We start from the raw sequence: 113,945 nt of genomic DNA, 5'->3' as shown, positions 1-113,945 counted from the left end.
CGTTCCTCCTTTAGGCTGAAGCTTTTGCTTGCTTATCAGACTTTTGAGTACACATTTAGCTTTTAACCCTTTTTTGACAGTAGAGTCTAAGGGTGTAGGGTTTGGAAAGAGCCTGGGAAACAGGGATTGAAGGAGAGGAGCTCTGGGGGACCCGGGCGCCCGGCCAGGCCGAGGCAGAGGGACGCGCCCCGTATTTCATAATGGTCTGTGGCTTTGGCCCGGGGGCAGGCCGCGAAGAAGTCTATGAGGAAGTGACCTCCGGAGCTGGGAGTGCGGGGGTGTGAGTCTGAGTTGGCTCTTATCCGTTGGATGCCAGCAAGGATTTGAGTCCGTTCTGTTCTCTCAAGATGAGCCATAAACCAAGTTCAGCAGGAAAGGAAGGAGGCATGAAGGGGGAGGCTGGGGTCGGGGGCGGATGGGCGCGGGCGGGACCAAGGAAAGGGATCACGAGCCCCCTCGGGTCGTGCTGGACATCCTGCTGGCTGGCGTGGCAGCGCACTGTTCGGTAACGTCAAGCTTTGCTTAAAAGGACGCAAAGCGGAGAACTCTTGAAATTGGCCACTCTTGTAAACAGAGGTGCTGAGATATCCAGCAGTGTTTGATGCTTAAAGTGAGTTTTTCCAAGACAAAGACGTGGTTTAAATGTTAAGTGAAAACAGCAGAATCCTTGCAAAAATGACGCGTTGAGAATGGCTGGGGGAAATAATATACCAAAGCACTGGCGTGAAATAGGGCGTGGGATTATGGAATGATAACAGCGTTTCTTTACTTTCTTCTTCTTTCTTTTTTTTTTAGGCTTTTTTTCTTTTTCCCCTAATGGACATATTTTACTTTTATAATCAGGAAAGAAAAGTCAAGTTACAGAAAAGGACACATGTGTTTGTGTCTTAGCCCAGGCCGGGAGGCAGGTGGTCTTCCTTGATGTGGAATGCCCAGGGGCAGCAACAATGAAGCCTGTGGTCTTTGAGGGTTGGTGGAAACCCCCTGACAGTCTCCTTCCAGAGCTTCTCTCTGCTAAAATGTAGAGGGTTTATGTTTTCCTTACAGTTCCTGGAAAAGTACTAAAAGGATCCCTACCCAGCTTGCTGCTTGGGTGGACATTCTGCATGACACCCCAGGTATCCCCAAAGCAAGTAACTGCCCCCCCACCTCCAACTTCAAGGCAGCTTGCCAAAGATAGTTTCTCTCAGTGGTTGGCATTTCTGTTTCCTCTTTCTCCTGGCTGGGAGACTGCCAAGTCTTAGAGAGATGACTGGGATTTCCACAGAATCCTCAATCTGAAGACAACAGGAAGCCAGTCTCACTGGAATTGGCTGTGAAGGACGTCCAGCAACCATTGCTGGTTGGTTCCCTCTCCGCCCGGCCAGAGCGTGATGTCAGAGCTGGGTTTATGGCATGTAACCTTCGTAAGTGGGTGCCCCTCGGGCTCCCCTTTGGAGGCAGGTTTTCTGAGAAGCCACTGAAAGCAAACACCTCAGAGGCCCTCCTTTCCACAACCTCGTCCATAGCCGTGAAAGGGGCTCCCTGCATTTGGTCATATGCTTTTGTGAAATCTGCCAAGTAAGAGCTTTTAACCACAGTCGTTCAGACATCTGTCTCTTTCCTGTCAACTTCTCCTTTAACACACTTCTAGGCCATGCAGGATGGTGTTGGGGTGCCTGTGGTGTTTTCCAGAACTGTCTTGACATGATACATCAATAGCAGGTTGTGAAGTTAAAAGACACTTTTCTAAATTGTCAATAGGAAGAAACATTTTGATTAAATCATTCTAGAGGAAAAGACTGAATTCACACTTTGTTCTTTCTATAGAGCGTATTTTATGTGTTTATTTTTAAATATTATTATTAATTTTTTGGAGGCTGCATGCCTCCTTGCAGGACCTTGGTTCCCTGATCAGGGATTGAACCCTTGCCCCCCGCAATGGAGCCCTAACCACTGCACTGCCAGAAAATTCCCTAGAGCATATTTGAAAGGGTTGTTGGGGTAGAGGCCACAATTACACAGTCAAATGTGTAGATAAAAGAGTATTTGGGGGCCACGCCATGGGAAATGCAGGATCTTAGTCCTCCCATCAGGTAACAAACCTGTGCGCCCTGCAGTGGAAGCACGGTCTTAATCACTGAACTGCCAGGGAAGTCCAAAAGAGCGTTAAAGACGTATGTCAGGCAGTTAACTAACACAGATATTTTATTTTCCTGAATTTTTGCAACATTAGCGGTATTTGGCAGCTTTAAAAATGTGTAACTTGTGATTTATTTTCTAATTCTAAGTGAATACTTTTGTGCCTGATTTTATACTCTTAGTTGTGTATTCTTTACTGGTATTACATGAACAAACAAATTTCAGCCTTACAAAACCTGAATTGCCTCATTCCTTTCCGTTAATTTTCCGCCTTCTGACCTGCTGATCTTCCTGAAATGTCTTCCTTATTTGAATAATCTGAGGTGCTGCCCTCCCCGCCCTCAGGAGGGTGGGAGAGGGGTGGCGAAAGAAGCCCACGGTGGCTGATGGCTTGGTTGCTTCTGTGTGTGTTGTACCACTTCGGGCTGTCATGACTGCCGCATCACAGATGAGGACACCGAGGAGAATTAAGTAACTTGCCTTCAGCTGAATTTGTACGGTGGCGTCTTAAGGCTTCCCAGGTGGCGCTAGTGGTAAAGAACCCGCCTGCCAATGCAGGAGACGTAAGAGACGCAGGTTCGATCCTTGGGTCAGGAAGGTCCCCTGGAGGAGGGCATGGCAACCCAGTCCAGTATTCTTGCCTGGAGAATCCCATGGACGGAGCAGCCTGGAGGGCTGCACCCCATAGGGTCACAAGGAGTCGGACATGACTGAGCACGCATTATCATGGAGTCCTGCACCAAAGCCACTACCGTAGAGCCACAAGCAGCACCATCTCAGGAAAGGACCCAGCCCCTTTGTAACTGTTCCCAAAAGCCCCCAGCAGGCGTCCTGACCCCACATTAGGCAAAAATACCCGCGGTAGTGCTCGTCGTAGGCACCCTAACCAGCCTTCCACCAGGAATTTTCTTTGTCTTGAGGCTATAAGAATTGGCAGCTAACCCAGGAAATGAGTCTACTCTCCTTGGTCTATTAGGAGGTTGCCCCACTGTGCTCAAAGTGCCCTTATCATCTCTGCTCTTTGTTCTTCATACACTCATTCTCCCCTGAAATGCTGTGTGTCTGGAAATGCCTTTTCAACCGCCCTCCGACTGCCATGACAGTCCACTGAGCTAAGCCATAACTGCTTTCCTCGAATTCCCTTCTTGCATGGTTCTGAATTAGCATGGATCAGCGGATTTTTTTTTTTTTTAACAGGATTTAGAAGGTAGAATGCGGCTGTTCTCCTCTCAGGAGACTGGGGCAGGATGAGAGGGACTGCTGCTCACAGCATTGTGGCTTGTCTACTGGTGTCCTATAGAACAGGGATGCAGCCAGTCGACATTTGCTCCAGCCCCTGCTGCTACGGCTTCCCTGGCTTCCCTGTCTCCTGACCAGGTGCCCGTTTAGCTCCCTGACAAAGGCACCCTGCTGGAGACTTGGAGATGGTGAGAGTCTGATGGTGGTTTCAGCATGTCCTTGTACACCCCTCCTTTCGTCCACCTCCTCTTCCCGCTCTTGCCCAGGCTGCAGCACCAGACACAGGGAAAAAAAAAAAAGTCTTACACAGATTATGTAGCCAACTTCCCTGATTTATTTATTTTTAAAACAGTTCTTTCTTTATTTGGCTGTGCCGGGTCTTAGTTACGGCACATGGATCTTTGATCTTTGTTGTGGGCTTCCCTGGCAGCTCAGTGGGTGAAGAATCCACCTGCAATGAGGGAGACCTGGGTTCAGTCCCTGGGTTGGGGAAGATCCCCGGGAGAAGGGCATGGCAACCCACTCCAGTGTTCTCGCCTGGAAAATCCCCACGGAAAGAGGAGCCTGGCGGGCTACAGTTCATGGGATCGCAAAGAGCAGGACACGACTGAGCAACCAAGCACAGCACAGTGGCAGGAGGGATCTTTGTTGCAGCAGGAGAACTCTCATATTGTGGCATGTGGGATTTAGTTCCCTGACCTGGGATCGAACCCAGGCCCCATGCATTGGGATGTAAGATCTTAGCCACTGGACCACCAGGGAAATCCCTCTCATGATTTCTTAAGGTCAAGCCCCTCTCTCTCTCTCTCTCTCTCTCTGTCACACACACACACACACACACACACACACACACACACATTGCAGGGTGATTCTGTTTCTCTGATAAAAATCTAACTGATCATATTCCCAATTTACACAGCACCTAGGGGTGCACTCCTAGCCAGTCCTGTCTAGCACTGGAGCCCTTTGTATCTCAAGCCAAACTTGTCATCCTGCCTTTCCAATCCCCCCAATCAGACCTGGCTCTACCCACCCCTGTCATACTTTATGAGGCTCTCCACAAGATACTGCTTTTCTCTCTGCGAGACTCTAAGGGTGTTTAAAAGTGAAGTATATGCTCGATTTGCAATGTTGTGCTAATTGCAAGTGTAGAGCAAAGTGATTCAAATACACATATATGTTCTTTTTTTCCATTCTTTCCCATTTTACATTATTGCAAGATAATGAATGTTGTTCCCCGTGCTGTGCAGCAGATCCTTTTTTGGGGCCTTTTTCTACCTGGCATGTGGGATCTTAGTTCCCAGACCAGGGATCAAACCCATGTCGCCTGCATTAGGAGCTCAGAGTCTTAACCACTGGACAACCAGGGAAGTCCCAGTAAATCCTTCTTGTTTATCTGTTTTCTATATGGTAGTGTGTATCTGTGAATCCCATACTCCTAATTTATCCCTCCTCCACCATCCATCCAGCATCCACCAAAGAATTGATGCTTTTGAACTGTGGTGTTGGAGAAGACATTTGAGAGTCCCTTGGACAGCAAGAAGATCAAACCAATCAATCCTAAAAGAAATCAGTATATTCATTGGAAGGACTGATATTGAAGCTGAAGCTCCAATACTTTGGCACCTGATGCAAAGAGCCAACTCATTGGAAAAGACGCTGATGCTGGGAAAGATTGGGGGCAGAAGGAGAAGGGGGAGACAGAGGATGAGATGGTTGGATGGCATCACTGACTCAATGGGCATGAGTTTGAGCAAACTCTGGGAGATGGTGATGGACAGGGAGGCCTGGCATGCTGCAGTCCATGGGGTCGCAAAGTGTCGGACACGACTGAGCTACTGAGCACCACCACCATCCGTGAGTCTTTGAAGATAAACTTCTTGAAAGCCGCGTGTGTGCTGCTGTTCTTCGGATGCTGTCTCCCCCACCTGCGCACCCCTCTTATTTCCTTCACTTCTCCCTGCCTCCTCCCTCCCCAAACCCACAGTCTGAGTTCTAAACCTCCATTTCTTGTCTGAGCTTCCACTTCCTGAGGACTTTGTCGCTGTCCCAGTTTAGCATCTTCTACTGCTCCACACCTTCTCGTGTCACTGTTGATCTCTGCTGAGACAGGCACCTTCAGAGTGTAGGTAGGTGAGGGCCCCTGTCAGTCAAACAGAGCAGCAAGAGCTCTGAACTCGAAGTAGGCCCTGACCATTGCTTGACACGGTGTCCTCTGGGCCAAGAAATTCCAGCAGTAAGATCAGGGGGACCGGTACAGAAGTAAAAGGATACACTCACGTGGATCTCTAGTGCTCCAGTCCTGTGTCCTCAAGGAGTCCAAGCTCGCTCTGCTCGCCCCAGGATAGACCAGTGTATCTCAGAGATGATGTGTTGAGGCAGGGAAGAGACTTTAATCGGAGAGCCGGCAAACTGAGAAGATGGCAGGCTAGTGCCTCAAAATAACCATCTTATTGGGGTCTGGAGGCCAGGTTCTTTTATAGATCAGAGATGAGGGGGCGGTGAGGAAGCAAAGTAAAAAGGCCATGAATCTAGCAAACATCTAGAATGGAAGCCTCAGGGCAGGGGATGTGTTAATTTCTTCCTTCCTGCCATCCGCAGGTGGACAGGGTTCTGAGCAGAAGCACCTTACTTTAACAGTCAGGCAGACGGGCAGGACTCTGAGGCAAACCGTTCTGTATGAATGTGGTAACCGAAGCAATGAAAGGCTAGTCAAAGAAGCAGTCCTCCTACGGAGTCAGAATTGGCCTCCTCCCTGCAACACTCACTGAGTCCATCAGGGCCACAGTGCCTTCCTTTCCATTCCCTGTGCAGAAGGAATTCATAGGGCCTGGACTCCATCTCAGGCCGGTCTGTGCTGATCGTGCTCGGCCACCTCTCCAGTGGACTCTGAACTCTCTGCTTAGTGCCTGTGGGAACGACAATGGAAGGATAAGACCCACTCCGGACAGGGGAACCTTGAAGATCGTATTCAGGTTACTCATCACCTAAGAGAAAACAGACACTAATCACCCCTGCCTCCGGACAGTATCTATCAGAATGTAAGCACAGGCTTATCGGTTATTAACTGGTTGGAATGTAACTGAGGGCTTATTGATTATTCACTGTTTGAACACATAACACGTGAATGATGGGGTTATTGTGATTGTATTTACCCTTCCTTTGTAAGCCTCAAGGGATTTGGGGTGGTGGGTTTGGACACGTACACATTAGGTGTAAAAGATTTTCACAAATGCTGGTTGAGGCCCTTGGCTAAGAGGAGACTCTGCCTTGGGCCCACCAGTATGATAAACGCACTCCACTATCTGCATTGTCCTTCTGAGTGAGTTTGTTTCCCGGAAAGCGTGGCTATAACACCTGCAAGTGTTGCCTTTCTGCCTCCCCGGTGGGGCCCCTGCAAAAACTCCATCCAAGAAAGTCAGACTGTTTTCTCCTCTCTTCTTTCCCTTGCCAGAGTAACTATTTTAAAACGTGACACTCTGCATTTCCCTCCTCCGTGAAACAGGAAATGAATGATACCCGAAAATTTGACAAGGAGAAGACAGAGTGCAGAGAGAGAAAGAAATGTGCAGGTCCTCTGAACCCCTATAAAAGGAGATATTTGATATTATGTAAATATCAAAGCTTTAATATTCCTGCCCCTGGCGAGTCCCCTGGGAAAGCCCAGGAAAGGGGCCCAGGCCGTCCGGAAGCTGCCTGTGGGAACTGGGAGGGGCTGGCAGGAGATGTCTCCACCAATTTTCTGGGCAGGGTTTGTGTAACTAATTCAGAGAAATTCAGATGGATCTGTGTTTTCTGGGAAGGTTCAGATCATATCAATCATATCATTATCCCTCCATGTGTAAACTTGGCCTCTGGGTCCTGCAGGCTTCCAGGAAGAACCTGGTAGGTAGGTTGGACAGGAATAAGAGTGGCTCATTGCTTATTAAGAGAAGGGCCCAGAGGAGGCAGTGGCTGCTGTGAATCAGCTCAGTGCAGCTGGGCAGTGTCTCCAGAGCTTCTGATGAGTCGTCACTGGCACAGTTAGCAAAGCGGGAGTCAGGCCCACACCCACCAAAGGGACCCTGCTCTGGGATCTCTCCACCTCGTTCGTCGCGAGCCTTGGAGGTCAGGGCAGTGACTGATCTGCTCAGCACTGTTGTGCTTGTTGCTTTTAATATTTATTTCTTGACTTTTGGCTGCACTGGGTCTTTATTGCTGCACTCACACTTTCTCTAGTTGCAGTGCGTGTAAGTGCAGTGAAGTGAAAGTTGCTCAGTCGTATCTGACTCTTTGCAACCCCATAGACATAGTCCATGGAATTCTCCAGGCCAGAATACTGGAGTGGGGAGCCATTCACTTCTCCAGAGGAATCTTCCAAGCCCAGGGATCGAACCCAGGTCTCCCGCATTGCAGGCACATTCTTTACCAGCTGAGCCACAAGGGAAGCCCAAGAATACTGGAGTGGGTAGCCTATCCCTTCTCCAGCGGATTTTCCTGACCCAGGAGTTGAACCAGGGTCTCCTGCATTGCAGGTGGGTTCTTTACTGACTGAGGTACCTGGACTCTGGAGCAAGGCCTGAGTATGGGTTCAGTAGCTGTGATGCACAGATTTAGTTGCCCTGAGGTATGTGAGATCCTTCCAGACTGGGGATCAAACCCATGTCTTCTGCATTAGCAGGCAGATTTTTAACCACTGGACCACCAGCACCTTTGAACACCCTTAGGATACCTGGGAAGTTCTCAGGTTATCAGTCCTGCCCCTTCTAGAAAACTCCAGCTCCCAGCCTCCATCACTGTCCTGTTACTTAGTCTGAGCCAAGTCTCCTTCTCTGAGCTGAAAAATCTTGAAGAATTTTACATCTAAGAACCACCAGGAGTTCCCCCTCAGATCTCAGTTTTTCAATAATTTCTCATGAGGGATTCACTTCCTTATACAGCAGAAAGTAATGCAACATTGTAAAGCAACTATACCTCAATTAAAAAAAGAAAAAAAAAAACAATGGGAAGGTGATGGAAATCATTTGAAGATGTTAAAAAATAAAATACTCATGAGGAAAGCAGCCCCATATAATCAAAAGAATTTTATGTTATGTATCGTAAAAGTTAGCACATATTATCCCACCTAGCTGGCCTGTAACTGAGTCACCAAAATATTTTGTTCTTTACTTGATTCTTAATTATTTTACAGTTCATTATTTCACTCTTATAAATGCTTATTGTCCTTGTAATAAATCTTTTGGGGAAAAAAGACTGAAAAAAAAAAAGGGAAAGAAGTCTTTAAAAACACAAACTGCTAAAAGGATTCTCTAGCCCAAATTCTAAAAATCACAGCCTCCTTAAAATTGCTTGCCAAAGGCAAACACAGATTTTGAAAGACTTCCACAAATAATGAAAGGCTTTAGTCATCCAAATGAGTAAACAATTTATTTCAACTGATTTTTATAAATTGGTGAGTTTTCTATCCTACCTGATTTATGACTAAAGCTTTAAAATGAAAACTAAGGAGAAAAAAGGCACATATTATTCTAATTCTCTTTCTCTGCAAACATTTATATGAATATCCTTTCAGAAATATCCTTTACCTTGTTCACTGATTCCTTTTGTTTTAAAACATATATTTGAATTTTTTTCAGACATGTATTCTGATTACTGTTACTCTTTGTGTTTGGAAAATGTATACTGAAACTACTGAAATTAAAAGATGCTCGCTCCTTGGAAGGGAAGCTAGACAGTGTATTAAAACGCAAAAACATCACTTTGCCAGCAAAGGTCCATATAGTCCAAGCTATGGTTTTTCCAGTAGCTGTGTATGGATGAGGACTGGACCATAAAGAAGGCTGAGCACCAAAGAATAGATGCTTTCAAATTGTGGTGCTGGAGAAGACTCTTGAGATTCCCTTGGACAGCAAGGAAATCAAAACAATGAATCCTAAAGGAAATCAACCCTGAATATTCATCGGAAGGACTGAAGCTCCAGTACTTTGGCCACTTGATGCAAAGAACTGACTCATTGGAAAAGACCCTGATGCTGGGAAAGACTGAAGGCAGGAGGAGAAGGGAGAGGCAGAGGATGAGATGGTTAGATAGCATCACTGACTTCCTGCATATGAGTTTGAGCAAACTCTGAGAGATAGTGAAGGACAGGGGAGCCTGGCTTGCTGCAGTCTATGGGGTTGAAAAGACAGTGACTGAACATTGAACTTAGCCACTCCCAGGACTTATCAACTAAACGACAAAAATACTGGAACCTCTTGTCAGATGTATACTGTTTGTCTGGGAGAAACAAAGACCTTTCTTTTTGTGTCTGTTTTTGGAGAGGTGTTATGGACTGAATGTGTCCTTTCCAAATTCATACTTTAAAAACCCCAACCCTCCATCCCCTCCACCCAACCCACCCCGGGGCAGAATTTGGAGGCGGGGCCTTTGGAAAAGTATTTAGGGTTAGGTGAGGCCACGAGGATGGGGGCGCCCATGGTGAGATTAGTGACTTTTCTGTAAGTCAGTGTCAACCTAAAAAAACCTATCAGGCATTAATGAAGCAAAAAAGGTTTATGGGATCAAAGACTTGCAATTCAGAGCACACAGATTCCAGTAGCATTTTTAAACAGTGTCCCACTAGAGACTAAAAGTCAGGGGCTTTTAAAGGCAAAGGAAGAAGTTTGGATCACAAAGAATTTTAATTAGAGTTGGAAGCAGAAGCTAGTCTTGGCTAAACAGGTTTGAGTGCCAAGGCTCTCACTTAAGGGAGTAAGGGTTCCTTCCTGTGACAAGTTGCAGGTGTTCTTGCAGAGTCCCTGGAATATTTATGGTTTCCCAGTTCAAAAGTTCATGATTCCACCTGGTGCAGAGGAGTGTAAAGGTCAACCTCTTTAATGGCCTCCTAGTTTCCTTTAAAAAAAACCTCTTGACATAACTTCATTTTATTTCACATTTCATACCAGGAAGAGAGCTCTAAGCAGAACCTGACCATGCTGATACCCTGGTCACGGATTTCCAGCCCCACAGCTGGGACAATTTCAGTTGTTTAAACAACCTGTTGCTATTCAGTTGCCAAGTCACACCCCACTCTTTTCGGCCCCATGCATTGCAGCACGCCAGGCTCCCCTGTCCTTCACTAACTCCCAGAGCTTGCTCAAACTCGTGCCCTTTGAGTCGGTGATGCCATCCAACCATCTCATCGTCTGATTCCCCCTTCTCCTGCCCTCAATCATTCCCAGCATTGGGTTTTTTCCCCCAGTGAGTCACTCCTCTCATCAGGTGGCCAAAGTATTGGAGCTTCAGCATTAGTCCTTCCAATGAATATTCAAGATTGATTTCCTTTAGGAATCACCTAGTCTTAAGGTGTTTTGTTATGGTGGCCTGGGCTAAGACAAAGGGTCTTTTTAAAAAATTGTTTTTGATGTGAACCATTTTTAAAGTCTTCACTGAGTTTGTTACAACATTGCTTCTTGTTTTAAATGTTCTTGTTTTTTGGCCACAAAGCACCTGGCCCCTGACCAGGGGGAGAACCCATAATCCCTTCAATGGAAGGCAAAGTCTTAACCACGGAACCACCAGGGAAGTTCCAAGACAAAGGGTCCTGATCTCCGGCTGTGACAATGTGTATAGAAGAGCTCATAAAACTGGTGTCAGGAACTGAAGTGAATAAGTCACCTGGCTTCTGTTCAGTGGGTACCCCTCTCACTTTACAGAGATTATTTAGGGAACAGCAATAGCCAGCATTTCCAGAAGTCAGTGCTTGGGCTGTCAGGCTATAATCTCCTCTCAAGAACTAAGTCCCAGGTAATGCAGTTCCTGTTCTACAAGTCGCTCAGAAGTTGCCAGTCAGCGTTTGTGGGTCAGAACCGCATTGCCACATGGAGGAAATACAATTCCAGTCACAAGTAAACAAACCTGATGTTTTAGCCCATCTGGGAAGCCTTCCTGGGAGCAAATGAATGATTCCCCTGGAGCTTTGTGAAATGGTGAGTCCATTCTAGGGGCTTTCATTCCTTCCGTTGACGATTCCCAGTGATGCATGGACCCAGGCTGGGACCTCTGAGCTCTCAGATGGTTGACCCAAGAGCCCCTCCTCTCCATGTGGAGTCCTGCCTGGGATCCCCTCTTCTTGGGAGCTGCATGACTTTCCTATTGATGCTGTAAGAAATTTTCCCAAACTTAGTGGCTTAATGGACATGAAATCGAGCAAATTTCAAAAGATCGTGAAGGACAGGGAAGCCTGGCATGCTGCAGTCCACGGGGTCGCAAACGGACACGACTTACCAACTGAACAACAACAGAGGCTGGAAGTCCACAAGAGGTTAACAGGGCTGCCTTCCTTCTGGAGATTCTAGGGGAAATCAGTTTCCTTGCCTTTTCCCACTTCTAGAGGCTGCCTGCATTCCTTGGCTTGTAGCCTCTTGCTCTGTCTTTAAAGCCAGAATTGTAATGTCTTCAATTCTCTCCAGTCTCTGGTGCTGGAGCTGAAGCTCCAATACTTGGAGCTCATTGGAAAAGACCCTGTCGCTGGGAAAGACTGAAGGCAGGAGGAGAAGGGGGCGACAGAGGATGAGAAGGTTTGATGGCATCATCAACTCAAGGGACACGAGTTTGAGCAAGCTCCGGGAGCTGGTGAAGGACAGGGAAGCCTGCTGTGCTGCAGTTCATGGGGTCGCAAAGAGTCAGACACAACTGACAACAACAACAATACTATCATAAATCTATTTGTTAAGGCTTTTCATATATTAGGATATGCATTCAACATAATAGTCAAAATTTGTATATGTTGCAAAATGATCTCTACAGTAAGTCTACTTAATATCCATCATCACACAGTTATAGAATTTCTTTCTTGTGATGAGAAATTTTAAGATCTACTCTCTTAGCAACTTTTCAGCATGTAATACCATGTTATTAACTATAGCTACCTGTACGTTATGTCCTGAAGACTTAATTGTTTTAAAACTGGATGTTTGCACCTTCTGATTGCCCTTACAAGTTTCACCCCACCCCCTGCCTCTGAAAACCACCAATCTGTTCTCTGTACTTATGGGTTTTTTTCTTTCTTCTTCTTCTTTTTTTTTTTTTTTTAAGATTCTATATATAATTGAGATCATATGGTGTTTGTCTTTCTATGTTTGACTTATTTCACTTGACGTGGTACCTTCAAGGCCCATCCAGGTTGTCACACATGGCAGGATCTCCTTTTTTTACAGCTGAATAATAGTCCATTGGATGTGAGAGCTGAACTGTGAAGAAAGCTGAGTGCTGAAGAATTGATGCTTTTTAACTGCAGTGTTGGAAAAGATTCTTGAGTCCCTTGAACTGCAAGGAGATCCAACCAGTCCATCCTGAAGGAGATCAGTCTTGGGTGTTCATTGGAAGGACTGATGCTGAAGCTGAAACTCCAGTACTTTGGCCACCTCATGTGAAGAGTTGACTCATTGGAAAAGACCCTGATGCTGGGAGGGTTTGGGGGCAGGAGGAGGAGGGGATGACAGAGGATGAGATGGCTGGATGGCATCACTGACTCAATGGACATGAGTTTGTGTAAACTCCGGGAGTTGGTGATGGACGCAGAGGCCTGGCGTGCTGAGATTCATGGGGTCACATTGGGTTCAGTTCAGTTCAGTCGCTCAGTCGTGTCCAACACTTTGCGACCCCATGAACTGCAGCATGCCAGGCCTCCCTGTCCATCACCAACTCCTGGAGTCCATCCAAACCCATGTCCATTGAGTCGGTGATGCCATCCAACCATCTCATCCTCTGTTGTCCCCTTCTCCTCCCGCCTTCAATCTTTCCCAGCATCAGGGTCTTTCCCAATGACTCAGTTCTTCGCATCAGGTGGCCAAAGTATTGGAGTTTCAGCTTCAACTTCAGTCCCTCCAATGAACACTCAGGACTGATCTCCTTTAGGATGGACTGGTTGGATCTCCTTGCAGTCTAAGGGACTCTCAAGAGTCTTCTCCAACACCACAGTTCAAAAGCATCAATTCTTCCGTGCTCAGCTTTCTTTATAGTCCAACTCTCGCATCCATACATGACTACTGGAAAAAACATAGCTTTGACTGGATGAACCTTTGTTGGCAAAATAATGCCTCTGCTTTTTAATATGCTGTCTAGGTTGGTCATAACTTTCCTTCCAAGGAGCAAGCGTCTTTTAATTTCAAGGCTGTAATCACCATCTGCAGTGATTTTGGAGTCACTGTTTCCCCATCCATCTGCCATGAAGTAATGGGACCAGATGCCATGATCTTAGTTTTCTGAATGTTGAGCCTTAAGCCAACATTTTCACTCTCCTCTTTCACTTTCATCTAGAGGCTCTTGAGTTCTTCTTCACTTTCTACCATAAGTGTGGTGTCATCTGCATATCTGAGGTTACTGATAATTCTCCCAGCAATCTTGATTCCAGCTGTGCTTTATCCAGTCCAGTGTTTCTCATGATGTACTCTGCATACATTGGGTATCCATACATAATTGAGGAAATCTCCCTATCTCAAGATCCTTAACCTAATCACACCTGAAAAGTCCACTTTTCCAAGTAAGGTAACATATACATAGGTTGTAGGAATTAGGATGTGGGCAAATTTGGGGACCATTATTCACCCCACCACAGGGGCTGCACAGAAAGACACCAGACAGGTTGGCAGACGCTCTCAGCATCTCTGGTCTCTTGCACCGATTCAGTCTTGTGTGGCACCCGTAACCCAGGCCACTCACACCTCTCAAGTCTGGCATCCCCAGGGAGCCAGCATACCAGCACCCCCCATCTCTCAAAATCTGAAGGCTGCAACCCATGCAGAGCTGTTCCTCCTAGGGCTGGCATTCATCCTTTTCTTGTTAAACTCAGTGCACCATTAGCTTGGTGGGTGTAAAAGCCTACATTAAAAAAAAGAGGGGATAGAAGAATTAACCTCATTTTCTGGAGCTTGGCAACCCCCTCCAGTACTCTTGCCCGGGAAATCCCACAGAGGAGCCTGGCGGGCTACAGTTCATAGGGTCGCAAAGTCGGACGTGACTTAACTAAACAACAACTGGAGCTTGGGGCAGGACAGGTGAGGGTGGAGAGGGTCTGTGGCACTTCATAGTAACCTGTATACACTCATCTGCAAACAGGACTCTGACTTTCTGATCGCAAAAGAGCACTCGTTGAGCTAAGACAAGGGTGGTGCTGGCCAGTCATTCAGTCTGTTGGCAGGGAAGAGAAAGGCTTATTGGGAACAGCAGGCGTCTTCATTTAATTTCTCCCTCACTGCCAACAATTCTTTCTGGGTACACATTCCTCTTGAAATGGCTTGTGCCAGAGTTGAGACTTACTTCCAGGAAAAGCTGGGGTTTGGTGTAATAATGCTAGTCACCCAGATCAGTACTCTGGCTTAGCTTGGGCAGGAACTATTAAACATCAGCTGATTTCTTGGACTTAATAGGAAAAAAATGCCATACTTCATTCTCTAGAATGATAAGGCACCTAGAGTAATAAATACACTCTATCGCAATTTATAACAAATGCATACATTTTAAAAAATGACATACAGTTGACTTACGATACTGTGTTATTTTCAGGTATAGAACAAAGCATTTGGTTATACGTCTATATTTTTATCTATATACATATTTTTTCAATTCTTTTCCATTACAGTTTATTACAAGATATTGAATATAGCTCCCTGTGCCATACAGTTAAGTCCTTTTTTATTTTATTATTTTAAAAAATATTTATTTATTTATTTGGCTGCTGCTAAGTCCCATCAGTCCGACTCTGTGCGACCCCATAGACGGCAGCCCACCAGGCTCCCCCGTCGCTGGGATTCTCCAGGCAAGAACACTGGAGTGGGTTGCCATTTCCTTCTCCAATGCATGAAAGTGAAAAGTGAAAGTGAAGTCGCTCAGTCGTGTCTGACTCTTCATGACCCCATGGACTGCAGCCTACCAGGCTCCTCCGTCCATGGGATTTTCCAGGCAAGAGCACTGGAGTGGGGTGCCATTGCCTTCTCCAGTGCATGAAAGTGAGAAGTGAAAGTGAAGTCGCTCAGTCGTGTCTGACTCTTCATGACCCCATGGACTGCAGCCTACCAGGCTCCTCCGTCCATGGGATTTTCCAGGCAAGAGTACTGGAGTGGGCTGCCACTGCCTTCTCCAGCAGCTCTTAATTGCTGCATCCTGGATCTTTAGCTAAGGCATATGGGATCTAGTTCCCTGACCAGGGATCGAACCCCAACCCCCCTGCATTGGGAGCTTGGGGTTTTAGCCACTGGAACACCAAGAAAGTCTCTAATTGTTTTATATGTGGTAGTGTGCATCCGTTACTCCCATGCTCCCAACGTATCCTTCCCCCATATGATGTATCTTTAACGTAAACGTTTGTAAATCAAAGAGAGTACATGGTACAAAATATTAGGTTAAGAAATTACATGTTGATGTTGTTGAGTCACTAACTCGTGTCCAACTCTGCAGTCCCCTTGATTATAGTCTGCTAGGCTCCTCTGTCCACGGAGTTCTCCAGGCAAGAATGCTGGAGTGGGTTGCCGTTTCCTTCTCCAGGGGCTCTTTCCTACCAAGGGATTGAACTTGCATCTCCTACACATTTACTAAAATCAACTTCCTTGCAACTAACATAAAAACCAGGTTGCTTAATGTCCAAAGATTCAATAGGATCTGAGCAAAGAGAAATCCAATTGGATTTCTGCTCCAGATAAGGGCAACTTTGGCATTTGTTGGGCCCTTAGTACTTCCCCATTGGCCCAGTGGTAAAGAATCAGCGTGCAATGCAGGATACTCAGGAGAGGTGGGTTGGATCCCTGGGTGGGGAAGAGCCCCTGGAGAAGGAAATGGCAACCCACTCCAGTATTCTTGCCTGTCAAATCCCACGGACAGAGGAGCCTGGCGGGCTACATTCCATGGCGTTGGCAAAGAGTTGGATATGACTGAGCACGCATGCAGCACACATGAGGGGCCTTAGTTTAGCTAACTGACTCTAGAATTTTAATTTATTTGGAATTTTTATTTTAGTTTTTATTTTTTTATTAAAAAAATTTTTTTTATTAGTTGGAGGCTAATTACTTCACAACATTTCAGTGGGTTTTGTCATACATTGACATGAATCAGCCATGGAGTTACACGTATTCCCCATCCCGATCCCCCCTCCCACCTCCCTCTCCAGCTGATTCCTCTGGGTCTTCCCAGTGCACCAGCCTCGAGCACTTGTCTCATGCTGGAATTTTTAAATTTAACAAATACACACAAGCTCTTATCACTGTTTTTCCCTTTTATAATAATATTTAATCACTCTTATGAATCTATAAAATATTGAAAAATAATAAAGAGGAAAAATTCCCCCGTAGTCTTACAACCCAGAAATAACCACATTTTATATCCTGAAATGTCTAAATTCTTGAGTACCATTAAAAAGAAAGGAGGCGACATTGTTTCACCATTTTTGAGGAGACTGGAGAAACCACATCAGGATGGAATAGAAAGGAATCTTTTGCTTCTCCCATGCTTGTTTTTCATGACTGTGCAAAGATCGGGCCGCTTATGGTTTTAGGGGATTATACAGACAGTTCTGACTCTGCAAAGTCCCACCTGTGGCTTGAGCCATGTGAACCACGTCTCCCGTATTGGCAGGTGGATCCTTTACCACTGAGCTGCCAGGGAAGCCCTTCAAGGTACCGTTCACTCTTCAGCAACCTTCGGACTTAAGCCTTTGGTTGGCTGACTCCTATCGGGCATGGCCATGCAAAGTCATGGGCATTTGTGCCGCAAGCCAAGACCTGGGGGTTAGCCTACAGTTCATGGTGTTACATGCCTGTGAACTTTCCTTTTGTGGTGGGCTCAAACTATTTTCATCTTTTCTTAAAGCATTTTTACTGGAGTATAGTTGGTTTACAATGTTGTGTTAGTTTCCGCTGTATAGCAAAGTGAATCAGTTACATAGACACTTAAACCCACATTTTTAAGGATGCTCTTCACAGACAGGCCATTACAGAGTACTGAGGAGAGTTCCCAGTGCCACAGAGTAGGTTCTCATCAGTTATCTGTTTTATATCTAGTGGAGTGTCAGTCCCAATCTCCCAGTTTATTCCTCCCCTGCCCCCTCTCCCTCTTGGTAACTGTAAGTTTGCTTTCTACATCTGTGACTCTATTTCTGCTTTGTAAGTTCATTTGTCCCATTTCTTTAGAGTCCATATATAAGCGATATTATAAAAAAAGAAAGATTGTCATTGTGAGATTTCCTTTCCTTTTCCCCTTGAAATCTCAAACACCATACTTAGGTGATCTACGTAGAAAACAAATCAGAACAAAACAAGAACAAACTCACTTCGGTACATTTGTTAGTGATGGCAAGACCTGAAAGGGTCCAGGAGGTGATGCGCAGAAAGCAGAAGGTTTTCAGTCGTGTGTCTTTCCCCCTCCTTCCCACGCTCCTTCCTTCCTCTTGCCATTCCTTCCTTTTTTCCTTCCTTCTCTCATTCATTTAACAAACATTTATTAAGCACCTACTCCATGCCAGGCCCTGTACTGAACACAACAAAGACTCTGAGTTGGTGGAGTTTACATTTTAGCGGAGGTGACAGAGGGCACCCGGGTGAACCCCCAAACGCAGCGCCTTGTGTCTCGGATGACGGTGGACCTGAGATCCAGAGAATGGTGGGTCCGACTGGACTCCGTCCCAGGTGACCTCAGGGTCTGCAGAGCGGACGCTGCAGGAATCCCTTCTCTCCCTCTGTTCCAGCGCTGGCAGCCGGTCCCTAGTTGTCTGGACCCTCCGTGTGTATGGGGGGGGGGTGGGAACCCCAGGTAGGAACTGAGGGACCCCTTAAGCTGTGCCAGAGAGGTACAGCTTTTCATAGTCGCCTACTGTAGCTTGGAGGGCTTCCCCGGTGGCTCAGTGGTATAGCGTCCTCCTGCCAGTGCAGGAGATGCAGGTCTGATCCCTGGGTTGGGAGGATCCCCTGGAAGAGGACATGGCAACCCACTCCAGTATTCTTGCCTGGAGAAGTCCATGGATGGAGGAGCCTGGCGGGTTACAGTCCGTGGGCTTGCAAAAGAACTGGACAAGAGCGAGTGACTAAACAACAACCGTAGCTTGCAGGAAATACTAACTCAGGCGCCTGGGAGGTGTTCCCCAAAGGTCAGTTCAAAGGGTCTCACCATGAGCTCACATTCCCACCACCTTCCCTGACTTGGGGGAAGACCCCTTGCCTGACAGCCTTGGTTTTTCCAGGGTAAGTGGCGGGGAGGGGGGGGCACCCTTCTCTGCTGTTATTGTCCCAGCCTAATACCCAGGGACCCGAGTACAGCCGTAAACTCCTCTGTACTGCCTCCCGCAGCTGGCACAGAGGCACCTGTGCAGATGAAGCCTCAGAACCTTCCTGGTCAACGTCACTCAAGACCAAGGGAAGCTCTTGTTTTTTTCAGGTGGACACTATACTGCTCCAGGAAGCAAACAGTCCTAAAGAAGTTGGATTCCGACGAAGCCAACTAACCCTGAAGTGTTGACTTACTCAAGTTTCCATAGAGAGGAATCTATTTACCTGTTAATTCCTCAGCAAATATTTATCAGCACTCCCTCTGTGACGGGCATCATTCCAGAGACTTGAGACCAGGCACTGTAGCTAAATGGAAACATCAGCATAGCCTCCAACCTGCATAATTTAATAACTGTCTGCAAGAAAATGTGTCATTTAAACAGGATGAAGGCCAGTGGGCAAAACAAATTACTGAAAATATTCTGCACTTCCTGACCTAGATAAATCTCTCCACCAGCAGAAAGAATGCACCTGTTAGAAAAGTGGGCACTGCTATATGCTGGTTCCGCCACACCCGGAAACAGAAGCATCGCATCACTTCTGCTATGTCAGTCCAGTCCAGTCCATGTCCAACTTTCCAGGGCTCTAGTGTTGGGCAAGAAGGCAAAAGGAGAAGTGGGCAGCAGAGGATGAGATGGTTAGATCGCACCACTGACTCAATGGACACGAATCTGAGCAAACTCCGGGGGACAGTGAAGGACAGGAGAGCCTGGCAGGCTACAGTCCATAGGGTCACAAAGAGTCGGACACGACTTGGAGCCTGAACAACAGAAGAGTTGGACAAAGCCCAGGAAATGTGACGGGAGCGGGCTGGCATTCAACCTGCTGGGTACACAGCTAAGATGCTCACCGATCCGTTCAAAGTGGGTGAATCCTCATCCACTGTCCGAACATCCCTAGCAAACCCGGGCGTCCACGTCCGGGTCCTGCCTCCTGTGGCCATCCAAGGACCTGCCCCCAGCCCCACATGCTCTTCGCCCGCGGGAAGGGAGGGACCCTGGGTTCCCTCCAGACGGTCCTTTCGCAGGCATTTCCCACGCCCGGCTTCCACCCCAAACTGCAGCAGTGTCAACATCGGGGCAAACGCGAAGCAGAAGAGACCGTTTCTAGTCCACGAATTAAATTCCTCTTTAGTGCCCTCGCTGTGAAACAGTTTAGTCTTATTTCCGAGAATTAAAGTACCAGCCTTCGGCTCAACCTTGCGTTTAGAACCCGCCGTGATGGAAAAGGAAAGGACCCCACGGGCGACAATGGAAAGACTGAGGGGAGATGATAAAAACTATGATGGGGAAGGCAGCGCTAGGACGTGTCATGTGTTTGTTGTTACTCTTAAAAAAACAAGATAGAGGTAGTTGCTTGCCCATTATTTAGAGGGATAATATTTTTTTTTTCATATTTAAAACACAGCACCTTGTGAAGTAATTAGCCTCCAACTAATAAAAAAAATAAAGAAAAAAAAATAAAACACAGCACTTGTCATAAAATGTGGTTTTCCTTGAGTAACTGTCATTGGGTCCTTTTTTTTTTTTTTAATGTAAAGTGTATATTTTGGATAATTTTAGATTTACAGAAAAGGGGCACAGACAGTACAGGGGTTTGTATGCCCCTCATCCAGTTTTCAGCTTCTCTTCATGTTAACATCTTAGGTTTGTCAAACCCAGGCAACCAAACTGACACCTCATTATTAACTGAACTCCACACTTTAGTCGGATTTCATCAGTGTCCACATTAATGTCCTTTTTCTGTTCCAGGAATCAGTTCAGGGTACCATATTACATTACACTAGATTCTTTTTGAAGTGGCAGATATAGAATTACTAAAAGGATAAAATTAATTATATAATTTCCCGTTGGTATTGAAATTTGGACATATTTCTTTTTGAGTATGGTTTGCTTTTTGAAAATAAACCAGATAAAAAAGACAAACACCTGAATTTGTCCCTTATAAGCAAGCTATTTCAAAGAGGGGAAACTTTATTTTTATTTTTAAATATTTAGTGACTTTCCTGGGGGCTCAGACAGTAAAGAATCTGCCTGCAATTTGGGATGCCTGGGTTCAGTCCCTGGGTTGGGATGATCCCCTGGAGAAGGAAATGGCAACACACTCCAGTATCTTACCTGGACAATCCCCATGGAAGGAGGAGCCTGGCGGGCTTCAGTTCATGGAGTCGCAAAGAGGGGGACATGACTGAGTGCCTGAGCATGAAGCATGGTTTTATTTTTTAATACTTAGTTTTATTTATTTATTTGACTGTGCCAGGTCTTAGTTGGGCTGTTCAAACTCTTAGTTGTGGCTTGTGGGATCTAGTTTGCTCACCAGGGATCAAACCTGGGCCCTCTGCATTGGGAGCATGGAGTCTTAGCCACTGGACCACCCGGGGAGAAACTAAACTTCCTTATAATCTCAACAGGCTTTACTCTCAAGTTGTGTGTAGTGAAGAAACTTTGGGGGTGATGGACACACATTATTTTGATTGTGGGAATGGTTTCATATGTGTAAAAATGCATCCAGGGACTTCCCTGGTGGTTCAGTGATAAAGAACCCTCCTGCCAATGCGGGATACATGAGTTCGATCCCTGGTCCGAGAAGATCCCTCATGCCGTGGAGCAACTAAGCCAATGTGCCATGTGACTGAGCCTGTGCTCTCAAGTTCAGGAGCCGCAACTACGGAGTCCGTGTTCTCTAACGGCTTCATCCCGAGCAGCCTAGAATCCACGCTCCACTGGAGAGCAGCCCCCGGTTGCTGCACCAAGAGAAAAAGCCCTCACAGCAATGAAGACCCAACACAGCCAAAAATAAATACATTTTAAAACTTAAAAACAAAACTCATTCGAAGGTACATTTCAAATGTGCACAGCTTCATGCATATCAGTTATTCTGCAATCAAGCTGCAAATAAAGAAACAAAAACATTGCGTGTCATGTTTAAGACCTTAAGATAGGGTTGCAAAACGCTTTGTCAATGATTACCAAGGCATCAGGTCAATCTACATATTCCAGAAGTCAAATTCTACCTTTTGTAAAACCTCAGTGAGAGGACATTTTAACTCTAAAGATGTTCCATCCTTAACGTGAATCAGGAGTTCCTCTCTTGGAAATCAGACCTGGATCCATATGAAAAATGATCCCAGTTTAACTCTAGTGGCTCTGATCCCTTAAGGTGTTTCCAAGAACTGGGGAAACTCCAGCATCTCTTTGGGTTTGGCAATACCGACAACCCAGTGATGTCATATGCAAACTGGGGCTCACCCCACGTGCCTGGCCAAAGGTCACCGGGGCTGATAAGAAGTGGCAATGTAAAAAAAAAAGCAAAAAGAAGTGGCAATGTGCCAAGAAGCCAAAGCCGGCTCCACTGAGAACTGGATATGTCACATTTCAGGCTCGTGTTGAAGGATTTTAAAAAACCGAATAGATAGAATAAAATAATTAGGTCCTGGGAAAATATAGTAGATATAATGTGTGTGTGTGTGTGTGTGTGTAGTCACTCAGTCATGTCCAACTCTGTGTGACCCCATGGAGTGTAACCCACCAGACTCCTCTGTCCATGGGATTCTCCAGGCAAGAATGTTGGAGTGGGTTGCTATATCCTTCCCCAGGGCCTCTTCCTGACCCAGGCAGGGGTTAAATCTGTGTCTTTTATGTCTCCGGCATTGGCAAGTGGGCTCTTTACTGTCTGAGTCACCAGGGAAGCCTCAAAACACAGCTGCACAATATTCTAATCCACAAATCCAAAATCCAAAGATCACAGACTTTCATAACTCACGATCTGAGTTAACACAAGGCTATATAGTTTTTAATTATGCCATGCAGTGTGAAAGGCATGCATTTCCCTTGAGAATGATAAATGGTATGACTATCATTGATGTAGGTATGTGTACCCTACACTGTTGTAGGTACTACATGGTATCACCGAAGCAGGTCACTTTTTTTTCCTTAATTAGGTTTTTAAAAAAGCTTTTTATTTTTATATTGGACTATAACCAATTAACAAGGTTGTGATAGTTTCAGGTGAACATCCAGGGGACTCAGAAATACAGAAATATGTGTCCTTTCTCAGCCAAACTCCCTTACCATCCAGGCTGCCACATATCATTGAGGAGAGTGCTATATATATAAAGGTGAGGCCACATCTCTGAAACCCCAAGTTGCAAAACATGACTGGCCTGAGGTTTCCAGGTAAAAGGCTGTGCGTCTGTGCTGGTAACCACTCCCATTGATTACACATCTGTACATGATACATCTTGGGGAATCTGCTTAGTCACCTTGTAAAGACTCGCTTGGCTTCCCCGTCTTACTACAGGCTCTCCATCAGAAGTCAGGGTCTAAATTGGAAACAACAAAACCCATCCTAGCTAGATCAGATGGAAAACAAGTGTCCGAAAGGGTGTTAGGAAGCAAAATCCTTGAGGAGGCAGAAACCAGATCTGGGGTACTTCATGGTCAATGGTCTTCATATCACTCTGGACATTCTACTGGACACATTCTTTTCCTACAGCCTTGCGAACACTGAGGTGATGAACTGGGTGATTTTTGCTCTTGTGGTAGGAAAAAAAAAACTTGTCAAATTTGTATCTTTTAACCATAAATGAGGTTGACTATCTTTTGTTCAGGAACGTTTGCATTTCCTTTTCTATGAACTCTCTGATCACATTTTTAACCATTCTTTGGAAAACTCCAAAAAGAAAGCTCAAATGTTCTTAACAAAATTTAGTCAATCTCATATATAGTCAAAAGATACAAATCTGACGAGTTTTTTGATATGTATTAGTGATGTTAGCCCCTTCAGTCATATGTGTTGCAAATACGTCCCCCAGATCATATTTTGTCTTTTGAATTGGTTTGTGACAATTTTTCCCATATAGAAATGAGTAATTTTTAAAATTAATAATTTTAGAACAATAAAATACTATATAACTGGAAATGAATGAGTCAGAGCCAAGTTGGCAGATAGAGACTGATGTCTTGGTTGGAGCAAGTGAAAAATCTTAGGGGCAGGAGGGTGTGCATAGAACCCTCTCATTCATAGATAAAAGAATATGGTTGTGTATGTATTGGATATCCTGTAAAGATAATGTTAATACTAATAATACAAGGAAATACTAATGCTGGTTCAGGGCATTGTTTCTGTGTGCTCATATACCTTTAGACAAATATTTTTTGAATTTCATGATCTGTGGATATGTTACCTTCTAAAAAAAGATCTATCAATTATTTAATGCAATTAAGTTAAAGTGATAACTCCTTCCCTTTCTGCTTCTGAATTTTTTGTTTCCTTAGAAAGAAATGGATTCTGTAGTTTAACATTGTTACCAGATCCATTCATGTTTCCTTCTAAGACTTTCACTGTTTTGTGTTTATTTAATTGTAATTCATAGTTATGTAAAGAATAAAGTTAGGATGTCAGTCCTGTTTATCCTTTTGGCATTTTAATTGAGCTACTCCTGCATATAGAAAATCATTTAGTAAGAATTTATGTATATTAGAAGAACCAAGGGAATCTTTCTATTTACTCAAGTCTTCTTTTGTTTTCCTCAAAATAATCCCTTATAGTTCTTGCTAAGTTTATGCCTCAGCATTTCATCTTTCGATGTGCTGTTATGACTGTAGAAAAGATCTTTTCTTCCATTATGTTTATTTGTTTTTCTAATTGGGAGAGGTTTTTAATGCTTTTGTCCTTCTGAAAGAAGGTGTAGGTATTGGAAGTGATACATGTACAGCTTTTTAAAAACCGAGAGGTAATTGACATATAACATAGTGTTAGTTTTAGGTGTGTAACACAATGATTTGATATATGTATATATTATAAAATGATCACCACAACAGGTTTAGTTAGCACTCATCACTACAACTTCTTGTTTGTGTGTGTGATGAAAAATTTTAAGAGCAGCTGTCTTAGTACTTTTCAAATGTACAGTGTTGCTAACTCCTAGTCTCCATGCTGTACATTATGTCCCCAGGACTTATTCATCTCATTATGGAAATGTGGCCCTTTGGACTGCCTTTCACCCATTTTGCTCCCAACCTTATCCTCTGTCTCTGGCAACCACCAGCGTCCTTTCAGTATCTAGGGGGTTGTTCCTTTGTTTTGTTTTAGATTCCATGATGAGTGAGATCATACAGTATTTGTCTTTCTCTGACTTATCTCATGGTGCATCTGACTTAGCATGATGCCCTCAAAGTTCATCGATGTTGTTGTAAGTGGCAGGCTTGCCTTTTTTCTATGGATGAACAATATTCTATTGCAGCCATGGTATCAGTTTGAATTGGTTTTGTTTCTCTGCCGGAAATTTGCTTGTTACAGATCGCGTTTGCAATGCGTTCCACACTGAACGTCCTGACTGCTTCTAATTCTTTTCTCATTGATTGTCTTCAGTTCCTGCCCTTCACTCTCACATTGTCTTCAGCGGGAGTGACTTGGCCTCCTCTTTCACCTGCCATCAGGTAACATTCAGTTCATCCAAATAAGCCCATGTTCTTATGTGATGTTTCCAGAGACCTAAAAACGCACAGACCCAGATGACACTTTGGTGTTTCCAAACAGCGGCACAGCCTCAGCTGGCGGAGGATTCAGGCAGGAGGCTTCGGATGGTTGGCATTTGTGATTTTGCCTTCTTGCCCAGCCTGCTCATGAACAAATAGATAGCTGCTCCTCTGTCTCCAAGCTCTGGACAGGACTTAGACTGGGTGGCAAGGTGGCCAGCTTACAGCACTGGTTACTTAATGCATCTCCCCTTAGCGTGCTGGGAGGGCCACCCCAAAGGAAAGTGGTATGTGAGCGGTAGGATTCTTTTTTTTTAATATTTATTTATTTATTTGTCTGTGCCGAGTCCTAGTTGTGACACTTGGAATCTTTGATTTTTGTTGTGGCCCGGGAGATTGCAACATGTGGGCCCTAGCTCCCTGACCAGGGTTTGAACCCTGGCCTGCCTGCATTGGGAGTGCAAGGTCTTAGCTCCTGTACCACTGGGGAAGTCTGGAGCAGTAGGATTCTGAAGAGTCTTACTCTTTCCTTGGAAGGAGGTGGGCCCTAAAAATGTACTCAGGGCTAGAGGATGGGGGACCCCTAGGACAGACTTCACTGTTTAACTCTGGAGTCAGTTTCACCATCCAAAATGGCAGAGCAAGGACTGGAAATTCTTGAGGATTTCAGCGACTCCATAGGAGTCAAAGGGGAGAGATGACGCATTAAGGAGGGGACTTGGGTTTCTCAGCTGGTGGTTCCCTCAGGGGCTTCCCCCCCTCCATCTTTGGGGCCAGAGAAATAGGAGAGCAAGTTTCCCAGAGGGGACACTGTGGGGCAGTGAAGGGGCGTGAACTGCTGGGTCCCTCGGGGAAGGTAGACTCTCAGGAAAGGGAGGCTCTGGGCTCCTCCTTGGGGAGGAGAGGGAGGAACCGTGGCCAGGAGGTGAGCCCAGACCCTTGGTCCTGGTCCCTGCCCCACACACCCACTGGGCAGGACCTGCCCTCCTGGGAGCACTTTCTACTAAAGCTGGAGAAAGGTCAGATGGCAAAGGAGACGTGATGGCAGCCAAAGGGCCCTGAACACGCTCAGCTAAACAAAGCTTGGATTCTCCTGACGGCAGCGTCAGACAGACCTTGGAGCGCGTCACCAGTCAGCCCCAGAGCTGGTGAAGCGCCAGCAGGAAAGAGAACGCAGAGATTTGTCTCTCCCAAGGCATGTGTCTTGTAGAGCCCACACTGCGTGAAGCCCAGGCCGTTATGCAATTGCCTTGTCATTTGTGCTCAACCTGCTTCATGAAAATATCCACCTGGCTCACATCACACCATGAGCTGCTATGCGGTTGACGTGAGAAGACACTTTTACCAGTGGTTACAGCCCTTCGGATTTTTCACTGTTGAAGACAAAGCGACATGTGGTTATTATGTTATAACCACACAGTATCAAAGGTTGCTTAGCTAAGTGTGAAAGTCATTGTAAGCACTGCAAACATCAAGAAGCTCAGGAAACTATTCCTCGAAGCTGTCTGAATACATCCAGTACTGGGTAAAAATCAAATAGGTTCTTCTCAGGTCAAGATCAGGTGTTAAAGCCCCCTTCCTGGGTGCTGAGAAATCAGACCTTGGTGAAACAGTCTCCTTTGTACATTTTTTTAAAATAAATTTTTTAGTTGAAATGTAGTTGATTTATAATGTGTTGATTTCTGCTATACAGCCAAGTGACTCAGTTATATACATATGTACGTTCTTTTTCAGATTCTTTTCCATTATGGTTTATCTCAGGAGACTGGCTGTAGCTCCCCGTGCTCTTCAGTAGGACCTTGTGGTTTATCCCAAACCCCCAGCTCCCCAGCTCTCCCTTGGCAGCCATCAGGCTGTTCTCTCTGTCTGTGCGTCTGAGTCTGTTTTGTAGACTGATTCATTTCTGCAATATCTTAGATTCCACATATAAGTGCTATCCATGGTATTTCTCTTTCTCTTTCTGCTTACTTCACTCAGTCTGATAATCTCTAGGTCCATCCATCTTGCTGCAAAAGGCATTATTTCTTTCTGTTTTATGGCTGAGTAGTACTCCATTGTATATGAGTATGCTGTACTTTCTAAGGTCCCAGAGAAAAGCAATTGAGAGGTTCTTGATCGTTTTGTTGAGACACAGGGGAGTTTAGAGTGGGAGAGGTGGACCTGGTTTCCTTCCGGAAGTAAATGTAAATAAAGAGGAAGAACTCAAGTGACGTCAATCAACCAGTATGGAAGAACTGATTAGGCACGTGATATCCCAAAGGGTGTAAAATGATAATGTAGACTGTGCCTCCAGGATCTTGCAATCACATAGGAGAATCAGATGGGAACACAAAGAAGGCAGAGGAGGAAGAAGGCAAAGGGAGTTCTTAGAACGAGGGGGCTGGTCACTGCTGAAGAGCGAAAAGATGGGAGAGGTTGGACCAAAGCGTGGCTGCCGGGGAGGGCAGTGGCTTTCAGAGAGCCGCAGGCAAAGAAACCAAATTGAGAGGGACTCATCAGTGAGTGGGTGTGAGGATGCTGAGAAAAGTGTGGTGATGGGGCGCGGTGGTGAAGCCAGGAAGTGGTAAGGCCCAAGGAAATTTGTGTCTTTTTTCTTTTTTTTTTTAAGCATAAGGAGACCTGGGGATGTTTACAGATGGGGAGGGGGCCCTGGTGGAGGAGGGACTAAAAGCACAGAACACGTGACAATGATCGCCAAGCCCTCCCCAGGCCCCGGGTGCAGACTGCTGGAACACATTCAGAGCACGAGTGTCTCGTCATTTGATGAGCACTGTTTTCAGTTTTGTTTGTCCTACAATGGGAACATGTGAATATTTGTGAGGTTAGAAACAACAGCTAGAAGAGGTGTTTGCTGAGGTCTACGTTGTTTCATAGGTCAGCAAATTTGGAAAACTCAGCAGTGGCCACAGGACTGGAAAAGGTCAGTTTTCATTCCAATCCCAAAGAAAGGTAATGCCAAAGAATGCTCAAACTACCACACAACTGTACTCATCTCACACACTAGCAAAGTAATGCTCAAAATTCTCCAAGCCAGGCTTCAACAATACATGAACCGTGAACTTCCAGATCTTCCAGCTGGTTTTAGAAAAGGCAGAGGAACCAGAGATCAAATTGCCAACATCTGCTGGATCATCAAAAAAGCAAGAGAGTTCCAGAAAGACATCTATTTCTGCTTTATCAGCTATGCCAAAGCCTTTGACTGTGTTGATGACCACAAACTGTGGAAAACTTTTAAAGAGACCACCTGACCTCTTGAGAAATCTGTATGCAAGTCAAGAAGCAACAGTTAGAACTGGGCATGGAATAACAGACTGGTCCCAATTGGGAAAGGAGTACGTCAAGGCTGTATATTGTCACCTTGCTTATTTAACTTATATGCAGAGTACATCATGAGAAACACTGGGCTAGATGAAGCACAAGCTGGAATCAAGATTGCTAGAAGAAATATCAATAACCTCAGATATGCAGATGACACCACACTTTTGGCAGAAAGCAAAGAGGATCTAAAGGGCATCTTGATGAAAAGAGGAGAGTGAAAATGTTGGCCTAAAACTCAACATTCAGAAAATTAAGATCATGGCATCCGGTCCCATCACTTCATGGCAAATGGATGGGGAAACAGTGGAAACAGTGACAGACTTTATTTTTGGGGGCTCCAAAATCACTGCAGATGGTGACTTCAGCCATGAAATTAAAAGACGCTTACTCCTTGGAAGAAAAGTTATGACCAACCTAGACTGCATATTAAAAAGCAGAGGCGTTACTTTGCCAATTAAAGTCTGTCTAGTCAAGGCTATGGTTTTTCCAGTAGTCATGTATGGATGTGAGAGCTGGATTATAAAGAAAGCTGAGTGCCAAAGAATTGATGCTTTTGAACTGTGGTGTTGGAGAAGGCTCTTGAGAGTCCCTTGGACTGCAAGGAGATCCAACCAATCCATCCTAAAGGAGATCAGTCCTGAATATTCATTGGAAGGACTGATGTTGAAGCTCCAATAATTTGGCCACCTGATGTGAAGAACTGACTCATTGGAAAAGACCCTGATGCTGGGAAAGATTGAAGGCGGAAGGAGAAGGGGATGACAGAGGATGAGATGGTTGGATGGTATCACTGATTCAATGGACATGAGTTTGAGCAAGCTCTGGGAGTTGGTGATGGACAGGGAGGCCTGGCGTGCTGCAGTCCATGGGGTTGCAGAGTCGGCCATGATTTAGCGATTAAACAATAGCCTTGCTATGTGAACAAGTCACCCCAGCCCACAGTTTGCTGATCCTCACAGTGATTGGGCTGGTTAACCACCTGGGCCCCTCATGACCCCAACTGACTTCCTGATGTCCTCCGCTCAGCGTGGATGGGTGCATCTTCCTAGAGCTTAACTGCACTTCAGTCTTTAGCTGATGTTGTGACTGAAATGTACCAGGCTCTGCAGGGTGACTCACGGTTCCGGCTAAGCTGGGATGGAGTGTTTCCTTCGAAGAGGGACTTTCAGCCCTGAAACTGGGGTGAGGAGGTTTGCCCTGTCTCATGCTCTGCTCCAGTGTTTTGCAGAAGTCTGCTCCAATTTGGGGGGACAGTCCCAACTTCTCTCACCCTGAAATGGCCTTCCCCCAAGTCATGATGGTCACATTACAGAGACATATTACAGGGTTCCCATGGGCCAGGGCAGGATTTTTTTTGGGGGGGGGGTGCTATGTGGCTGGTGGGCCTTAGTTCCCTGACCAGGGACTGAACCTGGGCCTTTGGCAGTGAGAGCACAGAGTCCTCACCACTGAACCACTGGGGAATTCCCAGATGTCTGCATCTCAAGATTAGTGGAGCTGGGCCAGCACTAGATTACGGGCTGGAGTAACTTCTTCTTTCATAATGGAAACTGGAATTTTTTCTGAGGTCCGCTTTGCAGCCAGGATGCTAGCGGGGGACAGAGATGCAAGGCGACCTCCCATGGGTTATGTTGATGGTAGTGGGGAGGTGGTGGTGGGGAGCTTGGCAGGACCCTTCAGGCTGGACAAGCACCTGGGACTTAGATGCAGTCAGTGGGGGAAATTCGGAGGTGCCTCAACCTGGGAGATGCAAATTTATAAGTGATGCCGAGGAGACTCTGAGATAAAGTGACTGGGACTCTCTACTGTTTTGCTTTGAAGTCCAGTGTTATTGGAGCCTGTCTGCTGCATGGAGGCTGGACTAAGGCTGATGGAAGAAAGAACACTGGGGGCCATGGTTCACCATAAGGGCCATGAGTCTGAAGAGACTCAGGGGATGTGAATGGTGGTTCCAGGGCCTAAGGCATTTGGGAGGAGCATTTGTCTGGGTCAGCCTGTGAGGGACATGGCCGCTGGTGCATTGTGCATTCTGGGAAGTGGATGCGTGTGAATCAAAAGTGGTCACTAACACACTCTTTGTCACAGCCCCAAAGAGGGAACAGTTCAAATATCCATCAGCTTATGAGCAGATAAACAAACTCTGGTCCATCCATGTACGGAAAACTTTTCAGCAATTAAAAAAAAAAGACTTTCCTAGTGGTCCAGTGGTTAAAACTCCACACCTCCAGTTCAGGGGACACACGTTTGATCCCTGGTCAGGGGAGATCCCAAGGGCTCATATATTGCAGCATGTATGGGTCTTGATAACCTTGAGTTAAATGAAAGAGACTAGTCACAGGTCACACATATGGGTCTCTTCATATGAAATGTAGAAGCTAGGGAAATCCACGGACAGAGCAGGGGATGGGAGGAAAGGGGTTGGGAAGGGACATCGGGGGGGTTCAGAAGATCAACTTGGGGTTCACACATCCCCCTAGTGTGCCCTCTGGGGCCATGCCGTTTACCCGCTGTGGCACCATCATCTCTGGGCTCTGTTCATGCTTCAAGACCAGCTCTTAGTTACTGTTGTTTCTTTATAGATTGATGTCTTTTTTGTTTTTTGTCTGTGCTGGGTCTTTGCGGCTGCAGGCGGAATCTTTGCAGTTGCACCGAGCAGGGGCTACTCTTCATGGCTTCTCACGGCTGCAGACCGCAGGCTCTAGGCTTCTGTAAGCGCAGCGTGCAGATTCCGTGGCCGTGGCTCGTGGGCTCTAGAGCCCACGTCCCTTGCACGGCCAGGCAGCGTCTTCGTCACTGGGCCACCAGGAAAGCCAGGACCAGCACTTCGTGAGGGAGTCTCTGAGGCCTGGGAACGGTGAGGAGGGTGAGCTCAGGAGGCCCAGCCAGAGTGAGGACAACAGGGCCCACGTCCTCTCAGTGCCTTTAGTCTCTTTTGCTCAAATGTGGGTTTTCTGGGGCACAGAGCTGCTGGTGGCCCTGAGGTTTCAGTTTCCTGTCTCTTGCCAAGCTTCTGTTTGCCATCCTGTTGTGTGAGTCAGAGCAAGTCATCCCTGGGGGCTTAGATTCTTAGTTCTGCCCGCACCTGAGAGGTCTCTGGGTCGGCATCAACACTGGCCACACCCAGGCTTGTCCCCCAAGTCCGCGTCAATTGAGGTGGGTGGTGGGGATCCACACCTTTGACTCTTCAGCCAGGAAAAGAACCCTTTTTCTCCAGAAAATGTTACACAATAGATCAAAGTGCATGCAGGCAAAAACAGAGGGGGAAAAGTAAATATTATAGAGAAGTCTCCGGCAGTTGATTAATACAAATTTGGTGTTATTTTCCGGGGTTTTGTGATATCCATGATAATTGATTCCTTTTTGAGATTTGTAACTTGTGATTTTATTTTCTCATTGTACACAAACATTCACTTCTGCATCTAATTTTGTTTTCTTTTTCTTAAAAACAGACTCCCAGGATTCTATGAGCTTTATGTCCCCAAACATTTGGGATCTGCCTCTTGTCTAAGGGCTTCCCTGGTGGGTCAGCTGGTAAAAAACCTGCCAGTAATGCAGGAGGGCTGGATTTTATCCCTGGGTTGGGAAGATCCCCTGGAGAAGGAAAGGGTTACCTACTCAGTATTCTGGCCTGGAGAATTCCATGAACTGTATAGTCCATGCGGTTGCAAAGAGTCTTTAACTTTTGCTAACTTTCCTGTCTAAAGGTGGTGTTGGTGGTAAAGAATCTGCCTGCCAGTGCAGGAGAGGCAAGACATGTGGGTTCAGCCTCTGAGTCCGGAAGATTCCCTGAAGAAGGAAGTGGCAACCTGCTCCAATATTCTTGCCTGGAGAATCCCATGGATGGAGAAGCCTGGCGGGCTACGACCCATAGGGTTGCAAAGAGCCAGGCACAACTGAAGTGACTTAGCATGTATCTTGTCTAAAGGTTCACGTAGGTTCAAGTTTAACATTTGGGAAAGAATATTTCATACTTATAGTGAAAGTTAAAGTCGCTCAGGTGTGACCAACTCTTTGCAACCCATGGACTATACAGTCCATGGAATTCACCAGGGCAGAATACTGGACTGGGTAGCCCTTTCCGTCTCCAGGGGGTCTTCCCAACCCAGGGATCGAACCCAGGTCTCCTGCATTGCGGGCAGATTCTTTACCAGCTGAGCCACCAGGGAAGCCCAAGAATCCTGGTGTGGGCAAGCCTATACCTTCCCCAGTGGATCTTCCTGACCCAGGGATCGAACCGGAGTCTCCTGCACTGCAGGCGGATTCTTTACCAGCGGAGCTACCAGGGAAGCCCTCATACTTACACATCACATCAGTTCTCCCAGGATGTCTGTGTATCTCAATTCGAGTGACCACTCAGTTCAGGCAGTGACTTGACAGCTAGATCTGTCCCCTGTGAAGGTCCATTTGCCCCACTGCAGTCACTATGCAGTCAGTGGGGTAGGATGTTGTCACTGTGCAAATACTGCACTGAATGGCTTTCACAAACATTGATGAGCCTTTCCTGAATCAGTTATATCACTGGGAGTTGCAATAATGCTAATTGTCTGATTCCTTCACTCATTCTGGTTTTGTTGGCTGGAATTTTTTTTATGAAGAAAGCTTTCCTTCATTGATTTCACAGATAATTTTTTTTTTTCAGTGGGTTTTGTCATACATTGATGTGAATCAGCCATAGAGTTACACGAATTCCCCATCCCGGTCTCCCATCCCACCTCCCTCTCCACCCGATTCCTCTGGATCTTCCCAGCCCACCAGGCCCGAGCACTTGACTCATGCCTCCCACCTGGGCTGGTGGTCTGTTTCACCACAGATAATATACATGCTGTTCTTTCGAAACATCCCACCCTCCCCTTCTCCCACAGAGTTCAAAAGTCTGTTCTGTACTTCTGCGTCTCTTCTTCTGCCCTGCATATAGGGCCATTGTTACCATCTTTCTAAATTCTATATACATGTGATTTCACAGATAATTTTAATGTCAACCAACTATGACTTGGAAGCACCAGTACAATCTATTCATTTATAGATGAGAAAAACCGAGGTTCATGGGGGTATAAAGATTTGCTGAAAATCACACAAGAACTAGCAATCAAGGGCTGTTTTTTTTTTTTTTTTTTTTTTTTTTTTTGATACCGAAAGAAAAATCTTTCCCTTGAAAAAATTTCGAAACATCACAGTAGTGCATCCCAAGCTGTTGTTCTTTTAGAACTCCTGTCAACATTTCCCAGAACAGGGTCTGGCTTGCAAAATACAACCAGGTTTTCAGAAATGTAAGAAGGCTTTTTGTTTCACCCAGGAATGAAACCAGCTCCCCACTCTCTCATGGCCACTGCCCCAGTGTGTCTACGTGCTTGCTAACTCGCTTCAGTCCTGTCCAACTGTTTGTGACCCTATGGATTGCAGCCTGCCAGGCTCCTCTGTCCATGGGGATTCTCCAGGCAAGAATGCTGGAGTGGGTTGCCATGCCCTCCTCCAGGGGATCTTCCTGACCCAAGGATCAAACCTTCGTCTCTTATGTCTCCTGCATTGACTGGCGGGGTTTTTGTTTTTGTTTTTTTACCACTAGCACCACCTGGGAAGCGTCGTCATGCTCTGGAGCTTCTGGCTAACAACGACAAAAACTAAAAAAGAAGTATAATTGCTAGAAATAAGAATACAAAATCACCATTATTTGCGTGCAGTAAAATACCTTTTCTAGAATGTGATGGTTATTTATTATAATAGAAATTAAGACTGGGAAAAAACAACTTCAAAATATTTACTTATCGGGACTTCCCAGCGGTCTAGCAGTTAAGAATCTGCCTGCCAATGCGGGGGACACGGGTTCAATCTCTGGTCCGGGAAGGTCCCACCTGAGGCAGAGCAACTAAGCCTATGAGTTGCAACTACTGAAGCCCCTGGGCCTAGAGCCTGTGCTTCTCAACAGCAGAACCCACCGCAATGAGAAGCCTACACACCGCAAAGAAGAGCAGCGCCTGCTCACCGCAACTAGAGGAAAAGGCGCGCTCAGCAACAAGGGCCCAGGGCAGCCAAAAATAAATAAAAAATGAAAATTACTTATCAAGTCATCAGAAGTAGGAAAAAACCAGCTACATGTGAACGCAACAAATTCTTATGAAAAATTATTATATTTTCTTAAACAAAAAGCATTTGGTAAGAACTGCTGCTCTTTTGTAGCTTCACAGATCTAACTCCGGGACAGCAGCTGCTCTGGGAGAGTAGCTGGGTCTTTATGGCGGCTCTGCACACAGCAGGCGGGCTGTCACACGTGACGCAGTCGGTGGGAAATCCCACTTCACACTCGTGAGAGAATGAAAGCGAAAGATGCAAATAACCTCTTGGTGATTATTTTGAAAATAGCTTTTTAAAAAGAATTAATTAATTAATTTTAATTTGAGGCTAATTACAGTATTGTGGTGGTTTTTCCATACATTGACATGAATCAGCCACAGTGTACATGTGTTCCCATCCTGAGCCTCCCTCCCACCTCCCTCCCACCCCATCTCTCAGGATCCTCCCGGTGCCCCAGCCCTGAGCACCCTGGTGCATGCATTGAACCTGGGCTGGCGATCTATTTCATTTATGCTAATATACATGTTTCTATGCCATTCTTTCAAATCATCCCACCCTCGCCTTCTCTATTTTGAAAATAGTTTTGAATTTGCCTACCTCCTGACAGGGTTTCTGGGGCTATGCTTTGAGAGCCACTGTTCTGGAACACTCGGGAGACTCAGCTCAAAGTTTCACTAGCATCTATTAGCTTGTCAAAGTGACTGGATAAATGATAAATGTTTGTTTGTTTGTTCAGTCGCCAAGTTGTGTCCTTTGCAACCCCATGGACTGCTGCATTCCAGGCTTCCCTGTCCCTCTCCTGAGTTCACGTCCATTGACTCAGTGATAGTGATAAATATTATGAAGACAAGTTACTTTCCCGTTTACCAGCATCTCTATAATGTCCCAGGCTCCACACTGTGTGCGTGTGTGTGTGTGTGTGTTTGTGTCCACTGTATCACCTTTATAGAAAATCTGGAGTCTCAACAATCCATGGCTCATGCTGCTGGGAGTGGAGGCTTTTCAGAGGTTCCTTTTTCCTAGTTTTTCCCTCTAAGGCTCCCAGATGGGATTAAAGGGGCAGACAGGATGGTCCCCTGTCATTTCCAGGGGACCCATGACTTCTTGTGGTTAAATCTAAAAGATGATTATTAGTCTCTTTATCCTAAAGCAGTGGACGTTTTCAGGGTCACTCAAATTTATAACAAAAGAATCTTCTTTCCTTTGTAAACAGAAAAAAAGCTTTTTAAAATTATTATTTTCTGGGCCTGTCAGAATTTTGTTCATGGTGCTAATTTCCAAGTATCCCCAAGACTTTATCCTAATTATGTTCAAATACTGCAGAGTCTAGTTTTGTTTCAGCCCTGGAATTCTGTTGTTCGATGTTTTTCATAAACAGAAACACTTTTACATGACTTACAGTTCATTTATTATTCATTATTACTTTGAGCTGTAAATTACATACCATAAAACATTTATTACATCTCAACAGTTCTTCATAATTTTATAGAGTTGGGTAACCACTATCACAGTCCAAAATATTTGCTCATTTTGTTTGACTCTTTAAAATATCTTAAGTACAATTAGCATTAGAGAAAATATAGATGTCTACTTTAAAAAACCCTGAAATTTGACAGTATTTTAAAGTAGTGTTTTATCCGTCAGTGACTCTGTCTTAAACTAAGCCAGCTGAACTCACTTTAATGTCAGTCAACTATTAAATAATTTATTAAGGACTTCCTTGGTGGTCCAGTGGTTAAGAATCCACTTGCCAATGCAGGGGACACAGGTTTGATCCCTGGACTGGGAAGATTCCACATACCGCAGGGCAAGTAAGAGAGAAAGTTACATGCCACAATAAGAGAATCCACCGCAATGAGAAGCCACGTGCCACGACTAGAGAGAAGCCAATGAGAGAAAGCCCTCGTGCAGTAATGAAGACGCACCGCAGTCAAAAATAAATCTGAAAAAATTTTTTCAAGCATCACATTGTTACCAAAAGTTATGTGTGTGGTGGGTCCGGCTGCTCACGGCTCAAAAGCCCATAAAGAGGCCAGATTGGTTGAAAGGAAGGTTTGCTGAGCCAGCAATGGTGAGGGGGGAATGTCTGTCCAAAGGCCCACTCCCCGCTCCTGACAAGCAGAGCTCTTATAGACGGGGGCGAGGGGGTGGGCTCCAGGCAGAAGCAGCAGTCGTCTCTAGCAGCCATCTTCAGTTTGGTCAGCAGTGGTCTCAGCAGCATCTTGGTTGTTTCAGGTACAGATAATCTTCAGTTCCAGGGTGCACTTGTTCCCGTTTCTTTGTGGCCAGTTCTCAGAATTGCGGCAGCTCGTGTCCCGGGCGCCGTCTGGCTGTCGTGTAGTTAGCTTCTCCACCTGGTGTTTTAGTGTCCGTAAGACAGCTCCCAGGATGTGGCTCAGAGTACTATCTACAGCCCTTGAGAAGGAACTAAAGGTCCTTGAGTATGCTTAATGACCACATTATTATCGTTTAGTCGCCTTTGACTGTTTTTCTTTGATTCTGCAGTTCTCATGTCTCTGACTAAACGCATTCGTTGACTAAAATTTTCCACAGACAGCCAGGCAGAGGACACGGTGGTGGTGGTGGTGTGGGGGAGGGCACGGACTAGAATGTTCTTCTGCTCTGTTCCAGTTTAATGGGTCATTTTCTGTGTCAACCTGGCTTGGCTGTGGCGCCCAGATATTTGGTCAGTGTTCTAGATGTTTCTGTGAAAGTATTTTTTAGATGTGTCCCAGTCTTTCTTTTCTCATGAAGACAGTAGTTGTATGAGATTAGGGCCTACCCTAATGACTTTATTTTGCCTCAATTACCTCTCCAAAGACAGTCATTCTGAGCTAATGGGTGTTACCACTTCAACGTTGAAATTTACAGGGGATGAGGAGAAACACAGTTAAGCCCATGGAAAGCTAGTCTAAGTAGACTAACTTCTTTTAAACTTTAAAAAATTATTTTTCCTCTTGAGACATTCCGTTGAAAATAAGAATTTCAAAGTCAGTTTGGGTTGACGTAGCACAACACCACAGACTGGTGGCTTATAGACAGAAATTTATTTCTCACGGTTTTGGAGGCTGGATGTCTGAGATCAAGGTGTAGGCAGGGTTGATTTTTGGTGGAAGCCCTCTTCTGGGTTGCAGATTGGTGACTTCCTCTTTTGTCCTCACCCTGACGAGAGCAAAGAGGGGAAGCGAGTTCTCTGACGACCGTTATAGGGGCACCGATCCCACTCGTGAGAGCTCCACCCTTCAGACCATATCTAATCCTAATCACCTCCCCAAAGCTCCACCTCCTAATAGCACTGTGGTGGGTAGGGTTTCAACAGATGAGCTTTCAGGAGACATAAACACTCCGGTCCATAACACCCAATTTCAATTTTCAATCCTCTGAGCTCATTGTGCGTTTAACCTAACATTCTTGTCAAAGCGATAGCATCTGGGGAATGGCAGCAGCCACGGCATCTTGTGTTTGCTCACGTTTTCAAAGGTGTAGAGTGAACTGAAATCTATAAAGAAGGTTGAGCTCCCCCGCCTGATTTCCCCGCCTACAAGTCACTTCAGGTTAAGTCAATGAATAGGGCTTAACACTTTCAGTTTTTCTTAACACTTAGTAATTTAGTGAGCAAATCATTTGTCTGTTCATTCATCATTCAACTGTATGTTATTCTTGTATAGATGTGCCAGGGACTCTCTAATCTCTTTTGCAGTGATCAAGATTAAAAGAAAAAAAAAAGCACTGAAGTTCTCCCCAACTAGAACTTACATTCTAGTGGGAGAGACAGAAAATATTCAAGAGATAAAAGATGACTTTTTTTCCCAAAAGGGAGAAAATGGGGATTAGGAAATATGTAGTATGCATGTGTGTGTGCAGGGTCGGGGGGGGGGGGGGTGCGATTTAAGGAGAGGGAGCAGAACAGGCTGCCCTGAAAAAATAACACTGAAGTCAAAACTTGAAAGGAACATATGAGTCATGGGGCTAAGCATGACAGAAGAGCAGAACTAGAGAGAGCAGCTGGCAAGTGCGAAGGCCCCGGGGCAGCGGTGGGCCCGCTGTGGCTGAGGAGCAGCAGGAGGCTGAGTGGCTGGAGCCAGGGTCAAGCGGAGGTGACGTCAGAGTGCTGAAGTGCCCTGGAGATTTCACCGTAAGAAGGAAGCCACGGGAGGGTGTGGGGTCACTGAGCAGCATGATTGGCTTACAGTGCTGAATAGTTACCTAATATGATGGAAGAGGGGAAAGGGCTGAGGAGGAAGATCAGCCAGGAAGCAGTGCAATCACTTTCCAGGAGATGATGGTGGCTTAGACAAGGTGGTAGTCGCGGAGTGGGTGAAAGTAGTCAGATTCGACATGTTTTAGTGGAATCAGACAACAGATAGAATGTAACCCAGGAGTCAAGAGCAGCATAAATTCTTTGGCCTCATAAAATGGGAGAAGGGAGTTGCTATTTACTGTGATGGGGAAGCCTGAGGGGGCGGGAAGGTTGATTTGGTTTCAAGTCAGCATCAGCATCTCTTATTTCATAACAGATGACTTTTGAGAAAAAGGTACTGTATCTGAGGCACACAGTTCTAAAATCTTCTAAGAACCATACATGCATCACTGCTTAGCTCAGTAACTGCTTATCTCAGGAACTGCTTATCAGCTCATCCATGTGACATAGAGCGCCTTGCCAAATTTTGGTTCATTACTGTATGATGTATTTTGTTATGCCTGTGCTGTAATTAATGGTCACTCATGCTTAGCAAGCACTTCTTGGGCTTCAGGCAGAGGTTTACCCAAGCTTATCTAGTCCGTTGTTGGCAGAGCTGGGACCAGTTTGCTGGAGCTTGAAGCTCCTGCCCCTCTGACACACAGATTGGTGCCTAATTGCAAAACTGAATGTTGTGCCCCCTCAGAGAGAAGGGCTTGATAATATTCTGAATTATCCATCCTCATGCTTGAGAACAGTGAATTTAGTAGGTTATTTGTTCTTGCAGCAGTCAAGTTTTTGCTTAAGTCCCACCCTTGAAAAAAATGAGCTTCCCTGCTTTAGAGGAAGTGTAACTAGATAACTGCAAGCTCAGTCAAGGGGAAATTTTTGAAATAAAAGACAGTATACATTTGAGGAAGTGGGTTAACATGCCAACAAGAGGTCAAGAGGCCTGGTCAAGAGGCCAACAAAGAATCAGAGAAATCCACACTTCTCAATGATAATTGTCGAAGACTGAATGGGCAACGCAAAAGCAGTAAACATCCTGAATTTGTAAGCAGTCTGAGCTGACGATCCTTGAACATGGTAATGAGGAGACCAGCAAGGTGTGGGGCGTAATACAGGACACAATCAAGGTTTATACAGTGAACGAATGCTCTCAGCCTTCTGCTGCTGCTGCTTCTTTTTTTTTTTCCAACTTCCTTTCCCTGAAATGACAGACAGCAACGGAACTAGGAAGACCCAGGCTTCAGTTGACTTATTTACTCTTGATGGTTATCATCGTCAAATGTGAACTACAGGAAGCAGATACCAAGTGCGAAAGAAAGCTTTTGGGTACAACCTCAGTATAGTTTCCGAGGAAAACACATATGCAAGACAAATGTTTCATTTTGCCAAATCTTTTCTAAAAAAAAAAAAATTTACACGCATCTATTATTTTCCTTATGGTTATGATTTTAATAAAATCAAATGAACACTTCTCACTCTGGATAAATATGTATTCAAATCCTGTAAGTCAGTGGTCATTTGAGATGAATTCTCCCAGTTCCTAGGGCTGCAGGTTTGTTAACCACACCACGTAGGCACAGTGGGGTGCTCTGCTCAACACACCATAAGGCAGAAAAATCAGAGTGTTGGCTGGACTGAATGCTTGTCAGGAGGCTCTGGGGAAAAAACCCTCCTTGAAAGTTGTTGTTGGCTGAATTCCATTCCTCCATCTATAGGACTGAGGACTTGCCCCTTATTTCCAAGCTGAATGTCAGCCAGTGGCTACAAGCCATCTGAATTCCCAGCCATGGGGCTGCCACCCTTTAGCAGCAGTGTGTCAAAGAGTGCTTCAGATTTCTGACTTCCTCTTCTGTGATGAACCAGAGAAAACGCTCAGCTTTTAAAGGGCTCTTCAGTCGCCACAGGGAGGCCCGGCGTGCTATGATTCATGGGGTCACAAAGAGTCGGACATGACCGAGCTGAAGAAGGAATTCATGGGGCCTGGACTCCATCTCAGGCCTGTCCATGCTGACCACGCTCGGCCGCCTCTCCAGTGGACTCTGAACTCTGTATTCAGTGTCTATGGGAATGACAACAGAAGGATAAGACCCCCTCCGGACATGGGAACCTTGAAGATCATATCCAGGTTACTCATCGCCTAAGAGAAAACATACTCTAATCACCCCTGCCTCCGGACAGGTCATAAATTTTTTCTGTGTCTGCCGGAATGTAACCACAGGCTTATCGATTATTAACTGGTTGGAATGTAACCGCGGGCTTATTGATTATTAACTGTTTGGACACATAACACATGAATGATGGAGTTATTGTGATTGTATTTACCCTTCCTTTGTTTATGTAAATCTCAAGGAGTTTGGGGTGGTGGGTTCTTACACATACACATGGGGTATAAAAGATTTTCACAAATGCTGATCGGGGCCCTTGACTAAGAGGAGACTCTGCCTTGGGCCCACCGGTGTAATAAACTGCACTCCACTCTCTGCATTGTCCTTCTGAGTGAGTTTGTTTCCTGGAACGCGTGGCTATAACAGAGCGACTGAACTGAACTGAAGTTGCGCCCATCAGGATAATCTCCCTCTCCCAAAGTCAGCTGTGTTCTATACTCTAACTTCTTAATCATGAGTGTAAAACCCATTATACTCACAGCCCTGGGGATCATGCAGATGTTTATATCAGGTGTGGGGATCTTGGGCATCCTCTTTGAATTCCACCACCACACCCAGCTTCAAGGACTCAAGGTCAAAGTCCTTTCCTCTTGTAGAATCAGCTCCCTGAGATGAAGGTTGGCTTGTTGTTCAGTTGATCAGTTGTAAACCCATGGACTTCAGCACACCAGGCTCCCCTGTCCTTCACTATCTCCGGGAGTTTGCTCAAATTCATGTTTGTTGAGAATCAGTGATGCTATCTAACCATTTCATTCGCTGCTGCCCTCTTCTCCTTTGTCTTCAGTCTTTCCCAGCATCAGGGTCTTTTCCAATTAGTCAGCTCTTCGCATCAGGTGGCCAAAGTATTGAAGGGTCAGCTTCAGCTTCAGTCCTTCCAGTGAATATTCAGGGTTGATTTCCTTTAGGATTGACTGGTTTGATCTCCTTGCTGTCTGAGGGACTCTCAAGAACTTCTCCAGTACCACATTTAAAAAAATCAATCAAGTAACTTGGAAAATTACAGTTGTGAATTGAACCATAAAGAAGGCTGGGAGACTTGATTGAAATGAGTGCAATTGTCTGGTAGTCTGAACATTCTTTGACACTGCCCTCTTTTGGGATTGGAATGAAAACTTATATTTTCCAGTCCTGTGGTCACTGCTGAGTTTTCCAAATTTGCTGGCATATTGAGTGTAGCACTTTAGCCCCATCATATTTCAAAATTTGAAATAGCTCAGATGAATTCCATCACCTCCACTAGCTTTGTTTGTAGTGATGCTTCCTAAGGGTCACTTGACTTCACACTCCAGGATGTTTAGCTTAGGTGAGTGACCACATCATCGTGGTTATCCAGGTCATTAAGACCTTTTTCGTACAGTTCTTCTGTATATTCTTGCCACCTCTTCTTAATTTCTTCTGCTTCTATTAGGTCCATACCATTTCTCTCCTTTATTGTGCCCATCCTCGCACGAAATTTTCCCTTGATATTTCCGATTTGCTAGAAGAGAAAACCTTTCCCATTCTATTGCTTTCCTCTATTTTTTTGCATTGTTCATTGAAGAAGGCCTTCTTATTGCTTCTTGCTATTTCCTGAAAGTCTGCATTCAGTTGGGTATATCTCTTCCTTTCTCCCTTGTTTTTTGATTTTCTTCTTTTCTCAGCTATTTGTAAGTCCTCCTCAGACAACTGCTTTGCCTTCTTGCATTTCTTTTCCTTGGAGATGGTTTTGATCACCACTTCCTGTACAATGTTATGAACCTTCATCCATAGTTTTTCAGGAACTCTGTCTATCAGATCTAATCCCTTGAATCTATTTGTCACTTCTACTGTATAATCTTAAGGGATTTGATTTAGGTCATACTTGAATTGCCCAGTGGTTTCCCCTACTTTCCTCAATTTAAGTCTAAATTTTGCAATAAGGAGCTGATGATCTGAGCCACAGTCAGCTCCTGGTCTTGTTTTTGCTGACTGTATAGTTTCTCCATCTTTGGCTGCAAAGAATATAATCAGTCTGATTTTGGTATTGACCATCTGGTGATGTCCATGTGCAGAGTTGTCTCTTGTGTTGTTGGAAGAGGGTGTTTGCTATGACCAGTGTGTTCTCTTGACAAAACTCTGTTAGCCTTTGCCCTGCTTCATTTTATACTCCAAGGGCAAACTTGCCTGTTACTCCAGGTATCTCTTGACTTCCTACTTTTGCATTTCAGTTCCCTATGATGAAAATGACATCTTCTTATGGTGTTAGTTCCAGAAGGTCTTGTAGGTCATCACAGAACCATTCAACTTCAGCTTCTTTGGCATTAGCAGTTGGGGCATAGACTTGGATTACTGTGATATTGAATGATTTGCCTCAGAAATTAACCGAGATCATTCTGTCATTTTTGAGATTGCACCCAAGTACTGCATTTCTTGTTGACTATGAGGGCTACTCCATTTCTTCTAAGAGATTCTTGCCCAGAGTAGTAGATATAATGGTCTTCTGAATTAAATTCACCCATACCAGTCCATTTTAGCTTACTGATTCTTAAAACGTTGATGTTCACTCTTGCCATTTCCTGCTTGACCTTGTCCAATTTATCTTGATTCATGGACCTAACATTCCCAGTTCCTGTGCAATATCATTCTTTACAGCATTGGACTTTACTTCCATCACCAGACACATCCACAGTTAGGTGTCATTTCTGCTTCATTCTTTCTGGAGTTATTAGTAATCACCCTCTGCTCTTCCCCAGTAGCATACTGGACACCTTCTGACCTTGGGGCTTGTCTTCTGGTGTCATATCTTTTTGCCTTTTCCCACTGTTCATGGGGTTCTCGCAGGAAGGATACTGGAGTGGTATACCACATGACTTCATCAGTAAACATTTCAGCCTTATTTCATCTATAAACATTTCAGCATGTCTTTGAAATACTAGAAAGCATTATCTCATGATCTAATCCAAAATACATTAATAATTCATATTATAAAAAATGTTTTTAAAAAATTGCTCTCTAGTTGTGGTGTGGGGGCTTCTTATTGTAGCAGCTTCTCTTGTTGCAGAGTCCTGGCTCTAGGGCAAGCAGACTTCAGTAGTTCCAGCATGCGGGCTCAGTAGTTGTGGCTCACAGGCTTAGTTGTGGCGTGTGGGATCTTCCCAGACCAAGGATTGAGCCAGTGTGTCTTGCATTGCATGGCGGATTCTTAACCACTGGAATACCAGGGAAGCCCCCAGCTTTTAAATTGTCTCATAAATGTCATGAATCTCTCCTCCTCTCCCCCTAGTTCTCTCAAGTTTGCTTGCTTAAATCAAAATTGAGAATAGATGAACTCTCTCTTTTCTGATGAACTTGATTTTTAATGAAACTAGACCATTTGTCTTGGAGACTTGCTCAGAGTCTGGAGTTTGCTAATTGCATCGGTATATAGGATTTTTCTTTGTCTCCTGTACTTCCTGTAAGTTGGTAATTGGCTCTAAGGCTTGATCAGATCAGGATTTCTTTTTTGGGGTGGACTACTCCATCAGGAGGTGCACCCTATGTAAATATGTTTCCATCTACTCATCATTGGACGTTTGGGTTGCTTCTACATCTTAGCTTTTGTAAATAATGCTGCAATGAACATGGATGTGCTATTCTCTCCTCGAGATCATGCTTTCAGTTCTTTTGGATATATACACAGAAGTGAGATTATTGGATCACATGGTAGTTCTAATTTTTGAGGAACATGGTGTATGGTTTCCATAGCAACCGCACAGCTTCGCGTTCCCAGCAGTAGTGCACAGAGTTCCAGTTTCTCCGCGTTCTCACCGACATTTCTCTGTTTTGCTTTGATGGTGGTTATCCTAATGGCTGTGAGGTGATATCATACTGTGGTTTTGATTTGCGTTTCCCTGAGGATTGGTGGCACTGCGCGTCTTTCATGTGGTTATTGGTACATCTTTGTACATCTTTGTTTGAAAAGTATCTCATCCTTTGTCCATTTCTAAATCAGGTTATTTTGTTGTTGCTGTTTTTGAGTTGTAGGAGTTCCTTACGTGTTCTGGACACTCACCCCTTAACAGATACGTGATTTGCAAATATTTTCTTTCCATGGGTTGCCTTCCACTCTGTTGATTTTCTCCTTTGATATGCAGCCATTTTTGAGTTTTATGTCATCTGTGTTGTCTATTTGTGTTTTGGTTGCTTGTGCTTTTGGTGTCATATCCAAAAAATATCACTGACAAATTCAGTGTTGTAAGCTCTTCTCTTATGTTTTCTTCTTGGAGTTTTACAGTTTTAGGTCTTACAGTTAGGTTTTTAATACATTTTGAGTTAATAGATGGTATAAGGTAAGTGTCCAACTTCATTTTTTTGCTTGTGGATATAAGGTTTTCCTGATATCATTTTTTAAAAGAAGCTGTCATTTCCCCATTGTGTGGTCTTGGTACCCTTCTCAAAGTTTATTGGAAGATCAGTTTAGTTCAGTTCAGTTGCTCAGTCATGTCTCACTGTTTGCAACCCCATGGACTGCAGCACGCCAGGCCTCCCTATCCATCACCAACTCCTGGAGTTTACCCAAACTCATGTCCACTGAGTCATTGATGCCATCCAACCATCTCATCCTCTGTTGTCCCCTTCTCCTCCCGCCTTCAATCTTTCCCAGCACCAGGGTCTTTTCCAATGAGTCAGTTCTTTGAATCAGGTGACCAAAGTACTGGAGGATATGTACCATCAAAATTTTTAGTGAGTTCAGTTGACAAAGAAGGAAGGAGTGATACCAGACTCTGTCCCCACATTGCACTCTATGCTCAAACTCAAACTGGTACCACTGTGGTCTGGGTTCTTCCTGGAGGGGATAGGGCAGGAGAAGCTACAGTGTTAGTTATCTGTCTTGGGTAACAGCTTTGAATGTTCTGTACCACCCCATCCTCAGTAGCTTGTTCAAAAGGTGAAAGAGATGAGTCAGAGGCAACTCAGCCAGGAGGGGTGCAGGAGGGGCCAAGGTGTCTCCTTTCAAGTCCAACTCAGCTCTGAAGCAGGGTCTACTTCTTCCCATCCTCCCCAAGGGTATTTCTACAGACGTGGGGCCTCCTTCTCAATGATTCATTTACTGCAAAGTCCTAGTTATTAAAAGGCAAAGGTGGTTGTAGTAGAGGAGGTGGTGGCTATGGATCTCTACTCAATTGCTTTATCTTGTTTAGCAGAACCAATAACCAAACCATCTCTGGGTCAGGTCACGGTGACCAGCACAAGATTCTTACTTTTTCTTTCCTTCCCTCGTTGTTTAAGAGGAGATATCTACAAATAGAAGAACTTCAAGAAGCTCCCTGTGTAACCACGCTTTGACTAACTATCCTCTGAGGGTAATAACACCTGAGGATTCCCACGGAACCCTTTAGAAAGAATTGTGCATGTTCAGTCGCTAAGCCATGTCCCACTCTTTGTGACTCCATGGACTCTAGCCCACCAGTTTCCTCTGTCCGTGGGATTTCCCAGGCAAGAATATTGGAGTGGATTGCCATTTCATCCTGCAGGGATCTTCCTGACCCAGGATTCAAACCTGAGTCTCCTGCACTAGCAGGCAGATTCTTTACCACTGAGCTACCTCTAAGGGCTAGAAAGGATTGAGGCACACCATTTGAGAAAAGTTGTAAGCCAGTGTTTCTCAGATTGCAGGTAGGTTACACTCCCTCTCTTCCAGAAATTTAAGAATTTGTTTGCACTTTGGTGGTAATCTTAAAAAAACTAATAACAAGCATATTCTGAAATCACCAGAATGAACATCAGCATGTGTTTGTGTTTAGGGTCTCCTTAAGATGTACTGGGCTTCCCTGGTGGCTCAGATGGTAAAGGATCTGCCTGCAGTGCAGGAGACCAGGGCTCCATCCCTGGTCTGGGACAATCCCCTGGAGAAGGGAATGGCTACCCACTCCAGTATCCCTACCTAGAGAATCCCATGGGTGGAGGAACCTGGTGGGCTACAGTCCATTAGATATACCAGCACTATTCTGATAATTTCCAGATAATGGGACCTAAAGAGAGACAGACTTAGTATATTCTATTCCAGCCAAGTATGAAAATGAAAGTCACTCAGTCGTGTCCTACTCTTTGAGACCTCCTGATCCATACAGTGCATGGAATTCTCCAGGCCAGAATACTGGAGTGGGGAGCCTTTCCCTTCTCCAGGGGATCTTCCCAACCCAGGGATCTAACCCAGGTCTCCTGCATTGCAAGTGGATTCTTTACCATCTGAGCCACCAGGGAAGCCCAAGAATACTGGCGTGGGTAGCCTATCCCTTCTCCAGCAAATCTTCCTGACCCAGGTATTGAACTGGGGTCTCCTGCGTTGCAGGCAGACTCTTTACCAGCTGAGCTACCAGGGAATCCCCAGCCAAGTGTAGTCAAATTGTATTAACCATGTATTGCATAAGCAGAGAGTCATCATAGTTTGATCATAAAAAAGTAAAGGTTAAATTCGTTAGTTGTAGGGTACAGGGGAGACAAACCATGCTGAACTCAGAAGAACCTTTATTCTGATGAGATTCATTCTGTCAGTGGCAACTTAATTTCATCAAAGTAACATTATTCTAAATATTGAATTGATGATTTTGTGTCAGTGTTATCATCTTGTAGTTCTGATTCTGCCTGCGCTAAGTTGCTTCAGTCGTGTCTGACTCTGTGTGACCCCACGGACTGTGGCCCTCCAAGCTCCTCTGTCCATGTGATTTTTCAGGCAAGAGTACAGGAGTGGGTTACTATTTCCTCCTCCAGAGGATCTTGACCAACCCAGGGATCGAATCTACATTTCCTTATGTCTCCTGCATTAGCTGGTGGATTCTTTACCACTGTGCCACTTGGGAAGCCCTCTGTAGTTTTGATTAGAATTCATTTATAAATTTGATTTAGATTTGTGGTTGTATGAGAGCTACAAACTGAAGATTATATTTGGTTTTATTTATTTTTTACTGTATGCATTAATTTTTTTACTTTTTGGCTGCACAGCATGAGGGATCTTAGTTCCCTAACCAGTACCGCCTGCAGTGGAAGTGCAGAGTCTTAATCATTGGACCTGCCACAGAAGACCCTATATTTGGTTTTAAATTCACACATATTTAAGGAATGTTATAATTTCAAAATTGTCAATATTGGGAGATGCCGAAGAATCCAATTATAATCCAGCTTCCCACAAAGAAAAGCTCAAATCAATGTAGTTTCACTGCTGAATTTTACAAAACATCTGAAAAAATTGACATTAATTCTTCATAAGCCCTTCCGAAAAACAGAAGAGAGGGAAATCTTTCCTAGCTCATTCCATGATACCAAAACCTGATACAAAACCGGACAATGGCATCAGAAGAAAGCTACAAATCAATATCCTTTATGAGTATAAATGCAAAAATCCTCAACGGAATACTAGCAAACTGAATTCAGCAATATGTAGAAAGGATTATACACCAAGACCAGTGATAGTTACTCTAGAACTGCAGGTTGGTTTAACATACAAAAACCAACCCATGTGATGTACCATCTTAATAGTATAAGGGGGAAAAAATGATCTCAAGTAGACACAGAAAAAGCCTGTGACAAAAATCTACCACTTGCTCATGATAAAAACAGAAAAGAAACGAGGAATAGAAGGGGACTTCCTCAATCTAATAAAGGACATCTTCAACCCACGCCCCAGCTCCACCACCCTGCAGCTAACATCTTAGTTAATGGTGAAAGACCGAAAGCTTTCTCACCAAGCTCACGAACAGCTCACTCTTTCACTTCTATTCAACACTGTATTAGAGGTTCTAGTTAAGGCAATTAGGAAAGAGAAACAAATAAAGGCACCAGGATTAGAAAGGAAGAAGTAAAACTGTCTCTATTTACAGATGACATAATCTTGTACATAGAAACTTCTAAGGAATTCACCATGAAAGCAAAACACCTGTATAAGATAATAAACAAATTCAGTGACATTGCAGGATATGGGGGATTCCCAGGTCATGCAGTGGTAAAGAATTTACTTGGCAATGCAGCAGATGCAAGAGACATGGGTTTGATCCCTGGGTCGGGAAGATCCCCTAGAGTAGGAAATGGCAACCCTTTCCAGTATTCTTACCTGGGAAATTTCATGGACAGAGGAGCAGCCACAGGGTCGTGAAGAGTCAGGTATAGCTGAATGACTGAGCATGCACACACACAGAGGATACAAGATAAATATAAAAACAGTTTTGTTTCTGTATACTAGCAATGAATAATTTGATATTTAAATTAAGAAAATAATTCCATTTACTTCAAAGCATCAAAAAGAATAAAACAATTAGGAATAAATGTAACCAAAGAAGTACAAGGCTATCATACTGAAAACTAAAAGACACTGAAAGAAATTAAAAGAAAACTAAATAAACAGAAAGCTACCCATATTCATGGATTGGAAGACTTAATATTGTCAATATGGCACTATTCCCCTAACTTGGTCTAGAGATTCAGTTTAGTTTCTGTCAAACCTAGCTGGTTCTTTTGTAGAAATTGAAAAGCTGATCCTAAAATTTATTCTTTGTTGTCCTGGGCTTTGCAGAATATTTAGCAGCATCTCTAGCCTCTACCTTGACAGTCCTTTGACCTGTACTCTTGAGAGTCCATTGGACAGCTAGGAGATCAAACCAGTCCATCCTAAAGGAAGTCAACCCAGAACATTCATTGGAAGGACTGAAGCCGAAGCTGAAACTCCAAAACATTGCCCACCTGATGTGAAGAGCTGACTCATTGGAAAAGACCCTGATGCTGGGAAAGATTGAGGTCAGGAGGAGAAGGAGACGACAGAGGATGAGATGGTTGGATGGCATCACCGACTCAATGGACATGAGCTTGAGTAAACTCAGGGAGGTAGTGAAAGACAGGGAGGCCTGGTGTGCTGCAGTTCCTGGGGTCACAAAGCATCAGGCACGACTTAGCAACTGAACAACAACTGGCTTCTACTTGCTTGATGCCAATTCTTGTCACCTCTTGGGTAAAATGGGGTTTGGAAACTAGAGATTTGGAATTTCCCTCAGGCTTGGAAGCATTATATGCCAAGGAGGTATGGGGAGGCACCAGTAGCATCTGCTACAGTTAACCCCATAGCACTCAGATGGGCTTCCCAGGTAGCACTAGTGGTAAAAGAATCTGCTTGGCAGAGCAGGAGACACACAAAACAAGGGTTCGATCCCTGGATCTGGAAGGTCCCCTGGAGAAGGAAGTGGCAACCCACTCCAGTATTTTTGCCTGAAAAAATTCCTTGGACAGAGGAGCCTGGCAGGGTACAGTCCATGGGGTTGCAAAAAGTCGGACATGACTGAGCACACACACATAGCACTCAGAACCATTTTTGTTCTACATTAACTCACTTCATGTTGTAACTGGTTCTTCCAGGTGGTGGCTGTTCATGATTAAAAAAGAATTAAAAAAATCATCATGATAGAGAGATTAGGGGACAGCTATATTTCCTTTTTCTTAAGATGGTCTTAAGGCCATATTAAATACTTATCTTCTCCCTCCTCTTCCACCCACTTGAGATCCTCCTCACTCCTGGCAAGCAATTTTTTTTTTTTTTTTTTGCCACACCATTTGACCTGCAGAACGTCCACGACTGAGGATGGAATCTGTTCTCCCTGCAATGGAAGGGCAGGAATTCTAACCACCAGGGTTATTTTAATTTTAACTGGACCAACAGGGAAGTCCTCAGGCGGCACTTCTGATCTGGGTTGCTCACCTGGTGGGGTGCCCCAGACCTTTATCCCGAAGTGGTCTGTGGCCCCATAACTGTGACTTTACCAGGCTGTTATGGTAATTATCCATTCCCAGTCATGACTTGACGTGGAAACATGAAGACACGCCCCAGGGAATTCACTGTGTTTTGCAAACACTCCTTCTGACCTCATTATGTAGACATAGCTGCATCTCCTTATCATAATTGGAGATGAATTACTCTGGCCTACAGCACTTCCCTTTTCTGTCTTCTGGTTTACTGGCACATTGCTTAGTTGTCAACGTGTTGACAGAGTCAGTTGTCAGAGTCAGTTGAGTCTGACTCTTTGCGACCCCGTGGACTGTAGCCCACCAGGCTCCTCTGTCCATGGGATTCCCCAGTCGAGAATACTGGAGTGGGTTGCCATTTCCTTCTCCAGGATCTTCCCGACCCAGGGATCAAATCCATGTCTCCTGCATTGCAGGTGGATTCTTTATTGCTGAGCCACCAGGGAAGCCCCTATTGGCATGAGGAGCTCAGAACAACCAGGTTTTAGCCACAGAGTTAGTGGAGTCCCATATCCTTTTGCAAAACACCTCCTTATCCCCCATCAGGAGACTGAGACTTCTAGTTCAGCCAAACCTAAAGTGCAGATTCCTCGGGGGGACCCTGGGAGTGGTGATGAGAAATGCCACTAGACATCCATCCCTTGGTTCCCAGAACTTTGGGGGTTCTACCAATCGGAATCCAGCACCCCCATCCCTCAGTATTCATCTACCAACTGGTGCCTTCGCTGTGGTATTTCAGGCCATTTCAATGTCTAACCAAACTGGTAACTTCTAGGTGATGTTCTATACAACAGGATCACTGGATCCCATGATCGCATGCCCAGTGTTGTGCCCATTTTGACATAAATGGAGCCCTTGATTTGCAGCATGTATCAGGATTCAATCAGAGAAGCAGAGCCACTGTGAGTGACATAGTGACCCAGGTAACCTTTTCTTTTTTTGGCCATGTTATGTGGCATGTGGTACCATAGTTTCCCGACCAGGGATCAAACTCATAGCCCTGGCATTGGAAGCAGTCTTAACTGCTGGACTGCCAGAGAAGTCCCTCAAAAGTTTTTTTAATAAAAATTCATAATCATCTCTTTCCATAAGTAAAATGCCAGAGTATTCAAAGCATTGTATAGCAACAAAAAATTGTTAGTAATGTCCCATGCACTATTTGAAATACACTTATACTACACAATTATTCACTGTTTATGAATTATTCATTATTATTCATTATTCACTGAAATGAAAATTCAGGTTAACTGGGTGTCCTGTATTTTTGTTAAATGTAGCAACCCTAAATGGTATACAGTCTTCAGATACATACCACTTTCTTCATGTTTCCTCATAATACAACCATTTAGGAACCTGTTTTGAAAATACCAGCTAGAGCTGGAGGAGCCAAGATGTCGGAGGAATAGGACGGGGAGACCACTTTCTCCCCCACAAATTCATCAAAAGAACATCTGAACGCTGAGCAAACTTCACAAAACAACTTCTGACCACTAGCAGAAGACATCAGGCACCCAGAAAAGCAGCCCATCGTCTTCGAAAGGAGGAAAAAAATTTTTATTTCTTGTTTTATTTTTTTTCTCTTATTTTCTTTTAAAGTCCTCTATTACTTCTTAATTTTCATTTTCATTTCACTATAACCTTGCAAAAAAAAAAAAAAAAGAAGCCATATTTTTAAACCGAGCTTCACATGTATTTCTAAAATTCTTTGTGTTTTTGTTTTTAATATTGTATTTTTAAGAGTCTAACCTCTACTCTAGATTTTTAATCTTTGTTTTTCAGTATTTGATATCAATTTTGGACATTTAAGAATCCAATATTCAGTACCCATTTTTACTCTGGAGTGTTGATTACTCTCTCCCACTTTTGACTCTCCGTTGTCTACCTCAGAACACCTCTATTTCCTCCTTTCCCCTTCTCTTCCCAATCCAATTCTGTGAATCTCTGTGGGTGTCTGGGCTACGGAGAACACTTTGGGAACAGAGAACTGCATAGATCTGTCTCTCTCCTCCAGAGTCCCCCCTTTTCTCCTCCTGCTCATCCCTATCTCCCTCCTCCCTCTCCTCTTCTTCATGTAAATCTGTGGACCTCTATGGGTGTCCCTCACGGTGGAGAATCTTTTCACCATTAACCTAGAAGCTTTATTATCAGTGTAGTATAGTTGGAGAAGTCTTGACTACTGGAAGAATAAAACTGAAATCCAGAGGCAGGAGACTTAAGCCCAAAACCTGAGAACACCAGAAAACTCCTGACTACATGGAACACTAAGTAATAAGAGACCATCCAAAAGCCTCCATACCTACACTGAAAATACCAGCTAGCTGTGAACCTAAATAGGGTGACTTGTCTTCCCCTAGTGGCGAATGCAGTCAAGTGATAGTTCAAGGTCGCACTTAATCACTTTAACTAAACACTTACTGTCAGCTGCAAAGTGTGAAAAAAAAAAAAAAAAAAGCCCTTGCATTTATGGAGCTTGCTGCCCAGAGAAGGGGCTGTATGTTGGGACATACTATAAAATCTCTCCTAAGGCAGTGTCTCTGACAGTCATGAAGGTACAGTTTAGTTCAGTTCAGTCACTCAGTCGTGTCCAACTCCTTGCGACCCCATGAATCGCAGTACGCCAGGCCTCCCTGTCCATCACCAACTCCTGGAGTTTACTCAAACTCATGTCCATTGAGTCGGTGATGCCATCCGGCCATCTCATCCCCCGTCGTCCCCTTCTCCTCCTGCCCCCAAGCCCTCCCAGCATCAGGGTCTTTTCCAACGAGTCAACTCTTCGCATGAGGTGGCCAAAGTATTGGAGTTTCAGCTTCAGCATCAGTCCTTCCAATGAACACCCAGGACTGATCTCCTTTAGGATGGACTGTTTGGATCTCCTTGCAGTCCAAGGGACTCTCAAGAGCCTTCTCCAACACCACAGTTCAAAAGCATCAATTCTTCAGCGGTCAGCTTTCTTCACAGTCCAACTCGCACATCCATACATGACTACTGGAAAAACCATAGCCTTGACTAGACCAACCTTTGTTGGCAAAGTAATGTCTCTGCTTCTTAATATGCTGTCTAGGTTAGTCATAACTTTCCTTCCAAGGAGTAAGTGTCTTTTAATTTCATGGCTGAAGTCACCATCTGCAGTGATTTTGGAGCCCCCCGAAAATCAAGCCTGACACTGTTTCCACTGTCTCCCCATCTATTTCCCATGAAGTGTTGGGACCAGATGCCATGATCTTAGTTTTCTGAATGTTGAGCTTTAAGCCAACTTTTTCACTCTCCTCTTTCACCAAGAGGCTTTTTAGTTCCTCTTCACTTTCTGCCGTAAGGGTGGTATCATCTGCATATCCGAGGTTATTGATATTTCTCCCGGCAATCTTGATTCCAGCTTGTGTTTCATCCAGCCCAGCGTTTCTCATGATGCACTCTGCATATAAGCTAAGTCAGCAGGGTGACAATATACAGCCTTGATGTACTCCTTTTCCTATTTGGAACCAGTCTGTTGCTTCCTGACCTGCATATAGGTTTCTCAAGAGGTAGGTCAGGTGGTCTGGTATGCCCATCTCTTTCGGAATTTCCCACAGTTTATTGTGATCCACACAGTCAAAGGCTTTGGCATAGTCAATAGAGCAGAAATAGATGTCTTTCTGGAACTCTCTTGCTTTTTTGATGATTCAGTGGATGTTGGCAATTTGATCTCTGGTTCCTCTGACTTTTCTAAAACCAGCTTGAACATCTGAAAGTTCACGGTTCACATATTGCTGAAGCCTGGCTTGGAGAATTTTGAGCATTACTTTACTAGCGTGTGAGATGAGTGCAATTTTGTGGTAGTTTGAGCATTCTTTGGCATTGCCTTTCTTAGGGATTGGAATGAAAACTGACCTTTTCCAGTCCTGTGGCCACTGCTGAGTTTTCCAAATTTGCTGGCATATTGAGTGCAGCACTTTCACAGCATCATCTTTCAGGATTTGAAATAGCTCAACTGGAATTCCATCATCTCCACTAGCTTTGCTTGTAGTGATGCTTCCTAATGCCCACTTGACTTCACATTCCAGGATATCTGGCTCTAGGTGAGTGATCACACCATCGTGATTATCTGGGTCATGAAGATCTTTTTTTGTACATTTCTTCTGTGTATTCTTGCCAACTCTTCTTAGTATCTTCTCCTTCTGTTAGGTCCGTACCATTTCTGAAGGTACAGGTGGACACAAAGGTGACTTCCATGTATGCATATGGTGGAGGTCTCCCCGGAAGATTTCAGACTGGATGGTGCCCCTTTATTCTGAAACACTCAGAATCTTTTTTTTTTTTTTTTTTTTTTTTAGCTGCTCCACACAGCATGAGGGCTCTTAGTTCCCTGACCAGGGATTGAACCTGGGCCACAGTGTGAAAAGTTTGGAGTCCTAACCACTGGACCTCCAGGAAATTCTCTATGTCTTTTTAAAAGTTAAATTCCAGAAGATTAAAACACTATAAAATCTGGATTAGACAGTGGTACGCAAAAAGGCACTTTGCTATTTTATCATACATTTAAGGCCTAAATCCAGTCTTTTGGAAAAATGGTCCATCTTTCTAGCAGAGACATAGGAGAATGTTTTCTTCTTATTCAGTCATTCACTTTCCCCTCTGCCCCTTCTGATGGATCCAGGAAATCTGGGGAAGTAGGACCGCGGAGGGATTGGCAAGTCACTGTGAGGAGAAATGTTTATTGGGTAACTTTTCTTGGGCTATGCCACGCAGGATCTTTCCCAACCAGGGATTGAACCCCTGCCCCCTGCACTGGGAGCTTGGAGTCTTAACCACTGGACCACTAGGGAAGACTGGGAAATGTTTAATTTATAAGTGCTACTGAGAGACGTAATTTTTCCACTTTCTCCCTCTTCCCAAGACCTTTTCCTAAGCCAGAATATCGACTCTGTCCATTTTTTCTTTTCACAGTCAGTCAACTACCATGAGCTGTTGACATGAGCTACCATGAATAAGGTAGCTTCTTCTAGAACATGAGTTCTAGTGGGGACAGAATATGGCAGGAAACTGATACTGTGTATCCTTTGTATGAAAGATGTATCAATTCTTTTTGCCTTTCCTCTGAAGTGAAAAAAAAAAAAAAAAGGATGTTATGGGTATTTTTCACTAGTGTCACTAGTGTCAGGGTGTCTCTTGTGCATCAGAGATGAAATTAGTAACATTCACTTCCCTGTACATTTTGGGAAAATACTTGAGGACGCTTACTAAAAACACATGATGAGAGTTCTCAGCTTGAATGTCAATGGTGTTTAACTGCAGATCAATTTACACGTGGGACTGGGGAGTCTCCTTCAAGAGCATATCCAGAGAAGAAACGTTGGTAAAAGGGAACAGCATGCTTTGAGGGGGCAAGGTCTGCATTACGACTGCAGACTCACTGGCTCAAGGCTGTGTCCCGGCCAAGTCTAAACCCGAGCTGGTGGGAAAAAAGCATAGATTGTGTGAGAGCTCCCCGCCCGGGGGTGGCCCCTTCAGGACACCAACGCTGTGCAGCCCGCCCGGCATGGGACCAGCCCCCTCTGTTATGAACACCTCATGAAGGCGGCAGCCACAGCACCCGAGATGCTTAAGTTCAATCAGTTCAAGCAAAACCACCATGAAACCCAAGACTTTTGGCTTCAGTGTTTATTACAGAAACTGTTCAACTGTTTAAAAAAGAATGGCAGTGGGCATTAAGACAAAGTACACACAAAATAAGATACAAATACTGGCAACACTGGCTGTGCTTTCATAGGAAGACTGGAAATAAAGCCATGTCCTTCTATACCTCAATAAGACACACAAACAGAAACACCCGCTTGGTTCAAATTTTAGGTTTCCGTCACTTGACAATTATTTCCTTTGCACTTTTTCCGCACGAGGCACTGCACTCTGGTAGGTACTGGGGATACAGTGCTAAGTGTATATTCCTGGGCTCACAGAGTTTCTGGTCCCCGGGCAGGGGCAGACAGACACTAGATGAAACGAACACAAACATGTCAGGTAGTACAAGGGTCACAGGGATGGGGAGGAGGTAGGAAAAGTTTCTGTACACTTCCAAATTCTTAAGAGCAATCTGAGGTTGCTTTGAAGGTAGGTTTGGGGAAAAGATGTTATACAAACTCTCTCTATACATATACTTAAAAAAATTTATTTGACAGTGCTGGGTCTTAGTTGTGGCATGTAGGATCTAGTTTCCCTGACCAGGGATCAAACCTGGGGCCCTTGCATTGGGAGCTCAGAGTCTTACCCACTGGACCACCAAGACGTCCTTAAATTTATATTTTTGAAATAACTTTATATGTTGCAAATTTCTGGTCAAGATTTTGAAGTTCATAGTTCTTGAGCAGCATTTACCCTTTTCTAACTAGAACCTATGCTAAGTCTTTACGGATGTACTAGTGGCATAGTAGCCAGTATCATGCGTGTGTACATGTTTGTTTACAGATCCATGTCACTGTGTATATATTAATCTATATTACATATGAACACATGATTTCTGGCTGTAACGACACAAATCTTCTACATAAATGCTTAGATTATATCCAGCCTCTCCAAGAGCTATCAGTATCACAGATCTGAGGAAGTTTATTGCTGCTCTCAAGTATATAGTATTTGCGAGCAAACTATTTTTTCAGAAAAAAATACCATCTTACAAGCAAGCACATCCTTATTAAGCTACATGTGGACCACAATGAAGAATGGGATGGAACTGCATTTTCAGGTCTGCAAGACGCAGCAAAACGGAGGGGTTTTTGTTTGAGGCCGCTCAGACGCTTGTTCATTGAAAACCACAGGGCATCTCAAATCCCAAAGACACACACGCTCCCACATCCAGGGACCTAGTGAATTCAGCAGCGTCTCTGCCTTATAATGCCCTAGTTTTCCCTCTGCCACGTCCCACAAAGGCGCTGTTCCCAGTCCGAAGCAGCATTTTTCCTGTGGAAAATCCCAGGCCCGAGTGCGGGGCAGGCCGGCAGCCCTGACCCAGCACGGAAGCCATCGGGGCGGGGTCCTCGACAGTGACACGTTCCCACGGATGGACGGGGCCTTCCCCAACGAAGGGCCAACCCTGATCTGCCGTAAACCAACTGCCTCTGGTCAGAGGATCCGCGGTGCGTTTGGGTCCCTGGAAGGATTCTGCAGCAGAGAATGGCCCTGGTGGGGGCCCCCTGACCCATGTGCTCCCCGAGGGCTGGAGGGAGGCCCAGGTGAGCACGAGGTGCTCTGGAGAGGACAGGCGGTTGTCACCGGCCTTCCCAGCGCGGCTGCTTTCAACCTCTCCTTCCACCCAGAAGACCCCGCGGACTACCCTAAACGAGCCCAGCCAGACTTGATGCGCTGGGTGGTGCCATCTCTCTTCCCTCTCAGTTCCCCTGCAATGACTGAAGCTGAGAACGTCGCGTCAGAGGTAGCCAGAATTCCTACACTTCCTTTCTCTGCAGGAGCTCCACGAATTAGCCCAAATAGCAAAATCATTTAAACATAAGCTATAGATGCCTTTAAGAGGTAGTACATAATTTTGAAAAATTAGGTTTCCTTCCTAGCTCATTTCCTCCCTAGCTCATTTCCTCCCACACTTTGATGATAAATAACTTGGATTTCCTTGAGTGCATGCAGGCTAGCAGAAGCGATACCTGAATACTGCCCCACAGTGGACAGAAGCTGGCCTGCTGTTAAGAAATGACACAGATGAGCCATGAAAGCAAACGCCGCCCCTCAGGATGTTAGCAATCAAAAGTTGACGATACACATTCTTCTTATTTTTCCCTAAAGCCACCTGCTTCTTTCCCACTGACTCACTCTACTATTTGTCAGTAGCATTTTCTGATCCCAAGACTTTATATACACTGTCACTAATGTCACACACTCTCATATCTTGAGATAACAGTAACTTCTCTACTCAGACTGTTTCCCATTTCTCTGTAATTTTAGGGATTATGCCTTCTAATCAGAAGCTACTGTCCTAATGTTCTGAAACAGGAAGGCTTAACGTACATATAGTAGAAGATGACATGGTTTTAATCCTAAACTGTGGAAGGGATGGGTGACTGTGGTGTAGAGGCCAATGTAATTGGTATGCATGCATGCATGCTCAGTTGCTTCAGTCCTGTCCGACTCTCTGCGACCTTGTGGACTGTAGCCCACCAGGCTCCTCCATCTATGGGATTTTCCAGGCACGAATACTGGAGTGGGTTGCCATGCCTTCCTCTAAAGGATCTTCCCAAACCAAGGATTGAACCCGCATCTCTTGCAATTGGTATAAATGTGATTGGTATAAACAGAATTCCCCTGAAAATCTATAAGGACCATGTTTCTGGCATCTGCAGCTGTTTTCCAGAGTAAGCTACTTTTTCAGAAAATCAAGTGATGGTGGTATTCAGGTTCTTCTTTGAACAAGATCAAATGTTCTAAATACCTCCTGAAAAATAGTGAAGTGTAATGCTGCGAGGGAGAAGGAACGATGATGCACAGTGACCACACCAGCTGACGGGAACGCAAGCACCCCCAAACCCCTGACAGGACAGTGGTACTTAAGGTAACGCAAGGGAGCCAGAGGGCATCTTCTGGATTTAACGCCTCTCATCCAAGGCAGGTCCAATGACAGGTCTTTCAAGACTTGACACATGGCAAAAAATGCAGAAAACTTCTCAAAACTCATTTTAAATAGTGAAGGGCTTGCCTGTATTTTTAGGACCTGCGATCTGAAAACGGTTTTTCTTCCCCTACATGGGCAAACTTCTTTTGACAGTTACTGAGAAGAGGAAAAAGCCCAGGCTCCCACTCTGACTCTTGCAAGACTCCCTAATGTTTTAGGGTTTGTTCCTGGTCACACACTGTCCTGTTGCAGAAACTCTTCACTTATTTTACTTCCACTGTTTTCATCTTCATTCGAATAGTTTCCTGAATCTTGACTAGTTTGGGAATTGTACTTTTTGTGAACTTCATCAATTTCATTAGTCTCTTCTATTTCAGTAATAATGCTTGCATTTTCAATTATAAAACATCTTTCCGTTTGTTCCTCAGAAGTGGAAAGGAGTAGATTCTTTAGTGGCTGATCAGAGAAATACTAATTCAAAAGGGAAAGAACAGAAACAGATTATTTAAAAGAACAAAAAGTAGTTTTCAAGTTCCAATAAGCTTCAGTTTCTTAAATCCTTTATCTATCTTTAGACATGCAGATTAAAAAGCGAGCTAAGAGCATATCCACTGCACTATCATGTTTAGAATAAAAGCACCACCAGTGAGGTCACATGCATCTCAGTACTGTTTGGGGAACTATCCAAAGAGTTTCTAAGAAAGTCCACTGTGCTGTGAGGGGTAGGAGGTGGAAGAGCGTGGTGGGTAAGGAAGGAATGGGAGGGCACTGGGATTGGGGACATTCTATTGTGAAATGATAAAAATGTTGGTACCCAATCTGAAAACATCCAGAAGAAGCACAAGGGAGAAGTTAACTTTTCCCCAGTTGGGCTAAGAGTAATGAGCTGCTGTAACCTGTCAATCTTACAGTTCTTTAAAGAACAGCTCTGAATAGAAGAGCATATAGAAATGACACTAGAAAACTCAGGGATAAGAGGGTGAAACAGCGCGCGGGCACAGTGGCGGGTCTTTCTGGTCTCCCCCCCTCGCCCCTCACAGATCCACGGGAGGGCACTGCTTTATAGCTACGGGCACTTGTGCAAGTGCTCACAACTGAGCTACGCAGGTTCACAGCCAGTCAGTGCAAACACACTACAGCCTCCAGCTCTAAGGCCTGTGAACCTGAAACAAGGCAGGCGTCCAGGTGAAGACGCCACCCCCCGGGGCAGTGTCCACACTGACGGTCATCACTTCGTGCTTTCACTAACTATGCCAACAGCAAGGACGTGCCAACCAAAACACCGAGGTGCTGCGAGAGGAGATGCATGTTCCTCTATCTCGGTTTCTATGATTTCATCCACAGAATAAAGTTTTTCCACTGGCAACAATGTTTTAACCTTTTTGGGAATATAGGTGGTAAAACAAATGCCACAGCAGCCAAACTGCCAGAAAAATAAGGACACATCCTACTATTCCAAGTTACATTCCATTAGATGACTGCTTCTGAAGTCAGTTTTCTGAAACTCTGAAGGAAAAAACCCAGGTCAGTTTGTATTATTTTTTGAATATCAGGAATACATTTATATTCTGTTGAAATCAAATATATTTCCCTTTCATTTTTAGAAAAATCCAGCTAGCTGTTGACCAAGAAAAGTAACCTACCTCGTCAACAGAGGAAGGAGGTTTACTTGATGGAAAGAACACATAATTGACACATCTCAAGAAGAGTCTCACAACATAAATGACCACAGGAATAGAAAACAATGCAGTGCAAATTCCAGCTTTCAGCCAGGTTTTGGAAGTGTCTCCTAAAAAAGAAACAAATAGTGTTTAGCATCAATATCGGTTTTGACACCCAACTACATTAAGACTGCTGACAGTTTGTGTGAAAGAAATACAGCCATGTGAAAGGAAGTTTACATTCTGTTAAATAATACCATTAACATAAAAAATTCACAACTAAGGGATTTCCACATGATAATTATATCAAAGGTTATGTAAAAAATAAAAGTCTCATTAAATTCTAAGAGTAATAAAAGAAATTAATTATGTGGGTATGCATGAAATATAAAGCATGCAAAAACCACTGAACTAAGTTGAGTATTAAAAATATTTTCTAAAACTCAGTGTGAAGTTTTGTGAAGGTCAGTGTGAAGCTCTGATTTTGACTCACATAGCTGAAGAAAATACTCTCTATATTTTTGCGGCAAAACACAAATATTTTACAGCTTTCAATAAATTGGTTATTTTTTATTAAATCTGGTGACATTAAAAAAGAAAAGGTATAATAAAAGATCCTGACCTGGTTTTGTTTTCTCACACACAGTATCACTAAAACTGCTGCTTTTATTCCGCCTGTCATTTTCAATGAGTGCTCTGGCTTTGACACAATACACAGTCAGCGGTTTCAAGTCAAGAAAGGTAAATTCGGTTCTTTTCTCTAGAACTTTTCTCTATAAAAAAATAAGTACATCATTGATAAAATTTAGAACCCCGAGAAATCATAGAAGGAATATTTGTTTTCTGAATTCTTTATATATTCATTCTAAGATTAGCCTCTCCCAAATACTTGGTTGGTATATTTTAAGAAATATAAATTTATTTTGGACAACAAAACTATTATCAAACTCAAAAGTGAAACATGCTGCTGCCAAAAGAATACCATATAGTCCTAAGACAACTCGAAGTTATTTTATCAGTACATACCTATTTGGCTGAATTACCATCGTGTTACCTCTGGTTAGTGGCAGAACAATTAAGTGCAGGGGGGTCTGGTCTCAAACTGCCTGTATCAAGGTATTACTTAGAGCTATGTAGCCTTAGGCAAGTTATTTAATTTCCCTGGGCCCTATTCCCAGATCTGTGAAGTGAGGGAGATTACTACTCCTCTGTGTACGAGCCAGCTGTCGCTTGTCCTGTTACTGTAACAAAACATGCCAAGGGCAAAACACCAGTGTGCAACGCGGTGTGACAAAACAGCCCCGGCTCAAAATGCATTTTCCTTTCTTTCAAAAGAATTAAACTTTTTATTTTGTATTGGGGTACAGCCAATTAACAGAGATGTGAGAGTTTCAGGTGGACAGCAAAGGGGCTCAGCCACACATGCACATGTATACAGAACGTATTTGTCTCTGTTACTCGTGAGCGGATTGGCTGGGGGAGCTCCCTCTGAGGCGGTGGGTCACGTTCAGGTGTGCTCTACAGTCTCTCATCCGCCGTGGCCCGAAGGCCACGTGGAGCTTGCTTTCCTCTTGGCAAATGGGAGAAGCGCAAGAGCCAAGTCAAAACACAAAGGTGCACTTAAGACCTCAGTCATACCACATCCACTTGAGTTTCACTGCCTACGGCCTAGCATCAGCGAAGCAGTAATGGATACTCCATCCCAAGTATTTGCTGAAGAGTAATTTAATCGATCCAACTGTCTGGCAGGGCTGCTTAGAAGATCGACTGAGACAATTCATATAAAATACTTAGCCTGGTACCAGATATATGAGTATCCAGTAAATATGAGCTGTTATTATGACTGTAATTACTGATGTCTTACCCAGCATAAGACAGGATGGCAAACAAAGGTTATTGAATCTCTATCTGTCAAGAAATGTGGTAGGTATTTCTATAAATACTACCTCATTTTAAACCTTATAAACATCTGTTCAAAAAAAATTAAGTTGCTATGATCCCCGCCACTTTAGAGAACAGAAAACGAAGTTGCAGTGGTTAAGCACCTTGCCTAAGGTTACACCATTTGGTAGTCTGAGACACAAATTTAGGTTTTCCAGATCTAGGGAGGACTTAGTGAAAGTGAAGTTTCTCAGTTGTGTCTGACTCTTTGCAGCCCCATGGACTGTAGCCTACCAGGCTCGTCTGTCCATGGGATTTTCCAGGCAAGGGTACTAGAGTGGGTTGCCATTTCCTTCTCCAGGGGATCTTCCCAGCCCAGGGATCGAACCCGGGTCTCCCGTATTGCAGGCAGATGCTTTACCGTCTGAGCCACCAGGGAGGACTGAGAATTAACCGTAACACTCAACAGGGCTAAACTGTGCTATGGTTACAGAGTCTTCAGATAGTTAAAATGAAAGTATCCAAATCACTGGACTTTTCGTAGATTTCCGACAGAAAATGAAGTTACAAAATTCACCAACTTAACTGTACCAGATTTTTAAAGGCTGATTCCTTGACAGTAATTCCACAGGGAAAAGTGATCTAGGTATAATATGGATTATCTGATGTGCGTTAGCCTGTCAGTGGTTTCCGAATTTCAGGGTCACAAAGTATGATAACAGCTAAGAGTTTTTGTCCCCTAAAAACCAGCTTTCTCCTCATGGAGGTGCCCCGATGTCGGCACTACATGGAGGTAGTCTGGGCTGGCACACCTGGGAGGGAGGGCTACCGGCACCTAGGGAGGAGTGGGGGGGGCATTGCCCGCCATCCTGTAACGCACAAGGCAGCTCCTGCAACCAGTCGTCCAACCCAAATGCCAGCAGTGCTGAGAAACCCTGGTTCATGAATACCTGAGGATCACGATAAAAATTACTGAGTTCTACCCTCAGAGATTCTGACTGAGTACAAAGAACTCAGGATCTGAATTTTAGAAAGTAACTGGGGGTACTTTTCTGATGGTCCAGTGGTTAGGACCTCATGCTTCTACTTCAGGGCAGACAAGTTCCCTTCCCCGATCAGGGAACTAAGGTTCTGCATGCCACTTGGTGAGGCCAAAAAACGCCCCCAAACCAACAACAACTAACTGGGGCTCAGATGCAGCTGACCGTAACTCTTACCGCGTAAAACATGAAATGCCAATTTCTTCCTGTCGAAAATATCTGAGTTAATCATATAGCCTAAAAGTTTAAAAATTTCCCTGCAATTTTAACTTCAAGCTTTGCTTACTCAAATCATAGTCATAACTCTGAGTTATAAACCTGTATTGCACAGTCTATTTACCTCAGCATTTGAAGTGTTTTCCCAAAAAATTACTTCATAAATTAGTGGGTAGAGCTGATTCACAGATGTGTTTTCAGACTCTTCTGAAGCACCAACACTGACATGCAGTGAATCATCAGTAATGGATTTCAAGCTGATGACTGGAGGAAATATGACAGCTAGGAAAAAAATGTGTAAAGACATAAAGTTCAAATTAGACTACAAAACAATCGTTAAGAGTTCATACTTGGAGAATCACAAAATAAAATAAAAACTATTGGCTTACTTTTCATTTCAATATAAAATTTCTTCTCTTCAGACCAAAAAGATGTACCATTTCCATTAGATGCTTGTACACGGACATAGTAAATTCCACTTGGGAAAGCATTTCGAGGAAAGACACAGCGGGTAGTTGTGACATTTTCACAGTTCAGTATTTGTTTCCATTTGCCTGAATGTTTCCCAGGAATCTTTTTAAAAAAGGCACTTTAAGACAAAAAGATGTTTTTCATTCCAAACACATTAGTTCAGTAAACATGTACTGAGTACCTGTAATAGGCCAGACACTCTGTTAGGGGTCAAAGTTACAGAGATAAATTGTCCTCACCCTTGGGAAACTCAGCAAAGTGGAAAAGATATGCACAAAAGAAAACCAAAGACCTTGCTCAAGCGTGTGATAAGGAAGTAGTATGAAGGGCTGGCTCATGCTGGTGCACAAAAACAACTGCTAAATTTTCAGGAATGCTACCAGCTAGCTGTTAAATGCAGCCACTGTTAAAAATTACATAAACTTACAAATAAATATGTTGTATGAAAAACTAAAGTAATAAAAATGCAAAACTCATCTTGTCCTAATTGTTTTCCCTACATTTTATCTATGCTCAATGCTATTTACATCTATCGTGTCTGAACAGTGGAATATGGTGGAGGGCTTATTGTGCCTCTTTCCAACTCCATGTCCAGTGGACAGACATGCTGCTGGGAGCCTGAAAGTGGCCACAGCAGGATTAGCTGTGTTATAAAACCCGGCAAACACTAAAGTAAAGCTTTTTCCTTCTGGAAGGCCAGCTGCTAGACGTGTACCCATGGGTCAGTGCTGAGACACACACCAGGGTTCTGAGAGCGAGTCTGAACAGTCAGAGCAGGCCTGGAGAAGTTAACAGACTGCTCAGAGACCCAAGCCCAGAACATCTCAGTTCAAGTCCAAGCATTTCAGTTCAAGCCCAGAACCACGGCAGCCTCTGAGCTGGCTCCCTCGTCTTCAGTCCCCTGCACCACACACCATGTGGCCATCGTCACGCTCCTCGAACACAGGCCTCATGTTACCAGAGTCCCAGTAGCACTCAAATGCCTGTAGCAGAGTCTAAGGCGAAGCCTGACTTTACTCCATCCTGTTAACTCCATGCTCCCTCTCGCTGCTCTCCCAGGCCCAGTGTTCTGCTATTCTCGAAGCAGGTCTTCCCCTCTCGTGGGCAAAATTCCAAATCGGCCCCCAAGATTCCTATCTTCTGGTGCATGAGCCCAACATCATCCTCTCCTCCTGAGTGCGGGCAGGCAGAACCCATGAACTCTTGATTAGGTTACATTAGTTGGTAAAGGTGAAGGGATTTTACAAATGAAATCAAGGTCCCAAGCCAGTGGACTTTGAGTTAATCACATGAGAGCCTATCCTGGTGGGGCCTAACCTGATCAGATGAGCCTTTAAAGGAGGGTCTAGGGGGCAGAGATTGTCTCTGTTGACAGCCTCTGAGGCAGCAGGCCACCATGCGTTCTATAGCTGTCAGAAATGGTTTCTACCAACCACCACGTGAGCTTAGGAGAAACCACGAGACAGCGTGGATGAGACAGCAGTCCCGGCTGACACCCTGATCACAGCCTTGTGAGACCCTGAACAGAGGACCCTGCTAAGCCACACCTGAATTCCTGACCCAAAGTCACTGAGATAATAAGCTGTGTCTTTTAAGCTGCTGAGTTTGTGCTCATTTACTACAGAGCAAAAGGAAATGGATACCTCCTCGTTACCCTGATCTGATTTGGTCTCTTCATATCCGAGCTTTCCCGTGTAGTGTAGCCCCAGCCTGGAACGCCCTCTCTCGTCATTGAAAAACACATGACTCAACAACAATCAAGGCCTCCTTCACAAAACCTCTCCTTCCAAGTGGCTTCTGCGGACTCTCTGGTCCTGCACATACCTCTACATTTCTGACCTCTTGCAACCTTTGTTATTTGTACTCCACACATGAATGCATTTATTATCCAGACCGTTGTTGCAGGGTGGAGAGGAATCAATTGCAGCAGTATCGACTTCCCTTCTCCCTCACTTTTTCTCTGTTTTTTTAGTCTCTTTCTTCTCTACCTGACCTACACTCGCCTCTGGTCCCGAGATTCCTCTGCCCTCGGTACCTCTTTCTTTGTGGTCTCCCTTTCCTGCCACAGTTCACGTCACCTTCCACTTGATTATCCTCTTCTCTTCTCCCTCTCTTTTTACCCTCTCCAGTTTTCCAATCAGCATGAACTATACCCAGTCCTCTTTCACTCATGTCGTGCTGAGCTTTACTCCTGTTTGGCTGGTCTCTACTCAAGCACACAGAGCACAGTCCTCTCCGACTTCCTTAGTTTCCCACTAATCACTAAGGAATCTGCCAAAGTCACTACAACAATCAAGACAGTAGGAGACTGACCTGAACTGAACTAGACTGAGTGACTGGACTGAGATCATTTCAAAGACTCATGGAAGGAGTGGGTTTTGAAGAAAGTACCTCGGTCATGTGTCAAGTATTCCAGACCGAGGAAATAACACACGTAATTAGAATCATACCTTAAAAAAAAGAGCCAGTAAGTCCCTGTGGCTCAGACGGTAAAGAAGCTGCCTGCAATGCAGGAGACGTGGGCTCATATCCTGGGTCAGGAAGATCCCCTGGAGAAGGGAATGGCCACACACTCCAGTATCCTTGTCTGGAGAGTTCCATGGACAGAGGAGGCTGGTGGGCTACAGTCCATGGGGTCACAAAGAATTGGGCATGACTGAACAACTAACATCTACTAAGGACACTAGATATTATAATACACCCATTTCACAAGTAAAGAAACTGAGGCCCGAAGAAGTGATTGGTTCTCAGTGATACTCCAGATGGTTACTGGCAGAGCTGGGACTAGAATTAAACAGCCCAGTTCCAATGCATCATAACCACCTTTCCATCAGGCCGAATGCTGAAGCAGAGTGAAAAGAAACCTCACACACTGGGCAAAAATAAGCTGCAAAAGGACATTTATGGAACAGAACTTACCGGAGCCACTGAGCTCGAAAAGTTGTGTTTTCATATGGGTAATCCCACTTAAGAACAAAGACCTGGTTGTCAGCATTTATTTGTATATTTTCTGGTGAAGGCACATTATGTCTCTCTAGACGACAAGGAATAGACAAGAAAGCACACACATTTACTCTAGTGAGATAACAGATGGCAAGAATTCTTAATAGCATGGGCAAGAAGAGAAAAGGCTTGTATCTTATCATTATGAGGTAATAGCTAAATAAATTATGGTGTGTATTCACACAAGGTAATACTATACAGCCATTTAAAAGAATGTGATAGATCTATATGTGTTGACATAAAAAGAGAGCCTCAAAATATTGGGTTAGCCAAGCAAGTTTAAAATATATCCGACAGGACTTTATTTTTTAAACTTTTTATTTTGTTTGGGGTATAGCAGATTAATAATGCCATGACAGTTTCGGGTGAACAGTGAAGGGACTTGGAGATACATGCACATTATCTACTCTCCTCCAAACTCCCCTACTATCAATGCTGCCACGTGACACTGAGCAGAGCTCCATGTGCGGCACAGCAGGCCCTTGCTGGTGATCCATTTTACATACAGCAGAGTGCACACGGAACCTTATTCCTTAATTCAAATGATAGAACACCCCAAAACTGGAAGTCTGAGTATATGCTAGTATAAGCCCTGAAGAAATGCAGGAAAGGTTGTACATACACTGCTGGGGATGCTTGACTCTGGTGAACAGAATGGGGTCAGGAAGCAGGAGAGGAGATCTTTCCTTTAACTCTTGATTTTAAGAACAAAGCATATTAAATCTATAATTAAAGTAATAAATTCAAGTTCCTACCCTTAAACCTTAATTGTTGGCAAGATGCCACAGATAAAATGTATCACGATGCTTTCATAATTTAACATTTCACCTATAAACATATGCTTTTTGGAGTACTAACTGGTTTTCTAGTGACTATCTCCCCTTCTCGTGGATTCTGAACAAGTAAAAACAATCTCTGTAATTAGAAAACACTTGGACTTTTACACAGAGTTTTCATTACTGTCTACTTGAGATGAAAACCCCAAATAACAGTGCTGCTTGTGTAAATGCTGTTAAAGTATTTTTGAAAATAAAAAACATTTCTTTTTAATTGGAGGATAACAGCTTTACAGTATTGCTTTGGATTCTGCCATACATCAACATGAGAATCCTTTTGTTTTGATGTCCACTAAACCAACACAAAAAATTCAGCAACTATGGGAAAAATGCCAAAATTAAAAGACTGCCACTTAATTAATAGATTGCAAGGAGATCAAACCAGTAAATCCTAAAGGAAATCAGCCTTGAATATTCATTGGAAGGACTGTTGCTGAAGCGGAAGCTCCAACACTTTGGCCACCTGATGAAAAGAGCTGACTCACTGGAAAAGACCCTGATGTTGGGAAAAGATTGAGGGCAAAAGGTGACGAAGGCAGCAGAGGATGAGATGGTTGGTGTCACCAACTCAATGGATATAAATTTGAGCAAACTAAGGGAGGTAGTGGAGGACAGAGGAGCCTGGTGGGCTATAGTCCATGTGGTCGCAAAGAGTCAGACACAACTTAGCAACTGAACAACAACAAACGACTTATATATATATATATATATATATATAAGTATGTAAGTAACTGAATTATATACTTATTATAATTATATACTTATATATATAAGTATATAAATTATACTTATTTATACTTATATAAATTATATATATAAGTATATAGTAACTGAACTGAAAGCAAAACTTCCTTCTTACCTGTGGTATTTATACAATACACTGGACTATAGTAACCAACTCTACTTTGTAAAGGCAGTTCTGCTTTAACTTTTAAACAATAAGTAATCTCTGGTGACAGTTTATAAATTTTATCTTCGGGAAAAACAGTTTCAGTTCTTTCCTATAATTAAAAAAAAGAGAAGTCTGTTCTTTAAAAAAAGTCTAATTTTACAATTAATTCAAGTCATTCTTCTCTCACATCAAAGATAAAAATAATGCTTACTTCTAGGCTTGAAGAGTTTTTCCAGATAACGACGCTATACCTAAAGTTTAAACGATCCGTAGCCCACATGATACTATCTTCTGTTCCAGGGGGAGAGATGCTCAGTATTATTGCCTTATCTTCAGCTTCTAAATGCACATCTGGGGGACCAATCTGAGCTGTGAAAATCAAAACATTTACTATGTAAGTTCACTAATACAAGTCAAAACATTCATACAATAAATAATTCTAAGCACTTAAATATGTGCCTGGCATCTAAAAAAGGAGACAATCCCTCATGCAGCTTACACTTTAGTGGGAAATGTGGCCAAAAGTCCCAAATAAACAAATATATATAATGTTATAATGCCATGCATGCTGTAAGAAGAAATGAAGTAATATAAAGGGACAGAGAAGGGCAGCAACGACTGTTTTAGGTGAGCAAGCGAGGAGAAGGCTCCCTGAGATGCTCGAGCTGAGGCCTGAAGGAGATGGTCTGAAGGAGGTGAGGTCCAACATGGCAGGCTGAGAGGGCCCCAGGGCAAAGACCCTGAGATGGGAACATGCTCACCATTTTCGGGAGACACTAGGGGGCGCTAGAAAATGAGATCGGAGAGGCAGCTAGACTCTGGGTAACAGGCAGAACTTGTAGTCTGGATCTGTAAGGTCGCCAAGACCTGATTTACATTTGGGAAAGACCACCCCAGGTAGCATGTCAGGAAGTGGGAAAGCTCCTGGGCAGATGAGAGCGGCTGGGGACGGCTGATAGCCGGCTGGAAGTAAGAAGCGATCTGATCGCTTGGAATCTGTTGATGGATTGGATGGGGGATGAAAGAGAGGTATCAAAGGTGATGCCAGGGCTCCTGGCCTGAGCAAATATTAGGTGACATCATTAACAGAGATGGCAAAAACTGCAAGGAGATCAGGTCTGGAGAAGGGAAAGCTAGAACTCTGGCCATTTTAAATTTGAGACGAGGGACTTCCCTGGCGGGGAATCCACCTTCCAAAGCAGGGGACATGATCCCTGGTCCGGGAAGATTCTAGACGCCTTGGAGTAACTAAGCGTGTGTGCCGCAACTACTGAAGCCTGAGCATCTAGACCCTGTGCTCTGCAACAGGAGAAGCCACCGCAATGAGAAGCCCAAGCACAGCAACTGAAGAGTAGCCCCCACCTGCCCATGAGAAGCAATGAAGATCCAGCATGGCCAACTATAAATAAATAAAAATTTTAAAAGAGTTTTTTGAGATGATTTTCAGACCTATAAGTGGAGATGCTGACTAGAGAGTGGGAGATGCAGCTCTCTAAGGTAAGGGGAAGGGGATGTAAACTGAGGAGCTGAGAGCACGGAGGGTATTGAAAGCCATACGATTCCTGGTGGAGGTTGCGTTGAGAGAAGAGGTTCAATGGCGGAGCCCTGCAGACTGAGGCCCGCTGCTGTCCAACATTTTAAGATCTGGGGGACAAGAAGAAACTGGCAAATGAGCAACCAGGGAGCAGGAGGAGAGCCTGGAAAGCGCAGGGCCCGTGAGAACTGAGAGGGAAGGGCTTCACGCGGAAGGGAGTGAAGAGAGGGAAGGGCTTCATGCGGAAGGGAGTGAGTCCACTCTGCACTGTCGAGGTCATGGTGACCTCGGCAAGAGTGGTCTTGGTGTCGTGATGGGGAACAAAGCTCGAACAGGGAGGGCTGGAGAGGGAGTGGGAGGGAAAGTGTACAGAGAGGGGGTACAGATCAGCCTTGTGTGAGTTATGGAATAGGTGGTGGTTCTTGAACTTTCTGGTCTTGGGATCCCTTACACTCTTAAGAGAAACTGAGGGTCCTAAAGAGCTCTTGTTTACATGGGCTGTGTCTTTGAATATTCAGCATACCAGACATCAAAATTGATAAAAATGTAAAATATCTATCAATTCATTAAAAACAGTAATGATGAAACCTATTGCATGATAATAAATGACTGCATTTCTCAAAACAAACAAGCCAAAAAACTTAGTGAGAAGAGTGGTGTTCATCTCACATTTTGTTCAAATCTCTTTAATGTTTGGCCTAATAAAGAAGACAGCTGTGTCTCACACCTACTTCTGCCATCACCAGTCAGTCACCATCTCATATCAAACAGCCTCTAGAAAACTCCAGGGTACACCCACGACAGAATGAAGATGAAAAAGGCAAGTAAGTTTTATTAAGTAAGTTTCCATTAGGAAAATGGTTTTGACTTGATAGATCTCTTGGAGACCACGCTCTGAGAACCACCACTAGAAGGAAAGCAGGAAAATGAAGTCATAGCAGAAGGAGATACCAGTTTAAGGGAATCTTTGTTCTTTTTGTTTTTTTTAAAGATGGGAGATTTTATAGTATGCAAATGAATGGGCTTGGGAAGTGAGCTGTGCTGGTAATATTTAATAAAGAATTCAATATAATTCAGCTGGCAACTTTTTCTTACCTTCTAGAAATGGTACAAATGGTTCAACCTCATACCATATAGAAGTGTTGTTTCCTTCTTCTGCTCTTATGCGCAATTCAATTTTTTCAAAAACATTTTTAAGCTCGACCGAAGAAAAGTTGCAATTGGTACTAGTAGTATTTTGACACCCAGGCAATTTTTTCCAGTTATCCGTCCCTAGTCTTCAAAATAAAAAAGCAAATGAATGAATGAACATTATAAATACAAGAGTGACAAACATGTTTTGTTTTGACATTAACGTTCTAAAGCTAGTGTGTGTGTTAGCCTCTCAGTCGTGTCTGACTCTTTCAATTCCATGAACTGTAGCCCACCAGGCTCCTCTGTCTGTGGGATTCTGCAGGCAAGAATAAGGGAGTGGGTTGCCATTTCCTCCTCCAGATCTTCCTGACTGAGGGATGAAACCTACGTCTACTGTGTCTCCTGCATTGGCAGGTGGATTCTTTATCACTGGAGCCACTAGGGAAGGCTCTAAGCTGGGGGAAGTAGTTATTTCTTCTACTTGAGTTAATGTTTTGACAATATTTTTGTGGGTAACATTCTACTACTCTTTTTCATTACATATACAACCAAGTTATTATTTATACAGTGGAGTCATTCTAACATACAGTTAACTTCATAAAGTTCTGTAATTCTGTGGGTGGTTGCATTAGGATTTCAAAGAAACAGAGGACGAACCCTTAAGATGAAAGAGGACTTAGTGTTGGCTCTGTTAAAAACAGTTGTGTCACTTTCGGCCAACTGCTTTCTATTCTGGATCCTCTCTTCCTTACTGAAAAATTGGAAACTGGATTTGATTCCCTTCTGATCTTCTCCTAGGAAGAGATTTACTAGCCCTAAGCAAGACCTCAGAATCAGTATGGTTTGAGAATTTCCTCTGCTCTCTTCAAAACCAAACCATCCCTCTGCATACTGATCTCTGTAATTCCTTCTATTACACCACCAGAAACAAAGACTTACCATGTTAACATAAGCTAACAAACTTTTCAATGTGTACTCAGTCCATCACGAAGCAAGCTTAAGTGACTGATACTGGACTTTTTTTTAAAGCACCTGAAGAAATCAAGATGACACAGGGTGCCTAAAACAAAAAGGCCATGCTGCCACAAAGAGGAGAGGAGGCTGAAGTGAAGGTGAGCAGCAGAAAACAAATACCAGATTCCAACACTCTTGCTATGGAGAGCCCTGTCTGCCTCATGCCAAACAGGGAAACTAACCTCTGAGCAGGCATTTTTGTTAAGCCCAATTCATAGTTCTAGCATTAGCTCATTTTTATATATTACAGACCTCATTTTAAAGATGCTAAAGTGTCTTTAATAAAAAACTAAAGGATGGACTTCCCCGGTGGTCCAGTGGTTAGCAGTCTGCCTGCCAGTGGAGGGGACATGGGTTCTATCCCTAGTCTGGGAAGTTTCCAAGGCAACTGGGACCTATGCACCACAACTACTGAAGACCTCACGCCTAGAGCCTGTGCTCTGCAAAAAGACAGCCCCAACTCGCCAAAACTAGAGAAAACCCATGTTGAGCGACAAAGACCCAGTGCAGCCAAAAATAAATAAAAATTGTTTAAAAAGCTAAGTATATTCTTTACTAAAAGCTAATAGAAACTAGAAGTGATTTTTTTTTGTGCTGACTCCAACTCAAGTATACCTTATTTTTCAAAAAAAAGAAACATTTTTAAGAAGGTGCCAATAATAAGCACTACCATATGGGCACACTTCATTCCTGGTGAGTCTGCCCTTCTAACTTTACCTACTTGAACTCTGAGATTAGACTTGGCATTAATAACATCTTAATTAAGTTTTTAATGCTCACACCTCTTATTAAATTATCAAAAACAACTCACAAATAACAGCACAACAGTGGAGTACACAAAAATGCTATGGCATTGCTACAATTCTGTTCAGAAAAATAACTCGTCTGGATAGAAATCCTTCATGAAGCTTTTGGAAATCATGACTGGCAGCCTGATTGCCAGTTGTTTGCATATGCGGCACACATGATATTCCCTCACTCAGGACATCCTTTGCCTAGAAACGTCAGTCTCCTGAGACTGTATACGTAACATGTGGACAAGTCTGGATTTAGACAGAAAAATCACAGCGGTACGAAGTGCTCCCAAACAGAATGACCTGCGTCAAGAAGCTGTGACTTCCCTTTCACAAGCAGTAATAACACCTTAATTTACATGCAAGTCTTCCTGAGAAACTTCTCTACATCAGAGTCTATTTTTATTTATTTTTTAAAAATTAACTTATTTTACAACATTGCATTGGTTTTGCCATACAGAATCTATTTTTAAAATTTACATTTTAAACATCTAAACCAAAATTCAGTACCCCCCAAGTCATTTATTAGAAAATACAGTTCTAGAGAGATCAGGAGATATAAGGACATCTGGGAAATGGGAATGGTGCACAGACTTCTTTCAATCATGGGCACAGACGGTCGAAATAAAATGAGCTCCAGGCAAAAAGCCAGTAATGCATCTCTTCTCCTGTTACCTGGAGAGCTCTTATTATAAGCAGAAAACCTTATAAAAAGTTTGTACCTAAGCCCTGATATGGTTTCAACCCACCCTCACTCCACGTCTGTCCTTCCTGCTCGGGAGACACAGCTACTTGCTCTATTATAATTGCTTCTGCATGTAAGGGAGCTATTGCAGCTTCTTTTACATTTTCTTTTTTAACTTTATCATATATAGTACTTAGATCAGAGTAGAAATATAATTTGAAAAATAAATATGCAACCAAAAGAAAATTCTTTTCATGAAACCAGTGTCATAATAAAACTTCATGCCATCTTTGTCTCTCTTATTCACTAATGTAATCCCAAGTACTGAGGAAAGTGTTCGGCATAAAAGGCAATCGGTATTTATTGAATGAACACGCCACGCTACCTAACATCATCATACATTTTATAATTCAAAAAGCTTTTTAAAAGCTTTGGCTGTGCCAGCTCTTCGCTGCTGCCTGCGGGCTTGCTCTGGTTGTGGAGAATGGGGCTGCCCTCCAGTGGCGGTGCACGGGCTCCCATGCCGTGGCTTCTCTTGCTGTGAGCACAGGCTCTGGCCTGTGGGCTTTCGTAGTTGTGGCTCTGGGGCTCTAGAGTGTGGGCTCTAGAGTAGTTGTGGCGCATGGGCCCAGCTGCCTCACAGCACGTGGAATCTTCCCAGACCAGGGATCAAACCAGTGTCCCCTGCACTGCCCGTGGACTCTTAACCACTGGACCACCAGGGAAGCCCCGTCATAATACATTTTAGATGTCAGTCACAAACACTGAGGGCTTCCAGGTGGCTCAGCGATAAAGAATCTGCCCCCCACAATGCGGGAGACGTGGATTTGAGCCTTGGGTTGGAAGATCCCCTGGAGGGCATGGCAACCCACTCCAGTATTCTTGCCTGGAGAATCCCATGGACAGAGGAGCCTGGCAGGCTAGAGTCCTAGGGGTTGCAAAGTCAGACATGATGGAGCAACCAAATAACAATGCAAACACTGATGCCTTAGGTGGTGTGTATTCTACAGGCATTGGCATTCCAGTAGCTTATTCATGGGTCTGTGCATCATTTATCACCAGTGATGTGTCTTATGTCCTGAGAAATACTGTACTGAAAAATGTGTCTGCTGCTGATATTAACCTCACTTTTCTTGATCACATACTCTGTACCACTGTTCTGTGTACTTTATACACAATTAACAACACTTGCAACAGGCTTCTGTGTTAGATGCTTCATCATCGGGGTGTCCTAGACCAGTCTGCCTGGCACTGTCCTGCTTTAAATTTGTTGTTGCAGCTTATTTAAAATCAAGTGCTTCTGTTCACACTCAGAAGTATCTTGGTTTGAAAGATAAATTACATGTGGTCATATGAGCTTTTTATCTTTACTTCACAGATAAGGAAACTGATAGAGTAAGTAGCAGAGGATGGACTAAAACCCAAGCAGAACCGACTCATCAGAAAAGACCCTGATGCTGGGAAAGACTGAGGGCAGGAGGAGAAGTGGGTGACAGAGGATGAGATGGTTGGATGGCATCACAGACTCAACAGACATGAATTTGAGCAAACTCAGGGAGATAGTGAAGGACAGGGAAGCCTGGCGTGCTGTAGTTCATGGGATTGCAAAAAGTTGGATTTGACTGAGCAACTCAACAACAAGCCTGGCTCCAGCTCATACTACACTATACCATACTAACTGCTGAACTGGCTCTCCAAACTTGTAACCTGGCATATTCTTACAAGGCAAGTGCTTATAGAGCTAGCAGAACAGAAAAGAGAAAGAACAGAATAAGAACACTGAAAAAGCACACTGGACCAAAGTCAGAACGAAGAGTAAGAGATTATCATGAATTAGAGAAGTTAATAAAAGCAACAGAATGTGTGAAGGAACAAGAACACGAGATCACTGTCTATGGCTCTGCTCTTTTAATACAAGGGTCATTTTAAATAAAGGAATATGAAATAATCTCCATTATGCCTAAAAAATAGTTTAATAAGAACTAAGGCAAAGAACAAAATTGGTAACAAAACTCAAAAGTTCAATTTAAAGAAAATTTCTAGAGATGAAAAATTTTACATGATCAGTTCTGAGGAAAACAATATATAGTGTGTGTATACATATATACCCTTGAACAACATGGGTCTGAACTATGCGAGCCCACTTACACGCAGATTTCTTTCAGCAAATACACACTTTACAGTATTCTAAGATCTAGGGGTGGGTGAATCCATGGATGCAGATATGAAGAGTCTACTGTGAAGTTATACTCAGGGGCAGTGGGTAGGAGCAGCGGGTTAGGCATCCCTGTTCCTGCCATTGTTCAAGGGACACACACACACACACACACACACACACACACACACACACACTAACAGAGCAGCGGGCAGCGGGTTAGGCACCCCTGTTCCTGCCAATGTTCAAGGGAGACACACACACACACACACACACATAGAGCAGCGGGTTAGGCACCCCTGTTCCTGCCATTGTTCAAGGGAGACACACACACACAGCTTATTCACAATCAACTAGAGAACAACTGGGGCTTCCCAGGTGGCTCAGTGGTAAAGAATCTGTCTGCCCATGCAGGAGACAAGGAGATGCAGGCTCAACTCCTGGGTCAAGAAGATCCTCTGGAGAAGGAAATGGCAACCCACTTCAGTCTTCTCGCTTACAAAAATCCCATGGAGAGAGGAGCCTGGCGGGTTACAGGCCGTGGAGTTGCAAAGAGTTGGACACTGAGCAACTGACCGCACACACATGCAGAGAACAGCAGGGCTGCGGCTGAAGTGGCGGAACCCTGGTTCTAGAGACCACACCCTGTTTCTTCTTGCCTGACTCCCTGCCTGCTCTTGGGACAGGGGTCACAGTGAGCAGACAGGCCTTTAGGACCTTCCTTTTTCCTTCAGTAACCCTTTCTTCTGCCAACTCCGTCTGCCTATCCTCCTGGCAATCGTTAGGTGGAAAGTTAGCCCCAGGGAGGAGGCAGAAACTCCAGAAACACTGTGGAAGTGCAGGGCGCAGTACACTGATACTCAGCCAGGGTATCTAGAACTAAGACTTTGTGCATGATGGAGAAAAGAGGAAAACCTGACCACAGAAGACCTCGAGGCTGATTCCAAGACAGTGGCTAGGCTTTTAGGGACAGTCTCCCATATTCTCAGGGTATGCTCTAGGTCAGACCCTAATTTCTGTTTACAGAAGCTGGAGCATCCAGAACAGAGAAGACATGGTTGTGGGCTACAGAAGTCTGCTAGCACAGTCCCCGAAATCTCTTGCTTCAAAACCTGAAGATGAAGTCTGAACTATTAGACTAAGTCTCTGATTGTAAAAAAAAAAAAGTTATACTTATTATGTGAAACTGCCATATATTTTCTTTAAAAAAGAGGAAAAACCAAATGTTTCCCAAATTTGAAAATTTATGGGGTAAAAATGATAAAAATTATTCAGCAGATCCCTGAGTATAGAGTAACGTACATCTGATAATCTGCTGAAAAAGTCACATTCCTGACAGACTCACTGCTGCTGTTCCACTTCAGGAAAAAATTGTCATCAATGATGTGGATCTCGACATTTTCAGGCTTCAGATTTGCTTCCCCTGTCAAGATAATAAGACAGAAGACAGTTACACAGACACACTATACAGTTATACGTACATACATGCTATAGATATTTTTTAAAATATCATTCTCTCCTTGACGTCACTGACTGGACAGTGAATACATTTAACTATAACAAAATTAAGTAGATAAATCTAAAAAAGACCTAGTGCTTGTTCTCAGCATGGGAAAGCTGCTAATTACATCTACCTCTGCAGTCAAGAGAACTGGAAAATGGTTGAGGTTTTTATTTTTATTTTTTGGTTGAGGTTTTTAAAATCTATAAAAAGCAAATATTATATGTCAATTACATCTCCATAAAGGTGGAAAAAACGAACGAACTGTAAAAAGGTAATTGTCTTTTAACTGGGAAAAAAGTCTTTGTATAAAAATAGTATTTTTCTTTTGTCTTAGAAGTGATACTGACGTAAAGGATACAGGCTTGACTGTTTAACAGCCTCAACTTGGTTTTTCTCACATACTGTGTTCAGACAGGGATATACTCTGACACAGAACTGAACAGATGTGGTTTCAGAACTGACAACTATTTACAGAAGCCAAACATTCACATACAAAATTGATAAGAGATGAAAGTTTATCATGTCAGCCAGGTCCTACAGGACCCTGAAAAGGTCTTGCCTGCTCAAAATATCAAGTCTGAGCCCTTCTGTTTATTTTACAGGCTTCCATCTAGAGACCTAGTTCATTTCCTATACTGTTAAAAAAATGTGAAGTATAGTTGATTTACCATACTGTGTTAGTTTCAAGTGGACAGCACATGACTTGGTGACATGTCCATGTTTATATTTATGCTTCTAGTACAAAGCTGCCACTGGCTGGACGCGCTCTCTCTCTTCTGGCTCTTCCTTTTTGGCCCCCCACCCAAACAGCTTTTCTCTTCCTGACCACCCAAACCCTCCAAGACCCAGCTCAAGCTTGCCCTCCAAGAGAAAACCTTTCCCAAACACTGCAGCAAATGCCAACCTTGCTTTCTTTTCACACTCTGCACCATCAATCTGCACCACTCAATTTTACACTGAAGCAGATGTACTCAGCATGGTACTGACATCTAGTAGGCTCTCAAAACTTGATGCGTGAAGGTGAAGACGTCTTTTAAAAAATTGCTTCCTTATGTTTAACACAACCTCCAACCAGAACGCAAGTTCCTTAAGGCAGGGTCTATATAGCTTCAAACTTAATCGGCATTTCTCAGTGTCCTCAGACTAATGCTGAGTTCACAAGAACTTTTTCCACATCACAGAAGACTGATCTTTCACTATGATAAATTGCAATTTATCATACAGTATTTCTGCTACAGGACAAGGATGCTATCTCCTTATAGACTTTCTACCATAGGGGTGGATAACCAACAAAGTTCTATTGTATAGCACACGGAACACTGCTCAATGTTACGTGGCAGCCTGGATAGGAGGAGGGGTTTAGGGAAGAACAGGAATATGTACGGCTGAATGCCTTCGCTGTTCACCTGAAACTATCACAACATTGTTAATCGGCTACACCCCAATATAAAATGTTTCTGGTGTTAAAAAACATGAAAGTAAACATATACATAAAGAAATACATTGTTCCAGTCATGTATGGATGTGAGAGTTGGACTATAAAGAAAGCTGAGTGCCGAAGAATTGATGCTTTTGAAATGTGGTGTTGGGAGATCCAACAAGGAGATCCAACCAGTCCATCCTAAAGGAAACCAGTCCTGAATATCCATTGGAAGGACTGATGCTGAAGCTGAAACGCCAATATTTTGGCCACCTGATGTGAAGAACTGACTCACTGGAAAAGGCCCTGATGCTGGGAAAGAGTGAAGGTGGGAGAAGAAGGGGACGATAGAGGATGAGATGGTTGGATGGCATCACTGACTCAATGGACATGAGTATGAGTAAACTCCGGGAGTGGGTGATGGACAAGAAGGCCTGGCATCCATGGGGTCGCAAAGAGTTGGATACGACTGAGCAACTGAACTGAACTGAAAAAAAGAACTTTAAAAAAATGGATTGCTGCCTCTACTTTCCAGTTAAGAGTTATTACGGTATGGAGTCAAAGAAGGAGATGCCTGAGAAAACATTTTTCTGAATTTTTTTTTAATTTGGGGAGGTATTTATTGAGTCTCTCCACCCTCAATTACGTATTTTACACTTGTATTCTCTGAGGCTTCATTACCAAATAGAATTACTTCCCTTTATCACACTTTAAACTTAATTCCATGCCAAGCTGTTGGAATTTTAGATTTTATGCAGCCAAAAGAGAGCAACTGGGTTTATGGCGTTAATAAAAGGTTTGATGGGATTTTTAGTCTCCAGCCCAGAATACTCTAATTCTAGTAGTTCTCGGCCTTGAGAGAGGATTAGGAAATCTGATACCCAGGGTACAGCCAGACATTTCCTTAGGGATGAAATCCTTCTGTTCTAATGGAAGGAGACCCTGGAGTTACAGGCATCTTGGCTTTTAGGAGACCAACAAATGTCCATGGGATTCTCCAGGCAAGAATACTGGAGCTGATAGCCACTCCCTTCTCCAGGGGATCTTCCCAACCCAGGAATCAACCCCGGGTCTCCTGTACTACAGGCAGATTCTTTACCAGCTGAGCTACCAGGCATGGACAGGGACTTGGAAATAGTTATTAAATAAGATTTTAGAGTTCATAGATTTTGTTCTATTGGACTTCCCTGGTGGCTCAGTAAAATATTAGCAACAGCCCTTTACTAATAGTTTACTTCAACCTCTAGCATATAAAATATATTAATAGGGAGCTGCATGCGTGTGTGCTCAGTTGCTTCAGTTGTGTTTGACTCTCTGTGACTCCATGTAGCCCGCTAGGCTCCTCTGTCCATGGAATTTCCCAGGCAAGAATACTGAAGAGGGTTGCCACACCCTGCTCCAGGGGATCTTTCTGACCCAGGGATCGAACTTGAGTCTCCTGAGTTTCCCGAAGTGCAGGCAGATTCTTTATGTACTGAGCTACCAGGGAAGCCCTAAATGGGCATGTTATCCAGTACTTTTTATACAATTGGTTGTTTCCAGCCCTTCAGATTCCTATTGATGACTAGAAACAGTTTACTGTATTTTCAAGTCTGACATAAACCCAAACACATAAGCATCTATACAAACATAAATTTCCTATCATATTTTGGACAGTTTTCTTAGACTAGGATCTCAGAGCTGCATTTACTAGGTTTGAAAGTACAAATATTTTGATTACTTTGAATCACAGAGCAATATTATGATCTCAGGTCAGGGTTAACATTACATTTAGTTTTGAACATTACTCTTCCTTTGTGAAAAAAGTAGATTAGTTAATTGAAAGACAACTAAGTCCTTAACATATAGGTGGATAATCAAGAACCAAATTGTGTGGTCTTTAGAAAATAGCTAGCCGTAAGCCCCAGGGCTTTGGGGCCAGATTTTCAAGGTCTGATTTCCCCCTAAAGCACAGGCTAGCTATATGACCTCAGCCTGCTCCTCTATAAAATGAGGATAATGGTGCTCAGCTTTATTCTGAAAGCTAAATGAGTTTGTACTTTTAAGGTACGGGGGATCGGGATGGGGAACACATGTAAATCCATGGCTGATTCATGTCAATGTATGGCAAAAACCACCACAATATTGTAAAGTAATTAGCCTCTAACTAATAAAAATAAATGGGAAAAAAATATTATCTGGATTACAAAAAAATAATAATAAAACACTTAAGAGTAGTGTCTGGTATGTAGTTGAGAGCAAAAAATGCCAGTTGTGTATGAAGTTTATTTTAGCTATCCTCTAATATAGATTAAAAAATTATGATCTAATGAACAGCTTCCTGAAATGTTAATTTTACATGAAAATTCTGGGGAAATTCTTTTGATATGAAAGCAAACATGAGTTAATGCAAAATATTCATGAACAAAAGACTCCAAAGAAATTATCAGGGGTTACACCAGGACCCTAGAACCCATATATTATATTATATTTGTGAGACAGTCTAAGAAATAGGTGTGAAACATAATAAAGGAAACCTCATTTAAAATGAAGTCAGGAGGCCAGAAGCCAGAGCCCTTAAGTATGTTCACTCACCAGCAATTCCAGACCCCAAAAGGTAAAATTCTCCTCTCCCAGCAACCAGTGCAGACAATTCAAAAAATAGCACGACCCCAAACTCTCACCTTCAATCAATGGAATTTCATTTAAAACAACCCACCCAACTTCCTTCTTTTGCTCTATAAAGTAATGTTCTTCTCCTTTCCTTGTTGGACTTGGCTATGGTTTTTGCTGTAGCTTCTTGTTGTTTTTAGTCACTAAATCGTATCTGACTCTTGTGATTAGGTGGTCTGTAGCCAACCAGGCTCGTCTGTCCATGGGATTTCCCAGCCAAGAACACTGGAGAGGGCTGCCCTTTCCTTCTCCAGGGGATCTTCTAGACCCAGGGATCAAACTCATGTCTCCTGTACTGGCAAGTGGATTCTTTACCAGTGAGCCATCTGGGAAGCCCTTGCTATAAGCTTGCTTGCCCTAAATTGCAATTCCTCTGCTATTCTGGAAGAAACCCGTTATGTTGGTAAAAACAAAATATTTTTTGGACAAGAGAGATAGGATACCATGTACCCCAGAAAATCAGGGTATGATTTTCAAAGCAAATAAGTATTTAAGCCACTAGGCTTACCAGGTGTCACTAGTGGTAAAGAACCTACCTGCCAATGTAGGTAAAGATACTGAGTTGGGAAGATCCCTTGGAGGAGAGCATGGCAACCCATTCCAGTATTCTCGCCTGGAGAAACCCAGAGACAGAGGAGCCTGGTGGGCTACAGTCCATGGGGTCACAAAGAGTTGAACAGGGCTGAAGTGACTTAGCAAGCATGCAGGTGGCCTCACCAACTCCCGGATTTCTGCTCTGTTGTGAGGCCCTGTTTGTCTTTGGTATTTCTTCTCGCTACAAAGTCAATCTTATAATAGCTGTTATTTCCCCCATGTATCTCCCCGCTAAATTAAGAAAGGTGGCAAATTAGCTTGGTGGCTCCCAGCCTTCCTATTTGGCCATATTTTTATTATTAGACTGATTGAATCCTGAGGGCACAGAAATGCTTGCACACCTTCCTGGGCATTTACCCGTGGGATCAAGAACTGTCTACTGAATGGAGAAGACCAGCAGCGCAGCTCTAAGCCTTGTTTATTATGAAACGGGGCAGTGGAGCTGCCTGACTTTTCGGAAGGAAACGAACTGGTGACCAGAAGTGTGCACACCCACCCAGCCCTGCGGGGGTTCGGGGCGGGCGGCAGGCACAGGCAGGCAGGGGTGGCGACGACTGCGCCCCCGAGCAAGCGGCTGGGGAAGAATTTCGAACATCACTTTCTGTTCTTTCATTTTTGGAAGGACCGATGCTGAAACTCCAATCCTCTGGCCACCTGATGAGAACTGACTCCTTAGAAAAGACCCTGAGGCTGGGAAAGATTGAAGGCGGGAGAAAGGGACGACAGAGGATGAGACGGCTGGATGGCATCACCGACTCGATGGACAAGAGTGTGAGTAAGCTGCGGGAGATAGTGAAGGACAGGGAGGCCTGGCATGCTGCGGTCCATGGGGTCGCAGAGAGTCGGACACGACTGAGCGACTGAAACTGAAGTTTGATTTTTGAGTCCGTTTCAATAAGGCGCTGCGACCGCGGACAACCAGAGGTCTCCCACCGAGGGCGTCTGTCCCTCCACCCCCGTCCCCAGGGCCGAGGTTTCCCGCGCCGCCGCCGCCGCCGCAATCCAGCTGACGAGGCAGGGCCGGGACCCCTCTCTCTCACCTGAGGCGGCTGGCAGCACCCACCGCCCAGCGACCAGCATCAGGGTCGTCGCGCCCAGGAGCGCGAGCATCGTCCGCTGGCCGCCGGCAGCCCTTCAGTCACATCCTTCGGCCACCCACCACCGCCGCCGGCACGGCGCAACGGAGACTGCGGCGCCCAGACCGCCCAGCCAAGGCCAGCGGCCCACGTTCGCCGCGTTCCCTCGAGCCGCTCTGGCCCCGCCCACTCCGCGTCGGCACTTCCCTCAGGCCTCCGACCTCCGCGCATGCGCCGTGCCTTCATCACGCGTGTCCCTGTCCGCGCACGCGCGCGGGACAGCAAGGAGCGGGTCGGGGGGTCGGGGTGGCCCCTCCTCCGCCGCCCGCCCCCTGGTTCCCGGCAGTGACTGCTCACTCACTTGTGCTACGTCGGGTTCCGGGAAGACCGCGCCTCACTGGAGGCCTTGACCCCTGGCGGGACTGCGAGGTCGCCAGTGCGCCTGCGCAAACCTCGAGGCCCGCTGTCCGCCTTTCCTGTTAGTGGCAGCGGGAGGGCATCCTGGGGCGCTTTCGGCCCTAGGGGCGGGGGCGGGGGCTGGGGGGCTATGTCGCGGACTGGGGAGCCTGGGGGAGTGGTGTCGGGGAGGCTAAGGGAGGAAGGAATGAAGACGCTCCGAGCGGGTCAAGCCATTTCCTTAGTGCAGAACTTCCCTCGTGGCACAGACGGGAAAGCGGCTGCCTGCAATGTCGGAGACCCGGGTTGGATCCCCAGGTCGGGAAGATCCTCTGAAGAAGGGAACGGCTACCCACTCCCATACTCTTGCTTTGGAATATTCCGTGGATGGAGGACCCTGGTAGGATGGTACAGTCCCCGGGGTCGTAAAGAGTCGGACGCGACTGAGCGACTTCCCTTTCTCTTTCTGTGAGCCAAGGCTTATTGATGTTTAGTTGCTAAGTAGTGTCCAACTCTTCAGCGTCCCCATGGTCTGTAGCCCACCAGGCTCCTTTCTCTGTCCATGGGTTTTCCCAAGCAAGAATTAACTGGAGTGGTTTCCCGTCTGGGTAGGTGTGTCCAGAATTAAGCCTAGGCTTGTAGAGAGCTGACTCATTTGAAAACACCCTGATGCTGGGAAAGATTGAAAGCAGGAGAAGGGGACAACAGAGGATGAGATGGTTGGATGGCATCACAGACTCGAGGACATGAATTTGAGCGAGCTTTGGGAGTTCTGATGGACAGGGAAGGCTGGCGTGCTGCAGTCCATGGGGTCCCAAAGTCAGACACAACTGAGTGACTACTGATAGAGGTTTTTTAGATGGACATAGCATTTGGCAATGAGAATCATATTCAAATGGAAGTACTTCCAAATGCATTTTTAAATGCAAGAATTATATTTAGTGAATACCTATAGAGTTTCTTTTGATTTTCATTTTTATACAATAAAAACAATTTTAGGCGATTTAATGCTTTGTTTTTCAGTATTGCTGCATGGCATGCTAATGTTTTCCACTTGTTAAAGAAAGGTCAATCATATTTTATAAAACCACAATTCAGCTTTAAGTTGACAGTATTTGCATGGCACAGAAGACTTTCACGGTCTTTCCCATTTTAATACAATAACTGTAAAGCTTGAATTGTATTTTAATAAAATTGAATTAAAAAACATGACCACAGGCATGACATCCTGTGTTACTTTGTGCACTTCATTTTCAACTTACTTGCTGTAAAAGTTTGTCTCTGGGTGAAGCATGAACTAATTTCCTGTGTGGTGCTAGCTCTGTAACCTTAACCTAGAACTTCTTTTACCCCTTTTATGCAAGTCAAAACAATCCATCTGAGGTTAGATAACTGAGCAGGACCCTGTGAGGCCTTCTCAGAGTACAGCCCCGACCTCTGTGTTCTCCACCTGCCCTTTGTCTGTATAAAAACTTTGGTCAAAGAATAAAGTTGGCCAGAGAGGTGAGAAAATGCAGAAAGGAAGGAAAACAGTCAAGCAAGACAAAATAGTAGTATTAATACTTTAGCCATTAAAGTCAAAGACCTTTAGTTCTTCCTCAGGGACTGTAGATAATATTCTCAGCCATGTCCTTGGAGCTGTTTTGCAGATACTGAAACCCCCACTGGGTGGAAGAAGTTAACTGTAAGCTGCCCACAAGCACATAGACTACAGACCTTTTGGAACTGAATGTTGATGATGCTGACCCCCGATTTCCTCACCACCAACCAGCCAGAAGAATGTCCGCAAGTGAATCACACCCTGCTCCTAGAACACGATAAGACTCCTCACCATCTCCCTCCACCAGGGAGGGGCACAGAGTCTTGAGGGCTTTAGCTCCTTGTGGCCCCCTTTGCCCGGCAAAACAGTAAAGCCCTTTCTTTCTATTTCATTGCAAACTCTGTCTCCAAAATGTAATCCAATGCCAGTATATACAGAGGCTGAGATTGGCATCAGTGACACTTGCAGTTTTTCTATAGAGCATGGTATTTTGGAGCTTCCCAGGTGGTGCTAACAGTAAAGAATGTGTCTGCCAATGCAGTAGACTTAAGAGACACTGGTTCAATCCCTGAGTTGGGAAGATCCTCTGGAGAAGGGCATGGTAACCCGCTTCAGTATTCTTGGCTGGAGAATCTCATGGACAGAGGAGCCTGGTGGGCTACAGTCCATAGAGTTGCAAAGAGTTGGACACAACTGAACATCTTTAGTCTTTCTTTAATCTGGAGCAGTTACCTGGCCTTGGTCTTTCACAACACCTACTTTACTTTTTAAAATACAGACTAATTATTTTATTTGTTTAGTCACTAGGTTGGGCAGGTCTCCTGGAGAAGTGTATGGCAACCCACTCCAGTATTCTTGTCTGGGAAATCCCATGGACAGAGGAGCCTGGTGAGTTACAAGTCGGACATGACTTAGCAACTAAACAGTAATGACAACACATTCCTGGATGGAATACTGCATAAATTTTGTTGTGTCCTATGATATTCCACCTGAAGCCACACTATGTTCCTTAGTGCCTAATTGGTGATACTAATTTTGAGCAGATGGTCAAGGTGTTATCCAATGCCCTATTGCCTCCTCACAATAATCTGTGGAGAGATGCCCTGAGATCCTGCAAATACTCAGCTCTTAACAAACTTTTACATCTGGAAAGAACATCCTTTCATGATCTCTGCCTGAAACAGTCTACTCTGATGGGGGAAATGGTCATTTTCAACTCTGTCTCTCCAAATGCAAGTATTGGTTGACACATTGTTGGAGAGAGATTTCTCTTCTTTATATTTATTATCAATATGGATCCACTGGGAAAAGAGTACAGCAAGGTTGTATATTGTCACCCTGTTTATTTAACTTACACGCAGAGTATATCATGAGAAATGCCAGGCTGGATGACTTATAAACCGTAATCAAGATTGCCCAGAGAAATATCAACAACCTCAGATATGCAAATTGTTGTTCAGTTGTTAAGTCACGTCTGACTCTTTTCGACCCCATGCAGTACAGCACACCAGGCTTCCCTGTCCTTCACCATCTCCCAGAGTTTGCTCAGACTCATGTCCATTGAGTTGGTGATGCCATCCAACCATCTCATTCAAGCAGATGATACTTCACTTTCTAATGGTAGAAAGTGAAGAGGAACTAAAGAGTCTCTTGATGAAGGTGAAAGAGGAGAGTGGAAAAGCTGGCTAAAATTCAACATTCAGAAAACTAACATCATGGCATCTGTTCCCATCATTTCATGGCAAATAGATGGGGAAAAACTAGAAGCAGTGACAGATTTTCTTTTCTTGGGCTCCAAAATCACTGTGGATGGTGACTGCAGCCATTGAAATTAGAAGACACTTGCTTCTTGCAAGGAAGGTTATGACAAGCCTAGATAGTGTATAAAAAACAAAGATATCACTTTCCCAACAAAGGTCTGGATAGTCAAAGCTATGGTTTTTCCAGTAGTCCCATGTATGGATGGGAGAGTTGGACCTTAAAAAAGGCTGAGTGCAAAGAATTGATGCTTTCAAACTGTGGTGCTGGAGAAGACTCTGGAGAGTCCCTTGGACTGCAAGAAGATCATACCAGCCAACCCTAAAGGAAATCAACCCTGAATATTCATTGGAAGGACTGATGCTGAAGCTCCAATACTTTGGCCACCTGATGCAAAGAGTCAACTCATTGGAAAAGACCCTGATTCTGGGGAAGATTGAAGGCAAAAGGAGAAGTGGGTGACAGAGGATGAGATGGTTAGATAGCATCATTGATTCAATGGACATGAACTTGAGGGAACTCCGGGAGATACTGGACAGGGAGGCTTGGTGTGCTGCCATCCATGGGGTAGCAAAGAGTCGGACATGACTTGATCAATAACAGCAACAACATGGATTTATAGATTCTTAATTTATTCAATGTTTATAGTTTATTACTATCCTTATTTATTTAAAAACTTTTAAAATTAATTAGACTTCACTTTTTGGAGCAGTTTTAGATTTATGGAAAAATTGAGCAGAAAATCCTGGCAGTTCTCTTCCATCTCCTTCCATCACCCCTCAGTTTCCCTTATTGCTAATATCTTGTATCGTACACTTAAAAGATGCTTACTCCTTGGAAGGAAAGTTATGACCAACCTAGACAACATATTAAAAAGCAGAGACATTACTTTGTCAACAAAGGTCTGTCTAGTCAAGGCTATGGTTTTTCCAGTGGTCATGTATGGATGTGAGAGTTGGACTATAAAGAAAGCTGAGCACAGAAGAATTGATGCTTTTGAACTGTGGTGTTGGAGAAGACTCTTGAGAGTCCCTTGGACTGCAAGGAGATCCAACTAGTTCATCCTAAAGGAGATCAGTCCTGGGTGTTCATTGGAAGGACTGCTGTTGAAGCTGAAACTCCAATGCTTTGGCCACCTGATGTGAAGAGTTGACTCATTGGAAAAGACCCTAATGCTGGGAAGGATTGGGGGCAGGAGGAGAAGGGGATGACAGAGGATGAGATGGTTGGATGGCATCACCGACTCAATGGACATCGGTTTGGGTGGACTCCGGGACTTGGTGATGGATAGGGAGGCCTGGCGTGCTGTGATTCATGGGGTCACAAAGAGTCAGACACGACTGAGCGACCGAACTGAATACTTGTCACAAATAATGATTCTCCAAGATAAAGTAAAGTGTTAGTTGCTCAGTCGTGTCTGATTCTGTGACCCCCTGGACTGTAGCCCACCCACCTCCTCTATCCATGGGATTCTCTAAGCAAGAATACTGGAGTGGATTGCCATTTCTTCTCCAGGGGACCATCCTGACCCAGGGATCAAACCCAGGTCTCCTGCATTGCAGGTGGGCTCTACTGTTCCCTAAAGGTGTAGAATCTGTCTTCTTAGTATGGCTGAACAGTGACTGCTGGCAGTGTTAGGAGGGAGTGGGTGATTTGCCGTAGGGCAGCAGTCACACGCCCACTGGCAGCAGGAGGGCCTGCGCAGATTGAGAATCCAGCGGGTTTCCCAGCTGAGCCAGCAGCAGCGCGGACTCTGATGAAAGTGACGGCTTTCCCTTTTGCTGATGTGCATACTCTAGTAAAGGCTAAGGGTTCAGCAGCCTGGACTCGTTTTCCAGTGGGCAAAGATCATGCTTCAGGTGTTTCTTGTGGAGAGACTATGGTATAACTAGCTATTATGTTTCTGTGAAAATTTCACTTGTAAGAAGCATCACAAAATAGAAGTCTGGGTTATCTGGAGGGATGTCTGAGAGACCTTCTTGTGGCTTTGAGACTGTTTTGTGGCAATCATGTGGAATGAACTGGGCTCTCCGTCACCAGGGAGGGGCATGAAGTAGCTGAATTTAGAGTATTAGGATGGTGGGAGATGAAGGAAGGGGTAGTTAAAAGGGCCATGGGTGGGGTTCCTTTTGTAGGGAGATGCTGCGTACTATGAACTGTAAGGTAGAGGACACAGGGTGGGGAACAGAAACCTGCATTTGGGAGCCTCTTCTTAGAGTACTGGGGCTTCCCAGATGGCGCTAGTGGTAAAGAACCTGCCTGCCAACATAAGAGATGTAAGAGACACAGGTTCGATCCCTGGGTTGGGAAGATCCCCTGGAGGAGGGCATGGCAAGCTACTCCACTATTCTTGCCTGGAGAATTCCATGGACAGAGGAGCCTGGCAGGGTTAGAGTACTAGCTTTGTGAATCCAGGTGGCAGCTGTGCCCATGCAGGTCAGCGTGGGGCCTTCCCTAATGCTACAGCGTCTATTTGGCATGAGAGATAAGCTACAGGACTCATCCAAGAGGCAAAAGGTTATCCTGTAATGCCTGTAGCAATTCCATTGATTTCATGGCGGCATGATGAAAAGGTCTGTCAAGAGGAGGTAAGCCAACAGCTGGAGGTGTAGCCACAGTCTATCTGGAGGCTGCCAGAAAAGCAGCAAAAGGCTTGCTGGTGAGGAGCTGGAAACTGGAAAGGCATGGTGGGTGTTAAGAGGCCCTGAAGATATTAGGGTAAACTGAGACATGGGCAATGAGACAATGCCCGCAGACTCCAGCTGCTGAACAGATTCAGAAGTGACAGGTAGAGAGAAGACCTTTGAGTGGATGGGAGAAAGTCTCACCAGTGTTAATTAAGAAATCCAATTAGGAGCCTCTATTTTAAGCTTAATGGTAGGTTTTTGGGGTTGAACTGAGGATCAGCTGACACTGTCATTTGAGGGAATTTTTGTCCCTCAGGAGGAGAAAAATGAACCTGGGAGTACTGAGGCCTAGAGGGGTCTCAAACCTTCCTTCTTAAGTGCAGGACAATTTCTCTTCCAGTGTTTGGATTTCTTACAATATCTGCAATTGTCTGGAGGCAAATAGAAAGATCTCTGAGTAGTCTTGGAGTTGCTCTTAGAGTCATGCTTTTGTTTTTCTGGAGATTCCAGTTGCAAAGCAAGAACTGTTTCTTTTATTAATAACTCTTTTTTCCCCTGCAGCATTTATTCCTGCAGACTATTTTCAAAGAATTGGCTGCAACTTCCATTATTAGCTTAGCAGTTTCCCAGACAAACCATTCATACCATTTTTTTTAGTGCCATGTGCTTTTTTTGTTTTTTTAAAAATACATTTTATTTATTTATTTGTTTGGCTGTGCTGGGTCTTAGATGTAGCATGTGGGATCTGCTATCTTCTTGGAGGCTTCTGGGATCTTTAGTTGTGGCATGTGAACCCTTAGTTGCAGAGTTCTCATTCCCTGACCAGGAATGGAACCTGGGCCCCCTGCATTGAGAAGGTGGCGTCTTAGCCAAAGACCACCAGGGAAGTCCCTGGCCACACTATTTTTAATTTGCTTTTAATAATAGGTAAAAATTTCCCACTGAAGCAGACGTGAGGAGATTCCAGTATTCTAGGACTTTCAGATTCAGTGCTGTGTGCCTTTGAAAAGTTTGTATAAAACATTTAATAAATGCTTTTGGATGCTCTCCATTCTTCTGAGTGTATAATTCCACCTCAGACCAAGTAATTCTGGGGGAAAGTTCTCTATTATTGCCTGAACAGCAATGGGTCCTAGGCATGTGTTCTGGCCTGTTGTTCTTCTTCCTGCTGACAAATGACACAACAGATAGAGACAAGGGAAAACAGTGACCATCTGGGAGGAAGGGATCAATATAAAGCAAGAATACTCATTTACCAAATGGTGAAGGCTCTATGTCATAAGGAACTGGCTCCAAAACTTACCTCCTGCAAATCTAAACAGAAGAGAGAAAAGGGACTCCCACCACTTTCCCTTCAGCCAGGCCTTGTAGGCAGAGACCTGGGTGTGTGTGTGTTAGTTGCTCAGTCGTGTCTGACTCTTTGTGATCCCATAGGCTGTAGCCCGCCAGGCTCCTCTGTCCATGGAATTCTCCAGGCAAGAATACTGGAGTGGGTTGCCATTTCCTCCCTCAGGGTATCTTCCCAACCCAGGAATTGAACCCAGGTCTCCTGCCTTTTGGGCAGATTCTTCACCCTCTGAGCCACTCAGCTGGTCTTTGTTATGTGTCCCAGGATTTCTCAGCTGTAGCCGTCTTAGGGTGGCAGTCTGGCCAGTCTCCTGGCTGGCTTACCAACTGTCAGAGAGGAGGAAACGTCCTCTTGAGTTCTCACAGGAGGATCATTATGAAATCGACAGACAGGTTAACAGGAGAAGAGAAACAAACGTTAATTCATGCACATGGAGTTCTCAGGGAAATGCACCCTAAGAAGTGGCCAAAGCAGGCAGCTTCTGTACTTTTTCAATTAATAAATAATAAATCTCTGAGGAATAACAGGACAAAGAAACTTAGTTTTAGGTGCTTAGTTAGTGACAAATCTAAACAGAATTTGGGCTTGGGTAGTAAATTAAGGAGATAACAAGGTTGGTTTGTAGAGGTTTCTTGGATTCCCTGTCTTCTGAATTCCCTATCTCTCCTGATAAAGGTGTCCTCCTTCTACTTTTCACATGGGAGACTTATTTCCTGCTTTCAAGGGGTCAGAGGAGGGTCAGTTTTTTCCTTGCATTGGCTACTTCTCTTTTTGCTCAGGGGGAGCATCTTAGTCTGCTATTCTGAAGGATCACATAGCCCCAAATATCGAAACTGCTTTGTCTAACCTCAGCTGGGCTGAAGTTGAAAACCTTCTGCCCTCACTGCAAATCTCTGCCCCACTGCTTTCCATTTTCAACAGATGTCCCACCCAACTCCTATCTTCTTGGAAAATTCAGGCAAGCAACAGATCAGACTGCAGTTTCTCACAACCAAAATCTCACACACACCTGAAACTGCAGCCCTTCTTTCTCTCTCTCTCTCTTTAAGTCCTTTATTAAATTGAGAGGTTTAATTTTTAGACTGAAGGCTTTGGAGATTATCTGAAAGGAGTTCTTCAAAAGGAGAAATAACTTGCTCCAACTCTCTACGTAGAAACATTCTGGCAGCAGGGTGGAGAGTGAGTTAGAGAGAACAGTGGGAGAATGAAAGGTTTCTTAAAGTATGATTGCATGCATTCTTTTGGACCACGGTCTTCTTCAGATATATGCCCAGGAGTGGGATTTCAGGATCATATGGTAGCTGTATTTGTGGTTTCTTAAGGGACCTCCATACTGGTCTCCCTGTGTAACAACCTAAACGGGAATACAATTTGAAAAAGAACGGATACGTGTGTGTGTGTAACTAACTGAGTCATTTTGTTGTACGCCTGAAACTATCACAACATTGTTAAAAAGCTGAAAGATTTATAGGATCTGAAGAGAAACCAGAGTGTTAGCTGCGGGGAGCGGCCTGAACCAAAAGGCTGGCTCTGGGAGCTGCCTTGATCCTCAAGGGTCTGTTCGCAGACATAGCTCTCTGTCCCGCCACCCCTCTCTGGAATTTATTATCTAAGTTAATCTTAAAGAACATTTGTAAGCCTTGAATGCACACATGAGCAGATGGATAAACCTTTCATGACCACCCTTAAGATAAACGGGATGCCTTTCTTATCCCTTGGCGTTATCAGAGAGTTCTGGTGATTGTTATCTCAAAGTGATGTTTATGGAAAAATATTTTCTCTTCTTAAGATTCTCTTCTTGGTTTAGTATAAATGTAACCCTGAGAAATAAAGAATCATCGCTGACTGCAGCGATCCTCTCGACCCCATCTGTTCTGTGTCTTTATTTCTTAGCCTAAAGGAACGCATTGTGTTGCCCACTGAAATCTTCCGGCTGGCCCGGCATTAGCTATCACAACATCATGAGTCAGCTATGTGCCAATATAAAATAAAGAGTTAAAAAAATACAGTTACAGTGAGGCTGGGATGAAAGGGTTGGCCTCTAAAGGCAGGACTGGAGTCATGGATAAGGGAAAGAGCTAGTGAATATCATGGAGTAGCATCTGTCTTTTGCTAATTAGCTGTAGAAGAGGTTGTAGTGGAGGATGATGGAAGAAATGTTACATATGGAGGAATATGGAAGTCATTCTAGCTTACACATGATTTAACTTTATGATAATCAGAACAGCTTGTTTTGTGGCCTATTAAACATGCATTGTACATCTGCTTTAACCATTAAGGAAAAGAATGCATTTAAAACTCAATATGGAGTAGTTGTAGTTCAAGCATTGAAAATGGAACTGGGTAGTTCCTGTGGATGTGGTTTCAGACATGTTCCAGCATTACTGGGAACTTGAATTTTCTTAACTTGAAGATACCATCAGACCATTCTCAAAACAATTATCTGCCAGCAGCTGCCAGCTGGAGCCTTCTGGTCTCAAGTTCTTCTCTTGTAACTAGGCAACTGTTTCAGACCCCAACCAATCCTTGCTTGATAAGCACCCATACTTCTTGCCAGTTTCAATTATAATTCTTGACAAACTTATATAATTTTGTGGGTTTTGCTTTTATAAGCTTCCCCTATCTTATCGTCCAGCAGAGCACAATTCAAGTGCTTCTAGAATCTGTATCTCACAGGCTATAGTCTTTAGTTTGGCTCAAATAAAACTATTTTCTATTCCAATTATAGATTTATTGATTGTTTCTGTCAACAAGGATGACTCCTAAGTTTCCACCTTGAAGAATGACTTGATGGCGAGCCCATAGCCAAGACATAAAATAGAAAAGGAATAAAGAAAAAGGTGGAAAACATGAGTTTATGTTGAGACCTGTTAAAGCAGGTAATGGCTGTATATAGAAGTCTGAGTTGGAAAAATAGATTTCATAGTCATCAGCCTTGTATTTTATTAAATGAGTCCATGCATGTGTATGAGGTCCCTAAGAGGGAATGTGCATAGAATGAGAATGACAGAAAACTGAGGAACATAGGTACGTAGAATCAGAAAGGAAAAGAAGAGTCTGCAAACGGGTCCCAGAAGGGCCATCCAGAGAAAAAAGAGAAACCAAGGGAGTGGCATAGTCTTTCTTTCTGTTTACTTATTTGTTAAGTTTTTTTTTAAAAATTGAGGTATATTTGATGTAGAATGTCATATGCTTCAGATGGACAATTTTCAAAAAAGTTTTATTGGAATACAGTTGATTACCAATGTGTTAGTTTCAGGTGTACGGCAAAGTGATTCAGTTATACGTAAACATATACTCATTCTTTTTCATATTCTTTCCCCATATAGGCTACCACAGAATTTGAGTAGGATTCCTTGTGCTGTGCAGTGTCCTTGTTGGTTTTCTATTTTCTCTATAGTAGTGTGTGCACATTAATCCCAAGCTCCTGATTCACCCCTTCCTACCATGTCTCCTTAAGTTTGTTTTCTACATCTGTAAGTCTTTCTGTTTTTGTAAATAAGTTCATTTGCATAATTTAAAAAATTATACTTCACATATGAGTGATATCATACAATATTTGTCTTCCTCTGACTTGGTTCACTTAGTGCGATAAACTTTCAGTCCATCCACATTGCAGCAAATGGCATTATTTATTTATTTCTTATGGCCGAGTAATGTTCCATTGTATGTACATGCCACATCTTTACCCATTCCTCTGTTGATGGACACTTAAGCTGTTTTCATGTCTTAGCTATTGTAAACAGTGCCATTGAGATGGGAATCCGAGTTCTTGTCTGAGGAGCTAAAGAATGGAATCCATGAACATGCAAACACTCACAGTAGCAAGTGAATAAGATTTATTAAAGAGGAGGAAAGTATAAAACTCTCAGCATAGACACTGAGAGGGGGTAAAGTGTCTTATAGCAGTTTTTATATCCTTCCTTAAATCACATTATTTCTAACCAATCAGTTTAAAGGTCAAGATACTTAATATCTTCTCTTGATCATTGGATTAAGTCACCACCCTTTTTCATGACCTCTGGCCATTTTACCATGGACCTGATGTATGGGCTTAAGGTTAATGATCACCAGTTGTTTTCCCTATGCATATGGAACAGAATTTAATTACTGCCCTTTCCTGGATCTGAGTGCTGATAATTTATCAGACTAAAGACACTTTCTAGGAATTCAGGACAATGGAGTGGGATGCTGACTGAAAACAAGATGGAGGTCTCAGAGTTCTGCACTGACTGCCTAGTAATTTCTACCTCACTGTTATAAACACGGGGGTGCATGAATCTTTTGGGATTATATTCAGTTCAGTTCAGTTGCTCAGTTGTGTCCCACTCTTTGTGACCCCATGGACTGTAGCATGCCAGGCCTCCCTGTCCATCACCAACTCTTCAGCTTGCTCAAACTCATGTCCGTTGAGTCAGTGATGCCATCCAGCCATCTCATCCTCGGTTGTCCCCCTTTCCCCCTGCCTTCAGTCTTTCCCAACCTTTTCCCAATCTTTTCCATAAGATTAGTCTTAGTGAAAAATGAACTTTGTGACTAGCCCAATAGTTTTGTCTGGATGTATGCCCAGGAGTGGGATTGCTGGATCATATAATATTCTTATTTTTAGTTTTCTGAGGAAACCCATACTGTTTTCCATGCTGGCTGTACCAACTTAATCTCCACCAATACTGTAGGAAAATTCTCTTTTCTCCACATCTGCTCTAGCATTTGTCATTTGAAGAGCTTTAAATGATGGCCATTCTGACCAGTGTGAGGTGAAAAAACTCATTATAATTTCAATTTGCATTTTCCTAATATTAGCAATGTTGAGCATCTTTTCACATCTGCACTGAGTATTAATCCAACTTTATTTGCATGTATGGCCCAGAGACTAACTTGGATATGTTTTCAAGATTTATCTTTCTCAGATGAATTTAAATCAGGCCGAGTTTCTAGTAAGAAAAATAAGAAATTTGGGGCTTATTTGAGAGGATGAGATGGTTAGATAGTATCACTGACTCAGTGGGCATGAATTTGAACAAACTCCAGGAGATAGTGGAGGACAAAGGAGCCTAATATGCTACCGTCCATGAGGTCACAGAGTCAGACACGACATAACAACTGAACAACAACAGTGCCATGACTTCCGTTTTCTCTCTTTGACTCCTTCTCATCAACAATAAAACATTCCCAAGTCTCTCCCATCTTCAAGAAGTATATATGCATTACTCCCCCAGAAGTTGTTTTTCTTTCCTGTCGTTTACAGCCAAGTTTAGCTACCCATGGGCAGTATGAAAAGGCAAAAAGATATGAAAGATGAATTCCCCAGATGGGTAGGTGCCCGATAGGCTACGGGCATAAATCAAAGTGAAAACAACGCCCAGTTATGGATGTGACTGGTGATAGAAGTAAAGTCTGATGCTGTAAAAAACAAAACTGCATAGAAGCCTGGAATGATAGGTTCACGAATCAAGGTAAATTGGAAGTGGTCAAACAGGAGATGGCAAGAGTGAATATCAACATTTTAGGAATCAGTGAGCTAAAGTGGAATGGAATGGGTGAATTTAACTCAGATGACCATTATATCTACTATTGTAGGCAAGAATCACTCAGAAGAAATGGAGTAGCCCTCATAGGCAACAAAAAAGTCAGAAATAGAGTGCTTGGATGCAATCTCAAAAATGACAGAATGATCTCTGCTTGTTTTCAAGGCAAACCATTCAATATCACAGTAATCCAAGTCTATGCCCCAACCACTAATGCTGAAGAAGCTGAAGTTGAATGGTTCTATGATGATTTACAAGATCTTCTAGAACTAACACCCAAAAAAGATGTCATTTTCATCATAGGGGACTGGAATGCAAAAGTAGGAAGTCAAGAGACACTTGGAGTAACAGGCAAATTGGGCCTTGGAGTACAAAATGAAGCAGGGCAAAGGCTAACAGAGTTTTGCCAAGAGAACACACTGGTCATAGCAAACACCCTCTTCCAACAATACAAAAGATTCTACACATGGGTGTCACTAGATGGTCAATACTGAAATCAGATTGATTACATTATTTGCAACTGAAGATGGAGAAGCTCTATAAAGCAAAAACAAGACTGGGAGCTGACTGTGGCTCAAATCATGAACTCCTTATTGCAAAATCCAGACTTATATGAAGAAAGTAGGGAAAACCACTGGACCATCCAGGGATGACCTAAATCAAATTCCTTAAGATTATACAGTGGAAGTGACAAATAGATACAAAGGATTAGATTTGATTGACAGAGTGCCTGAAAAACTATGGACAGAGGTTCGTGACACTGTACAGGAGGCAGGGATCAAGACCATCCCCAAGAAAAAGAAATACAAAAAGGCAAAATGGTTGTCTGAGGAGGCCTTACAAATACCTGAGAAAAGAAGAGAAGCTAAAGGCAAAGGAGAAAAGGAAAGATATACCCATTTGAATACAGAGTTCCAAAGAATAGCAAGGAAAGATAAGAAAGCCTTTCTCAGTGATCAATGCAAAGAAGTAGAGGAAAACAATAGAATGTGAAAGACTAGAGATCTCTTCAAGAAAATTAGAGGTACCAAGGGAACATTTCATGCAAAGATGGGCACAATAAAGGACAGAAATGGTATGGACCTAACAGAAGCAGAAGATATTAAGAAGGAGTGGCAAGAATATACAGAAGAACTGTACAAAAAAGTATCTTCATGACCCAGATAACCACAATGGTGTGATCAGACCATCAGTCAGAGCCAGACATCCTGGAATGTGAAGTCAAGTGGGCCTTAGGAAGCACCACTATGAACAAAGCTGTTGGAGGAGATGGAATTCCAGTTGAGCAAATTCCAGCTGAGTGCTGTGAAAGTGCTGCACTCAATATGCCAGCAAATATGGAAAAGTCAGCCGTGGCCACAGGACTGGAAAAGGTCAGTTTTCATTCCAATCCCAAAGAAAGGCAATGCCAAAGAATGTTCAGACTACTGCACAATTACAGTCATCTCACATGCAAGCTAAGTGATGTTCAAAATTCTCCAAGTCAGGCTTCAACAGTATGTGAACTGAGAACTTCCAGATGTGCAAGCTGGATTTAGGAAAGGCAGAGGAACCAGAGATCAAATTGCCAGCATCCAATTGGATCATCAAAAAAAGCAAGAGAGTTCCAGAAAACCATCTATTTCTTCTTTATTGACTAAACCAAAGCCTGTGACTGTGTGGATCACAACAAACTGTGGAAAATTCTTCAAAAGATGGGAATACCAGACTACCTTACCTGCTTCCTGAGAAATCTGTATGCAGGTCAAGAAGCAACAGTTAAAACCAGACGTGGAACTATGGACTGGTTCCAAACTGGGAAAGGAGTATGTCAAGGCTGTATATTTTCACCCTGCTTGTTTAACGTATATGCAGAGTACATCATGAGAAACGCTGAGCTGGATGAAGCACAAGGCAGAATCAAGATTGCTGCGAGAAATATCAATAACCTCAGATATGCAGATGACACCACACTTATGGCAGAAAATGAAGAGGAATAGCTTCTTGATGAAAGTGAAAGAAGAGAGTAAAAAAGATGGCTTAAAACTCAGTGTTCAAAAACCAAAGATCATGGCATCCAATCCCATCGCAAATAGATGGGGAAGCAATGGAAACAGTGACATACTTTGTTTTCTTGAACTCCAAAATCACTGCAGATGGTGACTGCAGCCATGAAATTAAAGGACGCTTACTCCTTGGAAGAAAAGTTATGACCAATCTAGACTGCATATTAAAAAGCAGAGACACTACTTTACCAACAAAGGTCCATATAGTCAAGGCGATGGTTTTTCCAGTATTCAAGTATGGATGTGAGAGTTGGACCATGAAGAAAGCTGAATGCCGAAGAATTGATGCATTGTCTGTCTTTCCCTGTTCCCTTCTTCTCAGGCCTCATTTCATTTCACACTCTTTTGCTATTTCTTTCGTCCCTCTGGCCGCTCTCAAATCTCCATTGCAAACTCACACTACTGCTTTTTACTTAATAATAGTGTCCTCAACTGCTTTGTCCTGGGCCCTCTTTCTACTCGTTTTAAATGACCTCCCCTCGTGATCTCTTCCCCCCCCCCCATGAGTTTATTGACTGTCATATACATTGATAGCTCCCCAATTGTCATCAGCTTAGATCTCTCTCCTGATTTCCAGATTTGATACCCAGCAGCATATCAGAACTATTTCTCAGTCGTTCTGCGTCCCTTTTGAGTATTCTGCTTCCAGGTTAAAATCCTATGTGTGACTTTTCAGTCCAGACCACAGGCAAGAATATAGCTTTGTTTGGGGGGTGGGGGAGTGGGGAGCCTCAGTAAAAGGAAGCTGATCTCCATACACCAGTCCCCCACCTCCAGCAAGCCTAGCTGAGTTCTTAGGCATATCTGCGTTCTAGGCATGTCTGTTCAGAGGTCTCAGCTGAGGTACTTTTGTCTACTTTGTTTGTTTGTTTGTTTGATTGATTTGGCTGTGCTGGGTCTTAGTTTCGACACACAAGATCTTTGACCTTTGTGTCGGTGTGCAGGTTCTTTAGTTACTGCACGTGGGGTCTTTTTAGTTGTGACATGCGTGATCTTTAGTTGCAGCACGGGAACTCTGAGTTGCGGCATGTGGGATCTAGTTGCCAGACCAGGCATTGAAGCTGGGCCGCCTGCATTGGGAGCGTGGAGTCTTAGCCCCCGGACCACCAGGGAAGTCACCTTTTCTCTGCTTTGATTCAGTACCTTTTCTCTCCCAGACCTTCTCCCGCTCACCGACCTGCTTTGTTCAGGGGTCCTTGGCAGTGAGACATTCCTCCTGTTGGCGCCGTATCTGGGACTTCCCTGGTGGCTTAGATGGTAGAGAATCCGCCTGCTGTGCAGGAGACCTGGGTTCGATCCCTGGGTCGGGAACCTGGCTGGCCTGAGCAGTGCTGTGGGGAAAGGTGCCGGGGTCCAGCCCCAGCAGGATCCAGGGGAACCCTCAGGATGAATGATGTCGGCGAGAGAGAGACACGTAGGACCGGCCTTGATAGGGCCAAGTCTGCTAGGGAGAGAGAGAGAGAGAAAGAGACCAGACCAGGAATGTGCAGCAGAGTCTGGCAGTTGCTTTATTTTTCACTAGCCTTTATACCCTAAGTTGGTACATTTCTAAGGGGCAGATAAGCACACAGACTTAGTTTAACATTATATCAGCTTGTCCTCCACAAAACCAGGTGTGCTCTGTATATTTTTTTTTTTTATGAGAGTCTTTTCCCATATATCTTTTGTACATTATCTTCTGGCCTTGAGCTTAGCAGAAAACAGAAAATTTGCAGTCTCATGGTATAGCAAGTTGTAACATGATAGAAATACAATCCTATTAACATAAAAGACAGTCTTTTTGCAGAAATTCCCAGCTAAATTTACCTAAAAAGTTTAACACCCAAAGACTCTGTGGCTCTGGTGAGGCAGCCCCTGTTTAGCACTCCTGGTTAAAACTAACAATTATCTTATTGTTTTTACACTAGGGCTAAACTCTTTATTTTACTAGATCTTTATATTAACAATAGTGTCCACTGCACAACCTCAGCACATTAACAGCAATCAAATGTTGATCCAATAACCACTTTTAAAATAGTATTTTTTGTGTTCTCTAATAGGGCTTCCTCACCCCCCGTAGGGCTCTATGCCTATTAGGACCTTTTTAATGGTTAATCTCTGTGTATAATATCTTTTGACTTTCAGGCCTGTTGACAATTTATGTCTTGCACCTGGTGCAACTTTAAGCTACTTCAGTAGCCGACCCTGTCTTATTTGTGGTTAATCTATTTTCTTTATATTAGGTGTCATCTCCAAGGGAACTAGATAGGATTACATTTTTTACAGAACAGAAATGCAAAGGATTGCAAAAACAGCAGATATGGCACAAAACAGGCTCTCAGTCTAAAAGTTAATTACCTGCAAGAAGTCGCCAGCTAATCTCTATCTAAACTATTTTCTATTAGGCACATTTGTGGCTATAATATTTGTGGAGCTTTTCTCACCCTGCGAAGGGGCCTATGCCTAATAGTTTCTTTTGTTAGCGTACTGTGCTTAGGATGTTTAGAACAATCATGAGCATTTTGTGCAATGAGAGCACACATTTATCAAACAAGTCAGAATGCCAGCAAAAGGGTTCGAATTGAAGCATTTCCTTCATCCCTGGCCCCTTCATAGGGTACCAGCATCCAGGAGATTTATTAATTAGCTTTTAAGTTGGTCTTTATTTAGTGAAAGAGGAGCAGGAGAGCTCTTGGCAGGCAATACAAGAATCTGCAGCAGGGCGAACAAGAACAACAGCAGAAAAGGGGGGAAGATATAGGGTGGGGTAGAGGCCGAGGCCAACCTGGAGGGTCCCTTATCCTAGACGGCCTTGCCTGTCAGGTATTTTCCTCGTGACCTCGTCATGGATGGGGTCCCGGACGGCCTTGCCTGCCCGGTATTTTCTTCATGACCTCGTCACGGGCAGGACCTCCCATAATGGCTCCCGACAGAAGGGGAACACAGGAGAGCCTCCATGGTGCCTCTTCGGCAGGCTCAATAGAATTAAATGAATTAAGGCTTGTTTGTTACTTTCAGTTTGGCTCTTGCCCTAATGGACTACCTGGACACTTTGATTGCTTGACATCATTCATTGGGCCCTTTCGATCTGAAAACTGTCTCTCTCTTCTGCGAAATAGAGTTTGTTGAGCTTCTAGATCTATGTGTGTTCATAGTTTTCGTCAAGACTGGGAAATTATTTGGCATGATTTATTTCAAAGATTTTTTTTCTTTACTGCCCCCTCTTTCTAAACAAACATGTATTAGGTTGCTTGAAGCTGTGCCAGAGTGTACTGATATTCTTTTCACTTTTTTCCCCAATCTTCTCTCTCTCATTTTGGGTAATTTCTGTTGCTATGTCATCAAGTTCACTGATCTTTTTTTTCTGCAGAGTCTAATCTGCTGTTAATGTTAATTTAGTATATTTTTCATCTCAGACACTGTATTTTTCATCATCAGGAGTCTGAATTTGTATAGCTCTCACATCTTGTTTTTTTAACATAAGAATGCTTCCTTCTTCCTTGAATGGTTTTAATGCTCCAACCTACTAACACTATTCATGCTTTTTTAAAAACTGATTTTCCTCCTCATCATGGGTTATATTTTCCTGCTTCTTTGCCTGCCTAGTCATTTTTGATCAGATGACATATATTGTAAATTTTATATTGTTTGGTGCTTGAAATTTCTGTGTTCCCGTAAGTATGCTTGAGTTTACTTCTGAGATGCAGTTAAGGCATTTTGGAAGAGCTGGGTTGTTTTGAGGCTTGGTTTTGTTAGGTGGGAGCGGGTAAGTGTTCGGTATGTCCTAAATTTGCCTGACTGCCTGAAGTCCCATGAGTCATCAGGTTTTCTGCTCTGGCGGGTGAACTATCCCTGCTCTGTATGAGCCCTAGGTATTGACCTCACTGTTTCTTTGGGTGGGTCTTTCCATAGCCTCAAGTTTTCTCATAACACGTGCTCTGATCAGTACTTAAGCAAACATTTGAGGGAGCACCTTTGCAGATATCCGGAGCTTCTTCCTCTGTCAGAATTCTCCTCCCTGTCATCCTGCCCTGTGAAATCTAGCTGCCTCAGTCTTTGTGGGCTCCTAGTTCCACCTCTTCAACCCACAGGGGCTTTGGGTTCCTATTCCTTGTCTCTGTGCTGATGCCTGACAGTTCTCTCTGGAAAATCAGCTTGGGCAATCACAGAGCTTATCTCAGTTGTTTCTCTCCTCTCAAGGATCGCTGTCCTGACTGTTCTTGATAGATATCCAGGACTGATAGTTTTTCAGCTACTTTCTCCTCTCCATTTTCTCTGTTTTCTTATTATTAGGACATTTTACTTTCTTCATTGACCCTTGGTGTCTCTTAATCTGCTCATTCTGTCTTTTTTAAAAATTCTTTGTACTTCTGTGCTTGATTTTGCAGGACTTATTTGACTTCTAATGAAATTTTTATTTCTGCAATTGTGTGTTTAACTTTCAAAAGCACTTTATTATTCTGATTTTTTTTTTAAAGTAGCACCTTGTTCTTGTTTTATGGATCCACAGGCATCTCAAATCTTTTGAACTTGGGTTTTTGTGACATTCTTTTCTGTTCCGATAGTCTGTTTTGTCAAGAGTCAATTTGCTCTGTTTGCTTATCTTTATACTTCTCTTTTATGCCACTAGCTTTTCTCATTGTCTGGTAATCTTTGGGAATATATTTAACTGGTCAAAAGTTGTTTTTTTCCTTTCAAAGTGCACTAAAAATGGTTCTTGAGCATCATAACTGATGTCTTATTGAATAGAGTACGTTGTGTCTGGGTTGGAGGTAATAAAAGTTTATGAATCCACAACAGTTGGCTCATCTCAGTGCAACTGCTGAGACCACAGAATTATGAAAGTGATTCATAAGGGAAGCCACTGAGAGCCATGTGTACCCACCTGTTTTTTATTTTGATCATTTGCAAAACTTATTTTCTGCTTTAGGAATAAACTAAAATAGCACTCTATCCTAAGCAGGGACTGAGTCCTATTTTTCCATCTTAGAATTGGGACCAGACATTATTGCCTGGCCTTGCATATACTGATGCTGTTGGTAAAGCATGACCCTTGGGGATCCCTTTGCCTGTCTGTGTATATCAGCCAGCATCTGCTAATGGCAAGAGCACCTATAGCTTTGTTGGATTCAGCCTAGAAGTTGTCAGGAATGATGCGTGGGGGTATAAATACCCCAGCTCCCTAGCCCCTTAAACAGGATACCGCTAAGGAATGTGTCCTACATCATTTTCTTGGGCTTCTCCATGGCGTTAAGATTTACTCATCCACTTTGAGAGCTGGTTTATTGGAAATCTTTGTTTCCCTGTATCATGTTCTCACTGCCCTTGTCTTTTCACCTGCCAGGAAACCACATGCTCTCAATCATCACCTTAGGATCTTCTTTGGGGGGGGAATCCAATTAAGATAGATCATAATGTGAACCAAAAGCTGATATCTTCTCCGTTTCTACTTCTACCAAAAGCCCCACTCCTTTCTCTCTGGAGACTCATTAAGAGAGTCTGGTGAGGAGGGACAGATTTCTACTTGTGCTTCCGAGGGTGTATGTTGGAGAAGACTCTTGAGAGTCCCTTGGACTGCAAGGAGATCCAACCAGTCCATCCTAAAGGAGATCAGTCCTGGGTGTTCATTGGAAGGATTAATGCTGAAGCTGAAACTCCAGTACTTTGATCACCTGATGCAAAGAGTTGACTCATTGGAAAAGACCCTGATGCTGGGAAAGATTGAAGGCAGGAGGAGAAGGGGATGACAGAGGATGAGATGGTTGGATGACATCACTGACTCGATGGACATGGGTTTGAGTAAACTCCGGGAGTTGGTGATGGACAGGGAGGCCTGGTGTGCTGCAATTCATGGGGTCGCAAAGAGTCGGACATGACTGAGCGACTGAACTGAACTGAACTGAACAGGAGGAAGAGTGTCTGTGCTCAGAATGTGGCAGATCTGTCTCTAAGACTGTTAAACCACAAAGAACACAAACCTGCCAGACGGGCAGGGGAACAGACCTCAGCTGTCATAAAGAGTCTCTTCTGCTGATGCTGGTGTTTCATATCCACTTATCTCCACCACAATGGGTACTTTTTGAGTCCTGCAAAATAAGAAGCCACAACAATACAGAAATCTGCAAAGTTCATAATAAATTAATAATTGATGCATCACTTAAGGGAGAGGTCCTCCAACTTTTGTGTGCCTCAGAGTCACCCGAGGGCTTGTCAGAACACAGACTTAATTATAAGTCTCACCCCTAGAGCTTCTGATCCAGTACTGTCGGGCTGGGACCAGAGAGTTTGCGCTTCTGATAGGTTTTTCAGGTGATTGCTGTTGTCCAACAAGCACACTTGGAGACTCATTGCTTTAAGAAATTTTGAGGCTCTTCCCAGCCTAGCTAAGGTGATTATATTTTTTTTGTCTCTGTTCCCTTCATGGACTTTTCTAACACAATCTTTGTAGTTTTTCATGTGATTGTATTGTATTGGGTTGGGCAAAGAGTTTCCTTGTTTTTTTTTTTTTCCCTGTAAGATGTGATGGGAAATCTGAACGAACTTTTTGGCCAACCCAGCATCTAGTGGATTCAAAGTTTCTTATTAGGGTCGATAGGATATTCAGAATTTTCTACTATATCAGGCTAGCCTCTTCCACTAGCAGTTCTTTCATCCCAGGAAAATATTAGCCTACTGCGTTGAATTTTAAATGCCATCGGAAATCTCATTATTCTCAGATGTGACAATGAATATAGCCAAATATATTGCAAAGGCAGTTCAGTTTCTGTCAAAGGTACAAAGTTTCCAATCTTTTAGGACACTCTTTACCTGCATAAAGTGATTGGCTTTGAAGGAAAAACTCTGATAGTCCTGAGTCTGAAGCATTTGTATTGTACTTCCCAGAATAAAGAACAAAGTCCCCTAAGGAGTCTGTGGACTACAGTGTTTCCGGAAGGTGGAAAATTGGTACCAATAATGGGGTGGAGAGAGGAAAGGGAAGACCTGTGCTGCAAGAACTTGGCAAGTGTGGCCAGCAAACAGGAAGGCCACCAGCAGAGCTTAACTGTGCACTGTGGGGACCCAGATGGTCCAGCAGGCTGGAGAGGATGAGGAAGAGGAAAGGGACTAGGCAGCTCTGAGGAGGGAGGCGCAGAGCAAGGAACAGATGCTGGAGAGAAAAAAATGTGGTCCTGGGAGTTGGGGTGGGAAACCAGAAGAACTCCCTGAGTTGGAAGCAGCAAGTAGCTGCTTGTAGCGTCACCAGTGTGACTTAAGCAGAAATTATCTCTGAAGGGCCCTCATCAGGAAATAGGCTACGATTTTCTGTAATAAGAAACACTGTATGCTTCAACTGCTCTGTTGAAGAGCAAGATACAATAAAGGTTAGAGGCTATTTTATTTTTTTAAATGTTTCATTCTGTATTGCAGTAGGGCTGATTAATGGTGTTGCGATAGTTTCAGGTGGACAGCAAAGGGACTCAGCCGTGCGTACACGTGTATCCATTCTCCCACGCCAAATCTTCTCAAGTTTATCAAGAGTTGAGATGAAAAAGGAAATGAGGCTTTCTGGAGAAATATAGTGTACTTGATGACAAATTCATGAGGTATGTTTGTTTTTGGAAATGGAATTTGCTCCAAATATGGTAAATACTTGTCATACTTAACCTACCACTCTAATCTGTGCCCAAACTAACTGACCTGCTAAACCAGTGTTGTGTTATTTTAATTCTTCACTGTGGTCGAGATTCTTTCATTACTTAGAAAGCACTAAACTCCTGTCTTAGCTTTATCTTTACAGACCCCCTGCAAAAAACATTGCCTGAAACTACCTAGATATTCATCAACGGGTGAATGAACAAATGCTGTGTATGTGTGTGTGTATGAATATTATTCTTCACATTAAGTGAAAGAAGCCAGACATAAAAGGGCACATATTGTGTAACCCCATTTATACACATTCCAGTCAGAATAAGCCAATCTGTAGAGATAGAAAGCCGATTGGTGGTAGGTATGGGTGATGAAAGTGGTTTGGAACTTGATACGGGTGGTGATTGCTCCACACAGTGAATGTACTAAATGAAACTCAAGTGTACGCTTTCACAAGGTCAATTTTATGTTATGTGAATTTCACTTCAGTGGGGAAGAAAGAAAAAACATTGCCTGTGGTGCATCAGATTCAACTATAATGCTAAACTTACTGTTTTAAGGGCTGGGGATCTAGCAGCGAACAGGACACACAGTCTCTGACCTCCCAGAGCCTGCAGTTTAATGTGGACACAAACAGCTCTGTGAACAAGTATTTGTTGAGCTGAAGTGAAATAATGTAAAAGCTCCAGGAGTTGGTGATGGACAGGGAGGCCTGGCGTGCTGCAGTCCTTGGGGTCGCAAAGAGGAGGACATGACTGAGCGACTGAACTGAGCTGAGGGTCAAATGATGATGCCTGCTATGAGAAAGAAACAAGCAAGATAAGGGGCAGAGATAAGGAAGACCTCCCCAAAAAGGAGACATTGCAGAGAAATGCAAGGACACGAAGAGACGGCTGTGTAAACAGAGAATGTTCTGGGCATAAGGAGAAACATGTGTAAAGGCTCTGAGACATACGTGTGCTTGGCATGTCCCAGGCACAGCAAGGAGGATGAAGGAGCTGGAGTGCAGAGAAGGAGGCGTGCAGAAGAAAGGAACCAGGCAAGTAGTCTGTAGGGCCTGCAGGCTCTGGGGAGGGTTTGGGTTTTGTCTTGAGTGAGACGGATACTGTTCTAGAGATTTCAAGAGAAGAATGAACTTGTGTCTCAAAAGGGTCCCTCTGGTTTCTGTATGTTGATTACAGTTTTGAGTGGTGGGCTGGAGAAGATGTAAATAAACCTGTTGAGAAGGTCCTGTAGTAATCCAGATGATTGGTTGAAGGAGGGCTGGTTGGGGTAGAAGCAATTATCATGGACAGAACTGCTGCACATTGCAGCAAAAAAAGGAAAAAAAAAAAAAAGCCTTTCTTGGTGGACCACTGATTAAGATTCTGCCTGCCAATGCAGGGGACATGGGTTCAATCCCTGGTCCGGAAAGATCCCACATGCCTCCAGGCAACTAAGCCCATGCATCATAGCTATTGAGCCTGTGCTCTGGAGTCACAATTACTGAGCCCATGTGCTGTAACTACTGAAGGCTGTAACTCCTGTGCACCCTAGAGTCTGTGCCCCCAACAAGAGAAGCCATCACAAGGAGCCCAACAAGAGAAGTCACCTTAAGGAGAATGCTGAGCACCACAACGAAGAGTAGCCTGCACTTGCTACAACATGAGAAAGCCCATGAGGGGCAACGAAGACCCTGCACAGCACCCTTCCCTCCCCCCAAAAAGCTACACATTGGACTAGTTTGAAGGTAAGCCATACAAGCCTTGGCGATGGATTGTATTTAAAAGTGAGAGACAACTAGGGGAGAAAAGGATGACTCCAACATTTTGGCCACGTCCTTGACTCTGTAAGTCTTTGGTTCTTCATATATAAAGCGAGGGGGATTTGACTAGGCCATGTCTAACACTCCTTCCAGCACTGAGAGTCCAAGATCCTAAGGAACACTAGCAATACACTAACAATACACAGAAATGGAAGGACCAAACCTCAGTTTACTCATCTGTGAAATGCACCCATATGAGGCTGGTGGTGAGGAGCAAGTGAGGTCATAGATAACCCTAGCATACCCGGAGGGTCAAGTACTAGCTGCCTTCCTTTTATTTTGAATAGCAAGAGTAAAAGTTTTATATTGGCACACATCTTCCTTTCTCTCGGGTATATCTCTAAAGGTGGAACTGCTGGGTCAAACGGTAATTCTGTTTAGGGAACAGCTGGACTCTTCTCTGAAGTGGCTACACCATTTTACAATCCTAACAGTGGGGAACAGGAGTTCTGATTTTTCCACATCCTTGCCAACACTTATTATTATCTGTATTTTAAATTATGGCCATCCTATTGGATGTGAAGTGGTACCTCACTGTGGTTTGGATGGTATTGCTCTGATGGTTAATGATGTTGAGCAACTTTTCATGTGCATCTTGGCTATTTGTGTTTCTTCTATGGAGGAATGTCTGTTCAGAATTTTTGCCCATGTTTAAATTGGATTATTTGTCTTTTTATTCCCTGTGAGGCTCTTGAAAGCCCCAGTGCTTCTACTTAGAACAACTTGTATAAGACCTCAGGTTACAAAACTGGGCTCTGGAACTGGGCTCTGAAAGCCAACCCAGGACAGAATCAGCTATGAACTTGGGAAAGGAGATTTTCAAGGTCACCTGACACTTACCTCCTTCTTGGCTTTTAATGACATTGCACTTACCCCATTTCAAAATTATAATGTCCTAGGGATTCTTGTATACCAATAAGAATGCACGTTAAATTATTTGTTTTTTTAAAGTTAACAATTATCTAAATAGTCACATTCTCTCTAGATGATTATTATATCAAAAACATGAATTTCACAAACAAGAGTTCCCCAAACATTTCAACAGTGATCTTAATCAGTTAAATACCTCCAAATGAAAACTTGACAAAAATTATAAGCCAAATTATGAGATAGTATGCTGCTGCTGCTGCTTTAATTGCTAAATTTTGTCCAACTCTGCAACCTCTTGGACTGTAGCCCACTAAGCTTCTCTGTTCATGGGATTTCCCAGGCAGGAATACTGAAGTGGGTTGCCATCTCCTTCTCCGGGGGAATCTTCCCAACCCAGGGATGGAACCCGGGTCTCCTGTGTTGGCAGGCTTTACTACTGAGTCCCCAGGGAAGTCCCCATGAGATAGTATGATAGTTGCTCAGTCATGCCTGACTCTTTGCAACCCCATGGACTGTAGCCTGCCAGGCTCCTCTGTCCATGGAATTCTCCAGGCAAGATTACTGGAGTGGGTTGCCATTGCCTTCTCCAGTGGATCCTCCTGACCCAGGGATCCTGCATTGCAGGAGAGTCTTTACCATCTGAGCCACCAGGGAAGCCTACTATTAAGAGACATTTCTAAGTATAAAGACGGCTCAGGTTAAAAAGTATCAGCGGATACATGCTTGACTTTATCTTATAATCTACAAACAATACATTAGAGATAGTATAAAATGCCTTAAATATTTAAAAAATCTGACATACATAAATGCAATGTGTACAAAATTTTCAATATACAGCACACAAAACTTTGTTGCAAAAATGCCACTGTCATATATCTAAATTTTCACCTTTATTATCTCTGTTCTTATTCTTATTTTCCTAGTGTCTGCTGAACAACGAAGTGAATCAGCCACATGTATCCCTTGCCCTCCCTCTTGGATCTCCTTCCCAGCCAGCCCTCATCCCACCCATCTGGGCCACCACAGAGGACCAAGCTGAGCTCCCTTTTTCTCATGTTGCTGTTCTGGGGGTACTGGAGCCCTCTACTTGCCCTTCCAGATCCACTCTCCCCCTGGTCTGCCCTGGGAGACACTTTGTATAAAATGCAGCCATGGAGGCCTTTACCTTATGACTCTGGTTGGGTCCCGCCAGGGGGAGGCATCGGCCGGAGATTGGAGGGTAGGGGACTCTGAGGTGGAATCCCTTCCTGGAGGGTCTCCGTGGGTTGGCTACAGACCCTGCTGCCGACCCCTTTACTCTTCTGGAATAATGGTTCCTCCCATTCCCCTCCAGGCCTAGAGATAGTAAGCTCTTCACCACCCTCATACTACAGCATTCTTCCTGTTAGTTTCCCTTACCCCATCCACTCCTCTACAGATAGTCCCTTCTTGTGATCCTCTTCAACTGCTCTGTTGGAGTGTGATGTCTCTTTCCTTTTAGACTCCTGATTGATAATCAGGTTACGATTTCAGTTGCCTAACTTGCAAAATTAGAGTGACCTTTGCTGACCAGTTAGGCTGATCAAAACATTCATGTGTGCTAAGTCGATTCAGTCCTGTCCAACTCTCTGCAACCATATGGACCTTAGCCCACCAGGCTCCTCTGTCCATGGGATTCTCCAGGCAAGAATACTGGAGTGGGTTGCTGTGCCCTCCTCCAGGGGATCTTCCTGACCCAGGGATTGAACCTGTGTCTCTTATGTCTCCTGCATTAGCAGGCAGGTTCTTTACCCTTAGTGCCACATAGGAAGCCCACGATGATCAATATAGCCTTATCAGTTGATAGCTCAGAACCAGGGACAGGAGACTTGGATCTGCCATCCAAGGGAGGTGTCCAGGCAGAAGAGCCTCTTTATCTTTTTGCATGGACTTTGTTTATTACATGAGACTCTGCCCAGGTTACTGGCTCTAAATAGTTTCAGTTTAATTTTTTTTTTATGTCCTCAGTCTTGTAATTCCTTGAGAAACAATACTGTTTGAAGGTCTTATCTTGAAAGTAGAGGCTGATAATGGACTATGTCCTATTGCACAAGTCTTTATGATGCATCCAATAGAAGTCATTTTGCAATTGCTTGTTCTAAGAAGTGACTGGTTTGGATTGACTAATTATGGTCATTTCAATGGACCTAGACAATGATTTTTTTTTTAATTTTTAAAATTACAAAATTAAAAAAAAATTTGTGCTATGATTAACATCAACAGGTTAACATTGTTAACCTGATTAACAATGTGATCCCTAGGTTGGGAAGATCCCCTGGAAAAGGGAATGGCTACCTACTCCAGTATTCTTGCCTGGAGGATTTCAAGAACAGAGGAGCCTGGCGGGATATGGTCCATGGGGTTGCAAAGAGTCGGACACGACTGAGCACCTAACACTTGAACACTTGATAGCTGATTAACAGTGTTGTGATAGTTTTAGGTGAACTGTGAAGGGACTCAGGCAAACATACATGTAATCCATTTCCCCCCGAACTCCCCTCCCATCCAAGCCGCCACATAAAGTTGAGCAGAGTTCCCTGTGCCTATACAGTAGGTCTTTGTTTCTTATGCATATTAAATATAGCAGCCTGTGCATGTCCATCCCAAACTCCCTAAGAAGCCCTTTCCCCCATCCTTCCCCCCTGGTAACCATAAATTTGTTCTCTAAGTCTGTGAGTCTCTGTTGTGTGAGTTCATTTGTATCACTTCTTTTTAGACTGCACATGTAAGGGATAGACAATGATTTTTATTTCTCAGTAACCATTAAGACTGACAAGAAGAGGCCTTTCTACCTCTGGGTCTGCTCAGCACCTCAGGGGCACCTGAAGCCTGCAGGGCAGCGAGTACAGTAAAAATGACAGGGCCTTTCAGGGTAGCCTGCCTGGGGCAATTTCAGGCTTTCAAGAGAACAACCTTAGTGATGAGTCTCATTAGCTGCCCGGGGGGTCAAGAAGAGTAAGACCCCAAGATTCCACACTTGAGAACTTTCTGATACAAACTGTAAGGTGTGAGTAGATGCGGCAGGACTTTTACTGCTTGGACTGTGAAAGCCAATTTGATATTTGAATTTCCCCACCTATGGACATGGGCTCCTCAACTGGGTGCCTCTAAGTCACTTTCAGATACACTTTCTGCTACTTGCTGGATCATTTTCTCCCAGGACCATTGTGAAAACAAGAAACACAGCAACAGGCCAGCATCACCCCCGGGAGGGCTCTTCTTCTATCCCTTTTTCCATCTAATGAAGCAAAGCACCTGCTGTTTGCCCATCGCAGAGCCAGGCGCTTTGCAGACGGTCTACTGCTGGTTTTCAAGTACACGTCCAACACTGCCCAGTTAGCCTGCTGCCTCGTTGAGTGAGTTCACTGTATCACTGTCCTGGAGAACCATTTCACATCTTGTTTCTTCCCCAAGCTCCTCTGTTTCCTCCTTTAGCTGATGACATTTATTAGGAACGTAGGAGGTGCCAGAGTTTCTGAATAGCCCTCCCCACTCCCCAGTCTGCTAGCCTGCCCGTGATGACCCATGTTGTCTTCTCTCTGTCCTGCCCAAGCTAGGACCAGGGCTCCGGGTCCTGCCACCCTCTCCTGTCCTTTCCAAGGGCATCCTCCCGGCTCCCATGGGTATCATCAGTGTTTGCATCCAGGGCTCAGCTGAGCTGGAGAGGGAGATCCTGGCTGCCAGGGATCGGAGTAGCTGATGAAGCAACAGCCCCGGACGAGAGTAGCAGTGAGGTTTCCATCTCTCACGGCAACGGCATACACAGAGGCACCCCATTCCATATCCTCCTCCCATGGAACATGCCCTGGTCCAGGCCAGATGGATCAGTGGGGGTTGTCTCGCTGTTGAGGGAGCCTGAATCAAAGGCTTCTGCAGTTTTGTGAACCTAGGCCTGGAGAGAGGGGAGGGCGACTGGGTGCAAGTCACAGTGGCCAACCGTGCCTCAAGGCTTTTTCCTCCTCCCGCATAAGGGGGCCTTAGCAGAGGCCCCTGAAGACCACAGATCAAGAGGTCTGGGAATGAAGGTGCCAGAGCTGCAAGCACAGTGTGAGAGTGTGGCCAGCCAGGGGCCCGAGTCCCAGCCTGAAGCTCCAGTCAGAGACGTCAGGCCTGGCTGTCACCAGTTCTCAGGCAGGGAAGGAGCTTCCCCCGGGTCCTGCCAATTAAGCCTTGTAATTGCCTATAGTTGGGGCTGAAAGTCACACAGCACGTTTCAGGGCAGGAGCTGGACCCCACGAGGCCACCTGTGCGGTGGTGCTCCTGTCTACCGAGGCCACCCAACGGTCTACAATTGCGGTGGAATATCACTCACCCTAGGACCCCACCTCTGACTCTCTTACCCTTGTCCCAGTACTGACACATTTCTCTGAGCCCTGAAGTCATACTTCTCAAAGGAGGTGCCTACACCTGTGGTCTCCACTTCCCCACATGCTCCCCTTCACCAAGCGCCTTGAAACCTAGATCTGAATCTCATCACTCCACCGGAGACGGGTCTTGTAAGGCTTCTGTGTTAGGCTGGCTTCCCTGGAAACAGACTGAACAGAAGGGGCCCGGAAGGGAAAGGCATCTGGAAGTGATCTTGGGAACAACTTTCATCAAGGGTGAGGAATGGATGGCTGGGCGGAGGGAGAAGCTGAACTTGGATTCGGTCACATCTCAGCCAAACCCTCAGGGAGCTCTGCTGT

The 113,945-nt window shown here is 44.0% G+C and overlaps 1 protein-coding gene and 1 long non-coding RNA gene across 3 annotated transcripts; one reads left to right on the top strand and one right to left on the bottom strand.

Moving 5' to 3' along the window:
• Positions 1-56,191: 56,191 nt before the first annotated feature.
• Positions 56,192-84,228, bottom strand: IFNAR1 (interferon alpha and beta receptor subunit 1). Of its 2 annotated transcripts, XM_065913860.1 has the most exons (11): positions 83,686-84,228; positions 77,778-77,898; positions 71,789-71,970; positions 69,371-69,528; positions 69,127-69,268; positions 67,348-67,462; positions 64,347-64,546; positions 64,082-64,239; positions 61,443-61,593; positions 60,803-60,948; positions 56,192-59,630 (listed from the first exon to the last, which is right to left on the bottom strand). In XM_065913860.1, the coding sequence occupies exons 1-11, from the start codon at positions 83,753-83,755 to the stop codon at positions 59,391-59,393; spliced, it is 1,683 nt and encodes a 560-aa protein (XP_065769932.1). In that variant the 5' UTR covers positions 83,756-84,228; the 3' UTR covers positions 56,192-59,390. The 2 variants fall into 2 exon arrangements, with proteins under 2 accessions (XP_065769932.1, XP_065769933.1); XM_065913861.1 differs by lacking the exon at positions 83,686-84,228 and having other exon boundaries at positions 77,821-77,898.
• A 22,811-nt stretch (positions 84,229-107,039) lies between these two features.
• Positions 107,040-111,896, top strand: LOC136152387 (uncharacterized). Its single transcript, XR_010660205.1, has 3 exons — positions 107,040-107,607; positions 108,105-108,297; positions 110,166-111,896. It is a non-coding gene; the product is annotated as an uncharacterized lncRNA (long non-coding RNA).
• The last annotated feature ends 2,049 nt before the right edge of the window (positions 111,897-113,945 follow it).

Source organism: Muntiacus reevesi, chromosome 21 (genome assembly GCF_963930625.1).
Source record: "Muntiacus reevesi chromosome 21, mMunRee1.1, whole genome shotgun sequence".
In the NCBI taxonomy this organism is placed as follows: domain Eukaryota; kingdom Metazoa; phylum Chordata; class Mammalia; order Artiodactyla; family Cervidae; genus Muntiacus; species Muntiacus reevesi.
Note: the sequence above shows the minus strand (reverse complement) of the source record. Positions and strands in the feature narration are given on the sequence as shown.

Excerpts from the sequence above, each read along its gene's own strand:
- IFNAR1 (XM_065913860.1), bottom strand. The coding sequence starts at position 83,755 with ATGCTCGCGCTCCTGGGCGCGACGACCCTGATGCTGGTCGCTGGGCGG. Across the intron at positions 71,971-77,777 it reads TTTTCAGCAGATTATCAGAT|ACTAGGGACGGATAACTGGA; the intron begins GTACGTTACTCT and ends TTTATTTTGAAG. Across the intron at positions 61,594-64,081 it reads AAAACACTTCAAATGCTGAG|AGAAAAGTTCTAGAGAAAAG; the intron begins GTAAATAGACTG and ends ATTTTTTTATAG.